Source organism: Trachemys scripta, chromosome 6, assembly GCF_013100865.1.
Source record: "Trachemys scripta elegans isolate TJP31775 chromosome 6, CAS_Tse_1.0, whole genome shotgun sequence".
NCBI lineage: Eukaryota > Metazoa > Chordata > Testudines > Emydidae > Trachemys > Trachemys scripta.
Window position 1 is genome coordinate 18,173,857 of NC_048303.1, and position 144,179 is coordinate 18,318,035.

Consider the following 144,179-nt stretch of genomic DNA (forward strand, 5'->3'; position numbering starts at 1 on the left):
ACCTCCCACACACACACATGCGCGTACTTTAGGCACTGACACAGTCCCATGAGCCTTTGTACCTGCAAAGGATTGTGGGATTTGTATGTATTCCCGCAAGCAAGTGTGGGAGGATTTTAGATCCCAAATGAAAAAAGCTTGGGACTTGGAGTAAGAAGCTTCTGATTTTTAGTAGACCAGGCCAGGGGTCCATCTAGTCCAACATCACATTTCTGAGAGAAGCCAGTACCAGTTGCTTCACAGGACAAGCCACTTAATGGACAATTATTGAATAAATTTCCATGGGGAAGTCTGTTAACCCTGGCAGTCAGCGGTTGGTTGAATCATAAGGGTTTTTTCATATCCCTTATTTTTTTATTCTGCTTAATGTAACTGTGGATATTCTCATTGTCTAAATAAATGTTTTATCCCTTTCTGAATCCTATTAAGCTCTTGGCTTCACTGATACCCAGTGCCAGTGAGTTCCACGGGCTAATTATGACATTTTTTAAAAAATAATTTCCTTATTTAGCCTTTTTCCAATTATTGTCTTTCATTCCATTGGCTGTCCTCTTGTTCTTGTGTTCTGAAAAATAGGACTGTCCAATTTCCCTTCTCTATATCATTTATTATTTTACATATTTCTCTCCTCTACCTTCTAATTAATTTATTTAATAAACTAAGCAGTCCTGCACTTACCAGTCTCTCCTTATATGAATCCTTAATCTAACCAGTTTTGTTGCCCCTCTCTGAACTCCTTCTGTTTCTCTAGGTGTATTTGGAGGTGAGTTGACCAGAAATGAACATAGTGCTCCAGGTGATGGCCTACCATCTTTTTAGCTAATGACATTCTTGTATTCTCTGTATAATGTCTTATCCCAGTGGTGGGCAACCTGCGGCCAAAAAAGAGGATCTCCAGACTAGTAGGTACCTTTGAAAATGTAGGCTTAAATAGCTGTAAAGCATATTTAGATACTCATATGAAAACTTCCATATGAGTACAAACATTATCATTTATTATTAACATTATTTATTGTTTTCTTTTATTTATTTATTGATCCACTAACCATCACTGAAGCCTAATCTACTGGCAAAGCAACTTACATGTTTAGGGGTTTTTACGTGTATATATTTGCACAGAAAAATAACAAAAATAAAAATGACATGAAGTAGTAGTTTTGGGACCGGTCAGAATCTGTGGTTTTTGGTAAAAAGCTGTCTGGACTGGATGGTTTATAAGAATTCTTTGTAAAATCATAGAAATTAGAGAAATGGGCTGTTAGATAATCTAGTTCATCCCCTGCCAGTTCCAGGGTTGTTGTACTATATATTTTCTACTGCTTTATGTAGTCTGATTAATAAAAATATGTTTTATTACATCATAAAAACAAACCTTGAAATGAATTTATGCATAATGAAAATTAATGTCAGCTCATAAGGTTCTAACATACCATAATATACATGCAAATTTCTATGTTGTTAATATACAGAATATGGTGTAAAACCAAAATATAGAGGACCATATTTTCAAGACACTGGAATCCATTTTTGCAGGAGCAAATATTGGACCAAATTTTGACCTGACACATATTTGCCCACGCAATTTAGGTCAAGTAGATGCCTAAGCCCCTGAATTGTCTGTGCAGTCATGTGGCTTGCCTCGCAGGTGAAAATACACCTCTACCCTGATATAATGCTGTCCTCAGGAGCCAAAAAATCTTACTGTGTTATATCAAACTTGCTTTGATCCGCTGGAATATGCAGCCCCGCCCCCCGGAGCACTGCGTTATATCTGAATTTGTGTTATACCAGGTTGCGTTATATCGGGGGTAGAGGTGTAATTGCATCTGTAGCTTTGCTTTCTCAGAAGTGGAGTCATAGTCCAGATTGAGAACAAAACATTAATTGCTCATAAAAGATCTGATACATGCCGTGATATTCTAAGGGTATGTCTACACTACGAGAGTAGTTCGATTTTACTTAAAGCGAATTTGTGGAACCAATATTACAAAGTCGAACGTGTGTATCCATACTAAGGACAGTAATTCGACTTTGTGAGTCCATACTAACGGGGCAAGCGTCGACATTGGAAGCGGTGCACTGTGGGCAGCTATCCCACAGTTCCCGCAGTCCCTGCTGCCCATTGGAATTCTGGGTCAAGCCCCCAATGCCTGCTGGGGCCAAAAATGTGTCGAGGGTGGTTTTGGGTAACTGTCGTCATTCAACTCTCACTCCCGTCCTCCCTCCGTGAAAGTGCCGGCGGGCAATCAGTTCGCGCACTTTTCTGGTGATTGACAGCGCGGACGCCACAGCACTGCGAGCATGGAGCCCGCTGTGACCATCGCTGCAGTTATGGCCGTTGTCAACACCTCGCACCTTATCATCCACCTTTTTCAGAGGCAGATGCTGAGAAATCGGACGAGGAGGCTACGGCAGCGCGGTGAGGACATTAAGTCTGAGAAGGGCATGGACATCATGGTGGCAATGGGTCATGTTGATGCTGTGGAATGGCGATTCTGGGCCCAGGAAACAAGCACGGACTGGTGGGACCGCATAGTGCTGCAGGTCTGGGATGAATCACAGTGGCTGTGAAACTTTCGGATGCATAAGGGAACTTTCCTGAAACTTTGTGAGTTGCTGTCCCCTGCCCTGAAGTGCAAGGACACCCAGATGCGAGCAGCCCTGACTGTCCAGAAGTGAGTGGCCATAGCCTTCTGGAAGCTTGCAATGCCAGAGAGCTACCGGTCAGTCGCGAATCACTTTGGAGTGGGCAAATCTACCATGGGGGTTGCTGTGATGCGAGTAGCCAATGCAATCGTTGAGCTACTCCTCTCAAAGGTAGTGACCCTGGGAAATGTGCAGGTGATCATAGACGGCTTCGCTGCGATGGGATTCCCAAACTGCGGTGGGAACTATAGATGGAACTCACAACCCTATCCTGGGACCGGACCACCAGGCCAGCCAGTACATTAACGGAAAGGGCTACTTTTCAATGGTGCTGCAAGCACTGGTGGACCATAGGGGACGTTTTACCAACATCAGCGTCGGATGGCCAGGCAAGGTTCATGATGCTCGCATTTTCAGGAACTCTGGTCTGTTTAGACGGCTGCAGAAAGGTATTTACTTCCCGGACCACAAAATAACTGTTGGGGATGTGGAGATGTCTATAGTCATCCTCGGGGACCCAGCCTACCCGCTAATGCCCTGGCTCATGAAGCCCTATACAGGCGCCCTGGACAGTGAAAAAGAACTCTTCAACTACCGGCTGAGCAAGTGCAGAATGGTGGTGGAGTGTGCTTTTGAACGTCTGAAGGGGAGATGGAGAAGCTTACTGACTCGCTCTGATCTCAGCAAAACCAATATCCCCATTGTTAATGCAGTTTGCTGTGTGCTCCACAATCTCTGTGAGAGCAAGGGGGAGATGTTTATGGCGGGGTGGGAGGTTGAGGCAAATCGCCTGGCTGCTGATTGCGCCCAGGCAGACAGCCAGGCGATTAGAAGAGCCCAGCGGGATGTGCTGTGCATCCAGGAAGCTTTGAAAGCTAGGTTCCAGAGTGAGCAGGGTAACCTGTGATTATCAAGTTTGTTTAAACAGAAGCTGAACCTGCCCCCGTTTCTTTACCCAGTTCATGTTGACTATCCTCTCCAGTTACCAACCCCCTTCCCCTCCTTCCAACACACCTTTAACAATAAAATAAATGAACTTTGTTCATTAACACCGTTTTCTTTATTAAGGATTTCGTGGTAAAGTGTGGAAACTGGGACGCAGACTGTGGTGGGGAGCGGATGTAGTGATGGAAAGGACGCTTCTAAACTCGAGGAATGACAGGCTCCTGCTCCTACAGCGGTCTGCAGTGGTGGACTGGTTGTTTCAACGGAGCCTGCCACCCCTCCTTTTCAGGACTCTGTGTGGGGGGACAATGTGACTTTGTGGCGGGGGAGGGCGGTTACAGATCCCCTGCTGAGTGGCTCTGTCATCCAGGCTAAGGACCGCTGCATAAGATCTGTAACCGCCCTCCCCCGCCACAAACTCACATAGCCCCCCCACACAGAACAGGAAAACCACCTCCCAGACTGACCAGGGTGCCTAGTGACTGCAATGTTTGTGTGGCCTTCTGCTGAACCTGCCCCCGTGTCTGTACCCTGGTAAAGGTGACTGTCCTCTCCAATTACCAACCCTCTTCCCCCCCTTCAAACACACTCTCCTTTAGAAGAACATGACAGAAACAGTAATTAACAGAAACATATTTTTTATTAACAACTACACAATTAGGGGATGAAACTGGGACGGGGGCTTGGGTGAGGTGCTTTTGGAGTGAAGGAAAGGACTTATCAAATCTTTGGGAATGAGAGCCTTCTGTTACTTGAGCAGTCTTCAGGGGTGGAGTGACTGTTTTCACGACCCCTGCCGCCCCTCCTTCTTGGGACTTTGGGTGAGGGGGGGATGGGACTTTGTGGCGAGGGAGGGCGGTTAGAGATAGAATGCAGCGGGACTCTGTCCTCCTGCCTCCGGTCCTGCAGAACATCTACAAGGCGCCAGAGCGTGTCCGTTTGCTCCCTCATTAGTCCAAGCAGCGTTTGAGTCGCCTGCTAGTCTTCCTGCCGCCACCTGTCCTCCCATTCGCTGTGTGATCGCTGGTATTGCGACATGTTCTCCCTCCACTGGGTCTGCTGTGCCATCTCGGCTCGGGAGCAGCCCATAAGTTCTGAGAACATCTCGTCCCGTGTCCTTCTCTTTCGTCGCCTGATCTGCGCCAGCCTCTGGGAGGGGGATGCCGGGGTAGCTCGGGAGACACTCGCAGCTGTGGGATGGGAAAAAGGGAGTGAATTCCTCAGAAAGATACAGTTTTGCGAACAATTAATATAGTCTTTCTCTGTGAACAAGACCATGCACAGCACCTATCACATGCGCATTCAGTACAAGGTCGAATTTTCTGCCTTCCCATTGAGTGCCTGGGGTCTTGCTGTACAGATCACACAAGCAGGGCCGGACAACGGAATTCAGCCAGCAGGCAGACATGGTAAACCGTAGACTTTTGGCTGCTTAAAGCTTAATTTATAGCAGTGCCCTCTTTCACATTCCAAGCAATGCTCCTAGCGTTGGCCAGTTCCTGCTGCCGGCAATCCGGCCAGCATGAACTCCGCCCCTATCCCACCCCCCTCGCGGCTGTCCCCGGGAAAGATCCCTGCATGCTGCCCCTGTCACGCCTCCACCACGTGGCTGTAAACGGCCGGTTACAGTTATGTAAAGGAACAGGCAATCAGTCCCAATACTAACATTCCCCTAATTCAAAGCAGGTCACCATGAGTGATATTACTCTGATGAGAATTTTGGAGACAGAGAAAGACCGCATGCTGCGTGAATGCCAGCAAGCACCAGGGCCGTATGCCGCCATGCTTTGTGAGGCAATGATCCCGGAGTACTTGCTGCTAGCCTGGCACGGAAAAGTTTCCTACCATGGAGGACGCAATAAGGCCGCTCTCCCCAGGAACCTGATGCAAAGGCTTTCACAATACCTTTGTGGAGATGTCCCAAGAGGATTTCTGCTCTATCCCCGGACATATTGACAGAATTTTCCAGTAGCTGCACTGGCAAAGACTAAAAAGTAAAGCGCCTAGGGCAAACTAATCATGAAAAACCGGACATGTTGACAAACTTTTTCAGTAGCTGCACTGGCAAAGACTAGAAACTAAAGCGCCTAGGGCAAACTAATTATGAAAAACCCATTGTTAAGATATCATTCCTATTCTGTTCAAAATAAATGTTTAAAACACTTACCTACTGGTGTTTCCCCTGATTCACGGTCCAGGTTACTGCCTTGGGAGGGTTGGTAGGGGATCTCCGTGAGGGTGATGAAGAGATCCTGGCTGTCGGGGAAATCAGCGTTGAAAGCGCTGTCGACTGCCTCATCCTCCTCATCTCCTTCCTCATCTTCCCCGTCCGCGAACATCTCCGAGGAAGCGGCCGTCGACAATACCCCATCGTCAGAGTCCATGGACAGTGGTGGGGTAGTGATGGCGGCCGCACCTAGAATGGAATGCAGTGCCTCGTAGAAACGGCATGTCTGGGGCTGGGATCCGGAGCATCCATTTGACTCTTTGGTCTTCTGGTACCCTTGTCTCAGCTCCTTGATTTTCACGCGGCACTGCGTTGCATCCCGGCTGTATCCTCTCTCCATCATGGCTTTTGAGATCTTCTCGTAGATCTTCGCATTCCGTTTTTTCGATCACAGCTCCGAAAGCACGGACTCATCGCCCCACACAGCGATCAGCTCCAAGACTTCCCGATCAGTCCATGCTGGGGCCCTCTTTCTATTCTGAGATTGCATGGTCACCTCTGCTGGAGAGCTCTGCATCGTTGCCAGTGCTGCTGAGCTCGCCACGATGTCCAAACAGGAAATGAGATTCAAACTGGCCAGACAGGAAAAGGAATTCAAATTTTCCCGGGGCTTTTCCTGTGTGGCTGGTCAGAGCATCCGAGCTCGGACTGCTGTCCAGAGCGTCAACAGAGTGGTGCACTGTGGGATAGCTCCCGGAGCTATTAGCGTCAAATTCCATCCACACCTACCCTAATTTGACATGGCTATGTCGAATTTAGCGCTACTCCCCTCGTCGGGAGGAGTACAGAAATCGATTTAAAGAGACCTCTATGTCGAAATAAATAGCTTCGTTGTGTGGATGGGTGCAGGGTTAATTCGAGTTAACGCTGCTAAATTCAACATAACCTCCTAGTGTAGACCAGGCCTAAGTCTCTACCACTGTATGTATCAACAGCTGAAATAGCCAATTTGGTTTGATGCACAAATAATGATATGTACTACTCACTTCGTTGTGTATGACCAGATAAATACATTATTATGGTTGGAATGCTTTAGTGCATTCACCTTTATTCTACAGAGTGTTGTGGGGGGAGGTATAGCTCAGTGGTTTGAGCATTGGCCTGTTAAAACCAGGGTTGTGAGTTCAATCCTTGAGGGGGCCATCTGGGGCAAAATCAGTACTTGGTCCTGCTAGTGAAGGCAGGGAGCTGAACTTGATGATCTTTCAGGGTCCCTTCCAGATATAGGATATTTCCATATATTATTATTTAAATCCTAGTTCTGGTCACAGCTGGTTGTAGTCTCCTGAATGCTACACTGACTTTTTTTTTAAAGACAGTGAGTAGATGCTCAGTTTCCTGTGCATGTTTTTCATTTTACTTGCATAACCTTCTTACCCAGAACTTGCTGGGCATGGCTAAAAAGAACATTTCTGGGCCCTCAGGACATTTCAAGATTCTAAAGAGCATCCTCAGTTGGTGTAAATTGTCAAAGCTCCATTGAAGTCAATGGAGAATCTGCCCCCAGGGCCCCTTACATCTACCAGTTGTTATTTAACACATGCACACATGTTTGTTTACTGCTACATGCTCCCTGATTATCCTGGGTCCCAGGAACTCTCCTTGTCTCCCATTCGCACCCTAGCATCCTTGATCCGCAGACAAAATTTTCATTGCTGCTTGTTTTAGAACAGTGTTATTTGGCAAGAGGCTTTTTGCAAACTGTGGGCTTGATTCAGATCTTACTTACACTGATGGAAATCAGGATCAGTCATCAACTGAAGTCAATGGAGTTACCACAAGTGTCAAACAGGTGTAAGTGCGGACAGACTCAGGCCCTCTGACCTTGTTTGCTGAAGTTCTATTCCATTGAGGATTACTGCTCTCTGAATACCTGCCAGAATGCAAACCCATCTGAAAGACATACTTGTCTGAGCTGGCTTTTTCCTGATTTGTTCTGATGTGTAAATTGCCTTTGAGATGCTTGCATGAAATACACTGTAAAAATGCAAGTGAGTTATTGAATGATTAGACGTGTATTTTATGTCTGTGCGCATTAGGGACTCTGTCTATCAATATTTTTTTTAACCACACATGTCCCACTAAAACTAACGGCACTTGGTCCCAATAGATCTCCATGTTCAGATTCAGAATAGAGCCAATAGCTTGTGCGATCAGGTATTAACATTTGAAAAGTGGTTTAGGCTCCATCAGGATGTACTGTGGTATAATGTGAGAACTATTATCTAGCTAAGGTACTCATAGATCCCACATTACTGTAGCATCAAAGCCCATTGCACTCTTTAACATATTTATCCTCACAACACCCCTACGAGGCAAGGGGGCATGATTGTCCCTACCCTACAAATGAGGCAGAGAGATTAAGTGATTTGACCAAGGTTTCACGGGAAATCTGTGACAAGGCAGAGTATTGAACTCACATCTTTCAAGCTTCAGATCAGTACTCAAACCACTTGGCCAACGTCCCTCTTTATCATACTGTTACTTTCCAGATTCTAATATAGATTCAATTTTCTAAATCCTATTCTGCCTCACAGCCAAATCCTGGAACAAATAAATCACTTATTGCCCAGTACTGTTTTGCCGGTTGTTTTTATTACAAAATTGACTATCCTGTGTGGCCATAAAAAGGTTGGGAGAGTCATTGTTGCTCCCTTCTTCTGAGTGAAACTCACTCCAGTGCAGTGAGCCCACACAAGGTCAAATGCTTTACTAATGCCTCCATTATGGCCCAGTCCAGCTCTTACCTAACCAGTGAAAAGACTCCCATTGATTACAATAGAAGCTAGATCAGGTCCTGATGCCTTGACACAGAAGGGAAAGAAATTGCAAATGTTATGTAAACATATTAGAATAAAATACTCAGAAAAGTTTGTTTAAAGGAGGCAAAAAAGACGTGTCTGTGTCTGTCACGTGCTAGTTTGTGGTTGCTGTTTTAGAAGTCAATAGTCCCCTTGGTGCCTGTGCAAAATCCCACATTTATGCTAACAGGACATGGCCATGTGTTGCGTGGAGATAATTTGTTCCCTGGATAAAAGGAGAATCCAGGGATCTATACAGCTTTTCTTCCTCTACAGTTTGGGGAAGAGAGTAGATTGTGTAGTGCTGAAGGGCCAGTCCCGTATTCTTTGGACATCAAAAGCTTCCACTGAAGGCAATGTGAGCTTCGGTTGTACGAGGAAACTGCAGGACTGAGCTTCTGATGTTCAGTACAGCCATTCTTATGTTCTTATGTTCTTAAAAGGGAAGCAAATTAAACATGGGAGAAGTAGCTGAAATGGTAATGAAGGGAGAATATATAGGGGTAATAGAGTCCAATCAGGTCAGACCCCAATGGTACATCAAATCCTGTAGGCTGCCTCAGGCACTGTCCAATACCTGATGTTTCAGAGGAAGAAAAGAAAAAGAAATTATATTGTACCTAGCAATTGGGCATGGGGGAACGGGGAATCCTTCTCACACAGAGAGGATGGGGGAAGGGATGAAGAGAGAAATAGGAAACAAAGAAATACAACACACACACATACTCAAGAGAAAGAAGAAAAGCCCCTGGCAAATGCAGCCATGTGTCAAGGAAAACATCTCTTCCCACTAGGCAACGAAAGCTTGTTACAGTCTAAGCCTTAAGCTAGTTGCCCTGGGTTTCCAGCATCATCACCTTCCAGTCAGCCACTGTGCTCACTGTCAGTGACACCAAAGACTCCACCAATTTGTTCAGTGATTCTATTGAATAGAGACTGAGGAGTTACCGTTGTTCACTGACAGAAATTTATAATGATGAAATAAAGCCTTGGTCAGTCAGAACCCAGACTTGGTAGAGAAGCAGATGGCACTTTTTTGAATGAAACTGTGTGCCAGGTTTCACAAATGTGTACTTATCACCCCTGAGAGGGGTACGCATAAAAATCTGGTCCTCTAGTCTGATGGATCAACTGGTCCTTAATGGCTTGCTTGCACTGGGAAATGTAACATGTGTTAACTAATGCAATGTAAAGCACTATTTAGCACTCAGCATAGACAAGGACTATCACATTTAAAAACATGACACCTGGTCAAGCCAGCTTCTGCTGCCATACAGGGCTTGTGCATCCGTTACTGTCACTTAAGCAGATCCCAGTATTCAGACTTCCAGGAGTTATTCTTGCACCAACAGTCATTAGGGTAAAATAATTAAATCAATGCTCAGCCAACCTGTGGAACTCATTGCCAGGCCAAAAGTATAACCGAATTCAAGAAAGAATTAGACAACTTCATAGAGGATAGGTCCATCATTAGCCAAGATGTTCAGGGATACCATCTTGCACTAGGTGTCCCTAAGCCTCTGATTGCAAGAAGCTGGGACTGAACAATAGGCAATGGATCACTCAGTAATTTCCCTGGTCTATTCATTCCCTCTGAAACATCTGGCACTGGCCACTGTCAGAAGTCAGGATATGGGCTAGATGGAACATTGGTCTGACCCAGTATGGCCATTCTTATGTTCTACATCAGTCCTTTGAAGAGAGTACAATGTCCACTTCTCTTTGTACCCAGCCAGATCTACTGGCCAGTGAGGGGGAAGTCAAAGGAGGAAGGGCCATGGAGAGGTTCTTTGATGGTCTCTTATTGAGAGGCTTGCAACCATCTTTGGAGAGGTAAGTACGGCTGGTGGTGCTGGTTCTGTTGTGTCCTGTGATTCCTTAATAAAAAGATTACTGTTGTTCCTGGCACTTGCACTGTGGGGCCACAAGACAGAAGGAAACTTTATCTGCTCTCTCTGTTCCCTTTGTGCTCCCATGCAGGGGCTGAACACAATCTTGCCTTTATACTTCAAACAATGCTTTGAGGATATAGGCCCAGACGCTCAAGTGTGCCAGAACCTTACGCCACATACTGAATGGGATGATCAAAGGTGGAGTTAAGTCATTTTTGCACTCCCTTGAGTCCTGGAAACTGATTGATTCCTCAGTACAAGTTAGAGCAGCCCTGAGGCTGCTCTAACTTGAACCATCTTGTAATGGCCCTGGAGGCTATTATGCCTGCACAAATTGTCAGAGCACATCATGTGCCATTTCCACATATGAAACAAACCTTACACCAGGAAAGGTGAATCCCCAGATGCCCTGTTAAGGCAGCTTACTCAGGCGCAAAGGGGCCAGAGCAGAGGCTGAGGATCTGTCCCATAAAGAGCTATATACCGATTTTGTTGCTTGGTATTTTATTAACTATAATTTTATTTTCTGTACATTATTTTATTTGTATATTTTTAAATTTTATTACCAGCCACATTTGATGTAAATTTGGCGAGTTGCCTGTATTAGACATCAACATAGACCACACAATGTCATTGCAAAATGTAATAATCATAATAGCTGACTCAGCTAAAAAAAATCAAAAAATCAAATTCCATGTTTATAGCCTGAATTTTGAAAATATCATTTTGTCAACAAGCTCATTTTCTCCTTCTTTCTAGTGTTAATCTGAAGAGAGCATAATTGAGGGCTCAGTCTGCTCCCATCGAAGGCAGTGCAGTGAAATTCAGTAGAAGCAGGACCAGACCTAAAATCTTCAGATCTCTTGGTATTTTCAGCAATATATATTTGAGACTGTTGCATTTGCCATTCTCCTAATGAAATTGTGACAGTTCGAAATGGTGTTTGTTTAGTGCATACTGCTCAAATCAAGAATACATTTCGGGGCCCTTTATTAAGGCTTTAAAGGAAAATAAAGGTGTAAGTAATGTAGCCAGCAGTCACTGAACAGAATACTTGTAACCTTCATGATTACATTTGAAGCCCCCAGTCCTGCAATAGATCGCATTTGATTGGACTATAGTGCTAAGGCTCCATGTGGGTGCAGCAGCCCAGCCTGCTCTGTAAATGGCAGGATTGAGGCCTTATTATACAGCGCTCTTTGTAAAGAAAATCTTACAGCCCTAAAAGAAAAAGGAATGCTGAAAGTCAGCTGAAAATGAGCTGAATAATAACAATAATTAATATTCAAGGCTTATATAGTGCTTTTCATCAGCAGCTCTCAAAAAGCTTTACAGAGATGGTTGGTATCATTATCCCCATTGTACAGGTGGGAAAACAGAGGCTGTGAGAGGCAAAGCGTTTTGCTCGCAGTCACCCAGATGACCAATGGCAGAGAGGGGAATAGAATCCTAGTCTCCTGAATCCCAGTCCAGTGCTCTATTCACTAGGCAACACTTCCTCCCCGCAAACCCAAGGGGAAACAGATTTGAAATGATGACACTTGTTCTGTATTTTACCACCAAGTGGCAGCGAATTCTACTGTGGAGGGGTTTGAATGAGCAATAGATCAGCTGTTTTACAGTTCCAGTTATACAGCCTTCAGAATCACTCATGCTAGACAGTAGCACTCTGATATTATGGTCATATGAATGCTGTCAAACTGGGTGAGGTTGCATACTCATTCAAGGATCGAGGCTGCAGGGTGCTGAGTACTCTAGCACCAGTCCATCAAAGCATTTAAGTACTTACATAAATTTAGGCGTATGCTTAAATCTCATTAAAGTCAATAGGACTTTGACATCATAGAATCGTAGGACTGGAAGGGAACTTGAGAGGTCTTCTCATCCAGTCTCCTGCACTCAAGGCAGGACATGTGTGCTTAAAGTTAAGCATATGCTTAAGTGCTTTGCTGAATCAGGGCCTTAAGCAGGTGCTGAACTCCAAGCATGAGTTTCTCTGGTCCTACTGAAAAGAATACACTTCCTTTGTTTCTTATCTCTCAATGCTTATTTCTTACCATGGTTGTCCCTTGTTCGTGGTTTAAAGTACCTGATATGGTGAAAGCTTTATCTCCCATCCTGCTTAGGAGAGTTGGTACATTGCATACTTTGGTGGCTAATGATATTCTAAATGTTCAGCATAGGACTGCTCCACATTGGCAGCAAAATAGCTCTGAGGTCTTGTTATAGCTGCCATTGTTGTGATTTTTAGAAAAATAATTAAATCCATAATGTTCACTGAGAGGCCAGACGGACTAAAGCCTCTGAAAACAATCTTTCCTAACTCGTGGGGTCTGTTCAAAGGCACCCAAATGAATGGTGCACTAACAAGCCCCCCCTCCCCCACCCAGGCCAAGGGACAAACCCCCTTTCCCAAAATCTAGCCCACTGATTTCAATGACCCTATGGAGTAAGGTACTTAATATGATGAGGGGGAACAGAATCTGGCCTTTATATGGAGTTATGTGCTTAGAATACTGGCGTGATCAGGCCCCCAGTTTTGTAGCACCTAGATGTACACTTGAAGTTTCCCATCCAAAGGCTAGATTCTGCCACCCTTGACCACAATCAGTAGCACCTTACTTCTTGAGTAGGGTACTACTTTCTGTGAACAAGGGTGGCAAAATCTGTCTCTCAGGGCCTGATCTGAGGCTCATTTAAGTCAATTGATTTAGAGCACAGAGGGATCAAAGAACATTTTTGCATTACAGTTGAGATAATCCATCATCTCTGCCACTAATCTCAGATCTACCTGATGGATCTGAAAAGAGGATACAAGCACTAGGCTTACAGCAGCTAACTACAGAACCTTCACAAATATGAACGCTGCCCCCAAACCAATGCTAGGGGGATTTGTGGCAGCAGGACATTGAAGAGGAAGATGATGGAGGGTGGATAGTAGGCTCTTTAGAAATAAGAAAGTATCAATAAGCAATAATGTAAGGGAAGCACTGTTAAATTTTTGTTCTATACAAATATTTTAATTCACCTAAATCATGCAACAAGTACTGTAACATTTTTACAAATTTGTGGGCCTGATATTAAGATGCATAATCTTTTTGAAATAGCAGTTTATTATGTTCTATAGATGAATACACGGGTAGATATGATGGTGAGTGAATGCACTGTTAAATACATAAGCAGGTATTTTACAATGATGTTTTCCCTTTTGCTACACAGGAAGGTACTTTTTCAGCATACAGATAAGTAATTCACATTTTTCTCATAACACATTTGAGGTCTTAAATCATTTTCCCCCTGTTTTAGTGGGCAATTAGTATTATTTGCTAAGTGTTGTTACATGGATCACTATTTCATTGTTGTCTTATTTTTTCATGCAGCCATGAGGCCATAGCTTTTGAATTAGGAAATTGTCACTTGGAAAGTAAATCCCTTATTTTTGTTAAGGTGCACTTGCTTGGTATGAGCAGCAAATACAATTCATGGAAGAGAATATTTTACTAGCCTCAGATGCAGGCCTCAGTTGTTTGCATTTGTGATGATGGTGGCTAGCAGTCACTTCCTTTGTTTCTTATCTCTCAATGCTCATTGGTTGCTGTCAGTCTGGTTTTGTTTTTGTTTTATGTGGACCATGAGCAGTCTGTGTGTTGGAGCCCATTACTGCTTCAGACAAGATCTGGGACTGTCTAGCTGGTCATATTGTCTTGTATAGTTTAACTGCACTGTAAGGCTTTTCAGTGTTGTTCTGTCACAGCGAGTGGTAGTGTCAGTTTGGGGGATGGGGGGGTTGAGGGAAGCTGTAGGGAAGCAAATAACTCTACTAGCAAAACGTTTGGGTATCCACTTCAAAGACAGAGTCTGTGAGCCAGGGAGGCCAAGGAGCCTGCCACCCTGAGTAGAAGTATCCCACTCAAGTGCTGCTGAGGTATTCAGGGTCCCACCCAATGGTGAGCTGGAGCCGATTCGCACCGGTTCGCAAGAACCGGTTGTTAAATTTAGAAGCCGGTGTAGAACCAGTTATTAAAGGTGCCAGCAGGTGGGCAAACTGTGGTCCGCAGGCCACATCCAGCCCACGGGACCGTCCTGTCCAGCCCGCCTGAGCTCCCAGCTGGGGAGGTTCCCCCGGCTCCTCCGCCACTTCCCCCCCTTGCAGAGCCCGAGCATGCCGCGCTGCCGGCACCAGCGATCTGGGCAGCTCTGCAGCTCCTGCCGCTTTGAGCAGCATGGTTAGGGGGCCAGGGCTGGGAGGAAGGGTTGGATAAGGGGCAGGGAGCAGTTGGAGGGGGTGGAGGTTCTGGGGGGACCATCGGGATGGGGAACAGGGGGGTGGGTAAGCATGAGAGTTCCAGGGGTCTGTCGGGGTGGTGGTGGATGGGATCGGGGCAGTCGGGGGACAGGGAGCGGGGCAAGCTGGGTAGGGGGTGAGGTCCTGGGGATCAGTTAGGGTGGGGGGTCTCAGGAGGGGATGGTCAGGGGACAAGGAGCCGGGGGGGTTGATGGGTTGCATGTTCTGAGGGGGGCAGTCGGGGGCAGGACATGGGTTGGGGTCGGATGGTGGGGGAGACAGGCACGTGGGGCTTATATTCACCATTCCCTACCAGGTCTTCGGCGACACTTCGACAGTGGGGGCATGGGGTGTTCACTCGCTCTGGGTGAAGGACCCGCCGCTGAAATGCCGCCGAAAACCCGGAGTGAGTGAAGACCCCCCTGCTGCCAAAGTGCTACCGAGGACCCGATAGGGAACCGGTTATTAGGATTTTGGGAGCTCACCACTGGTCCCACCCCTTCCTGTCTTTGGATTGACTTAATGGCTCCAGCCACTACCCTGATATCAGAAAGACACTGCACATACACTGCACCTTCCCATCTCCACTGGATGGAGCAGGGCTCACAAATGGTTGGCAGTTAGAGAGAGAGGGTGAACCCTGACCCCACTGAAGTCTACAGGAGTTTTCTAGTTGGCTACAGGGGGACCAGGAGTTCACCGAAGGAACCTGAACGGGGCCATGAGATCTATCCATCTATCCATCCATTCCATGCTCTGACAAGCTTCTATGCCTCTTACTCAGATACAGTATTAGATAGGGTCAGTGTTTGGCACTTTGCCTAGGCTACTTGAATTTCTCCCTAAGAGATTAACGCTTGTTGCTTTTCTCTCCAGTACAATTGAAAATTACTTACCTTTTCCTGACAGGCTTACGTGGGCAATACCTGAGAACAGAATGTTAAGCTAGCTCTCAGGCAGGGAGATTGGGAGTCCCGATATCACTCTAAGCACACACAATGTACAATATAATTGCTGGTGATATGTGGCTGCATAATTTATTAATGTAATGAAGACAATAGCTTTGTATTCAAAGTTTGATTCTTCATTAACGTAAATGTTTACTATCAGTGTAATAAGCTGTTGTTTTATTTGTTCTTACTATTAATCATTATAATCATTTATAATCAAATGTCATTATTTATCAGTAACAAACTAAACCTTCTAATAGAGAGTGGATTTTTTTTGTCTCTTCTGCAGTTCTAACCCTACACAATATGTTGAAATAAAGGTTAAATGGTGACTTGTGAGCTCCTGCCTAATGAGATAATGCATTCATTTTCCTTCTACCCATGGCTCTCTGAAATGAAAGGCCCATGCTAATAGGAAAGCCAGTGCTGACCAGGCCTGAAGGTGCTGACCTTTGCTTCCCTGTGCCCTGGAGTGGGAGCGGAGGAGGGGGAATCTGGCAGTCCATGGATCAAGTGACCTCCGAGACGCTACAATGGGACCTGAGCACAGCGCAATGTTCCCATGTCCATCCTTCTCAATACACAGCTCATCCTTACCCAATGAATGAGGGCCATTGCCATGGAGGGCAACAACTTTACTGGAGTGAGTGGTGCTGTGTTGGAAGGAAATTCTTCCTGTGTGTATATTCCTGCAGTGTATATTCCTGTGTGTATATTCATTGCAGGCGGTGATCTATAAAGCTATGTACAATGGGGCAGTAACAAACAACCTGTTTGGAAGTTAACCCGATCTCGGTGCCTTTTCCTAGTTTGCTCTTTGTGTGTGTGTGTGTGTGTGTGTGTGTGTGTGTGTGTGTGTGTATTGCAATACATACCTTGTTTTAAGTTCTGTTTTAGAGAGAAAGAGAAATAAAAATATATATAAATTGCGGTTTGCATATATACATGTACATGTATACACAGCAAGAGAAGGAGAAATTGCACTGTAATTATTGATTTAGTTTTGCTGAAGGAAATAATACTTGCAATAGAGTAGGTTGGAACTGAGACCCTAATGGAAAACAGTTTTAAAGTGTACAGTGACTCCTGAAGATTATCCCAGCTCTCTCCCTGCCCGACCCCCAAAATCACCAGATCTAATTAGTTTCATAATGGGATGATACTCCTCCAATTGCATCAAGTGATTAGCTGCTTTTAGGCGATATAGGATTACGTCGCTCACACACCAGCGCAGGGCGATGGAACACGAAGTTTCCAATGGTCCGAATCTCTGTTTCACGTGAGGAGGGGACAACTTGAGGACCCTGGTTAAATTCTAGCCAAAACCGAAGCGATGGGACTTGCTGCTTTTCCGCAATAATTGCAGCTGTCTGCTTTGCATCAGTGGATAATTAAATCAAAGACCAGGCCTCCTGGCATTAAGAAAGATTCGGAATTGGGTGGAGTGGTCTTCTTCTGAGATATTTCCTAACTTCATCAAATCTGCCTCTAGGGGACAGGGGAAGGGGCCATATATGCAAAATATGCTGCATTAGAAAATCCAGGTGTACGCTAAACACATTCATTCAGAGTCGCACGATGTCCTTTTCACTGCGTCCCTGCCCTGGGTTGGGTTAGACATTTTTACTGCTGCTAAAATCCAAACCAACCGGAAAAGTGGCTCTTCAGGGTGAAAGGAAGGGGTTCGTTTAATTCCTTGCAAAGCTGAGCTCTTCTGCGCTGTTACTATTATACTTAAGTCAGCTGGGGAGCCGGATCCTGTGTTCACACTGGGAGCTCGGCTGAGTTATTGTTACTGTAGTTACCTCCCAGACTAATCTGGCTGATTAACCCATTTTTTTTGCTCCTTTAAGAGTTTGTGGCTGATTTCCCCTTCCCCTGTCCTTTGGGAGGGGGTGTGAAATCTCTGTACAACACTGTTTTCAGCATAGTTGCGTTGATTCCCCCGCTTCAGGACTCTGGGATTTGCTTCTGGAGAAGAATAACACAAACAAATGTACATCCACAAAAGCGTGTCATAAAGTGTTTCCTCCCTCCCCCGGGTGGACATGCGCGTTTCTCCCATAGAAGTCAAGGGGGAGTTAGGGAGCCCCCTGGGGACCCAAGATCGGACCCCAAGTCTGAAAATGTTCCCCTTTTCAATGGCTCTAAGGACAGATCTCCCTTTTCAGTTGCCCCTCGCTACAACAGCAGCAAGATGCCAGCCTCAAGAACACACCTGGGAAAGGGTCTCTTGCTCAAACACATTTTCAGGGTTGCTTTTTTTTCTTCCTTCCTTCCTTTCTGCCTTGTTTGTTTGCAGCCCGGTCCTTCCACCCTAAACCCCTCACTCTTTGCAGATGCCTTTAAAAAAAGCAGCTACTAGGAGTCTATACAGGGATATTCCCTTTGAATCAGGAATATTGCAAACCAATGCAGCATGGTGCACGGGGTTGAGGGGGGGAGAGAGTGAAGCAGGCAGGGAATTGATAAACCCGGGTTGATTTTTTTCACCTCCCCCTTTGAATTTGCTTTTTCCGACCTCATCCCCGCTTCCATGCCTTCTAATCCAAGATTTTTAGGTAGCTGGAAAACCATCGATTCCTTCAAAAGCAGTGGTTTGGATCTGCCAGCATAATCCCCAGTGGGTTTCTAAATAGTATTTCAAATCGTGAAAGATCTTGTTACTGCAACGTTCATTTCAGAGGTTTACATAAGTTTAATTGCATGTATATGTATCTACAGCACTTTTGTCCGTATTTGGTAACATATGTATATGAATACGTACACAGCTATATATATTCTCTTATATAGCCCATTCCCTATATATACTTACTGATATAATTAGAGGTGCTATCAATATTTTATTAATTTGGCCATTAGAAATTAACATTTAACTACCATTCAAAAGCTATTTATATATTTTTCTAAGGTAACAGATAAAGTCGGCTTTCTGCAGAAACGGTTGCACTTTTGTGACTGTTTGAAAGTCGGTGAAAAGCTCTTAAAAAACCTTGAGTCCCTTTTCAAAGTTTTGTCCAACAGTACTAAAGACGAGCTGCGCTCACTAGCCCTCTTTGCTTTCCTGGTGAAACTGCAGAGTTGTGGAAATCCGAAGATCACAGTAATTATGCAGCTAAATAACTAATCACACCGCTGTAAATGTCCTTATGTGTGAGGGTTTTACATAGAAATCTTTGGATTTAAACACACGGAGCTGTGGATACAGATAAATGTTAGCAAACGGTGTGTGTATATAGATATAAAATGTTAGCAAAAGGTGTGTGCATAGATATAAAATGTTAACAAAATGTTAACATTTAAAATCGAAACAACTTTTTAAATGTTTAACATCAGTTGTTTAAAAAAAATCAATTTTCCAGTTAATGAATAACCGGGAAAATTGTCCAAATAGAAGTCATTTGTTGATGCTGTAAGCATTCAATACACAAACATTTGTATTAAACATACATTTGTATTAAGCACTTTCCTGTTAAACTTCTATTGGCGTGGCTCGGTTGAATTTCCATGGTCAAAAACCTGTGCGCTTCCAGGGCAAATAAAACATTTAAAGAGGCAATAAATTAAAAGCGACGCCAGAATTTAGTGTCTAAGGCCAACTTTAGAAACATTTCCGCTTTCAGAGAGTTAAATTTGTCTTTTTTACAATCAACTGCAACTTTTGCCTTTCTTTAGAAAGGACAACAAAAAGATTTCACGCATAACTTGCCCTGAACAAAGAGACCTCACGCCAGTTTTTTCTGTTGTAGGCTGACAATGGGGGTGGGGGGAGGACCTAATTTTATACACACTTGGAGGGCTAGTTCTGAAAACTAACTTGAGCTTTATGAATGAATATAAAGTACAGATACACAGTTAAGTATCTGAAGCGCTTTAGGATCGACAGAGGAAAGCACAGTATAAGAGATAGGTTTTATTATATGTAAAGTGTATATAGCTAGACTAAGTGTATCTGTAACGTATAATAAAATATATATAGCTAGATACAAAGTATATCTTGATATACTGTACGGTATATTTATAGTTATACCTATATGTCTATTTTTCTGTATAGCTATTTACAGATATATATGTATGTAACATGAAAACAGAGTTGTCAAACTGTTGACCATTTGATATTTTTTTTAATTAGGCGATTGACAATGTCTCCCTCAAACTCACAACAATTATCCTTAACCACAGAAAGAGGATACTTTTTAAATTGCTTTAAACTGAATCCATGAGCTGTAGTTTGCATATGCACAAACAGAACGGATAGCAATTCACAACCTTTTCTTTTCTTTTCTTTTCTTTTCTTTTCTTTTCTTTTCTTTTCTTTTCTTTTTTCTTTTCTTTTCTTTTCTTAAAATACTAAGCTGCCTTAATGTCGAGGGATTTTTTTTTTTCTTTTCTTTTCCTTTCTACTGTTAGGAATTTTCCTCCCTGGTATTCTCAGAGATCCAAACAGGCTGAACTTTCTCTGGTCCTGTCAAAAAGGTGCCATTTTCATCTGCCTTACCAAAAAAAAAAAAAATGGATACAACCTTAAAAAAACACAAAGATGATTATCAGGTCCTCGATAAGATCAGCATGAAGCACAAGGACAACATTTCTCAAAGTTATCGTCTCTGAGTTACTGATTAAAATGGAGGAGGCGGGGGCCGCAGCGGGCTGGCACTGAGAAAAAGCATAACATTGGTGTACTTGGCAGCAGCGAACTCAGCACCGACGAAGATCCAAACAATTCCCACTGCCCCGCATCCCGCTCCCTTTAGCTCAGAGCCTGGCTCACAGCCCTTGCGAGATAAGGCAGAAGAAGCGGGTCCCGCTGGTGCTGGGTCCGCAAATAGCCTCCTGTTCAAAGCCAGCAAGTCCCATTCCTAACTCTGTGCCTAATTGGCGTTTGGTATGATTTGCTCTTTTTCCTCCTTCTTTCTCGCGCTCCCCCCCCCCCCCCCCCCCCGCAACCCCTTCCATCTATCAAAGTTGTAGCGGGGGAAGTTCCCAAATCCGTGCGAAGGCCAGAGTTGTATCAGAGCGATGGTTGTTGCGCTCTGGTACTTCCAGATCCAACCAGGAGCTAAGAGAACTCATTGTCTGGTGGTCCAATACTTTCCTGGCTTGTATTTACAGTCCAACCCCGACGTGATGAGCCCTGGCGAAGTAACAGCGAAGCAAGCATCAACTGGATTAAAAACTGCACTTTTAGTCAAAACAAAAAACTTCTCGCGTTTGGTTAACGAGGGAGGCGATCCTGCACATTTCAGCCATTCCTCGCCTCCCAACAGTTACCCAGGGAAACAATTCTTGTTCGTGATCTAAATGATTTTTTTTGTCTCTATGCTGATCACCTATTTTTTTCACTCGAAGACTGGCTTTATGTACTTTTCCTCTCCTCTTACACCTATTGAATGGTTAGATAGAATCAAGCTACATGTGTCAGAAGATACACAGATCTACTTTGGAGATTATGTCTGTCTCTGTGTATGTTTACACCCCCATACATATGAATATAAATGTATACACACTCTTCACCATAGTCCTCTTACTAAAATAGAATTTAGTGGTTAAAATGCAGTTCTTCAGTTTTAGGTAGTATAATGATTCTTCTGCCTCTCCTAAAAATTCCCCTACAATATTGAAATTGAATTTGTTGTCAGATTAATACAAACGCTTGAGGCCTTTCTGGAAAACCATTATCATTCACTGGCTAGAAAAATTGCTCTCATTCCTTTAAAACCCAACAACACAAACTTTCTATCTAATTCTCCTTAGCAGAATCAGAAAGGAAGAGGATTGACTTACCCCTGAATGGATGATTACGCTGGGGAAGGGGAACTTTTTGGAAGATGTTTGTTTGATAGCTGTACAGACAGATGCAATTCATTGGCGAAGCTGATTGCCAGTAACGCTATAGATTAGCATGGGGTCTGCAGCACACAGATTCTGATCAATACTCCTGCACTCACATGCCAGATGGTTTTGGTAAGGACAAAAATAAAGTAGTTCAAATCAACTCACTATTATTGTATCTTTTTGTGCTTCTCTAATAACCCTAGTTGGAGAATAAATGTTTTTTTCTGGTCTTTCTACAGGCAAAGAATTGCAGGCATTTTTGAATATTCTGAAAATGGCTCAAATAGTCTCTAAAATAGATGTTGTGTGTGTTATCAGCAAGATAAGTAAAGACAGATCTAGATATGTGACTTGTGAGATTTGTTTATTTCTGTGTATATAACTATATATATATATATATAGTTTATTTTACATTAATAATGTATATTTGCCCAGCTTTAGTTGCTGATATATTTAATCTAGTTGAAAGTATTTATATCTCATTAATTTGCCTGAGGTGTTGATTTAAGAACAAAACAGAGCATGAAACACCTTATTTTTCAAAATATTTGTATAATGTCTACTTTTAACACACTGTTATGCACGGTGATTATACTCTCCAACCTGTGTCATATTTAAAGTGGAATATTACAATGTGCTTTGCTATAACATTTTACAGGCCAGTTTGGCCAAATATTATTAATGAGGGAATTGTATTGACCATATATCACACTTTCTGCATTGTTTACCAGTATATTGAAAAATCATTCAAACGGGGAAAAAAACTCAATGGAATCAAAAGAGTAAAATATGGACTCTTAAATTCTGCAAAGTGCAGTTTTCAAAGCTCTTCTCGTGGCCTTTGGAGTTGTAGTTTTCATCTAATGGTACCATTAAAAAACGCACAAAATAAGTTAACACTTTAAAAAACTGTGCCTGCTATCAAAATTGCCACTGTATAAATGAACCTGAGTGGGAAGACACAATTCAATATTTTACTAAAAGGGGGAGGAGAGACTTAATTTAAAATTAGGACCTTAGCCTGTGGTTCATTCAGGCTGTGCATCTCTCATGTAAATGTTTGCTAAGGGTAAACCTCAAAATGTCCCGTTTCCATTAGAAACTAAACGTGAAACCTGTCGAAATCGTGCCCAGTTGTTACACAAAGAAAGAAATAGGATTGCATGATTTCACAGAGAAACCCAGTATTGATCCGGAGGTGGGAGCATGCAACAACTCACCTTTAAACTCTATCACACGTGATCATTCCCAAGCCCAGGAGTGCAGCTCACAGTGTACATCTTGATCATGATAGAAAATAGGTTTATTTTAGTTTGCACAAACCCACCCCCGCACCTCAAACCCACTCCTAGAAAAAGAAGAGAAATCATATGCTAATGTATTGATGTAAGAAGAGCTTCTTATTTGTGCCAGTGTGAAGTTAGTGGGTCTAGACCTTTGCATATGAAGCACAGATTACAAAAGGCAATAAGAGCACCTGTACTTCAGGATGGCTTTTTTAAAATTTCATGGAATGCTTCAGGAAATGTACAAGCGCCTTGGGTATCAATGGTGACACCAACCAACTAGGAACTGAGAGCTTGCATTAGCATGAGCTTTTGTAGTGAATTAGAGATGCCTGACAACCAAGGCGATCCACCTTTATAAACATAGAGAATGAAACAACTTACTAAATAGATCTGGTGCAAGAGGGAAGGAAGGGTCAGTTAAGAGAATACTTCCACTGACCAGAACTCTAAAGTTGATCCCGTAACATTACTGTATATTCATGTGAGGGGATGTTTTCTCCCTGTGCAGCTAGCAGGAGAAAGGGAAAGGTCAAGGGAGAGTCAGAAGTGTTTTCCAAATGAATCAAATCTTTTTGTAGCCAAGATGGCACATACTGTATTTTGGGCACTTTTCCTTCTTTTCTTATCAAGTTTTCTCTAACAGCTGGAAGTGGTTGGAAGGGGCTGCCTTAAGAAGACCCCCTGCTCTTCTTTTGACAGCTGATCAAAAGAAAATAGGTCACGCTTTTCAAACTTATGTCCACCCTGCCCTTAATTACTGTCTCTTTAAACAAAGGCAACATCTGCGCAACCTCAGCCTGTTCAAACCTCCAGAATAACACAGGGAAAGCAACTTGCTCCTCAAGAATCTGTTACTTTGGGGGGCAGGCAGGGGCTGTTGGCTGCAATGCCCTTTCTCTTGGTGATTGTCTTTCTTCACGGTTTACAGAGGACACAGATTCAAGGAATAGATATGTAGAGGGGCTTTTGAAGAGAGGAGGGGAAACTGAAAGACAGGCCCTGGTCATGCCTTCAGCATCCACCGATCCATTTCAGAACAGAATTAGGACTAGGCAAAAAGTGTATTACCTTCTGGAACGCAGAGATTTCAAAGCCATATGGCAGCGTGTGCTGCATAATGCCTGGCTTTTCTTGGGAGAAAAACGTGGTGCACAGCTTTTTAAAAAGTTAAATGAGCCTGGAGCATGCTGTTCAGACGTGCTGCAGAACGGGGTGGGGAGGGGGCGGCTGCAAAACTTTACTACAAGTAATTAGAACATGTAACTAAATTCTTTTGGGGCATTGTTTTTACAGAGTCCTTCACTTTTGTTTAAAATATTCATCTCTAAAGTGCCCAGAGCTCCAGCTTTGTTTTGCAGTCTGCAGGGATCCAGAGAGACAGAATAGTGTAACAAACGAGCGATTTCTGAGAATAAACTTGAGCAATTGCATAATTAAAACAATGTCTCTGTACTAAGTTGGCGGGCGATGCGCAAACGCAACCCCCCTTCCCATCCCCCGACTTTGTGACGGGGTTAAAATACTGACCATCGGTTGGCAAGCACGGTGTAGTAGAGACAGTTCAGAGGGGGGTGCGCTTAAGTACACTGTGTTACACCGTGGCACTGAATTACCAGGCAGCAGCAAACGGTCGCTTACACGAGTATTTGTGTCAAAGTCACGATTGTAGCATCTTACTTTTGCCTATTATTGAGAGCAAATTCTGCGTCCTGATTCGCAGCTGCTGGGGGAGAGGGCGCTTTCCCCTCGGAGACACAGCGCCTGCCTTTCCCTTGGACAAGGGGGACGCTGCATCTTCAACTTGCTCGCTCTCTCCTTGACGTTTGATTCCCGTGCGGGGGGGGGGGGGGGGGGAGAGAAGGAGCTCTGAAATCTCAGCCAAGCTTTAAGCCTCCAGTCCCACCCATCCCCTTGCCCATTGGAGGGCTCTCCCCGACAAAGCGAGGGCTTAGCATTCCCTCACTGGCCTCTGGCTGGGCTGCCTGTCAGTCCTGGCCCAAGCCCTGCCCAGCCGGGCTAAGCTAGGTTGTTTGAGCAGCAAACCCACTCTGGACAGCTCCAGCTACCTAAACAGAAGACGTAAGAGGAGGAAAGGGCTAGGACATGGCGAGGGAACGGCGCTGGCCCGGCTGATAGAGACTGGTGATTTCCCCCCCTCCCCCCACACACACACGCACTCACACACGCACGCACACACCCTTCCCCCCGCCCCCGCACACACACACATACACACACACACACAACTGAGAGGCCTTATATTCCCCCCCCCCACCTCCGAGCATCCCGCCAGCCCAGCTCCCCCATGGACTGAATGAAGACTGCCTACACCGCCTATCGATGCCTCACCAAAGAGCTGGATGCCTGCGCCATGAACCCGGAGATGACAATGGACAGTCTGGGCAGTTTGCATGGGGCAGCCAGCCATGAGCAGGATCTGCTGGGCAGCCCCAGCCCGCACCACCCCAGCCGCAGCGCCGGATCGCTACGGGTCCATCCTCCTCCTTCGCACCAGGACTTAGCTTCTGCCTCTTCCCGCTCGGCCATGGTGTCCAGCATGGCTTCCCTGCTAGACGGGGCAGGGGATTACCGCCCGGAGCTGTCCATCCCCCTCCATCATGCCATGAGCATGCCCTGTGACTCCTCGCCCCCTGGCATGGGCATGAGCAGCACCTACACCACTCTGACTCCACTCCAGCCCCTGCCGCCCATCTCCACCGTCTCCGACAAGTTCCACCACCCGCACCATCACCCCCATGCCCACCACCACCATCACCACCACCACCACCAGCGCCTCTCCGGCAATGTCAGCGGGAGCTTCACCCTGATGAGGGACGAGAGGGGTCTGCCGGCCATGAACAACCTCTACAGCCCCTACAAGGAGATGTCCGGCATGGGGCAGAGCCTGTCCCCCTTGGCTGGCACCCCCCTGGGCAACGGATTGGGGTCCATCCACAACACCCAGCAGAGCCTCCATAACTATGGACCCCCCAGCCACGACAAGATGCTCAGCCCCAACTTTGATGCCCACACTGCCATGCTGGCCAGGGGTGAGCAGCACCTCTCCCGGGGGCTGGCTACCCCCCCTGCGGCCATGATGTCCCACTTAACCGGTATGCACCATCCTGGACACCCTGGCCATGCTCAGCCTCACGGGCCCGTGTTGGCTTCCAGCCGGGAAAGGCCGCCCTCCTCCTCTGGATCTCAAGTTAACAACTCTGGGCAGTTAGAAGAGATCAACACCAAAGAAGTGGCCCAAAGGATCACCGCAGAGCTGAAGCGCTATAGCATCCCCCAGGCGATCTTTGCCCAGAGGGTGCTGTGCCGTTCTCAGGGGACCCTTTCAGACCTTCTAAGGAACCCTAAACCTTGGAGTAAGCTGAAATCTGGCAGGGAGACGTTCAGGAGAATGTGGAAATGGCTGCAGGAACCCGAGTTCCAGAGAATGTCAGCCTTAAGACTTGCAGGTGAGTTCTGGCACCAATAATACTCTGTGCACATGCAAATAGACAAAGTGTCCCAACGAAAGAGCCACTGAAAAGTGTAATGGGGCGCTGCGGGTACAGACTTTAGGCATAGCCTAGTGCTTGATGTATTCAAGAGGCTGTTTTTTTTAAGGAGCTTCATTCACGATGAATAGATTGCCCTTGTCTTGATTTAATGTCTCCCTTTAATATTCTTAATTTGACTACTTCGAGCTACTGGGTGCTACCAGACTGGCTTGACTGATGGCACTGCTAAGAGGACAATGGTTTGGATGTTTTGTTTTCACCCTGCTCTGTAATCTTTACACATGATCTAGGCTAGAATAGTGCCGAGTTTTTGACATTTCCTATTGCACTTGGAAAATCCCTAATACATCCAGCAAAAGGCTCTTCAGTTTTGACCCACAGTAAGGATGTATGGAAGGTACATTGTATCCTTATTTCTAGGATAGAGGTGTTTTCTTTTGTTTATTTCTCTCGGAAAACTTCCTTGGACATAACAAGAGGTCCCGGGTCTGATGTATTTCATCAATTTTAGGAGAGGAAAAAGCATCAGATTCTGGAAAAGCTGTTATAAAGAATGGCGCATTTTGTGGGAGGTAGTTTTAGAATAGCTGTTCTCCCGGCTTTGAGTGCTTCGGTTTGATTTTTTCACCCTTAGCACCAGTATCTTTCATTTCTGGTAGTAGTAGCTGTCGCATCCACGCATTTATTAGACAAATCACAAAATGTGTATTTCCTTTGCATTGCCGAGGTTGTGTGGATCATTTCAAAGTCTCCTAGATTCCTCAGTGAAAGGAAGCACATTAGGTGTGTGATAAATTACGTGCCGAGAAATTAAGCTATAGATTATTGCATCTAAAAGTATAAGGCTGCAATACCCTCTTTGCATACACGGGCGCTCATTTTTGTACAGAGCACAGAGATGGATTTGAAGCCGAGGGAGAAGACAATCACACTTGGTATATTGTTCTAATGTGAGGTGAGCTGTTTTGTGCTCCCTCTGCTGTAATCAAAGAGAAGTACAACCCTCTATTGTTCTAAGATCACAAGAAATCGTCCATTAAGGTTGCTATTTGAGGGAAGTGGGGGATAATAATACAGATGGTTGAAAAATAAATTGCTATCTGGAAAAGTGTACATGGGATTATGTATAGATGTTTCTTTCCTTGATATAGTGTGCAGTGGAGGAGCGAACCAATAGAGTATTTATGCTTAAAAAATAGACATATTCTGAGGGAAGATCTCTTTTCACACAGTGAGGAGAAAGTGTTTGTCTAGATGAATATCTGCAGTCCTTTCAGCATTGCTTTTGCTCTACATCTGGAAAGAAAGGCATATAAGCAAGAATTAACATATCTGCATTAACTAGAATTTGCTTCACTGTCCCATCACATTTTAACATATAACATAAAATATTGGCCACCTGTTTTTGACACATACTAGCCCTTTACCACAAACTTGTTCCCATTATACAGATATATATAATACTGTGTGTGGCTCATTTTTATAATGTGACAGCTCCATGTTTACAAATGCATTTTAGAAGGGATTTCTACTCTGACAACTGCCTCGTTCACCTGTGGTTGGATTGATTCCAATCTGTAGCAATTAATCGTTTGGTATTATTGATTTGCAGAGGGTAAATAGGAAACAACCTTTCGGAAAGATTACTTTTTGCTTCAAAATCCACCCTCCATTTGGGCGCAGTGGGGGTGACTGTTGTTGTTGTTTCCTGGTTGTGTCAAATACTGAGTGAATTCCTTTCTGGAGCTTCTGAGATTTCTTACTAATTATAATTATTGAATATTATTATTACTATTATTTTATATTACACACTACATCATGGAAAGAAACGCAAAAGGTAGGGGGAGTTGTGTGCGTTATTGTTGTTAACAATGTCCCATTGAAACCTCGTGTGAGATTTGAAATCTTTTGTTTCTAGTTGTGTGTGTGTGTGTGTGTGTGTGTGTGTGTGTGTGTAGTTGGCACACTTTCTAACAATGCAGTTTGGAAACACTATACAATGAAAGGCAAGTTCCACTCCCCTCCTCTTTTCTCATTCGATCTTAGGGACAATTCATGTGTGAGAAGTCCTGAGTGAATAGATCTCTTTGGCCTATCTCAGTGGTCAGTGGGACTCTTGCAGTGCGTCTCTTTGGTAGTAGTGTAGCTGATATGGCAAGCTTTGTGTGAACCACGATTTTTTCCCCAAGTGCAATGTACAAAACAGAGAAGTTAGGGCTCTATTCGGATTCATGCAGAGATACCGTTTGGAATTGGTCAGAGTTGCTAAAATTGCAGGATACGGTATAATCGTTCACTTGAAGTCCTGAATAAAGAAAAGAAGCATATAAAATATATTGCTCTTGAGAGGCGTTTAAATAGATGCATACAAGTATCCGGATTGTATCTAGTATCTGAAGTAAGGTGAGATTTTGCCATTTATTGTGTAGTTTTATTAGCAACAACAAGTGTGTTAAGGGCTTACTGTATATCATAGGAGACTATATTTTGGTCAATAGATCACTCTCCTGTTGTAAAATATGCCGTAGCGGGGATTTGGGTAAGTAGGTATTATGTACTCAGTGTAGCTACAGGGATTGGGGGCTGGGGGGGGGAGAACAGAAGCCATCTCTCCATGCATTATTGATAGAAATCTCTGCACGCCCCACAACTGGAGATGCCAGCGTCACTTTCGTTTGGGTTAAACAGGCACAAACCCGGAGCTTTCGGATCTAAATCCACCACGAAGGGTCTTAGAGATTTTCAGGGGGAAGGAGGCGGCCCAGAGCCACCTGGGTACATTCATTTTTACAGCAGTGCTGTGGGCTTGGTTATTTTCCCCCTTCGATTCCAGTGGCCTCGTCTGGCTGGGGGCGGGGGAAAGAGCACAGGACTGGGAAGGTGATTTTGTTCTTGACTCCGTAGGCTATTAAAAATTCATGGTATCTTCTCTAACACACCAGGGCGAGATGGGGGGGGGGGTATTTATTCCTTCGCCTTTTCAGCATTATGAATGTATCTCGCTGCAGAGTCTGTGTTTGTCTGCGGCGATGTGCTCCTGGAAAGAAACGGTCTTTGGCATCAAGTAGAATCAATTCTGGGATCTTTTCGGAAGGAGGCTTTCGAGGGGTGGGATGCACATTTAATGTTACTAATCAAATTATGATGCCTTCGAAGCGGGAGAGCTCACGCGTTAATGGTTTTCACCTTTGTGATACAATCACTTACGCGCGCGCACACGAAATTGAACGATTTTCAATTAGGGAAACATCACTACTGAAGGCAGAGGAGATCTGCATACAATAATGAGGTGACGAATATGCCAGTTGCCTTATCTACATCGGGGAAGACATTAAAACTAAAGCCCGTCATCTGCTATAGCTTTCATTGGGGGGTAACTGTTGTGGCGCTAATTCTAACATGTGACTTTTCCTGCAGTGATCTGTAATAGCTCATTTAGGACATTGTCATTTCGATTAACATCCAACGTGTCCCAGCCTCTGTCCCTCGACAAAAGAGTGCCGTTCGCATGGTGGATGCACACTCGAGATCCCTGTAACTGACGTTATTTTCTCGGCACAGTTATACACACGGTCCCTTTGACACCAAAGGCAAGAGCAATCATGTTTATCCACATTCCAGACCCTATCCTGAGCCTGTTGAAGTCAATGGGATTTCTGCTGCTTTCTGAGACGGCAGGATTGGGATCTAACTTTTCATATTTGAAGCCCTGTTCATTGATGCTAACCGCACTCCTTCCAGCTAAACCCAGAGAGGATAGGAAAGATGTAAAGAAACGCATCTAATAGTTAATGATTATGGATAAGATTTCCTAATATTTTAACCCATTCCTGTAACGACATTAGACAGAGCGTTCACATTTCTCTGCAACTCTTTCAGTGAGAGAATAGATATTTATGGATAGGTTTATGTTTGTGTGTGGAACCACAGAATCTCAGATATAGCTGCACAGATGGGACTAGACATATGCCTATATGTGTAGCCACAGCTTATACTATAATATCATATTGCGATATTCTATTATAACCAATGCAAAACATAATCCTGTACCTACGGTGTCAAATCACTGTAGTCAATAGGCACCTTGCGCCCTATAGAAACGTGTATTAACATTTGTACATAACACAGACATACTTTTGCGTGATGAGCTGATCAAATTAATAATTGAAGAGCTAGCTCACTACTGTCCTTGTCTTTTCGAGTCCCCTGTGAATCAATAACACCTTTCTAATATGCATTAGTGCTGGGTCCCTGAGAGCATTGAGGGTAGGCGAGAGAGAACACCACACGCGAAACAACCCGGGGAACAGGATCCCATCAAGCGAGAAGGCTCCAACATTTATTTTTATTCCAGTCTTTCCAGCCATGTGGTTATGTCACTTTTCTCAAACCAATGTGTATATGGAGGGAGATCGATGCTGATAATGTTTAGAAGATTAAAAGAGCATTAATGCTGGCAACAGTAACATAAACGTGTGGACCCAGTTTTCATTGATCTGGAACCTGATCCGGCTTGTTTCCAGTAAAGCTGATGGCGCTGGCTTTCCCAGCACAAGACTCCCCCATGTGTGTGTGTATGTCTCGCAATCCCTCACTCTCCCCAGGCCTAGTTGCGAATCTGCCCCAAACGTTGGCTAAGCAGATTGTGAAAGATAATGGCCAACATGGAGAGTCACCCTACAAACCAGGTTTCGCTTCCCCGAGGGAGCCGATCCTGCAGCCCCGTGGGGAAGCAGGCGGCGGCTCGGGCCTCGGGCTCGCTCTCCCCCAGGAGTGATGCCAAGAGGTGACCATACGGCTGGGTGCTTCGCTTCATTGCGGTACTAAGCTAGCAGAAGGAAAGGCCGGCGTTAGAGGGGACGCTTTTCACTTGGACCAGTACAGAAATGACCCCTGTGCCTGCCTCGTCTCCCTAGGAGATGGCTCTCAGTGTGAAAGCTCCCAGCTCCGAACAGAAGCTGTCTGACACTGCATGAGGTTAAGCAGGCTAATGGAGACAGATTGAAGTGGGGCTTCCATCACCCCTTCTTCCCAATTCCTTCTCTCAGCCCCCAAATCTGGACAGTTGCTGCTGTGCATGCGTAGTCATCGCTTTCCCTAACTTGCTCACAAACTCTGCATACTATAAATGACTGTGTACGTGATGTACATGTAAATACAGCATCCCAGCCTTAACTAGTCACATGAGCTAACAAGGGGGTTCTACTCTTAGATCAATACAGAGGGATTTAAAAACTCCCTACACAGGTAAATTACACGGTAGACAGTTGCTCGCTGAGCAATAACAAACATTTTAAACTCTTCTGAATAATCGGCCTTCATTCTGTTTTTCTACCTCTTTGTGCCCATTTTTTTAAAGTTTCAGTTTTTTAAAAGCACAACCAAATACGTTGGGGGTAGCGATCCGATGAAACCAAAACACAAAAGTTTCAGCGTTAAGGGTTTCCTTGACATCCCTGTGTAGTCTAGCCACTAGGGAATGGAAATTATTTCACTTCTTGACTCCACTAAATGAAGGACTGTGGCATCTGAAAGCCCTACCCACAATTGTGAATAAGGAGGACATTCCAACTTTAAACTTGAATATATATTTTTTGAGGTTTAGGTAAAAATTTATATATTTGATCTCTCTCTCTCTCTGTTTCTCTCTCTCTCTCTGTCTCGGTGTGTGTGTGTCGCACACTCATGCACAACACACATGTTCTTGCTATATAGTTCTTTCCACCCTTCTCCCCAAAAATATTTCAGTTCAGAACAAAACCAAATGTATACGATTGATCCGAGTTTGTTTGTTTGTGGCTAAGATGGAGCCTCAAAATGAGATGGATGGTGGGGGTTTGCGTTTGTGTGTTGGTTCGTTCTTTGGTTTTGTTTGTTTGTTTTGATATTTCGTTTTTAAATGTATTTAGATCGCCACCTAAAGAACTGTCTGTGTTTTTTAATTGGAAGTATCCAAGCATTCTTTTTTAAAAAAAAACTTTGCTTATAACAAACTAAAACCAAACATAAAAACTCAACAACGATAAATCTATCTCCCCCCGATTCTCCTTCTAAATGGTGCTCTCCAGGTGTTTTTTCCCTCGTGGGTAGGTGGATATCCTCTGGAACGGAGCGAGTTCTGCAAGGGACTTGTTTGTCGTTTCATTTTTGTCGCCTCCGGCACGGAATAGTTTGGCAAGTCCCCAAAGCCGTGGTTTTCAGCTGATCTGAGCCGGGCTGCTGGGAGATCCTAGCTCGCCGTCTGTAGAAGAGGGGAACGGCTTAGCACAGTAGCCCGTGTACCGTGTCCGATGAGACACGATGGGGAAAGGCAGGTTTGCGTTTCCAGCCGTGCCACGAGTGTATTCCTCCCGCTTCTCCTTCCAAGCGCATTGACGCTGGAACTAGCTGCTTTCTGGAAATGCGAATCCCCTTCCCCCTCCCCCCCCCAGCACTTTCGGTGCAGGAAGGGGTCACCTTCGCGGATCCGGGATGCTTTGTAAACATGCAAAAACTCCGAGCGGATCGGAGCGTGCGGATGGGCTGGAAGATACAGATGATCTAACTATACTGTGCTCTGGCTCCCCGGTAAAACCGGGGCGCGTTTACTCCCTGAGCTCAGGTGGTAACAGTGAAACGCCCCGATGGGTTTTTTTGTGTGGGGGATATATTTAATTATTGCTTATAAATCCTACCCCCTCCCTCCAGCAGCCCACTTTCTGTAACCGTGGCCTAAGCATTTTGTTGCTTGCATTGTAAACACGGAGCAGGAAGCCCCACCGGTTCAGGGAGCACGTCGAGGGCAGACCTTTCGTGCCAGGAGTGCCCTGTTTCACGCACATCCCATCCCAGCACCCATCTCTGCCATGTGCCCGTCCAGCCTGGCGCCTGATTCTCCCGGGGAGACGAGAACCGCGTAAGGAGGCCCGGAGAGATTCACAGCGGGGAAGGACCTTTGTAATTGACAGCGTTCTCTGGAGCATTGATTTCTGGCTAGCACGTGTGAATATGCAGTCTCATTGCCTCCGTGTTTGCTTTTCCTTTCTCCTCTTTCTTCTTCTTTCAACCCCGACTTTCCCCTTGAATGAGAGGAAGAACCCAAACGCTGCTCAGGTTACAATAACACGAGCACCTCATGCTGTCCTCTTTCCTGCCAGTTCTTCTCAAATGTAACTAACCTATGTTATCTTCCGGGAGAAGCCCGTCCCTGCTTGTCAGGTAACGCTAGTGGTGTGGCTGTACGTAGTGTTTATTTTTTTCATAGATTATGAAGAGGTCGGTTGCTCATCTCCAACCGTTTCTGTACTTGAATTATCAAAATTGCTTAATAGCTTTATAGCCTTCCGTGCAATCCCTGGATATAAAACTATCGGCCGTGTTTGCCCAGCTCTTAGAGATGTAGAAGCTCAGGCGGTACAGATTTCAATCATGATCTCAGATTTATTGAACTAGGGGACTATAGCTAAACCTCACTATACATAGTTGCTATGGGTCAAATCCCATTAATTTTGCAATTGATTTTAATAGGGCCAAGATTTGGCTCCCATGTCTCTGTTAACGAATTAGTTGTTCATCAAATGTTTTGAAGATACAAGAACATTATTTCCATTGTCTCAGTGTGTGTGCATGTGTGTACAAATCTTTCCAAAAGTTTTCTATAGTGTCAGGTCATCATATATGTGTGCATGTGTGTACAAATCTTTCCAAAAGTTTTCTATAGTGTGAGGTCATCTATGTATTAAAAGGACAATACTTGAGATAGTAATATTCTAAGGAAAGGCCAGAATCTCAAATAACAGTTGCCAGAATGTCTAAAAATGGCTGTAAAAGTTTATAGACCGCATTGCACACAAAGGGGCCAGTTTGCAATGCTTACCAGGATAAAACTCCCATTGTTTTTCATTGGGAATTTTTTCTTTGTAAGGCCTGAAGAATCAGGCCCAAAATATTCAAAGGGAAGACATATTTGTATTCATGCAGGGCTGCTCTATATCATTTTAGGATGAATTATTCTCATGAAAACTGGCAGACATTGTTTGGGTTATAAGCATAGCTCTAAAGTAATTTAATCGCACTTGGACCTTAGCTCGTGTAATCAAATGTACATATACTTTTTCCTGCAGGAAGAAAATAGTTTAAATGTATATAGTCTACATTTACTTTGGAGCATGTCACAAGTACTAATCATATGGAACCAGGAAAAGGAACGGGAACATTTAAGGGAAAAGAATCAGACTTTTTATAGAGGACAAAATAACTATATTTGTTTGTAACGAGGAAGGAATGTGCATTCCTGTGTATCCACCTCCCTTTTTCAGCGTGTTTATCATCTCAACATGTAATGTAGGTACCCCCGTCATCGATTCATTTCTGTTAATATTATATTGATCAGGAACCTGCAATCCTTACTCAACCAAAAGTCCCACTGAAGCCAACGGGACTTTTGCCTGAATAAACAGTGCAGGATCAGGTCTTATGAATAATAAAATAGCCATTTGCAATTGGAGTCCTGCCTGTTGAGGACTGCTGGCTCAGGAGTGGCCAAAGTGCTGGTTCTCAGCAGCTTCCCCAGTCAGTTGGTTTTGGTTTGGATTCTTTGGACCTGATTCTAATCTCCCTGACACAGAGTGCAGTAGCAGCGACGCTACTGAAGTCAATGGATTTACATTGGTGCAAAACAAGTAAGAGTTCAGAGTTAGGCCCAGTACATTGGTTTGAATGCTCGGACCCTGACCCTGCTGTGCCTGAAGTCATTGGCAAAGCTTCCATTCATTTCAGTGGGAGCACGAGCAGGCTATTTGTTTAGTGATTGTGCATTACTACCCTTTTTGAATTTTACTGATTTAAATGTACTTTCGTGCAGTGTTCGCAGGTGCCTGTATTATTAATTAGTTAATAAGTGAATGGCTAAAGTCAATTTATTAAAAATAATAACAATGTTAATTAATAATAATTATGATGCAAGCATGTCCTGTGTTGACTGTAGGTTCCAACGTTCCTAAGTCCTTGGGCCAGACTTTCACATTAAATATAAGAGGGCAGCTTCAATCTGCTCCATTTTATGCAAATTGATATGACCCTGGGACTTCTGCCCAGTTTCCAGTACAGCCCCCTCAACTGGCAAACTTCTTATCCCCCTGGTTTAAGTGGGAATTCTCTGAGTCTGTTAGAGAATCTGTTGTAAACACAGATCCACTGATTTGCATTTGTCAGAGAGGAAAGTTAAACCAGTGAAAAGAGAACTCTTTACTGTTTTATGCAGGGCCAGGGAAACCTTTTGTGTTGATCCTATTGATCCAATCTTTCCCTTTAAGGAAACCACACAGTTAAAGACCCCCCCATTCAATAGATTTATCCTTCATGCTTGCAATATTCTTTTAAGTGGTCTCATCTAGGGTAGTATGGCAGCATTAAACCTGAGATCCAAATAAAAGATAAGTTAAAAAAATACAATGGGATTTTAAATATTAGAAAACTAAGGGCCCCTCCTGCAGCCTTTGTCCCAGTAAATCTCCCATTGAAGTCAATGCTGAAGTCAGTGGGAGTTTTGGCTGAGAAAGGACTTGTAGGGCTAAGCCCTAAAATATTTGCCAAAATGTGCAATTATTTCTCCTTCAGATATGTTAATTTTTATTGAGTCTTTAGTGTATTTACATGTTGGAAAGCACATGTACAAATATTCTTATAAATTGTAAGTTAGTCTTAATACATGAGTTTTTCACTTATATTTCAGTGCCAATTGATTTTTCAAATGTATGTCCAAGCCAGAATTTTGAACTGCTCTATTTAAGTATAGAATATTTTGAAACCAATGGATTTGCAACCATTTGCCCCTGCTGAGATCTCTTCCAAAGAGTTTTCATGTGGCATTTTGGGGGTAGATATGATGTTAGATGGGCCCTGGGAAGAGTCCATAGGATTGTAAAACAAAGTACAGGAATGACTGCTACATTCCTTGGATAATGCTAACGTGTTGTGCTAATTCCAATAACTACAGACTGTGAAAGGCCCTTTCGCTTACAGCACTAATCTGCTAGATCAGACTCACTAATTCTGTGGCCTTTTAACTGCATGAATAACAAATAAGGAGACATTCTGTTTTAATTCTCTATTTGATCTGGGCTTAATTGTGCAGTTCTTAAATTTTTGTCACGATGAAAAATATTAATGATCCCTAGGTGAGTTAATGCATTTATCTGTTTAGGGAGTTCAAAGGGCAGAGTTCAACTATGGTTCAGGTTAATTGAACACAAAGCCATATCCTAATGTCTGTGTTGCCTGCGAAGTACTAAAAGTCAGAATATTATCACTTAGAAGATAGACCAAATCTCTGTTAAGCAAATACTGCACCAAATGTAAGGTAAGCAGACATATGAAGAATGCAATTAAAATTGCTCTCATTACAAAGTCGTATGTAAGTTACCAAGCTCAACTTGGTTATGAAATGCCTGGTAAAACCTTTGAGTCCCCTTGGGTGAGAAGTGTTTTCTCATTGGAAAATTGCTTTATTGGTACCACTGACCTGTAGAGCAGCTGCTGCAGCTTGGACTGAAAATCAGCTCTCAGAATAATGTGCTCCTATTAAAATGGATAAGACATTTGTTTACACAGTCAGGGCATGCAGCAAGTGCAGTTAACCCCATCCAAATTGTTTGCTGTTTTGAAAAGTCAAGGGTCACAATTAGCCCTAATGTACAAAAAATGATAGTTCCCAGTGAGGGCAAAACACTGGGTAAGACCAATCCTGCACTCTGTAAATACTTCTGATTTTTTCTGGGCTGGTCACCAAAGTGCTTGCATAACTTGTTTGCATTTCCTGATTGCTGAATCATGTAGCTGATGATGAAACATTTTGTACTAAAATGCCATCAATGATTCATCTATACAAAATACTTCCACTGGCCACTTTTTATTTATATTCACTTGATCACTGTGCATTTCAGCAAACATGAATGTGCAAACAGTGCTTTTATTTGGAATATAGTCTGGATAAATGCAGGATCAAGATGAAGACAAATATGCAAACACTGCTGGAGACAGAAATTGAGTTCTGAGCTACTGTTTTCCCAACAGAGGTGGAAGGGAGTCCCTTCCAGCTCTGAACCATAGCACCACCTACTGGTGGCTTTATTATCACATAAAAAAACGCCACACACACACACACACACCAGACCAAGGGTCCATGTAGCCCAGTATCTGACAGTGGGCAGTGCCAGATGCTTCAAAGGGAATGAACAGAACAGGACAATTTCAAGTGATCCATCCCCCGTCGTCCAGTTGCAGCTTCTAGCAGTTGGAGGTTCAGGGAAACCTGAGCATGGGGTTGCATCCCTGACCATCCTGGCTAATAGCCATTGATGGATCTATCCTCCATGAACTAATCTAATTCTTTTTTGATCCTTGGTATATGTTTGGCCTTCACAACATCCCCAGGCAATGAGATCCACAGATTGACTGTGTGCTGTGTGAGGAGGTACTTCCTTATGTTTTGTTTTAAACCTGCTGCCTACTAATTTTATTGGGTTACCCCCAGTTCTTGTGTTATGTGAAGGGCTAAATAACACTTCCTTATTCACTTTCTCCCCACCAGTCATGATTTTATACACCTCTATATATCCCCCCTTAGTCATCTCTTTTCTAAGGTGAACCCATTCTCTTTAATCTCTCCTTGTATGGAAGCTGTTCCATACCCCTAATCACCTGCGTTGCCCTTCTCACAGTTTTTGAGATGGGCTGGCTAGAACTGCATGCAGTATGCAAGGTGTGGGTGTACTTTGGATTCACATAGTGGCATTATGATATTTTCTGGTGTATTAACTATAAGCTGTTTATCTTCAGAAAGTGGGCCAAAAAACTTAAGCACTTAAATCCATATTCAAGCACCTAAATAAAGGAAGTTTAATTTTCAAAGGTGCTGAGCATGCACAGCTTCCATTGACTTTAATGGAAGCTATTAATACTCAGCACTTTTGAAAGGTACCGAGGCCCAGATCCTAAGGGATTTAGGTGCCTAAATCCCATTGATTTCAGTGGGAGGAACATCCGGGGCTAGCAGCTTCCATTAAAGTCAAAGGAAGCAGTGGATGCTCAACATCTTTGAAAATCAGGCCACTTTTAGATAGAGGCCTAAATAAGGATTGAGATGACTATAAGAATTCTGCTTTGAAAATCTTAGCCATGAACAACATTCACTGTATGCACAATTGCTAGCAAAGTCTATTCTATTCTGTTCTGGTTCTTAGACCACCCGCAACCCCATGGTATCTGAGCACCTTCCAGAGGTGTATTAAGAGATATGGCTTGTATCTGTCATGTGTGGTTTACTCTCACTCTATCTCTCATGCTTTTCCCAAGGGAGAAATTGTGTGTGCAATGGCTTTTATTATTGTAGTTGTTGTTAAGTGATAGATATATATTGCTATTAGCAAAGGCAAGGTCAAAGAAGTGTACCTTGCATTTGGTACAGAAAGAGGGGAGGTTTGTGGTGGTACTTTGTTCTTGTGGAAGTTTGTTCCACAGTCTGGAACCAGCACCCAAGAAAGCTCTTCTTTGTCTTTCTTTTATTAACTGCCTACCTGCTACATAGATGCAGTGGTGATTTCCCCGAGATTGAAATGCTTCATCTGCTGCTACTACGCTTAATTGCTGTATGGTAAAATCATTTGTTTGTATGTAATGAGCAATATCTTGGAACTTCTGTGGTCAATATAAGATATTCACCAAGATTAGAAAATTCAATATGAAATTTTTTATAAACAAAGAAAGACGATAACAGACAGAAGTTCATGACATTAAATTCATTAAAAAGTTAAGACATCTTAACAGCAATTACAGAGAAATTAGAGGAGCACACTGGGATACATAATCGCATTCTTTGGCAATGTGAACTAAATGTCCTTAATGCCGTAGCTATGTGGAAGGCAAGTGTGTGCTTGCATTTCTTTGCACGTAATACCGAGCATACAAATACTTTTTGCAGCTGGATCTTCATGTTAATTTCAGTACCATGAACAGTTACTGCTTTGCAACCTCAAAAATATCAGGCCAATGTTTTTCCCAAAAGACCATGTGGGGTAAGAGCTGGACCAGCATGCGACTGTGGGGCCCCAGATCTGCATGTTCCTGCAGACCAGAGGGCTCAGTCCTAGAGGCTCTTTCTTTTCCCTGGGATGTTGCTAAGTAGGCCCTTTGAGGACTGGTTTAATAAAGAGCTAGAAAGGGGTTAGGAATGCTGGTTAGGATACTGGGACATGTTTCTCATTTAGATAAAAAGAAACTTGTTGGTGCAATTTCTAGGACAAACACAGACATTTCTGTTTATTTCACTGCCTTCAGCAGTAAGAATAAGAATATAGTTTTGCTATGACTTCCTTATTCTCTAGATGGTCTTTGAATGCATCATGATTCACTGTTCATTGGTGCATTTTTACCATCTATGTCAGTATGTCTGTCTATATTTTAGCTACATTTTTGAATGGATTTGTGGGACTACATATTTTATCTCCTGTAAATGTAGCTCAAAATTAAGAGGTAACAACATATATAAATATTAATGGAAATACATTCAATATTTTTAAATAGCATACATTTATAATAATAATCTCTTGAATTGTATTTTTAATGTTGAACTAAATATCTTAGTTCTTATAAACTGTTTCGAAGGTGCTTAGTGGCTCCAAATGTTAGAAGTAGCCTCACCAGATATGGATTGGTGGGTAGTACCTGTCATCCATGTAAGAAATTGTGTTGCCATGTGATAAATTGCATTTATCATGTGCCAGCTTTTTTAAGCAACCTCTAGTCCTACCTTATTGCTCCATCTGATCCCCAAATACACTGATCACAATTCTGCTCTCCTTATAAAAACACACTGATCACAATTCTGCTCTCCTTTTAATTGAAGGTCATCTCTATTAACCAATGAGTTTTTGTCAGTCTCTTGATTGGTTGCTGAGTGCAGGTCTGACTCTATTTTTCATTAGATGTATTTCTATTTCTCCCTCTCTCTCTCTCCTTTTAAAAAAAATCACTCTCTGTATTTTTTTTTCACTCTGGCTATTTCTGGTCTCTGTTTCTTCGTTAGATTTTTTTTCTCAGTCCCTGCTCTCTGCTTCTTGAGCACTAGCATTCAAGCTGAACTTCCAAAGCGTTAATGTTCTAAAGTAGGCAGAATGTATTTGCCCATCCCTAATTCACATTCAGGTAAACTTGTAAAAAGAGAACAAAAGTGTTCTTTGTCAATCACTCTCTATTGTCCTTCTCCCCTTGTTCTTCATAAGGCTTGATGAAGCCTTATACTTCTGTAGGATGCCTGTAGGTGACTCAGAGAAGCACACTTATTGGTGGTCCTTGCTACGCTTTTGGAAAAGATATAGTATGTGTGGCCCTCAGCCACAAACTGGAGGTCATGCCTCCATCCCGTCCAGACACATATCACTCAGCTATGGCAAGCCTCCCCCACTGCACCCTCCTCTGGGGCATCTAGCTCTAGTACTAGCAGGCCCCTCCTTGGTTCAGAGAGATGAGCAGGCCTTTTATGGCTGCCTTCAGAATGGAAGCTGTTAGGGTGGAGAGGGCACCTCTAGCACAAAGGCAGTCATAATTGGGACATGAATGTCTTGAGACACCATTAGGTTTGTGTGTGTTAGAAATTACCTTTTTCTCCCCGGTGAAAGATCCTGGTGTGCAGTCCTACTCCTGCATCCTTTTCCACACAAACTTCTCATTGATTTCTGGGTGAGTTTTGCATGCAGGATTCTGCTTCTCTCTCAGGTGGGTTTAGTAATAAGGCAAAATATTCAGGAGTCAACCTGCCATTGCATTGATTTTGAAGGAAAATGCAAAAGAAAAAAGCCATTAGGGTAAAAAAAAAAGCACAAAAATCAAGCAATTACATTGTGAAAAAGTGGGTTCAAAATACTGGTGAAGTGCACAGCTGAAAAAGTGTTGGGCTAGCACTGGATGCTGGCTGTTTCTTAAGACCCACATTACCTCTTAGACCAAAATTGTCTCTAAGTAACTGAGGAATGGGTTGATGAGTTGGGCATGCTTTTTTCCACAAGGTCTCCTCTAGTAATATGGAGAGAGAAAAAGCTGAGGGCTAGACTGAGCCCTCAGGCTCAGCCCGGATTCAGGGATGGCACAAAGGAGAGGAAGAGGTGCTCCAGGAAGGGACTGTTCTGCAGAGAGACAATTCCTCCCCTGCTCGCCCTTCCTCTGGGAGGGGGGAAGTTACTACATCCCTTTCTGGAGGTGCAGATTACACTCCACTCTACTCCCCTCCCTGCCCTTCTTTGCCCCCACCCTGCCCACTTGCTCACAGTCAGATGTATGAACAGCCCCTGTTTGTCGTCTCAGTAGCAAAAAGCTGAGAAAGGTCCCCTCCCCCAACCATCCTTAACAAGAGCTGGGGACAATCTACGTAGACCCTTAATAGACTCTCAGTGACTTCGTATCAGGCCTATAAATGGCTTAGTTGCTGACTATAAAAGTTTTCCGGTCCAAACATTACACATAAGGACTCAAATGCACAAATGTCACTAGCCCCCATTGTATCCCATTAACGTGAGCCATTCCCAGTAAGTCATTATTCTCTCTTATCAGTCATGAATCACAATCTCTGGAAAACGTAGGACTAGGAATCTGGAGATCTAAGTACCACTCCTGCCACTGACTTCCTGCGTGACCTTTGGCAGGTCTCAGTTTTCCCATGAGTATGGCAGAATTACATTCGCTTCACGGAGGTGTTGGGAAGGCTGATTCTGAAGTGCTCTGAGAACTTCTAGTGAGCACAGAGGGCAAAGTCATTAATAATTAGCAATAATGAACATGGTTTGAACCTACTTTGCTGAATGGCACAAAATTACTCTTGATTTGGTTTAGTAAATGTAGCATGAAAAGTCTGAATGGACATGGTGAGCTCCATCCTCATTTGTGCCCAGTGAACATGGCATTCAACTAAGAGAGGAAAGCTACAACAGAGATGTTTGACCTCACCTCCCCCTGGTTCTGAGGCCAGTTCTGTGCCAGCCCTGATATAATTGTGATCAGCCTTAGGGCGAATTACCCTACAAATGACCCATGATAGGAAATAAATTCAAAATGTAATTAGTCAAATTCAATCACCAAACTCTTTTGTTTAATTGCGGGATGGTTTCCATGACTTACAGTAAATGTGTTACTGTCTTCAGTTTGTAAGTTTTATTTGGTTTATTTTAGGCCTGCTTGCAATATTCTGTTAAAGCAGAATCTGCTATACAATCTACCTGAAGAATCATAACCCAAGTTACGATTGGTGCATCAGTGAATTGTACAGAGCTATAAAATGGATAGCACCAATTCTTAAATTCAGAAGATGAAAGAGTTTTGAAGCAACTGTCTTTAGAAGGTTCTACCCGTACACCAAAGCATTTTGGTATTCAAAACCAGGGCTAATACATTTTTAATAATTAGAGGGCAAGTTACCTGCCCAGTGTCAGCCATGAGTAACTGGGCTGTGCAACAGGTGTATAAATGTATAGGGGGCAGAGTCCTCGCCAGGACGCAGAGCGGAGCTGCTCTGTGGAGGCTACACAAGTCCAAGCTTGAGGCTTACAACCACTCAGTGGAAAGGACGACACTTAAAGTATCTTGTATCCACCCCACGCCTCCACTCATGCTTGCATTAGAGTGCAGTAAATGGGCCCTATCATTATTGTTGTTGTTGTATATTACAGTATTGCTTAGACACCCCAGTCAGGGATCAGCACACTATTACAATAGGTGTTGTACAAGCATATAGTAAAGAATAGTCCTTGCCCCCAAAAAATAACAATCTAATCTAATCTTTAAATTATAGGTCATATTTATAAGGGACCTATCACTGAGCTACCTTGAGACTTGCTAAACACTGCACATGGACATAAAGAAACAAAAACCTCAACATCTTCCTTTTCTCCTCTTTCTTCCGTCCATCCTTTCTTTTGTTTCACAATTAATATTTAAAAAAAAACTGAAAGGGGAAAAGAATACTCTTTATGAATATATTTTAATACAGGAGACGAATACATTTAGGACCTGATCCGAGGCCCATTAAAATCATCAATAGGAGCCTATCCACTGGATTTTAGTGGGCCTTGGAACAGGCCAGTAATGAATAAAAGTGTAATTTCTATGCAGTGAATTACCTTTCTAAAATAATTAATAATGTTAACAAGGTGCTGACTATTAGATTTCCTTGCTAACCACTTTAGAACTGGGTTTGTCGCTGAGATTCCAAATATCGGAAAAACAACAAGGAGTTGCATCTGAAGAAGTGGGTTTTTTACCCACGAAAGCTTATGCCCAAATAAATCTGTTAGTCTTTAAGGTGCCACCAGACTCCTTATTGTTTTTGTGGATACAGACTAACACGGCTACCCCCTAATACTTGACAAATATCAGAAGGATGGCAAACACTGAGGGCGGAGAGGAATTATTTCATGTGGTCCAGGTATAGTTGGGATCCTTGAGATGAAATGAAGAAAGGGAAAATTTAGGCTATCAAGAAAATTTTCCTGATAATGAGATCTCTGAGGCTGTGGGAAATCTCCCAGCCTGGGTTAACAGGCTCATGCTACAGGGGCTCATGCTAGCATAGTAAAAATAGCAATATGGATGCTCCAGCTTGGGCTGGAACTGAGGCTCTCAAGCCTATCTGTCCCTCTATGCTTGAGATCCTGAACTCCAGCCCAAGCCAGAACAGCCACATTGCTATTTTTACCATGCTACCTGGAGCAATACTAGCACAAGTCTGATAATCTGCACTGGGAGACTCTCACCCAGCTGCAGTGTAAGATATCCCCGCCAGGGACAGTGATGGAATCCCCCTATATTGGGGCATTTGAAAGTAGCCCGGGAAAAGCACTAGAAAATATACCACAGGGAACATTCCTACACTGGAATGGGGATTTGGCTAGGTGACCTAAGAGATCTTTCCAATCCATAAAGTCCATTGCTTGATCTGCCCTGAAATAACAGAATCCACACTTGCTACTGCATTGCCATTTGTGTGCGTATTTGATCATGATGGACAAGTGCCTTTAAAGGGCATTCATAAGTCTAAAAAAAGGCAAGCATGTTTAATGTATGTGTAGCAGACGGAAATAAGCAGATAAACATGTACAAGCTGCACACCCTTACAATGCGTTTATTTGCGTCTTCATTCAAATTGTTTCTTGTTACATAATGGTTTTGTACACAGTGGAGTACTTAACCTAATTTATATTGATCTCAATTGCTCTCATTTGTGCATACTTAATTCAGAGAGATAATCAAATTGATTTCCGAGGCCTACTTTTTAAGAGATTGCACTAACACAGACATACAAGAGGTGCCCTAACTAAATTATATCAAAAGAAAAACATTTTAAATCTTTGGAAACTGTTTTGATGGTCATTTCATTGTGTTTAGTATTACTAACATAATTACATTTCCTCCACATTGAGTTCTGTTTGAAATCAAATTGAGAAACATTTTTGAGCTCCATCAGGCAGATAACTTGGTTTAGCTGAATTTGTACTGCACACATATAAAACAACATACTAGAGATCGATATGCATGACTTACCCTTGCAAAAGTTATGGAGAAATTACTTAAATTCAAATTAGAAGGACTGTTTAACTTTTCATAATAGGTTTGGCTCCTTTACCAGTTAGCAGTTATTTCATGTGTTCATTTCACAGTTCCAAAAATTGTGGCTTCTGTTGTCACTATTGTTCTAGCATTAAAAATCAGCAAGTATTGGAGGATCTGTGCACTGAGGAAGGAGAGGATTTGCTTAGGGAGACTGAAGGGAGTAAAAATTAGGAGCCGGGTGATGGTGTGAAATTAAATATGAAAATAAACAGTAATAAGTCACCAGGACCAGATGGTATTCACCCAAGAGTTCTGAAAGAACTCAGATGTGAAATTGCAGAACTACTAACTGTGATATATAACCTATCATTTAAATCAGCTTCTGTACCAGCTGACTGAAGGATAGCTAATGTGACGCCATTTTTTTTAAAAGGCTCCAGATGCGATCCTGGCAATTACAGGCTGGTAAGCCTAACTTCAGTACTAGGCAAATTGGTTGAAACTGTAGTACAGAACAGAATTATCAGACACATTGATGAACACTATTTGTTGGGGAAGAGTCAACATGGTTTGTGTAAAGGGAAATCATGCCTTACCAATCTGCTAGAATTCTTTGAGGGGATCGACAAGCATGTAGACAAGGGGGATCCAGTGGATATAGTGTACTTAGATTTTCAGAAAGCCTTTGACAAGGTCCCTCACCAAAGGCTCTTAAGCAAATTAAGATGTCATGGGTTAAGAGGGAAGGTCCTCTCATGGATTGGTAACTGGTTAAAAGATAGGAAACAAAGGGTAGGAATAAATAGTCACTTTTCAGAATGGAGAGAAATAAATAGTGGTGTCCCCCAGGGGCCTGTACTGGGACCAGTACTGTTCAACATATTCATAAATTATATGGAAAAATGGGTAAACAGTGAGCGGCAAAATTTGCAGATAATACAAAACTCCCCAAGATAGTTCAGTCAAAAGCAGACTGCGAAGAGTTACAAAGGGATCTCACAAAACTGGGTGACTGGGCAACAAAATGGAGATGAAATTCAATGTTGATAAATGCAAAGTAATGCACATTGGAAAACATAATCCCAACTATATATATAAAATGATTGGGTCTAAATTAGATGTTATCACTCAAGAAAGAGATCTTGGAGTCACTGTGGATAGTTCTTTGAACACATCCACTCAACGTGCAGCGACAGTCAAAAAAGCGAACAGAATGTTGGGAACCATTAGGAAAGGGATAGATAATAAGACAGAAAATATCATATTGCCTCTATATAAATCCATGGTATGCCCACATCTTGAATACAGCATGTAGATGTGGTCACCCATCTCAAAAAACATATATTAGAATTGGAAAAGGTACAGAAAAGGGCAATAAAATGATTAGGGATATGAAACAGCTTCCATATGAGGAGAGATTAAAAAGACTGGGACTTTTCAGCTTGGAAAAGAGAGGACTAAGGAGGGATATAATAGAGGTCTATAAAATCATGACTGGTGTGGCGAAAGTAAATTAGGAAGTGCTATTTACTCCTTTTCATAACACAAGAACTAGGGGTCACCCAACTAAATTAATAGGCAGCAGGTTTAAAACAAACAAAAGGAAGTATTTTTTCACACAACACACAGTCAACCTATGGAACAATTTGTTAGAGGATGTTGTGAAGGCCAAGACACTAACAGGATTCAAAAAAGAACTAGATTAGTTCATGGAGGATAGAGCCATCAATGGCTATTAGCCAGGATGGGCAGGGATACAAAACCATGCTCTGCAATGTCCCTAGCCTCTGTTTGCCAGAAGCTGGGAATGGGCGACAGAGGATGGATCTCTTGATGATTTCCTGTTCTGTTCATTCCCTCTGAAGCACCTGGCATTGGCCACTGTCAGAAGCCAGGATACTGGACTAGATGGACCATTGGTCTGACCCAGTATGGCTATTCTTATGGTCTAAAAAAGGAACATATCAGATGAGGATATGAAAAGTGCCACTCTGTGAAATGTTCTATACTGTTAAATAGTCTCCCAAGAGACCTGGGTAAAGCTCCCTTGCTTCATTTATGTAACATTAGAGATGGAATGAGGAGGGGTTCAGAATTGGATTAGGTTTATGTTGGAGTTTGTGTTTAAAGAAGAAACAGCAAGGGCTGTGTGCACCCATTACATCCCTCTGCAGTTGACTGGGCAGTAAAGAAGACAGGAAGGGATGCAGACTAGACAAACCCATATAGATCCCTCCAACCCAACCTAGACTTAACAGGGGGAAGATGCTGCATCTTGTAAAGGCGGATGCAGTTCCCTCCCCACCGAGCAAACAGAGGGATTGTGCCTCAGAGCTGCTCCTGGGGCAGTGCCTCTACGTGCTTTCCCTTACTCAGCTCACATGCTTATACGCTTTCCCGAATCAGGCCTAATATATGATGCATCTTGCCATATGCAGACTTTACTGTGGTTATACTAATGTGTGTGGTTTTGAGTTGAAGCTTTATTTTATTCAAAATCAAAACAAAAGAGAACCACCAAGATGTGCATATGTCAAAGCTAAGTAGCCACATGATCTTATGGTTGTAGCCCTAGACTGGTCTCAAGACTCTCATCCCTTTCTCCTCATTTGCTGCGTCATGGCTAAAATCTAAATTGGGAACTCGTTAGTGCAGGGCCCTGTCTTTTGTTTTCTATGCAAGGTGCACATTTAGTGCACAGGATAGCTACACAGAGAGACAGAATTAAGGTTACAGAGGCAACCGTAAATCTAGCTTTCCCTAACTTTCAAGTGCTTGACTTTGCAATTTAAATAACGTTCCTTTAACGTAGTGTTTTGGTGGGCGATTATTATAACCAAAGGTAACTTTTGGGTGAGCTCAATAATATCTGATGTTAAAGTACACTAACGCTTTGCTATAATATTTTTGCTTCTACATTCAAATAACACTGTAAATTCGTAGTACTCAATGGTGGCCTATGCCAAGCCTGTTTCATTAAAGATTTTTCACACTAATTACCTCAGCTTTCCAGTTAATATATTTTTTATGACTCATTAATCACTTACGCTTTTTACACATATGGTCACCTTGTTGCAATGCATGCAAGAGTTGATGACATTTCTTGTCCACGAATAAAGGCTCCACTGTGCAAAACATTGAGCGCTGGGCCCCAACCCTGCAAAGAGACACACGTGCTTAACTTTACATGTGTTGGCCCCCAGTGTCCACCACTGAAGTTAACTGGAGTTTTTCCATTGACTTAAATGAAGTGGGTGCAAACCCTTTGAGTAGTTCCATTTAAATCACTGGGACTATTAATGAGCTTAAAGTTAAGTTTGTATTGCTTCATCAGGCCCAGAATGCTCAGTACCTTGCAGGACTGAGCCTAATATCATTAGGCATTAGTGCCATTAAGACTGGCTAGCCGTGTCCCTGAGCCTGCTCACTGACTTAGGAGGACTGCTCCCGCTCGCATTAGTGACTTCACCTAGTGGAAGAAGATAAGCTCTGAACAATTCTGCTTGGTGTGGCAAAGGCTGTACCATGCTGAGCACAAAGCAGATCACACTAAGGGGAGCTGGTTCTGTGCATACCCTTCAGATATGAGAGGGAAGTCAGACTGAAGGAGACAAATGGGGCCTAAAGGCCAAACTAAGAATGTGATCCCCAGGAGAGATACTCCTTCTCTTATAAGTCTGCCTTTGTGTAAATTCTGGATTGTTCCTAGCTAGGATAAAGCTAGGAGTCAGACAGCCACTTTTCTATCCTTCAGAAGTGCCAAGATAAAAATCACCTAGAAAACAGATATCCATTGCACATAACGAAACATGAAGGTGATTGCAGTGTACAAAAAATGTGAACATCTCTATCAAAAGTCAGGTCTAACCAGCTCAGAAAGGTGCTTTAATCCAGCATATGTAAAAAAATAGAAATCAAGACTTACAAAATAAAATAACAATAATAAACACAATGAAACTGAATTTTTCCCCATGAATACTATATATTCAAAATTACATATGTCATACATATTCCCTTGTTTGTTTGTTTGTTTGTTTGTTTGTTTGTTTGTTTGTTTGTAAAGAAAATCCCAGTCCAATCTCATTTTTCAGGGTCTTTTTTTTTTAATAAAATAAGTTTCCACAGTAAAATATATTGCACATTGCAGACTTATTCTATATAGAATTTACAGAACAATTGTTCTGATTTTCTCTTTTTTTGAGGGTCATTGCAAATAGATTAAAATGGATTTCTCGGTGATGATCGTTTTTTTTTTTTTTAATAAGAAGATATTCCATCAGAAACTCTTGGGCTCAGTTCTGATCTAATTCAAATTGGTTTAAACCAGGCGTGAATCTATTGAAGTCACATTTAGATTGTAAGCTCTTGAAGGCAGGGATTCTCTATTTCTCTGTGTGTTTGTAGAGCATGTAACCCAATCAGGCTCCAGACTTCTTTGATCCCCAGGCACTACTGCAATAAGAATGATGAATAATAGGAATCACTAATAACTGGAGTTACAGTAGTATAAAACCAGTGTGAGTGAGAGCAGTCATGCCTTAAAGTTTCAGACATGTATGTTTTATATTTTCAGTGTATCATTTTACTGGTTCTCTAATCAGTTTTATGGTTGTGACAAAAACATCCCCAAAACAGAGAAGTCTAACTTATATTCATTGACAACTGTGGGCTTCATCTTAGACATTAGCATCTAAATAGAACATCCAGGTGCCACTGAAAGTGTCTCATCAGAATGTAAAATGGACTTTTAGGTTTCTAAATAAACATAAGTGCCCTCATATGAAACGTGGATGTTATCATTAGCTTCCCAATTGAGTTTGGGATTTCCAAGTTGCCACCACTAGTATTATTTTGTTATACTGTATTCCTGGGGCTAGATTCACAAAGGGATTTAGGCATCTAGAAAATCACTGGGATTCACAAAGGCTGAGTTAGATGCCCAGGTTCCCTATACAATGAATGGGGATAGACGGGTGCCTAAGAAAGCTGACAGAGGTAAACATGCAATGACCTAATTCAGCCTTGGTGTAACCTGGTGCAGCTACACTGGAGTAAATGGAACCTTAGGACATGTTTGGATTTCAGTCATGGACCAGATCTAAAGCACTAAAAGACGTTGTCTGGAATTTGAGGGTGGAGAATGTATGATTTAAAAACCACTGGTTTTCCCTGCTAATGTGGTAAGGGCTCATAGGAGGAACCTGGTTTGCCATCTGTTCCCCCAATGACCACTGAGCTCTCTCATCCCCTCACCAAGCCAGCTTTCTGAACCGCTTTAGATAGCCAATGGGAGAGACCAAAGAAAAGGGTATGTGCTAAGCCCTGCCCCTCTCAGGGAGATGGACACTGGGTTGCAGAGGGGCACCTATGTTCACTTGGGATTCACAGTTGTGAACCCTCTCCTGGAGTCAGACACCTAAATGTTAGCAGCAGCAGCAGGATGTACAGTTAGGTGGCTCTGAGCATACGTACATGATTCGGCCCTGCAAGCAAGTTAGGCAGGGAAGCACCTATCTTCCCCCAGTTCATGAATCTCGCTGGGGCTATGGTATCTGGATGCTTAGAGTAAGGCAGCTGTGCACCTGCTCAGAGGCAGAGACATAGCCTCTAGGGAACTTTGTGTGCAATAACTTAGGGGCTAAGTGAGTTTAGGTGCCTACAGGGCTAGGTGGCTGCCAAGAGTGGGGTTTGTCAACGCCAGTGGTGCCTAAGTCTGGGACACAAAAACCTAAAATAGCAGTTAGGCTTTTAAGTGCCTTTGTGAATTTAGCCCCTGCAAAAATAATTTATGTCACATTGCCAGAGGTTGGTGGGGAAGGGAAACAGTGTCTAGCCACTTGCTCCGGCTTTTTACATGTACCTCTGGCGGGGCTCACTCACTTGCGTCAGTGCGGAAGGTTGACACTATCTTTGGCTCCAGCCCCTCCTACCAGCCACCTCCTTCTGGCCCCAGGTTGTCGGGGTCTCGGCCCTCGGCCAAGTCACCTAATTTCACACCCCTTCCGGGGTATCATAAATCCAGCCAAAACTCAATAGTTCCTCTACCCTCTTGTCTTCTCTATTCACAGATCCTATCTCGGGGCTTCCTTTGCAATAGCCTGCACGGTCCCTGTTGTCTCTGTGTACCCCAACTGAAGGAACAATAATCCACACCATGTAGATTCAAGCACAGGAGTTTATTACGCACAGCGCTGGCGGAGTGTCCCTTTGCTTATCAGGCTCAGAGAGACTGCAAAACAATTAATTACTACAGATTATATATATATGGTGTTCATTGCGCCGAGAGAAGTGACAGGGATGGGTTTTCCCTAGCCCCTGGATAGGTTCTAGCAGCAAGACAAGATAAACACAATAAGCCAATGGTCTAAAAGATTACAGAATGGTTCCACCCAAGGCTCAAATTAACATATTGCTGAAACACAGGTAATTACCCCCAAACTGTGTCTATTAAAGTGTATAGGTTAAATCCTAATTTTGGGGTCCAGGGGAATTAGGTAGCAGCTCTCCCGGTTGACCAACAGGTACATTCCTGGAGATTTAAAATGAAAAAGGCAGTAATTAGTACTTAACAATAACAATTGTTTATAAGTTTACCCTTGCATTTCTGTGGGCTAGGATTGGCATACATCTGTGAGGGGAGGGTGTCATAACTCATGTCAATTATATTAGGCCTCTCCCTGAACTCTGTCTGGAATCTGAGGGGTATTGTACCACAATCTCCTCCCTGCATTAGGGAGTAACCATCAGGCCTTTCTCAGCGCTTCATATATCTATAAGGATTCCCAATTACATTCGGAGTTATGCTGACTCCGCTCACTGACTTGAAACACACAAGGTTAACTGTTTAGCCCAGCTTCCTCTTAGCTATGTATTGTTCTCTGTTAGCCAGCCCCTATAGCCCAAGCCAAGCTGTGGACTCTGGGCCTATATGAAAAGTCCTCAGGAGAAACTGTAGTTAAGATCTTACATCCATAGCTAATGGATTCTGACCCTTCACCAACCCTGGTCTTCTCTCAATCAGACACACCTGTCTCCTCCTCTGTCATCTCTCTCTCAACTGAGCTCCTTCCTCTCCGGCCAGGCGCCAATTAGCTACTCATCTCCCCAGGTTCAGGTTCCTAATTGGGTGTATTCACTAGCAGATTCTATCTCAAGGCTTCTCTTGCAGGAGCCTATGCTGGCCCTGTAGTGTGCTGCCCCATTGCCTCTGTCTGTGTACCCTAACCCTGGGCTTCTCTCAACGAGACACACACTGTCTCCTCTGCCATCTCTTTCTCTCAACTGAACTCCGTCAGTCTACTTATTATGGCTTAGCTCTGTCCCCTCTGGCAGGGAGCCAATTAGCTACTCACCTCCATAGGTGCAGAGCATGAGTAATTGGGTGCATTCGCTAGCCTTGCGGACGATGGGGGTTAAGCCTCATGACAGTACCATAGGGCAGGATGGCCCCATATGACATTTCTTTTCCTTTCTTTCAAGCTCCAGCAGCTTCTGCTTCTGAGAAAAATCTTTGTGCATTGACAGGCTTCCTGCATTGTTATTAAAGTTGATAACTCTGTGAAGAATTTCACCACATCTATGAGAGGCACACCATGTTGTTTTTCTTTATGATGTTCATATTTGGCTGTTCCAGGGAAGTGCCTCATAAAGGCATTACATTCTTCTTGTTTCCTGTGTTCTTCTCTTAAGTCTGGGCGGATGACTACAGGAGAGTGATCTGAGGATGGACATTGAACTGACGGTGGAGTGACTTATTGCAACAAGACATTTGTTCCAAAAAAAAGTTTTATTGAATGTCAGCTGCACCTATCACATTTGCCAGTCAGAGACAAACTGGGCCCTTGACAGAATAATTCTTGATACTTTCTCCTCCACAAACCCTTTGTCTGCATTTTCTGTATGGATTATAAGATTTTCTGAAGAGGGACTCTGTTTTTCTATGTGTATGTAGCACAGTAGGGCCCTCATCTTAATGGAGGCCTCTAGGCACTGCTATAATAAAATAATAACAGTAACAACGATGAGGAGGAGGAGGAAGAGAAGTATCTATTTTTGTCATTGTGCTTTCATCTTTCTTACATTTCTAGGTTGTTGAACAAATTGGTACTTTTTGATATTACTGAAGAAAAGTGACATACAATTTTCCCTGTAAACTAGTGCTGGTATATAGTGCTGGTATTTTGTATTGCTTCAGACAAAATGGCATTTGCCTTAATTCCAGTCATACATGTACTCTCTTAACTATTTACATCTAGAGTTTTGTAGTGAATAGTTTCTATGGATAATTCTTGCTTTGTAGATTGTGCACAAGCAATTTGTTGTGAATATTCAGTACTCAAAATTTGAGTTATTTTGTTTAGTTTTGACTGGATATATAGCCACATGATGTTTCTGCTGGAAAAAATATAGCTCTTAGAATCAAGTTTTTGGTGCACATATATATGTTCCAGAATTCAAAACAAATTGTAACATTCTTCATTATTTGCTTTAAATTCACTTTTTCCACAAATATTCCTGCCAGACAACCCATTCACTAGAATATTTATAGAAAAGGGGCATGGGCATGTGCAAAACTGATTCATTTAAAAATCTGAACAAATATTAGAGGAAGAGTATTTTGCACTATATGTCCAGTTCTAATTACAACTCCAGAATGTATCATGTGATACATATACAATAAACTAGCCTCTTAAAGATGCCCTGGAATACGTAATATAATATAGTAAAATTCTCAATGCCGGGTGGTCTGGCTGGCTCAGAGGATGGGTAGTAGGGTAGGAAGATTTTCATCTCTACATTATCAGTTTGTATCCAGTCCTTGGTGATAGTGACCAAAAGTCATTACCATCGTAAAGCCATCCAGTGGCCCAGATGGAATGACTTGGTGGTCTCAGTCTAGATTTACTGGACACAGATGCCTCATCACAAAATCACCACTGCAAATGATACTAACTGGCAGCCTTTTTGGCAAGCTCTGTAGAGAGGCCAAGGATGGAATGAGCTTGGAACAAGAACTACCCTCGCACTCCTAGACTTCATCCCACCAGGTCAGGTGCAGTGAGGGGAAGTTTGTACTGTTGTTCATAGTTAGTTACGGTACCTGTTCAGTTGATAAACAGAAGTCTTCATCCTTCAGGCAGCTTTCATGAACACTACATTCACTTATAAAAGTAATATATTCGGAGCAAAGCTATGTAATGGCTGCTGTATATGTTAGAAAGGAAAAAATGAGAGCCTTATTGTGCTGTCACTGAGTCCTAGATCCAGCAAAGCACTTTAGGACATGCTTTACTTCTAGCCTGGGAGTCGTCTCACTGAAGTCAATGGAATTAAATCTGAACTTGTGTGTAAGTGCTTTACTGGATCAGGGTTTAACACCAGTTTAACTCCATTGACTTCACCGGAGTTTCTCTGTGTTTGCAGTGGTGCAAGTGACACCTGTGTCAGAACCGGAGTCTTCGGCCAAATTTTGATACAATTACACCTGTGAAAAGCTGGAGTAACTATGAAGATTATTCTAAATTTTAACCACTGTAATTGAGATCAGAATCTGTCTCTCTATAGTGGAAAAATATATCTTTTAATCAATGAAGGTTGATTAAAAATACATAACTGCACAGCTTGCTAGACTGGTTCCATTTGCTCCTATCTCACCCTCACTTCTCAGTCTGAACTGCAGACTTCCCACTTTGATTCTGCATTCCAGCTCCTTAATATCTAAAGTGACATTATAAGAATGCAATCATGACAAACTCTGGGATTTTTTAATTCTGTTGATCTTTTTTTTAAAGTTCTGCTACTTTCAGATCCCATTATTTAGTTTTTTGTTTTCTAAATCAAACCCACTGTCCTTATTTAGGAAGGATGGTCCTTCTTTTACAGAAAAATGTTGAGGGCCTGATTCACCGCTGTTCTGCTACCATTTTATGCTAGTGTAACTCCATTGAAGTCAATGGTATTATGCGTGTGTAAAACTGGAGTAATACAGTGGTGTGTCAGGCTATGACCTTTTTCAAAGTGTTCCTATAGAAACTTCTATTTTCTCCAGTGCAGTGTAGTGCAAAGAAAGATGCATCTGCATTTTTTGCTCCAAATGTCCACAGTTAAAGCTCACAGTTGTTGCCAACTACCTATTAACTCTAGTACATAAAATCAAGACTTTTCTAAAATCAAGATGGCTCCTTCCTCTCCCTCCTTAAAAATGAGTCTCGCTCTGTAGGCAATACAATAACTGTATCCCACAAGAGAGTTCCCACTTCATTTTTTCTTTCTGATAAATGCACATTAAGGAAAAACATTTGTCTTTATGGTTCCTTTTCAAGAGCAAACTTAACAGTTCAAGGAAAGTATTTACTGAATGCATTGAGAAGCACGTAGCTTTGCATTATTTATTATTAGATACCAATAACTGTAATACACAGAATGTCTTTGGACATAAATTAGTGATGTTAGAAAATATCATAGTCCTCCCAATGTCCCAAACCCTATTACAAACTGCAGTGAATATGTAAGAGCTCATCACATTCCTTGCCTTTCATTAGCATATCATTGAACTGGATTTGAGACAAAAGACTAAGTAAAATACAATAGGGAAAAATCCAGTGTGACTACATTAAAACCTTCTTTTTCTCTCAGACATATAATAAAATATTATCTTGGATAGCATTATCTGGTAGCTTAAGGGTGGAATAAGAGCTTTGGGGTACAGAAGAGACCTCTCAGGGGGAAAGAGCTTGAGTTTGAAAGAGAGTTTATAGAGAGCTCCAGCAGGAATAAGGAGAGAGTTTAGAAGCAGGGAATTCATAGGTGGCAGAACTTGTGGGGAAGAGAATGATCAGGTGGCCAACCTGAGCCTGAGAAGGAGCCAGAATTTACCAATGTACATTGCCAAAGAGCCACAGTAATACGTCAGTAGCCCCCAATCAGCTCTCCCACCCCTGCTCCCAGCACCTCCCACCCACCGGCAGCCCTGCCGATCAGCGCCTCCCTTCTCCCTCCTCGCACCTCCCAATCAGCTGTTTCGTGGCATGCAGGAGGCTGGGGGGGAGGAGCGAGGGTAGTGCAGGCTCAGGGAAGGGGGAAGTGGGGGCCCGGCCTGTGGCAGAGCCAGGGGTTGAGCAGCGAACACCCCCTGGCACATTCGAAAGTTGGCACCTGTAGCTCCAGCCCCGGAGTCGGTGCCTATACAAGGAGCCGCATTTAACTTCTGAAGAGCCGCATGTGGCTCCGGAGCCACAGGTTGGCCACCCCTGGATCAGGAGGAGAACTAAGGAGTGGGCTGGAGATTCGAAGCACTGGGAGAACTTGAGGGGAAGAGAGATTATGGAGAAGTCTTGGTGAGGGATGAGAGAGCTCAGTGGTCATTGGGGGAACAGATGGCAAACCAGGTTCCTCCTATGAATCCTTACCACATTAGCAGGGAAAAACAGTAGTTATTAAATCATACATTCTCCACCCTCAAATTCCAGACAACGTCTCTTAGTGCTTTAGATCTGGTCCATGACTGAAATCCAAACATGTCCTAAGGTTCCATTTACTCCAGTGTAGCTGCACCAGCTAACACCAAGGCTGAATTAGGTCATGGCATGTTTACCTCTGTCAGAGACTTCAGGATGCTTTTTTCCCTTTCTGGACTTCCCGTTGATTGGAGGAAAAGGTTGTCTTGTAGCAAAATTATCACAATGAAATCTTCTGTTTTCATTGGGCCTGATTCTCCCCCGATGTACACCAGTATGAATCAGGAGTAATCCACTGAAACCTTTGTGTTATACCAGTGTAAAACCAGTGTGAGATCAGAATCAGGACCATTGTGTTTCCAAAGTAATATCACAGGAAAAGTTGTGTTTATGTAAAAGAATAGTGTCAAGTGTTTTGGGATATGGTTTGCATTAAATGTGCCATACAAAATATAGTTTTGTACCATATCACGCAAGAGAATTCATGCAAAATATCACATGATGCTCAGGAAGAAAATGATGGCAGAAGATAGAGGGAGAGAAAAAGGGACAAAACTAAGAGGAAGAACTAAGGAAAGAAGAGGTAAGAAAAGAAAAACATGGAGAGACGGTACAGTCAGAATGGAGAAAAAGAGAGAGAGAGAGCAAGAAAGAGAGGAGGAAAAAAACCAGTTGGATAAGTGGAGAGAGAAATAATAGATGAAAGAAATTAACCTGAAATAAAAATTAAGGACAAATTTAGATAGTGAGATGACATGACGAATGGAAAAAGGAAGAAGCGTTATAAAATATAAAAAGCAACAGGAGAGGACAGGCTGCAGCCAAGTGTATGGAGGCAGTGACATGCTGTCAACATTTTAATAAAGGGCTCATTTAAAAAAATTTGGTCACTCTTCATCATGCATGAGACATTTCCTGAACTAAATACTGGAATATGTTCCCCAGCACAACAAACAAAAAACACCATCAATTACATACTTTCCCCTCTTGCTCTACTCTCCACTCCTTGCCCCAAATACATTAGTTCAATAGTACTTGGTTATTTGGAGTTGCGGGGGAGGGGGAGAAATTTGTGAAAAAATTATTTCTGTCCCACAAATCCATAATTTCCATAATCTTCCCCCACCAAAGTAAAAGTCATTAGTTCCCAAACCAAGGTTAAAAAGAAGTTACAATATAATACAAAAAGGAACCTGGGGGAAGCAGAGATGTAAAATGATAAGACAGTGGAGAAATAAGACCTGGAAATATCATGGAAATTAGATAAATGAGGGTAGGGGACATTTATTTTTATCATAAATAGAAGAAAGAGCTTTGTTTTATTTGTTGTGATAATTAGAGAAGGCCCAAAGCTACACCATTCAGATCCAACCTGAGCTTTTCCAAAGTTTGGGGGTGTTTGGATCTGGAGTTCTGATTCATCAGTCAAGGTCATGAAATTCTGGATCCAGGTCTAAACTTTCCCAGGGCTTGCGGTGTTTAGATTTAGGGATATAGTTTAGTCCTGTTATGGAAAAAGAGGCCAGTGGGAAAACTCAGGTGGGGCGCTGAATCCCAATCAGAACTTGCCCAAAGCTCATGACTGTTGAGAGAAGGGACTGTTTTGTGATAAGGCACAGCACTAGGCCTCAAGAGATCAGGATTTAATTCCTGGCTTTGCTACAAACTTCCTTTTTGACCTTGTGCAAGACACCTGGGCCCGCATTTTCAAAAGAGCTCAGCACCCAGCTGCTGCCATTGTGACACTTACACCTAGATTTTCAAATGATCGCAACACCCCATCTGCTGAACTCTTTTGCAGTTCTGGTGCTCTCTGTGGGTGGTGAGCTCTTTTTGAAATTCTGGTCTTTAGTCTCTCTGTGCCTCCATTACTCCTCTGAAAATGGAAATCATAGCACTTCCCTTCTCTTTTGTCTATTAAATGTGTAAGCTCTTCGAGGCAAGGCAGTCTCGTGCTTTGTATACATACAGTACCTAGCACAACAGGACTCCAACTTTTGTTGACTATTGTAATACAAATAATAATAACCTGGGGGTTCAGTTCAGGCCCATCTCTAGTACCAGAATAATATAATAATAACATTACACATTTAAATGGTCTTTTCCAGCCAAAAGCACTTTCCAAATTCTGGACAAAATACTCCTTTTGTTATTAGTGGCCACATACCGGAGGAGGACAAAGGGAATTGGCTTTGCTGTAGGTCTCAGAGCCACCCTCCTGAGGTAAGGTGACTCATTGTGACCAGGGGCTACATGCTGTAGTGCATGTTACCTCTGCTCTGAAATGGAAATATATGTGCTCCCACTCAGGTATGTGCTGCATCATGTGCAAAAAGGGTTAAGAAACCATGGCTTCAAACTAGCAGAATATACCTGAGGGTCTATGGATCACCAGCAGGCTTGTTAGTAAGGTCTCCTCCTAGCACTCAAAAGCTCCAGGAAAGTGTCCTGCACTGGTGGATTGTCAGAGAGGCACTCCCTGAGCACCCTTTCCCTACTAGTCTATCCCTGTTACAAAAGTGCTGCATCTCTTACATGCCATCAACTCTGGAGCGGGAGGGTGGATAGCAAGTATTGCCCTGACTTTGCTTAATTTTACAGTTAATCTCTCCTCCTGGACATGCGTAGGGTCCATATACAGTTATGGGTCCACTATGACTTACACTGAAGTCTCGGTTGCTGCATGAAAGGGAATCATGCCACATGCACTAATTTTCTTTCCTGATGCTTATGCCATAAAAGGAATTCCCACTTAAAGTCTCTGAGTAATGCATTCACTATCCCCGCATTTGACGTGTCAGCTGTCATTCTGGCATAATGAAGAGCTCTGTGAAGCTCAAAAGCTTGTCCTTTCCACCAACAGAAGTTGGTCCAATTAAAAATATTACCACACTTAGCTTGTCACTCTGGCATAAGTAAGGGCAGAATTGTGACCATTCCTTTCCTTACTCCTCAGCATAGACTAAGAGCACTGCAGGTCACAGCATGGGGAGTGAGAGCAGCCTCCTGCATGCCCAATCCTCATTCAGCATAGGTGGGCAGGAGTGGCCGGGCAGGGAAGGGAGGAAAATCAGAAAGGCAATAGTGACCCTGAATTACAATCTAATCCAAAAATACAGGTAGAGACAAAGAATTGCATTTCACAGGACCTGACTCTGATCTTACACTCAGTGTAAAAGAGGAGTAACTCCACTGAAGTTAATTGTGTTATATTGGTATAAAACTGGTGTAAGTCAGGAGTGGCCAACCTGAGCCTGAGAAGGAGCCAGAATTTACCAATGTACATTGCCAAAGAGCCACAGTAGTACATCAGCAGCCCTCCATTAGCTCCCCCGCCCCATTCCCAGCGCCTCCCACCCACTGGCAGCCCTGCCAATCAGCACCTCTCCCTCCCTCCCCACACCTCCCAATCAGCTGTTTCATTGCACGCAGGAGGCTGGGGGCGGGGGGGAGGAGCAAGGGCACTGCAGGCTAAGGGGAGAGGATGGGAAAGGGTAGATGGGGGCAGAGCCTGTGGCAGAGCCAGGGGTTGAGAAGTGAGCACCCATCAGCACATTGGAAAGTTGGCGCCTGTAGCTCAGCCCCAGAGCCTATACAAGGAGCCACATATTAACTTCTGAAGAGATGCATGTGGCTCCGGAGCCACAGGTCGGCCACCCCAAATTAAGTGCACACCTTCTTGCACAAATGCAAAGAAATATTTTGATGTGCAGAAATGATCTTGTCAGTGGAATCCCAGCTCTGTACCCAAATGAGCAATCAAGCGCGCAGCTGTGCCTTATTGCAACAGGTGCAGGTGGATGCACCTCCCTGAACATCAATTTAGTTTATACCCCTTTCCATCCGGTGTAAAGGGAGGCAGACAAGCCAAATTCTGTTCTCAGTTCCAAAGATGCTAAATTTTCAAACGTAGGTGCCTAAAGTTAGGTTAGCTCCAACAGCACATCTGCAAATCCAATCACTTATCTAATAGGAATATTTTGGTCTTAGCATGTTACCTAAGCATGTCAAAACATGGATTTTGTGCAGATACCTCTATCAGTCTAGTTTTAGCCTTGGACACATTATGAAGATGACATTGGTTTTTCTGCTAGAAGTTCTCCTCCTGCTAATGGATAAAAAATCAGCTATCTATACTGAACTTTTTAAGATCCATTAGCAGCCTTTGATGTAATTGATCTGTTGACCCACACACCCTCATGAATTCTGACAGGTGTGGATGGAATTGCTCTTGGGTGGCTTCCTCCTTTCCTTTGTGAGATGGGTAATGGGCAGTGTGAGGTAATTACACTCCCTCACCCCAGGCTCCCTTGTGTGGGATCCTGCACAGTGGCGCTGGAACAATTTGTATAGTGGGGGTGCTGAGAGCCATTGAACCAAACTGTAAACCCTGTGGAAACCATAATGGAAACCACTTCAAGCCAGAGGGAGCAGCAGCACCCCTAGCACCTCTAGTTCCAGCACCTATTATCATGAATACGTCTATTCCGTCACCTCTGTAGTTCACAGTTTATATAAGGCTGCTGGGGAGATTGGTCATGCCTGACCAACCTGATTTCCTTCTATGAGGAGATAACTGGCTCTTTGAATATGGGGAAAGCAGTGGACGTGATATATCTTGACTTTGGCAAAGCTTTTGATACAGTCTCCCACAGTATTCTTACCAGCAAGTTAAAGAAGTATGGATTGGATGAATGGACTATAAGGTGGATAGAAAGCTGGCTAGATTGTCGGGCTCAATGGGTAGTAATCAACGGCTCCATGTCTAGTTGGCAGCTGGTATCAAGCGGAGTGCCCCAGTGCTTTGAACAGTGTTTTGTTCAACATCTTTATTAATGATCTGGATGATGGGATGGATTGCACCCTCACCATGTTCACGGATGACACTAAGCTGGGGGGAGATGTAGATATGCTAGAGGATAGGGATAGGGTCCAGGGTGACCTAGACAAATTGGAAGATTAGGCCAAAAGAAATCTGATGAGGTTCAACAAGAACAAATGCAGAGTCCTGCACTTAGGACAGAAGAATCCCATGCACTGCTACAGACTGGGGACTGACTGGCTAAGCAGCAGTTCTGCAGAAAAGAACCTGGGGTTTACAGTGGATGAGAAGCTGGATATGAGTCATCAGTGTGCCCTTGTTGCCAAGAAGGCTAATGGCATATTGGGCTGCATTAGTAGGAGCACTGCCAGCAGATTGAGGGAAGTGATTATTCCCCTCTACTCGGCACTGGTGAGGCCAGATCTGGAGTATTGCATCCAGTTTTGGGGCCCCCACTACATAAAGGATGTGGACAAATTGGAGAGAGTCCAACGGAGGGCAATGAAAATGATCAGGGGGGTGGGGCACATGACTTACAAGGAGAGGCTGAGGGAACTGGGCTTGTTAATCTGCAGAAGAGAAGAGTGAGAGACAATTTGATAGCTGCTTTCAACTACCTGAAGGGGAGGGTTCCAAAGAGGATGGAGCTCGGCTGTTCTCAGTGGTGGTCGATGACAGAATAGGGAGCAATGGTCTCAAGTTGCAGTGGGGGATGTCTAGGTTGGATATTAGGAACAACTATTTCACTAGGAGGGTGATGAAGCACTGGAATGGGTTATCTACGGGAGGAGGTGGAATCTTCATCCTTGGAAGTTTTTAAGGCCCAGCTTGACAAAGTCCTGGCTGGGATGATTTAGTTGGTGTTGATCCTGCTTTGAGCAGGGGGTTGGACTAGATGACCTCCTGAGGTCTCTTCCAACCCTAATCTTCTATGACTCTATGATTATGAGATGTTTTGAACGGCAGTGCCATCACTATACTGTAGTCAATTGGAGTTAATGGAATTGCATCCACCTACACCTGTTTGAATAGGTCACATTGTACACCTGATTGCTCAGTTGGGTGCACAACTGGGATTGCGCTGTGGAGCTCGTTTGTGCATATGACAATATTTAATTGGGTTTGTGCATGAAGGTTCATTTCCATTTACGTTGCTGACCGTGGTCCTGTTAGGAGGCTCCCCCATTCCCCACTTAGGCTGCAGAGGGAGTTTAGCCCATCAGAAGAGTCAGATGCTTTGGAGGCTGCTTCCATCCCACTCTAATCGGCCCAGACAAGCAGGTGCTTCAATGACTCCCTATGGAAAGCCTCATAGACTAGTCACAGGCAGTATCTCCAGCTTAGTCTGCACAAGGAGAAGTTTCAAATGCTTTCCTATGGGGCTCCAAGTCTGTAATCGCCCTGTGCTGCACCAAACAGTCATGGGCCATCCAGAGAGCTGTGGACGGGCCATGTACGAGGTGGCAGAACATATACCCTGTTTCCCTGAAAATAAGACATCCTCCGAAAATAAGGCCTACTTACAGTTTTGCCTCTCGTTGTAATATAAGGCATCCCCCCGATAATAAGACCTCCCCGATAATAAGGCATCCACCGATAATAAGGCATTTTTCATTTCTGAAAAATAAGACATCCCCTGAAAATAAGACCTAGCGCATCTTTGGGAGCAAAAATTAATATAAGACACTGTCTTATTTTCGGGGAAACAGGGTATGCAGAACAGCCTATATGCACTGTTGTGGTGTACAGAATCCAGTCCATCCTGCAGGCAGGACACAGGGCAGGTCTGCAGCCCCAGGCTGAAACTGGAGCCATGACACCTGGGCACCCCCTTCTCCTCTTACTTACGCCAGTGAAAAATAGGAGTAACTATTGAAGTAAATGGTTTTGCTACTGTAAAACTGGTATCAGAGGAGAAGCAGCCCCCCAGCTCTCCTCAGCCTGATGCAAAGGCCCACTGTATTCTGCTGTATGAATAGCAAGCATGGAGCTAGTCATATGGAGTTCCTCAGCTGTCTCACTCCATATTTGCCTTATCCAGAACAGTGGAAACACTGATTCCACTGACTTAGGGCCTGCTATGGCCCTTAGGCCTATGATGGAATTTTGTCACTAAACGGCTGATCCACCCTAACAAATGACATTGTAAAAAGAGCCTTCTAGGGTTCCATATTCATTGTAATATGCGGGCCAAATTATGTCATCAGCCACGCCTCTGCCAACCATTATCTTCAGATTGTGCCCTCAGCGACACCTGGGCAACCCCACTAGCCTTACATTAATCTGAGGGCATCAGTTGGCGTGAAGAACCTGTGATGAGTTTCAAGCAAACCAGCTCTAAATAGGGTTTTGTTGAGCCTCATAGCATAATTTGGATTTTAACCTAACCATAAAACTTGTTTCTTTAGTGGGTGTGAATCAAATAACTAGTTTCTCTGTTACAGCTAGAAGGGGGAGTTGGGAATGGTGTCTCTGCTCAGGTTGCTAGGAGGCTGGGGTTGGGCTGGAGAGAGGGTCCCTTCCGAAGCGTGGTGGGGTGGTGATTTAGGAAGGAAATGTTAATTCCTAATAGGACTGGTTGGAAAACAATTCCATTTTGAAAAAAAAAAAAGGGGGTTATGAAATGGAAGGCTATCACAGATACTCTACCCCCAAGCAGGCAAACACTTGTTGTAGATTTTTTAGCAATAGCAAAAAATGCCATGAAGGGGTTATCTCATGTTTTTTCTTCTAACTGCGATTTACAGTAATCCATAGAAGCTTGAAACTGAAATCTGGTTTCATATTACAAAATTTTGCCTTCTGTCACACACAAATTGATTTGTTATTGTAGGGTTGCTCATGAATTTGGGGCACCTGCTCTTGATCTTTCCTGTTTCATAAGAAGATCATTGAAGCATTTGGGATTTTGAGGGGGAGGTTTGAACTGACATACCTGGCTCAATCATGCAAGGTGCTGAGCTTTCTGGTCCTATCCAGCAAAGAAATTAAGCATGTGTTTAATTTTAACAGTGTGATTAGCCTCATTGCTTTCCATGGGATGAGTCATGTATTTAAAACTAAGAATGTGCTTAAGTGCTTTGCTGGATCAGGGCCAGAGTGTTCAGCACCTTGCAGGATCAAAGCCAGAAAGAATTGCATAGAGTTTGTAGACAGACAGAGGAGAAGAAAAGGTGAGTGACATTTCGGGCCTACTGACCTTGACAGTGTCCCTTTAAATTGTTGATCAAAAAATATTATTTTGAGACTGATTGAATCAAGGTTTTAAAGGGCATGCTAATAATTCTCTATCTAATGTAGCTATCTAGGGGTTCTTCATAATGCTCAGCATCATAGAATGCAAGCACTGCGTCTAGATCACCTCATACTGCACAAATAAATAAATAAGAAGGATATTGCATCATGAAACGTACCTTTTAAATAGGGGGAGTCGTTTTAACTGAATTTTCTTGGTTTTGTGTTTTTAATATTAAATAATTAACATATAATCTGCATATCGTTTGAGGGATTTATAATTTGATATGGGGAACTGGGGGTTTTTTTGTTTGGAGTTCTTGGGTTTTGGTTGATTGGTTTGGTTTGGTTTTTGTGGAGAGTTTGGACTAGGCTAGTCCAAAATAAAATTGCTGAATTCTAGGTCTGCTTTCCATTTGAATAATATTAAAAGACTGGGTTGACCTCTATGTCTCATTCAGGCTACACATTCCCAGTAGCAATGCAGGAACTTCAGAAGGTTCAGAAGTTTAGCTCATGGTCTGATAAACATCAAGACGTTTGCTTCTTAGCTGAACTCTACTGGAACATCTCAAGTCTGCAAAATGTGCCTGGAAATCTCAAGAGAATAAACATGCTTGACAGATTTCTGGTACTTCTTGTCCCCAGTTGGGCTATAAATAGCACCACAACTCTTGGGATGTTTCAGCAGCTCTTTTCCTGGTTGTAGCAGGTGCAGATATGGATGAAAATGACAAATAACAGGAGATGTGGAGAAAAGTACCCGGACAGTTCTAAATTTCAAAAAAGGTTTAATTCGGCTGAAGTTTGGGGTAAAAGTTTGCATTGCTAGTTATAATTTTATTCCAAACCACTTCACCCCTTCCAGATTTGCATCTACTACAAGAGCTTTAAATGGTGTGAATGAGTAATTTATAAAAAAGTAATAATACTTTGCACTCCTATAGGGCCTTCCGTGTGAGGATCTCAAAGCGCCTTAGAAACATTAATGAATTAAGTCTCCCAACTCCACTGTTAACTAGATATTCCTTGTCCCCTCTTCTACAGAGTGGGAAGCTGAGGCCCAAAGAGATTAAATGGTTTGCCCAAGGGCACACAAGAAGTCTGTGGCAGAGCTGGGACTGGAACACAGCTCTTCAGAGGCCTAGTCCTGGCCTGTCCTCTACAATGCTTCCTCTCCTTTTCCACATTTCAAGTTAGGAACACAGGTGTCTGACAGCATTTGGGGCCAAACCATCCTCTCTCATGACAACACACAGGAAGAGAAAAGCTAGGGGAAATTAAATAGAGGGCAGAGCACAGAAAGCCAGAATTTTAAAGGTATTTCAAAAAAAGGCCACTTCTTCTGTAGTCCACGAAAGCTTATGCTCTAATAAATTTGTTAGTCTCTAAGGTGCCACAAGTACTCCTGTTCTTCTTTTTGCGGATACAGACTAACACGGCTGCTACTCTGAAAGGTATTTCAGTGGGTAAAGATGCAATAGGTGCCAAGGGGGATTTTCACACTAGGAATTGTATGGGAGTTAGACACCTAAGTGCTTTTGAAAATCCCACTAGGCCTCCATCTGCATCTTTAGGCACCAAAATACCTTTAAAAATCTGGCCCAGACATCATAGTTCAAGGCATAGGAGTTAGACATAATCCTCTTTCCAAACATATGTCCTGAGATCTATGGGGAGGAAGTTCCATAGATTTTTAGGGGATTTTTGCAGACAGTCTCCTTTCCATGCTAAACTGTGAGCGTCCCTTCCTAACCTTGGTGAGTCCATGCCTTTCTGCTCCCCCTTCAAGGTATGCAGCAGGAATTAATGCTGGAACTGTCATCATTCACTCCCTCCGGAATTTCCCATGGAAATTACGTTGATTTGCTGGCAGATAATAGTGTAGAGGGCTGTCGGCTAGATTCAAACTGCTACCATGCTGACATATCCTTTCAATCCACAGAGCTCCAGATGGATGGTGTCTGTGTGGTGAGGCTTTGTAAGAAGGGGGGTGGGAGTGGATTATGTTGGTTCAGCTCTCTACCTTCTCCTGTACATTTACACAGCAGATTTTCATGCCTTCACCTCACCACTGCAGTGCAGTGCCTTTTCCAGTTTACTGGAGTGCATATGTAATTTTAGGCCTAAGAAAAGGCTCTTTGCCCCAACATGCCAGTGGAGTACATGCTCTGCATGCATATAATAGTCATTTCCATTTTGTATTTATTCTGTGCATGGATCCACTTCCTAAATGATTTACTTGACATAATGGAATAACAGCCTCCACAATTTCATTCGCAAAATAAAATCTGAGCCTGTTGTGTGTTATAAGAGCACCCAAAAAGTATCTGAAAACAGTGAAGCTTTCTGTTAGCTACTGGGAAAGATGAGACAGATATGGTTTGAATTTTCTTTTCTAGGCTGAAATTTTGTATTCTACATGTCAGATCATGAAGCAAAATTTATGGGGGAGTTATATGTTTCTTAAAGGGGGCCATTTATAATAGGAATAGACCTAAAAGCCTACCATTTTTAAAGAGTATAATGATTTTGGGAGCCTTAATTTTTGGGTGACACCTTGTGGGTGCCTGATTTTCAGTGGATGGGTGCTCCGCACCTAGAATTGGAGTAACTCAACATCATTAGTCACTTTTGAAAAATCAGGCCTTTCAGCTGTGATTGGGACCAAAGTCACCCCCATATAATTCCTCCTAGAAAGCTTTTTCAAGTACTAATTGTTTACTCAGTATTAATTCAGATCATTGATCTCTTTGGTTTTACTGCCCACACTAGGCATATCAGTGACTCACATTCTTAAGAGATGAACCTGAGAACAGTGGTTATTGACAGCGCTGCAATTTGCACAATAAAGTTTAACAGTTTACATCCACTGTACAGCTTTATCAATGTTTTCAATGTATCACCAGCTCAGTTTATTGGTACTTATGCATACATTGATTCTTTCTCTCTCTCTTTCTCTTTTTTTTTTTTTTTTCTTCTGGTTCCCCAAGCATGCAAACGCAAAGAACAAGAACCGAATAAAGACAGGAACAATTCCCAGAAGAAATCTCGTCTGGTTTTCACCGATCTCCAGCGCAGAACACTTTTTGCCATCTTCAAAGAGAACAAACGTCCATCCAAAGAAATGCAGATCACCATCTCCCAACAGCTGGGCTTGGAACTTACCACTGTCAGTAACTTCTTCATGAACGCTAGGAGACGCAGCCTTGAGAAATGGCAGGATGATTTGAGTACAGGGGGATCCTCTTCAGCCTCCAGCACTTGTACCAAAGCATGATTGAAGAAAGGAATCTAAATTAGGCACAACTCAACCATAAAAAAGAGAAAAAAAGAATGAAAGGAAAGAAAAAGTATGGATTCTGAGTGGGGCCCTTCACTGGTGATTTGAAAGCACAATTCTCTTGGAAAGTAATTCTAGTCTAGTTGTAAACATAGGACACTTTTTTAATGGCTATTTAGTCAGTTTTAGAAGACGCAAATCACAAATTAATCTCTTTCTATATAGTATTACATTCAAGACAGGCTAAGCATATCCAAAATATAAGTGGGTCATTCATGACATAAATTTTTCCTGAGAGCCAATGAAGACTTCAACTATGGACCAGCATTTAAGGCGATGGGAGTACTGCAGGATTGCCCAGAGTTGGTAGCTAAACAGAAATGCAAACATGTCTGACCTACTTTGTTTTCCAAATGCTTAGGCTTGCCACACCACAAAATACCAAAGCTCACACCCATAACATGATAACATGAGAACTGAGCACAAATCTTAAAAGATGAAAATTGAAAAATCCAAGAACCTGTTTTGTAATCTCAGGCATTGTTTTGTTTAGATGTTTTAGAAAAAAAATTGATCCAATTTTATGTTTTGGGTTTATTTTTTAAACTTATCAGTGAACACTCACATGGTCTTGGATCACTAAAATTCAGTTCACTTGAGCTCAAAGTATCAAGCACAAAGACAATAGATACAGAAATAGAACGGTTCTGGACTTGCTACATCTGTTCTTTCAAGATACTCTAATTTATGAAGTTGTTAATGAAAAGTATGTGACCACACAAGCTTCAAGCACATTTTGCTGTTTGTCACAAATTCTGTGTTTGTACATAATGCAGATGCACACTCAGGAGGTCAATTTAACTGCTACAGTGCATGGAGCAAACACAACACTTTGAGAGAGCTACATTTCCTTAGGTCATCAGTATGTCCTTTTTAGTTATTAGCATGTAGTTTCTCCTTATTTCATTGTTACTGAAGTCTATTTAGGTGGGTTTTTTTAAATTGATGCATTCTGTATTAGAGTTCCTTGGTATTTTCTTAGCAGAAAAAAAAGCATCCACTTTCAGGATGTCACTGACCATTTAGCTGTGCTGCATATGACTTAAATATCACATCAAAATCTATCACATCTCCATTACCAATTCATTTAACCTGAAGAGAACACAGTACACCAAAGATGCAGTATATTGCAAGCCAAAGACATTTATAACTTGCCATTTATTTTCATCATCATCATAGTATTGTGATTATTTTAGAAATCAGAAAACCTTGCAAACTCCAAAAAAAGTACAACTCTATCATTTTAGTTTGCTGTACAATTGAGCAGAAAGTGGATGCTGACAAAATTAGCAAAGTCGTGAGTGGAGTAGCAGAGCTAACAGGGCCAAACTAGCTGCAGTTACAGTAGTCTTCAAAGAGCATAAACAATCCTTATCACTGAAATTGTTATGGTCACATGATGTGCATATTTACCAGTGAATGGCCCCTTTTGAAACACCAATTGAGTGTTCAAAAGCAAGCCAAACGCTGTAATGATTCTTTAAAGACACTTGAGACTTTTTTATGTACTACTTAATCGAAACCAAAGAAACTTTTTCTGCACCTACTTCTTCTGCAACAAACTGTTCCATTTTAATAAAATAAAATAAAATAAAAAAACCAAGGAAGCACGTCAGGAAACAAAAACAACACAACACACTGTGTTTGACAGACATCTTGGACATTTTAGGAAGCAGATTTCAAAGAAAGGGTTGACAAGAATGAAAACAAAGTAAAGCCAATGTGAGTGCTGCTTCATCTGACAACTCAGTAATCTTAAAGTTGAAGATTGTCTTTAATTTGTGCCTATGCAGTTTTTTCAAAAGAACAAGGAACAGAGCAACCGAAACCTCAACAGCTACAATACCAAAGATGAGGATTTCTCACAACTTTTGTTTCAGTTCATTATCTCCTCTTGCACGGCTAAAATGCTTATAGCACCATTGATCTGTGTAAAGGTAATCAATTCTGTTTCTTTGAGCAACACAAAGGGTGGTTTTTAATTTTTTATTTTTTTTCTGTTTCTCCCCCCACATGGAATCTTTCAAGGATTCCATGGACTCCAAGTATAAGGTGTTGGGATACTAAACTAACCTGTCTTCTCTGTCCATAAGAGTATGTGGGAAAATGTGTCAATTGAATATTATTTGTTTTTTTAACAGGTAGAATTGTTCTCTTCTATGTTCAGAGCTTTAAACAACCATCCTATGGGAAAAAATGCTTAACTGACCAGATCCTCTTCCCCTTCCCCTTAAATGAATCTCGCAAGATAGGTACTGAAATACTTCATTGTAAATACTGAATATCACTAGAGATGAGCCTGAATCACAAAGATCAGATCTAGAATTCAAACTGGATCAGAGCTTCCAGTAGTTCAGGTGGTTTGCATTCATTGTTCTGGTTTGAACCATTATACTTCCAAATAATGAAATTCGGATCCAGGACCAAATCTGAATTTCCTCAAATTTTGGGGGGTTGGGGAGAGGGAATCTGAGGAGGGTTGTAACTAGTGTCTCAATTCAACTCCATCTCTACACATGACTTAGGGCTTCTTTTCAAATAACACTGCATATAAAAGTAATATAATCAGTTTCTGCATTTTACATTTTTTTTAAGAAAAGAAAGAAAAACAGAAAATGTTTCTGTACCAGAAGGATAATTAGGACCTTTCCTTAGAAATAAATTCAAGATGGCTACCTGGGAATCAGCATCAGCAACTAACCTGATAAATGCTAGCTTTGGGGGGAAATTATTCTTTCCGCATAACTCTTTCCCAGAGAAGGTTGGTCATACATGAGTCTCCAAAGAACAAGGGAAGCCTCATTATCAGAGATGGAACTGAGTTGCAAAAGCCAGATCTGGACTCACACTTTTCCAAGAAATCAAGGTGTTGGGGTTTAAGGTTTTGATTTGGCCCATAATAGAAAGAGGGTCCAGCTTATGAAGCTTTGATCCAAATCTAAACGTCACATTCAAAGTTTGGTATGAAGCTAGTGTTCAAATCAGGGTTGGTTTGAGAATGCCTATCTCCACACATGTCCTGCGCATGATCATTGACCACTAGCAATTTTCCATCCTAATACTGCTGTTCTTCATTTTCTAGCAGTATTATACAGTGCTGCTTTTCTTATTGTTTTTCTCATATCCCATTCTATAATGTTATATACCCTTCGCTGTTCTATAAAGGGGATGGACATAGTACTTTAAAGCACAGAATGTCATTTCTTAACCTCTTTTAGATTACTGTCAATTTTCCTTATGATTTCAATTAATTGATGTGTATATCTGACAAAAAATAATATCCCAGCCATCATTTAAGGAATGTGGTCAAAATGAGCTGTTCATGCCAAAGTAAGTTTTCCATACAGATGGCCTTCTAACATTAAGCACATCCACCTGGTGGTGGGTTCTGTCTTTTGTTTAACGTCTCCTTTATAATCAAGGGGAAAGTGCCATGTTTCCCATATGAGGTTTTTATGCTGGAAAATTAGAGTGATTTGTAAGTTTTTAACGAGTAAAAGGAGAAAAGTGAGTAAATTCTCACAACTTTAAAGACCATTTTACATCATATGCACTGAATCCCAAGGAATTTTCTAGAAATTCCTGCCACATCTCTTTCTTATTGTTTGAGGCGAGATTCTAGTACCTTGACCTTTGCTGAGTAGTATTGCATTCTGTGAGAAGCCTTATGAATTTCAATGGGACACCTTGTGGCATATATTGCTACAGAACATGAGAGAATCAGAATCAGGTCCTTGATTGTTTCAGACCAAAATAGCATAATTTATTGTCAAAAATCTAAACACCTTTTAGGCTTTATTTGTCTCATCTCATCAATAAAAAATACAGCAGATGCCCAACTATCTCTGGAAAGAGCATGGCCAGGAAATTTGTGTCTAAGCTTCATATCTCATGGGGGTATGCAAAAGCTGTTAACCACGCAATGAAAAAGAGCTATTTTTATTCAAGGATGAGTGTTAAGTCTTTTTTATTTGACTCTAGGCCAGCAGCTGCAGCCAGAACAATCCAGGTTAAATACTGAATTATTAACAAACAAAAATTATCCTTAAGATAAAATGTGATATTTTTGATTCCCTGCAAATGTTTGGATGTGCTTGGTAGACAATATAATGGCTCAAATTCCAATGTTTAAATTTAAACTACTAGAAAACAATCACACACTGGAAACAACATATTGATTTTGCTGTTATGATTAGGGTTCCAACCCTGCAGCCTTTGCTCAAGCAGAATTGCAGCTTAAGATTTTGCCTGAGAGAGGATTGCATTTTAAGGCCATGGCCATGTCAATGTTCCTATTATATGCCTATTTGTCAAAAATGATTTTGATATGGACATATGAAAATACTGCTGCATTTTTGACTCCCATATATTTTATCAACCCATATTAAGTCTTCCATTTCATTGTCAACTGTAGCAGGCTTTTTATGTAGCATATAACTCAGAAAATGAGTGTTAACAGTATAAACTGAGTGTAGATATATATGTGGGTATGCGTACACATATGTATGATATACAGTATATTCTGTTTATACTAAAAAAAAAAATCCAAAATGTGCGTGTTACATTTATATGCCATCTGTTTATAACTCTCTATAGTATATGGCTATAACTTGTATCTTTTTTGTTTATTTGTTTGGCTCCAAAAAAACTAATGTAAAAATAGTATCCCAGCATCTTCTTTACTATATACTTGGAGTCACTATCATGGGCACATCCAAGATGAATTCAACTTTCAAGAACCCTTGGATATTGTTTAATCATCTCTGAAGGAACAAAGAATGTGCTTGATTACTTCGGTTGAATAGCTTTATTCTGGATCTCTCTTAACTAAAGCTAAATCCAAAGACCTGAGAAGGACTAAACCAGCAAAGCAAAGCTCAAACCTACTTAAGGGAATAGGAATCTCCTCTTCCAAAAGGAGACATGGTAATGACATAGCTTTGGAAAAGTTGTGCTAGCTATGGGAGGGGGGGGGGGAAATCTGATGTTTTTCTTGCTTGTCACAACACCTGAGTATTTTTAAAAGTGGGAAAACTTTATAGATTATACTGGGCCTAATTTGTATTTATTAAGGGGAATTTTTATTGTTTAAAATTTTTTTTAAATGGTAATCTTTGAATTATTTTTTTCCTGACTCTTTTGGGTTGTGACCCAATATATTAACTATCAATGATGTACTTTATTTAAATTAGTCTCAGACCAATCCTGACGTCTTTATTCAGGCTAAATCCCCATATGGTTTCATTTTATTTTAATATTCATTGGGAGTTTTGCCTGCTTACAGACTGCAGGAACAGGCTCAAGTGATAATCTTTTGTAACTATTTAATTTAAATCATTCCTGATTATTTTGTCATTTGAGTTAATTTTACGTATTTATCAGTTCTAGAATTGTAGCGCATCATAGATGCAATGCTTATATTAGTATATATACTTTAAAGTTAGTATTGCTTCATAAAGCAGCAAAGTTCTGTTACAGACAGGGAAAAATAACAGGTTAAAAAGGGATTTTTAAGTTTTATTTCTTCTTTTAATCGATTTAAATTGTTTAAATATCAGTAATTAAATTATTTAAGTTAATCCCCCTTCCCATCTCATTAGAAAGTGGGACGTACCTTTAATTATTATGACACATGAAGCCTTCCCAATATACCTTATTTATTTAACTTATTCAGCATCTGCGAAAGATGCCCTTGTATAGTTTTATATTTTTTATTTAAAACAACTTAAAGCACTACAGTTTATTTTCTGTCAGAACAACAGAGCGAATTTTGTGGACAAGCAATGAATATTCAACCTATAACTGTGCATTCAGAAACAATAGAAAAAAGACACTGAGATACTTTGCCTGAACTTTGTGGCTTCTGAAAACTTAAGCTGGGGAAAAAAATATAACGACAAGCAAAAACAGAGAAACCCTTAAACTAGCTGCTTCCAAGAATGAACTCTGCGTGTGTGGGGGGAAAAAAAGAGGAAAAACAAAGAAAAAAATAAAGAAAAAAACCTTTCTATTTCTAGTGAGAACCAAAGAGGCTACCTCACTGACTTTTTCCATTTGTAATTTTAATCGTGTTGATGATACCAAAGATACCAAAGATTTCTTTCTCTGTGCGGTCTGCATTTTGCTCGTGCTCTTTTATAGTTTTCACCTTTCTCTCTTACATACAGTAATGTACAGCTGCAACTCAGATACCCCAAAGAAATTCCTGTAGTGGGGGCTGCTAATTCTGATGAGGGCATTTTCTGTGTTTATCTTATTCCTTCCTGCCAGCTAAAAATGTCCAAGGCCAAGTCAGGCAAGTTCAGAGCTTGGTAGCACCACTTCTCCCACCTGCCAAATTCAATCGGTTGGAGCAACTGTGTTGACTCTTGGTTGGTATCTGATTTTTGTTCTTTGACTGTTATCTTGGTAAAATAAATCTATATCCTGTTATCTTGCCAAATGCAGAACTCCATCTGAAATATTTGGGGTTTTTGCATTTGAATCAATTGCAGAAATTGGACCAGGGTCTCTCTCTCTCTGTTTAACAACGTTATGGGTCTGATCCTGTAGTCCTTATTCAAGCAAAACTCCCATTGACGGTCCTTAGAGATGTAAGTGCAGTATCATGAATCACCAGGAGAAAGCCACACAGTTAAGAAGGTACTTCTCTCTGCTCATTTCATGATTTAGTAGATGCTCCACACACAGGACTTCCATTGACTTCAGTGGGAATGATATACATGGGGCTCAATCCTGCAGATCACACAAGTATCTCTAATTCACATAAAGCCAGATTCTGCTGAAGTACAGCACTATTTTCAGTGGAGGGTGGAGAGGTCAGGAAGTAATTGCGGCTCTATGTGAAGCGTTGCATACGTGGCTGTGTGCATCATGGGATTTTTTTTTTTACACTTCCTCTAAAACATCAGGCATTGGGTGCTGCAAGGAGCAAAATACCAGATTAATTAGGGTATGTTTACACTGCAATTGAGAGGTGTGATTACAGCAGGTGTAGATATAGCTGAGCTAGCGTTGCTCAAGCTAGCTTGAATAACAAAACAATAGCAACGAAGTCAGGGCAGCCCAGTCGACTGCATGGGCTAGCGCCATCCGCCCAGGGCCCTGGGTACATAACTGAGCAGAGCTATCCAGCGTGCCACAGATTCACTGCTTTTGTTATGTCTACATGTGCTGCAATCACACCTCCCAACTGCAGTGTAGACATAAGACAGTGAATCAAAGATCAAACCTAGTACAGTAAATCTTCTGAACCAGAGCCTTATCTTAATAGCCCCAATGTAAATCTGGATATCTCCCAGGAAGTCATGGAATTACTGTGATTTTACATCAGTGAAACTGAGATCAGAAACAAGCCCTGAGTTTCTAACCAACATTTTAGATAGAAGAGAAACAAAGGCTGCTTTCTCATCTTTTTTCCTTTTTTACAATTACATTTTTTTCACATTCTCATCTGTTGAGTTAATTATTTTTTCTCAGGTTAGCAGAGAAATGAAGACACATTATGCTCCATTAATAAGATGCTCCTAAGTGATTACTTAAAAGTTGTTTGCCACTTTTTGTCATCAGGGAATAAATAGTGCCCTTTTGTGCTTGTTTCTTTTAGCCTGTTATATGATTGAATGACTTAAAATCCACTCATCAGCATGGTTTGCTATTTGTATACAGTATTTAACATTTCACAGGTTTATATCAAATAGGTTTAGACATAGAAGGCCCAATTCTGCATTCACTTGGACCTTGCACAATCCCATCAACTTCAATGGGCGTTTTGCCTGAGTAATGAGAGCAAGATTGTGCCAGCATACGCAGAAGATTTGTAGAGAAGTAAATCCAGACAGTGAGTTCAGTTACACAAGAGTAGCATACTGCTCCTGCTCCCAGTGACATAGAAAACTCCTCAGCAGAAGGAGAATCCAGCCCTGCAAAGATACAAAGGCCCTGGTTCTGTAACAAGGATTGTACCTATGCAGAATCTCATTGGGTTCAGTGGGACTCCACTCAGGCAGATAGGTCTGCTAGGATCAGGGACATAAAACTGTGTAATAGTCTAATGCACTTGCATATATTATAGTGATAGTTGATCTTTACAATAAGGTGTTTGCATCAGCAGTGCATTGTTGATTCAAATTATTTTCATCATCAGCTCAACCAAAAAGCTCCATTTTTGTATTAAACTTGCTTATTCTTTTTTTTCAAAATAACAAGTCTTTTCTTTCTTGGAAAAGACAGTGGCTTGATGCGTGTGCTTTTGATATCAGTTTGTATCTATCTATTTATCTATCTATCCACCTTCAACATGGAGCTATAATAATTCTCAGGATGCTTTCTAGGTATGGAGGAGACGATATTTTCCTTGTGTTAAGTGAACCCTTCCATACTATACCACCCCCTTTCACCTCCCAGGGTACATCTAAGAACATTGACAGTTTGACACAGAAAATAGTCAGAATTGGCAGGACCCTCTACAGCAATTGCATTCCTTACCAGACTCATGCTTCACTTGCAAAGTGTGACATTACCACGGGACGAGTGCCTTCCTTGAACCAAAGCAACGATTTTGCCAGTCTAGACCTCTCTGTGCTTTTTTTAATTCTTCCTGTGAATACCTCAGCTTCAACTGGGCCGCCATACTGTACCTGGTGGGCTTATTGTACTGTGGTGCTTTGCAATGCAACCCCACAAAGAACAATATTTGTAATAATACCAAAGGTTCTTCTTCTGCTGCTGCTTCTTCTCCTTCTTCCTCCTCCTCCTCCTCCTCCTTTTCTATTTCTTCACGGTTCCAAAGCTTTAATATAAAACTGGGCATGTTGGCAACGCAGACCGCGCAATTCCTTACCGAATTTTCTCAGATATACCTCATAGATAATAGTGTTTAGAGTAATGTTATTATAGCGTATGTAATAAATTATTCACTGTTTCTTTTTGGTAACTGTGATTTAAAGAAAAAAAAAGCTTTATACGTTTTAGGTTGTGCTTTTGTAATAGACAAAAAAGGTGCGCTAAAATAATGTACGTCTGTCTTTTTTCCCTTTGGATTTTTATTTATTCTGGATTGGGGAAAGTTGCAGAATGAGCCCAAAGTTTACAGTTTCATATTTTGCTGAAGAAACAATCTGTGTTAATTTGCTCTGTTGAAAAAAATATGATTATTTTCTACATTTGTGCTACTTGGTCTGAACAACTAATTGTTCTGTGTTACAGTGTAGTATTATAATTAGCAACTGCCAATCAGTGCTATAATTTGTATGCATGAGGCAAAAAAAGTTTAGCAGTGTGATGCATTGTGGTTCTTAATGGCAACTTTTTTTTTCGTTCAGAAATAGACCTTAACCTTTGGTTTAATGGAATTTATGCATGGGAGCCTGTTATCTGTTAGCAGTTGTGGAACAATTGTGTATACATTTAAACTGTGAAAACATGCACAGTGCTGCCTCATGCAGTTGAAATACTAGTTTATATGAGCAGTTACATCACTATGAAACTCTATCCTGATCAGTCAATGTTTAAAAAAACAACAAAATCAAATTGGATTCCAGTTATAAAACAGGAAATTTTATTCAAAGCAAAGTTTGACCAATTGGCAGTTCCCGATGGCCAATAAATTTAATTTATGAGTGGGTCATTTCAAAATACGTCTTATTCAAAATTGAGTCAACTGTGCATTTTTTCCAAAAATAAAAGGAGTTATTTTGGCTTTATGGCAGAAACCTTAGACATAACATGTAATACCCTCGAATGTAAATGTAGATATTATGAAGCTTCATAAAAATTCCAGACCTCTTCCACTGATCTTGCTGGGAATAACCATTCCGATTCTTTTTGTGCTTGGTTTCTTCTTGTATTGTGTAATAAGGTCAGCACTCAGCATGAACCAAAAACTTCAGTATTAGCAGATCTAATGTAGAACAACAATTCAGACTGCCTCAGTGATTCAGTCAAAAAAACATAGTTAGAATTCCCTCCCGACTGTCTTGCCTATGCAACTGTATTTCACGTCTCTCTAGTCTGAAGTGCATACATGGTTTTATTTGAATCTTACTGAAAGAATACTGAAGCTCTTTTTTGTTCAGTCCCTTTAGGACACACCCAACCCTCATTTCCCTCAGTTTAGGGTTAGTATTTAATAAAATATTTTGTACCCAATTTAAAATAATCTCTATATCCTAAACTAATCTACCGTTCAAGAACCCACAAAAACTAATTTTATAGTAGCACTATTTGGTATTGGCAAATTTAGTGTTTTTTATATTTGGGTTCACTCACCCACTTGCAACCTTTTACATAAACCTAACTCATTGACCATGCTAAACGTAAAGCCAAATCAACTACTAAATACATTTTACTTTGCATAGGAGAGTGCAATTTAGGAAACAGAAGGTGTAAAAGTGGCAGTCTACTATACACAACATCTAAATTTAACATCAGTACAGTGTTTATATTGTCTGGCATTAAGATTATATTGGAGATGTGCTTTCATTAGTGCAAAGAAACATATTTTTATTTGGCCTTATAAAGTAGATTGTGATAATGGAAGCTTTGTAATATAGTCTGTTTATTTTTCCCCCTTATTTATCTGCCAAAGATGGTAATGGATACAAGAATTTTAAATAGGTTTTTTGTAAGACAGTTAATGATTGTAATAGTGTTTAATCTTCCAGAAAGCTTTATATGTTCTTCCGCAATAAACAGAATCAATATTTGTTTCAGTAAATTCGACTCATGCTAACAGATCCACAAACTATTCCTGCTTAATGCAGTTATTATAATATCTCTACATTAAGTTCAAATTAATTTTTCAATCCAAAGGAAACAAGGGGTATGTGAGACAATGACAATGTCCATTACTGTTTATAACAAGCAGTAGATGGTCCAGCTTACTAAGATTTGCCAAGGTACTTGTATTATGAAATTTAAGGTATATTTTATTATGCCATTTTATGTCATTTTTTTTTAACTTTGTGGAGGTGATATGTTGAATTGAGTGTAAGCTGAGTTTTCCAGACAAATAAAGTAGCTACAGAGTGAATGTTATTTTATTATTAAAGGTTTTTACTCAATGATTTGTGCCAATAGACGTCCTTTATCTTAATAACAAATACTGTATAATTTTCAAATTTTTATTTATAGCTATTGATGTAAAAACCACACACATATGATTTGCCAAAGTTCAATAAAGGAGGAAAACCTGACATTTTTGCTTCCTTGTGCAATGAAAAGGTCCTTTATTTTCAGGTGCCTTTTATAGTTATTAGAAACCCACCTCAAGTCTGATCCTGCACCACTGAAGTAAATGGGAGCTTTGCTGTTGAGCTCAATGAGCACAGGATCAGACCCTGAAATACCACATTTGGTAGCAGACTCTAAAGCAGAGCTGGGCACATTGGGAATGTTGCAGAGCCTGATCCTGAGAAATGCTACATTGCATGCAGGATCAGGCTCCATGTGTGCAGATGTCCTTGTAAAAATGTCGTGATGTTACCTAGGCCTGTGACACACTTACCAGAGGTGAATTATAAAGGAATGAGAAAGATCAGGGCATAAAGGAAAAAATCTTAATTATGCTGCAGACTGTCTCTAATGGACCCCCTTTCCAAACCTCTTTTCCAAGTCCCCAATCCTGCAATGACTTACGTATGTCCTTAACGGTATGCACTGAGAGTCGAGCCATTGATCTCAATGGGACGACTCAGAGTCCTTACAATTAAGCATGTTCACAAGTTCTTGCAGGCTCAGGACCTGCTATTAAGCTTGAGAATGAGACAGGTTTGGAGGGCTTGCTGCAAGTTTTATGCATTCCTGTTTGCAATGCAACAGGTCTTGGCCTTTCACTACTCCATTAAATGGCAGAGGAAAGGACAATGAGCAATTGATGACATTATTGGCACAGCTGCTGGGGGAGATGAGCAGGACATACACCTTAATTTTTACTCTCTTGTGGATGTTCCTCACGGTAGTCGCAGGATGCAGACCCCTCCATCTTTTTCTAATACCTCTGCATCTCTACTGAATACGATTCACACACAAAGGCCCAAATACATCCCTCTTGTAGTCATTGGAATCCAACCCAGGGATGAATGTTACCCCAAAATTGTCTTTATAAGGCTTTTACCATTGCTCAGGGCAAATCACCACACTGAAGAAGTCAGCCAAGATAGAAGTCATAATCGTTCCTTTATTTTTTTCAACAGTCTCTCTGGTCTTCTGAAACTGACATTCAAATCCTAATTCCCTGGGGTACCTCAGTTAGTGTAAATTTGCTATCTAGGCCAACAATGACGACGGACATACTTCAGTGACAGGCATAAAAAGCAAATCACCATGTCACCATATTTGGAAGTTGTACAGTATTGTGTAACTCACTTTATCACAAGAAACTGAAGTAAACTACACACAGCCTAACACCCTGAGGCAGCCTTTACTAGGTGAATCCACCACTGTAGCAGCAAGACGCAGCAGAGGTGCTGCTTTAGCTGAGGTCCCATGTCTTGGTCCCATAAAGGGACTTGCCCTTGTTAATGTTGTGCAAGTCTCTCATCATAGATCTTTATCCCAGACTCAGAAGAACCATATATCATTATTCTTTATCTTCCTGCCTGGCTCCTGGTATATTCTAAAAGAAAATAAATAATTTAAGGATGGGTATTGGGAAGGCACAACAAATTCAGTTAACCTTCATTTTACTATAGCTATGGGAACGTCTTTTATTCTCCTTGCATGCCCTCATTCAGAGTAGGAGTTCTTGTGGCACCTTAGAGACTAACAAATTTATTTGAGCATAAGCTTGCGTGGGTTACAGCCTACTTGCATCTGATGAAGTAGGCATGACATGCATCCAATGAAGTAGGCTGTAGCCCACGAAAGCTTATGCTCAAATAAATGTGTTAGTCTCTAAGGTGTCACAAGTACTCCTGTTCTTTTTGCGGATACAGACTAACACGGCTGCTACTCTGAAACCTCTCATTCAGAGTAGATCAGATGCAAAATAAGTGAACAAGGAAATGCATTTAAAGATGAAGTTTTCCTTTGTTTATCTCTCTGAGTAAAAAAGGCACTTAAAAATAGCCCTTCCCTTCCTTGGTCTCTGGGAGGAATTGGAAGATACCCCCAGCATCATTTTCCATTGTTTTTTCTCTGAAGTAAGTTGACCTGTTATTGACCACAGTAACTGAACCTGTTGCTGAACCTGTGCCCAGCAGTTCTACCACTAGCACATGGTGCTGAAAGTAGTTTTGTCCCATCCAAACTAGCAGTTACACTGGTTACAGAACAGGTCGATTGTAATGTGTTGTTGACCACCATTGTCAGCAAAAGGTCAATTTGGGCTTTAGTGTCTAGAACATTTGGGGCGGGGGGGAATAAAGCATTTTAACTGTGCACTTTAGTGCTAATTCTCTTTATGTTCCTTCCTTGAACTCCTTGAATCAGACGCTGCTCTCATTTAATTTCATTGGATGTCACTAGTCGGGTCCAAAGCAGAATATGGCCTTTTGTGTTTGATTTTAAAGAGCTCAGGATGTTATTTTGAGAGTCTCCTCTCTCTTTTCCTCGTTGGGTCACTTGGATGCTTTCAGGCTGATGGAGAGAGTAGAAGAATCAAATTCTCTTTTAGGCATCAAATTTCATGTCCACAAATCTGCGGTCCGTTAGGTGCCATAATTCAGGATAGGTCTGCACTTAAAACACTGCCGCAGCATAGCTGCACCAGTGAAGAAGCTACTACTCTTGAAAAGAGGCGGTAGCTATGTCTTGCTGTCGACATGGCGCTGTCCACACTGGCGGTTAGGTCAGAATAACTGCGTCACTCTGGGTGTGGATTTTTCCCAACCCTGAGCGATGTAGTTATACTGATGTCAGTTTATAGGGAAGACCTGGCCTCAGAGCAGTCTTCTAGATGGTCCATCTGTGCTTGCCTTCACTGCACCACATTTTCCTGGCACAGCTGTCCCCTAAACTTGCCTTCTACATGTAATGAAATAAAACAATCAATTTAAAAATAAAGCCAATACCATAGTCAACTTGTTTCAACCATTTCCTTTGGCAGCTCAGCTGGTGTCCAGGCTTTGCAAACCGGCTCCACTGGTCAGAAGTAGCAGTTTGTCAATGCAAGACAAGACAAGATTTCAGTGCAAACCCACTGTCCACCTGCAGCTGTGTGACTAAAAGTCACTCCACTCTGTGAGCGACACACAGGGTGGGCCTGGAATGAGAGACCAGAGGGGAGGAAGCGGGACTCTGCAGCTCTGCTTTAAAGCTCTGCATTAATTTCTTACTTTAAGAATGGAAAAAAATGGCCATTTATGCAATAGAAACAGAAAAAAAATCAAAACATCCATCACTGTGGGCCTAACCCATTTAAAGCAACAGTACATGTCAATGAAAACACAGCCAAATTCTATCCTGTATAGACCCACACTCTATAGACCCATTAAAATTAAGTGGAGAATCTAGGCCAATATAACTTTTTAAGCACTTTTGAAAATGACAGCACCTAAATTTCCTAACACTCTGTTTTCCTTGAAAAACACAAATCAAAAATGTTACTTTTCAGGTCAGAGTCGGCAAACTGCCGTGGGTCATGGTTTCTGTGTTGTTTGGAGTAGTGGCAACTTGGCTACATGAAAACTGCAGGAGATTGCTCCATAAAAAGGAGTTAAACGCCTCTCAACACCATACTGAAACTGGCATGGCCATCAATGGGAGCTAACATACACGTGCGTGTGGAAAGGAGTATTCCTCCCAAAGGTTAATAAGTGCTGTTAATTAGCTGGCACACCTGCAACTATAAGAACAATGCATTTTCTCACATACATCCTTTCCTTCAGTGTAGGGATACAACAATTCTTTCTGAGCTTTGTTGCAACAGGAATGTTCCATATTCTGCATCTGTAAGTCATCAAATGGAAAAAAAAGTTTTTGCAAAAAGCTGTTACTGGTGTTATATGTTTCAACTGCTGCGTTGACTAAAGCATGAACATCGTGGTAGTTGTTGACACATTGGGGCACTTTAAACCCTTTGCTAAATTCCCAGTCCTTTTGATAATTCGGTTGAGTTTTGAGAAGCTATTTTCTATTTGCTGTGTTTTCATCATGATGCCATTATTCTCCCATCCTGATGTTTTTGTCTACAACATTGCTTACACTGGATTCTTTATATTTTTATTCCTATCATTAAATGGTAGTGCTGTAAATTCTGCAATTAATGTCAAATAAACGGCTTTAATTCACCTACAATGGATCATAATGCCTTCTTTTCCTTTATACTGAGGTAAATTTAGCCAACACTTTCTCAGAGGACATTTAGGTCACATTTGTGCTACCTAGCCAATAAATAATACTGCAAGGTTCAATGTCTTTGACTAGGAAACAAGACACACAGATCTCCCACACAGTAACACTTCTTAGTGAAACCAATGTTTGTGTCATGCTTCATATGGAAGAAATCATCTAAATGCACACAGCCAAAAGAGTACATAGCCAAGTAACAAGCATTGAACAGCCGTCAGTCCCAACAATGAAGAACACCCTGTAAAGTGCATCTGCTCCTGGTTGCACCAAGTGGAGGTAAGGCATATGGATGTGTGGTTTGCATGCATAAAAACCTTTTAAATAGCTCTGACCTGATATTCCTAGGAAGCTATAGTGAAAATTATGTATGTTGAGTTTAGAAAGGCTTTTGACACAATCCCATATGACATTTTTAAAAGCAAGCTAAGGAAAAGTGGTCTAGATGAATTTCCTATAAGGTGGGTGCACAACTGGTTGAAAACCCATGCTCAAAGAATAGTTATCAGTGGTTCACTGTCAAACTGGGGTTTCACAGGGGTCAGTCTTGGGTCTGGTAATAGTCAATATTTTCATTAATTATTTGGATAATGGAATGAAGAGTGTGTTTATAAAATTTGTGGATGGCAACAAGCTGGGAGGGGTTGCAAGCACTTTGAAGGACAGAATTAGAATTTAAAATTACTTTAACAGATTAGAGAATTGGACGGAAATCCACAAGAAATTCAATAAAGCCAAGTGCAAAGTCCTACACTTAGGAAGGAAAAATCAACTGCACAACTACAAAATGGGGAATAAGTGGGTAGGTCGTAGTACTGCTGAAAAGGATCACAAACTGAGTATGAGTCAACAGTGTGATTCATTTGAAAAAAAAGGCTAATATCATTCTGGGGTATATTTAACAGGAGTGCCAGAGGTAAGACACGGTAGGTAATTGGCCCATTGTACTAAGTACTGGTGAGGCCTCAGCTGGAGAACTGTGCCCAGTTCTGGGCACAGGGCCATCCCAAGCGGGGTGCAGGGCCCGAGACATATAGGCGCCAAGTTTCTATCAGCCGGGGGGTGCTTCCCCTGGCTCTGCCCAGGCCCTGCCCCCACTCCACCCCTTCCCCCAAGACCCCACCCCTGCCCCGCCTCTTCCCCACCCAGTTCTGCCCCCTCCCCTAAGCGTGCTGCGCCCTTGCTCCTCTCCCAGTGCCTCCTGGTGCCGCAAAACAGCTGATCGGTGGTAGGTGCTGGGAGGGAGGGGGGAGGCGTTGATTGGTGGGGCCCGCCAGTGAGCAGGAGGCACTGGGGGGAGGGGGAGGTTGGTAGGGGACTCCTAGTCATCCTCTCCACCTGCCGCCTCACAAAGCACGGGGACCCCCAAAGCGTGGGGGCCCAGGGTGGTCACCCCAATTTGCCATTCCCTAGGGACAGCTCTGACTGGGCACCACACTTTAGGAAAGAGATGAATACATTGGAGGAGAGCAACAAAAAATGATAAAAGGTTGATAAAACCTGACCTATGAGTAAAGGTTAAAAAAAACTGGGCATAAGTCTTGAGAAAAGGAGACTGCGGGGGAGGGGAGCCTGATAACAATCTTCAAATATGTTAAGGGCTCTTATAAAGAGTGATTAATTGTTCTCCAGGTCCATTGAAGGTAGGCCAAGAAGAAATGGGTTTATACAGAGATTTAGGTTGGATGTTAGGAAACACGTTATAACTAGAAAGGTAGGTCAGTTCTGGAACAGGTTTCCAAGGGACTCTGTGGAATGCCCATCATTGGAGGTTTTTTAAGAACCAGTTGGACAAATGCCTGTCAGTGATGATCTAGGTTTACTTGGTCCTGCCTCAGCGCAGGGGGCTGGATTTGATGACCTGTCGCGGTCCCTTCCAGTCCTACAGATTTCTGTGATGCTATGAAAATGCATCTGTATGTCAATTAAACAATAGCTCCATATTCTAACCGTAGGGGAATTTTGTTTATGTATGCGTGCATGCATATGCGGGGTGTGTGTGTGTGGGGGGGGTTTGTTTTTTAACAGCTTGCAGAACCAACGGCTGACAATAACAACAAGGGAAATTGATGTTTAAAAGGAAAATGTCATGAAATACGCTGCCAGTATGAGCTAAGGCTACCCATCGTCTTGTGCAGTGTTTGAAACGTGCACATATTTTTGGAATAGACGGAACAGGTAAAAGCAGATTTGTCAAAATTCTCTCCATCACCTGAGTCATTTCCTTATAGTGGGATCTAATGGCATGGCATTTGTGATTGCAAGAGATTAGTACAGGCTTCAAAGTTCAGGGTATACAGTTCTTGGTTCATCCATTATAAAGATATAGTCACTCAGATACTATGGTGAGGGGCAACATAAGATAAAGATAAGATAAGCTATTCCTCTCTGGGTTTGGATTCTGAAACCATCCCCACCGCAACACATCAGAGTTTTGATTCTGGTCCATGTCTAGTGACAAGGTGTTAGCAAAGCCCTACAACTGAAGAACCTCTATCAGTAAAATGTATCGTATAGGAGAGAAAAGTGGGTTCCCACAGCAATAATAATCAGAACAACTGGAAGGAGAGTTGACAACTGGTGAGGGTAAAAAGTGCTTTGCCAGCAAAAAATAGAATAAAATAGATTACACGGAGACAAATGCAGTCCATGGTGGGTCATTTCCATTTCTCTTGCAAGTTCATTCCCCTGGGAAAGCATTTTGCAGGCACTTAACAGTGGCCACAGCTGGAATAAGGTGACCGCACCATTTCATTACGCTGACAAAGAGCTGAGAGATGACCTAAGTGCCTGGCAGGGTTTAAGTCAGCACTGCAATGGCATGTCACATGTGGCAATCAGGTTGACTTCAGTCAGTGAGGAATTTATATGCACAGATGCTTTGAGTGGAAAGGATTCATTGGGTCAGATTCTGCTCTGCGTTATATCAGTGTATGTCTGGAGTAACTCTATTAACTTTCAACACTGGCTTCAATGGGAATTGGATTGTGGCCATATAATTGTGTGGGGTTTTAACCACTTAAAACATTGGGAATCACAGTTTTAAGTGGTTAAATCCCTGCATCCTATTTTAGAAAAAAAGAAATGAAGTTAATGGAGATATCCCATCTCCTAGAACTGGAAGGGACCTTGAAAGGTCATTGAGTCCAGCCCCCTGCCTTCACTAGCAGGACCAAGTCCTGATTTTGCCCCAGATCCCCAAGTGGCCTCCTCAAGGTTGAACTCACAACCCTGAGTTCAGCAGGCCAATGCTCAAACCACTGAGCTATCCTTCCCCCTAGAATTTTGAAAATTCTGCTCTCTATTTGCCCATTGATTTGTAAATGTGCTTGATTTTTGAGCACTTACCAGCGGAGTTGTATGCTCTGCCTGGGAAAATGTAGAGCAGGTATCAGCAACCTTTGGCACGCGGCCTGCCAGGGTAAGCACCCTGGCGGGCTAGGCCGGTTTGTTTATCTGCTGCATCCACAGGTTCGGCCGATTGCGTCTCCGACTGGCCCCGGTTCGCTGCTCCAGGCCAATGGGGGCTGCGGGAAATGGCAGCCAGCACATCCCTTGGCCCGCGCCACTTCTAGCAGCCCCCATTGGCCTGGAACAGTGAACCGCGGCCAGTGGGAGCCGTGATTGGCTGAACCTGCAGACGCAGCAGGTAAACAAACCGGCCCGGCCCGCCAGGGTGCTTACCCTGGCAGGCCGCGTGCCAAAGGTTGCCAATCCCTGAGTAGAGCTATCATTTCTGACAATTGATTTCAATAGGAATCACACATGTGCTACTGGGGTAGAATGTAGCTCTGAGTGATCAATCTTATTGTGTCTTGTCTTTATAGCAGTGTACTCTGAGACATTCTTTCCTGCAATAATATTTTGCATTTATATAAGGCCTTCCATCCATAGACCTCCAAGATGTTCGCAAAGGTGGATAAACACCATCATCCCCCTTTTACAGATGGGGAACTGAGCCATGGAACGTTGTTGTGATCGGCCTCAGGGTGTCCAGGCTACCTTGAGACTATGATGTCCTTATTTCTGCAGTGCCTTCCCGACATTACAAACATGAGAAAATAGCTGTTATTCTTTGCACCTCGTCCTTCGCTACGTATATGGTATTTGGCAGCATGGAGAGAGAGGCTAGGAAATCTTTCTGGAACATTTATAGGCATTGTTGTATCTGTTGTTATGATGAACCACTTAGTGGAAAGATTTGGGGATCTAGTTACTCTCCCTTCAATGCTTATAACTCTCACCTTAGGCCAGCAGGGCAGAGCAATGAGGGTCCTCTGTGTCCTGGCGTTATGGTTTATCTGCTTCAAGTTAAGTGAAAAAGTCAAAATATTGAGTACAAACAAACCCCAAAGGAGGATTTTGATCCCTCAAACCCCTCCTGCCTGTCCCTTAACCCACCCAAACACACACCTCACATGCTACAGAGTTCCCCCCGAGAGCTTGGAACAAGGATCAGAATTTGGCCCTAAAAATGTTTAATGTGTATATTGTATTCTTACTCTATGTTATGAGGCCAGTCCTGCCCCATTGAAGACAATGGAATTTTTGCCATCAACTTCAATGAGAGCATGATCATCTTATAAATGTAAGAAGGGAGATGAGATGATACTCACCATAGCTACTTCACAGTGGTGCTGGAAGACTTAATGAACATGTGTGAACTGTTTTGAGATCCTTTCCCCAAAGGCACTACACAAGCACTAAGTGATGGGAGGAGAAATAGCTCAGTGGTTTGTGCATTGGCCTGCTAAACGCAGGCTTGTGAGCCCAATCCTTGAAGGGGCCAGTTAGGGATCTGGGACAAAATCAGTACTTGGTCCTGCTAGTAAAGGCAGGGGGCTGGACTCAATAACCAAGGTTTCTCCCAGTGTTTTTTTTTTTTTTTTTAGTATTATTATTTCATGTTACTCTCTGTTGCTTTCTACAGACATTCGATTACAAGATTTTCAGTCTTGGTGTAATCCCACTGTCTTCAGTGCAGTCACACCAACATACACCTGGCCCTATGATATAACCTCCCCCCTGCCACCACACACACACAAATAGCAGCAAAGCAGTTTAAACTCCTGTACTGGCTATCATACCTTTCAGACTCTAAATCTTCTTTAAAATCTAGGTGTAAATTGTCAGCAGAGGGATTTAGAGGTACAATTTTAATTAGTGGCATTGGGAGTCACAAGGTGAAAATCCACCCACTCACAACAATGAAAATACCTCTCCTTCCCCTCCTGTACTGGCAAAATGTCAGTGAAAACCTCCTAAGACAAAAATCACTTTTCTGTCACATTGTTGTTTCTATCAGTTTAAGGTCATGCCATTTATACTCAATTTGCATTCGGTGCTAGCAGGATTAACTTCCTTCATGTGTCAACGGTTTATTCCTACGGCCTTGCCCTCATCTCGCTACTTCTTGACCCTACTAGGTCTCACATGATTATTTCAAATGAAACCATGTTACAAATCCCAGTTTTGTCCGTGGAGTCAAAAAATACTCATAGAGAAAGATTTGGCATCTCTTGGTTATGTGCAATTCTGAAGCTCTAGGGAAAGCAGCAGCTCTTGCTTTGTGAAATGTTCACAGCTGATAAAACATTATTATTTGATATTACAGCAGGGCCAGAGTCACCAACCAAACTCAGAGTCCCATTGTGCTACGTACTCGTGCGTACACATAAAGACAGTCCCTGCCCTAAAAGCTTATTTTCCTAAATTCATAAAATTTCACACTGAGACTATGGTAGTCTGCAATTTTCTGTAGCACTCATCTTGAAGGGAATTCAGTCAATGGGAAGAAATGTAAAATAATGCAGGTGGTTGGATAAGGCAGGAGTGGTGTATAACACAAACTGCAGCACCTTTTTTTTATGTAGGTTACAGAACTTTGCACACCTACAATTTTGTGACTGATACTAACTCTCCTTTTATTGCCTTTGTGCTTTGGGTTTATACACACCTGCCTTCCAGGTAAACCAGACACCTATATGGCCTGATTTCTAGAAGTGCTGGGCACCCACAACGTCCACTGAGGTCAATGGGAACTGCAAATGCTCAGCCCCTTTGAAAATCAGGCCAGTAGTGGCATTACCTTCCTTGCATCTATCCTCTGGATTACAAGGAGAGAAGGAGGTCTTGTTGAGGTGCACGTGGATAGATAATATAGGAGGGGACATGATTTTAAATCAGTGTAACATCTGAAGTGGTGTGTTTTTAGAGAAAACCTGGTTCAAGTATCTTCTTGATATACTTAATCCTGCCTCAGTGTGGGAAGGGGATAGACCAAATGACCTCTTGAGGTCCCTTCCAGCCCTCCTTTCTACTAGGATTCTCAGTAAACCCATTAAGGAACACCAAAGATTTTAGATTATTTTTAAACAGCTGCAACTGCTGTTGTGTTCTGCTGGTATTCGTTGTATAGACACTTGTCCCTCTTGGTTTGTTTTATATTTACCAGATATTCAGCAATAGTTAGGTGTCTAGGAAAATCACGAATCACACACGGGGGTGCACCCACATACACACACATATACGTATTCACACACAATGCTTTTCACCAACAACCTCAGCACTCAGTTCAGAAACGAACATGTCCCCTTCCACAGCAATTTGGCCTAATCAGTGAGATATGTAATGGAACTGAAGGTTTAAGAGGGAGAGCTGAGCTTGCTTCCCTTGGAAGTGATTGAGCCCATGTTGTGCCATATGATTCCACTGTTGCCAGCTCTCATGATTTTACTGTTAGTTTTCAGTTGTTTGGTGTTTTCTTTAAATCACTAACTTCTGGAGTCACGGGTTGCATGAGAATCTCAGCTTTCATTTAAAAAAAATGTAAGTTCCAGGCGGTCATGGTTGTGGAGAAAATGTGACCCCAGTGTACCGAACGCTTAAAAAACAGAAAGTAAATTAAAAGAAAAAAAAATGTAGGACTGGGGGGGAGGGTGTTAGGTTTTTGTTTTGTTTTGAAATCTCGTGATTTTAAAGCAAATCTCATGAGCTGGGGGAGCCTGACTCATGATTTATGAACGCTTGCAGTTGTCAGTACTGTGCTACACATACCTTACTTCTGATTGGCTCTACAAAAGCATGTGGTGTGAGATCCTCACCCCTGCTCCAGCCTCTTTACACTGCATAAAACACCAGAGGGGCATAAAGCAGCCCTGAAAGTCCCATATCCAGCTAAGGAAGGATTCCTTGGGGCAGACAGTGGGGAAGGCAGACATAAAGCTCACAAGCCCCTCACAAGCCCTGGCCTAGGGGGGCATGCCTGGGGTGGGGACAAAGCACGTAGCACTGAGGAGATTCCAGGAAGTCTACAGAGTAACCTAGGGAGACTGCCACAATTTAGACAGCTCGTCATAACCTACACAATCTCACCCTTGGGCCTTTAATTGTTTAGTCAGTAGAAGAGGAAAGAAGCCCTTGGTGCTTTTCTTTAGCCTCATTTTTGGCGCTCTCCAGTTGGTTACTTTGCATTTCCATAGCACATGTCACATAAGGATTTTAAAGTGCTTCACAAATGTGAGTAAAGTAGTCTCTTCCCATTTACACATGGGGAAACTGAGGCACAGACTGGCTAAGGATTGATGTTCAATGAGCCATAAGGGGGTCAGCAACTCTGCAATTTGATTTCAATGGGATCTAGAGGCCTAAATAACTTTGAGGATCCGGGCCTAAATGAGTTGCCTAAAGTCAGACAGCCTCCTTCCAGACCCTCACTCTAGACAACTACTGTTTCCTGAATGTCTAGGTATGGAAAGATGTGCTCCAGGGTTGCTGCTACTCACGCCCAGTTTTGCAAATAGCCTTAGACAACAATGTCGTATTTCAAAACACAACACCACAGATGACAACATTTTGAGGATTTTGCCACTATCCGTGATAACTAGTCTGTCTCATGGACCATCCGCATTACTACTTACTTTATTTAAAACAAAACAAAAAACTCTTCCTCAGCTTTGGATGCCTGAACAATACACACCCACATTCCTCAAAAATCACAAAAGTTAACTCCCTAGGCCTTAGATTTAGCCCCTGAAATATGGTTTGTAGATTCCGCACTGAGATGGCCATCACAATTGCTTTTGAGCATTTCCCTTGAAATGTTGTTCTTTTAAAAGTTTTGGCTTTTGACAGTATCTTTTCCTAACAGGCCTCAGATCAGGCTCGCTCTTCTGCGTGTTACACGGCTGCAAGTTATTTAGTTCTTCTTACATCTAAAGTGCCACTTTTCCTTCTTCCAGAAGTTCATTGTGTGGTAGAGAATAGAAATAAGAGCCAGCTGACTCAGTTTTGTTTAACACGTCAGTGCTGGTTTACTCAAGCTGACAGCTGCCTGCTGTAGAACAAGCATCTAGATACTTGGATATTTTCTAGACTCCGCAGAGAATAGATCTGAAGCATCAGACTCACCATAATTCTCTTTGATTGGAAATGCTGCCTATTGTTGTAGTGTAGAATGGTTGGTTGGTTGCTTGGGTGGGGGCGTGGGTGGGTTTGTGCTGTATTTTCCGTGCTGCGTTTCAGGAAGTGATTTTTGCTGGACAGTTCACGAGTAATAATGGCTATATTTGGTAGCAGCAAAAAGCAGGTTTGGACCTTAGCTTTATAGAATAGGTATGCATAATTGCTAGGGTGAACTTTCAGAATCATTACCCTCCCAAAATGTCTCTCTTTGATCTTTTCTTATTTCCTTATGGCACAATTCACATCAGACCCCAGTGTTTCCACTGAAGCATCCAGTGTTTTTTCTTAGGAGCCCAAGACCAAGTGGTTTCCTTGTGTGAATCTGCTAGGGATTTTCCTGCTAAGAAAAATACCAATGGGCTTTTTTTTTTCAATGTAGTGAGATATCTGAGCTTGGGCAAAGCCAGTTTTATAGATATTTATTGGTCAGAAATGTTATTAGATCCGAGCTAAGTTCCTATTTCTCTGGTGTCTCCTAAAGCCCCTTGGTGAATTATTAAGGATACCGCTACCATAAATAAGATGGTTAGTAGGGCACAGCACATGCCCTTGGTCTTTCCGTTAGTTGCAAAACTGATGTTTGGGCAAAAATCTTCATGGGAACAGGATTTGTGACCTGTGATCTCCTTAGCAGGCTGCAGCGATCTCCTTAGTTAGCAGAAACTATCCTGATTTCATCTAAACATAATTTGGCCCAATTTAAGCATATATAGGGGTTGTATTATTATCCTCGTCTAGCACAGGTTCTCAAGCAATAGGATGGGCCTGGAGAGAACTCAAGACATTTCAAAAGAAAGGGGGAAACCTGGATACTCATGAACAGGGGGCTTATGAAAATCCCTTGGCTGGGCTATCATGCATACCAGATATCTTGTGCAGCCAGACAGTTGACCTGATTATCAGACATGCATGGACAGCTTTGAAAATTCCCCTGCTTTCAGAGGCTGCAAAATTGGCCACATAAAAGCAGGTTCACCCAGCTGAGACCCTTTGAATACGTGACTATGTTCCAACATACTCGATGGGGTATATGTTGTCAAAATCTCCTCCTCATTCACCAAGGCCTGAAATAGCAGACTATTTTGTTTGCACTCAGTGTAATCTATGGAACTTAATAAACTGAAAGATTCCGTCTGTCACATTAAATAAATCCCTAAATACATACTTATTTACTTCTGCTTGTATCTGTTCTCAAACACTGTAGCTCTGTACAGTACCCTGTGATTCTATTATGAGGGACTCTATAAAAATGTATTGCTGTTTAAGACATGGAAATACTTTAATATTACTATGACATGGATCATTTTTGGTTGCAGATCAAATTATTTGGAAAGGACCACCTCATAGAGGATATCAATAGGCAGACTTTCTTCAATACAGTAAGCCTCTCAGAGGACTTACTGTGCCCAAATCAGTGGAAGAGAAGGAAAATTGGAAAAAACGGATATTCTCTTGCCTTCTGTCAGCAGGACGCAAGGCGAGATGTACATGTATAAAGGAGACTCAAGAATGTATAAACAGTCAGATCCAGGCAGAAACACAAAGAATTAAAATTCTTAAACATCAGACTTGAGTCTCTTTCTGTGAGATTTGTCCCTATAGAGAGTTTCACAGGAACAGGATTTGGCCTGGAGAGAGAACCTGTCACTGATACCACTGGCACTTCTATGGCAGATGACTCATGCAGACGCTTCATCATAATAGCCAACAGGGATAATGCTTACATAAGGAAGGGCAAACTGTTTACCATCTCATGCACAAACTTGCTTCCCTTAATTCACCTATTTGTTTAACAAAGAAATACGGTGGCTGAGATGAGGAACATGCCACTCTCTGAGTTTGAGCCCCAGTCTGTTTACCTCGTAATATCCCTGGGTATGAACACTCAACAGGATTATGCACCCCTCCTATGTTTTCTTGGTGAAAACTCCTTTCAACAACCCAATGCAGAGTTGTAAAGTCTCCAGGATGTATTTCTTTGGGCATTGACATTGATTCCCCCTATCCTTACATGTGAAGACCCCAAGGATCACATTTTGAGGTAGTCATGTGCAGTTTGCACACCCGACACTCACCCCGCTTACCTGTGGGTACACATCCCCCATTGTACGTTCGTGAATCCCCAGGTATTTGTTCCTATAAGTTGGGCATATATAAATGTGCCAGTTGTGTATCGTAACTTGAAAAATCTGGCCTTTGTGTGTCCTTGGTTTCATTGCCTAAGGATGGGTAACAGCACTAATAGCAAAGGATGATGGGACACCAGAGATGGCAGTGTCTGGCTCTTGTTATAGCTTTGTTTCAAGCCACTAGCACATGCTCACACCCACACACCCTGCCATACATAAAAGCCACAGGAAAATAAGATTAGCGCTGCCTATTATAGGGCAGGCACATCTGAAAAGTGCCCTTCAGATTCTGTACATATAAAATCTCGGCGAATGACTCTAGGGTCCATCTCAGAAAAGCTTAATGGCAGGAAGCCATAATATATTAAAACAGTAGATTAAAACAAACAAGAGCATTTTGGATCAGATTACACATCACTTTCCTCACGTCTGACAACAGAAGAAATCAAAGGCAGTAAAAGACAATCGTAGACCATAATGGTCTAATAACTCTGTGATAAAAGTACTTGTGGGAGTAGGCTGCTACCAGCTCAGCACAGTCTTCAGGATACAAAACAATCCTTAAAATCCACAGTGGTGTACTCAAGAGCATTACAGCTTAAGTGCTCGTTTAAGACTTCCTCGAAAATGCAACATGCTCACTTGAGAAACGTAATTAGGCCTCACTTGTGGGTGATGTTCACACATTGTGGATCATCCTTAAAAATGACAGGGTGTGTGGGGGGGGAAATGTCCCAGCACACTGAAGTGTGCATTATGCCTCTCTCTCCATCATCCCACATGGAAAAAAATCCACTAATAATGCATTGCCTGAGTGTGTCACTCAGGGTGCTGTTGTAGCATGTGGCAATGGCTGAAGGTAAGAAGATGGTGCATCTTAGTCTAATCTGAAAATGAATAAATTGTAGTAATTTAAGACAGTGGAGCGAGGGAGAGCGGAGATTTTTAAACATTCCATATTTAACACATAGCAAAAAATGAACAGCAAAAGTTATTACCTCTATTAGAATAGACCTCAATAGGCAGTGGGGCCTCATTGTGCTAGGTGTTGTACGAATATATGACAAGAGACAATCCCTGGCCCAAAGAGCTTGCATTCTAAATAGGCAAGACAGGCAATGGACAAGAGGGAAAACAGCATCACAGAGAGGTGAAGTAACGTGCCCAACTCACACAGCAAGTCAGTGGGAGACCCAGGAATAGAAGCCATATCTTGTGACTCCCAGTCCAATGCTCTATTCACTAGAAGACCATGCTGCCTCTTGACCAGTAAATGTCTGATTCTACAGATCCTTACTGGCATGAGTAAGGACTACTCCAGTGACTAAAGTTTTGCTGGATTGGATTTTCCCCCCGGTAAAGAGCAGTGCACATCTATAGAGCTGCATAAATTATAATATATCTATATCAAGCCAACTGCCTTTAAAATATTTTTAACTTTGTTTGCAATGTCCTTCTAGCATCTCAAACACAAAATTAATTTTGACCTGAAATGGTGACAGACCTTTTAGACTATCACATCACCGCCGGTTATGTTCTAAATGTAGAATTCCAGGGAAAATATACAAAATACTCCTGACAAAAATTTGATGAATGCGGCTGTGTCTTTGGAACTCTACAGGGGTTGGAATTCACCCAAATCTCAGGTAAGATGCCGTTTGTAAGAGCCCTTTTACAGATTCTCCCCCAACCTATAGATCAGAATACCCCCTTAATTGATTTTGGATCACTGGATCCACTAGTTGTAGGTTCAGTAGTCCCCGCACCGGTCCTGCCTCTCCTAAAGAGAAAGGATTCAGTACAACTGGCAATATCCTCAGACCCAATTGTGAACTGCATGTATAGCATTTTGTTTTATTTAACTGTGTTGTTAGGTTGCATTGTTTGCAATGGTTTGTTAATGCCATTTAATTGCACAGTATTTGTCACATGACTCCTCAAAGTTGCTCTACAGGATACATTTCCTCTGACTGCAAAAATAGTACAGTCTTTCCACACACACCCTACCTTGTGGCAATAAAATGAGAAATATTAATTCAAATCTGAGATGTGTTATCAAAAAAATCTTATATTTAAGGCTAGTCAAAAAATATTTTTCTGCAAATCACTTCAAACATTTTTGCTTTGATCAAAGTTTTTCAAGATTTTTTAAAACTTTTATTGCAAAACAAATTACATCTAATTTTTTAAAAATTTAAATAAATAAAAAGTGTTCATTTTAGTTTTGTTCCCTCCTCCCCAGACCTCTTTTCTCTCCCTTTTCCCCTCAGAGATAAAAGGGGGGAGGGGAAGGAGAACCTCCCCCAAAATACAAAATTTTCAGTTCAATAGGAAATAAAATGTTTTGAGAAGTTTTGTTGAAAAGTCATTTCCTTTGAAAATCCGTGTTTAATTAAACAAAAAATTGTAAAAAACAAAAACAAAAAAACAATCAGCTCTACTTATGATGATGTTGAATGGAGAAAAATGGTATTGTGCGAGGATTCTCAGCTGGTATAAATCAATTTAGCCAATTTACACCAGCTGAGGATCTGGTAATGGATTGTTGCATACAGAGGTATCATCCCGGGAGACTCCTACTCTGTAGCATATAGAGGGACAATGATGTAAGGTAAGGATGGATTCTGAATTTCCCTCATTCTGATATACCAAATGGGATTGATTCTACCCCTGATTTGGGGCACTGATCCATGTGCATGGGAATGGTTTTACATGTCGCTTGAATATTTTTGTGTATGTTTAATAATTTTTAAGAAAGGTTCAAAATTACCATTTGGATTTTTTTTTTTTAATAGTTTGAGCATATGCATGGGGATCTCTGACTTCTACAGGCCTGCTATTAAGGGAGTTATTAGAAGGGCAAAAAGTTTGCAGGAAAATAGGAAGAAAAGTTCTTCAATTTTTTCTTCCCAAAATTAATATGCCTGAATATGTGGCTTAATGTTCACCCTCTTGTGTCTCCATGAGCCATTTTATCACCATAACCTGAAAAGCATCAGAGAAAAAAATTCACTTAAATTTATCTCCTGGACTACTGTTTTAATCTTGTTAATCACTTAAGTTCTGATCAGAGCCCATTGGCATTAACAGAAATATTCCCATTGGGTCAATGGGCACTGGATTTTTTAAATCTTCTTAATTAAGTTCCTGGAAGTTGAAGTTATTATAAACATGTGTGGGGAAACTCAGGGCATTATTTATTGAATACTCGATTCTCTCTCACTCGTAGTAAGAACTAAATTCTGAACCCACTTAAGACAATGTCAAGGCATTTCTTGACATCAAGAGAGATGAGTATTTTGCCATATTGTTTCTATACATATGTTCTGAGTTTCAATTTGGATTGCTTTGTGCCCTGCCTACCAGTTAGTTCCTCACTGGCTGTGGTTATGGGAGCAGTAATCCTAATTTTTATGCCATCATTTTAGACAAGTGTCATAATATTTTAAAGAGTCTGTCTCCTACAATGATAGGCATTACAGGAGACAGTATATCAGGTTTGAACATAATATTCACACCTTACCATTGAAAACTATCCATCACATATAACAGCAAATTCTATAAATTCCTGGGTGACAATAGGAATTTTGTCATGGACTCCAGTGGGGCCAGGATTTCACCCCTAATCTTCATCACAATAAATGATCTCTATGTATTTTGACATCTCTGTCCGACATTATTATAATCTCTGGGATTTCTAATTCAGAATAATCTCCAGATCATCCTTTCCTTAGCTTGCCCGTTGTTCAGATCACCACAATTCAATTTCCCCTTTAAATTGTATTCACCTCCACTGCGGTTTTATATTGTTCAAAGCTTGTCTTCTGCAACTGCATTAGGTGCACTGCTGCGTCTGTCTGGGACTATTGTTTGGGGAGAGATTTCTATTTATAATAGCTCTTTTCAGATGCTGCAGTATGTGTGTAGCTGTTATGCTTTCAGGTCTGCTGGAGTATTTCTCCTTTCTGCTGCTGTGGAAGGTTTTCCTTGCCACTAGGGAGTGTAAATGTTTCTTCACATGCATTTCTGAAAGACCCTTGAAACCTTTCCATAAATCAGTACAAGTTAGTTTTGGTTTTTAGATTATTGTGGATAATGTATTTTATGTCAAGATAATGAGACTAAGCCTTGACTTTTAGTTCTAAGTCCTTCACAGTGGGTCTTATCCCTGAAAGGTACTGAGCACCCACAGCGGTCATTAAAGTTAATGGGAGTGTTCAGTGGTCAGTACCATTAAGCATCAAGTCCATTATATTTATTTTGAACTCAGCAGCTCTTACCTTTCATATTAATTTTGCTTTATACTGAAATGCTAACTAGCCACAAATATAGCTTTACCCTTATTCCAAATAGACTTTCTCCTTCTAATGACATATTGTTCTGAGGTTTGAATCACTGCCAATGATTCTGTATTTTAAAAACAGTAATAGCACTAATATAGCACTTTTCTTTTTAAAGCTACTTACCCCAGTACTCAAGCTGCAATATTTTTTCCTTTGTTCGCCACTGTGAGAGAGAATGAAATATATCCTAGAGTTTTCAGATTTGTTCTACTCTGGACTGGTAACACTTTGCGTATGCACACGCACAGTCATGCAGCGTCTCCACACAGAGGGTATGTGCTTTTTCACTCATTTAGGGGGCCACACAAATAACCACCCACACACATGCAAAAAAGAGAACGGAAGATTACTATTCCTACAGAGATCATGTCAACAGTGTACCAGTAATGATCAGAAAATATCCCACAAAAACAAATCTGTAATACAGTTTCGATACCAACTAGTTCTTAATTGCAATGTGCACTCACTATTTTTCCTGATCTTCCCTTACATTATCTCACCCTTCCCTACCCATGAATCATGTGATCTAGTCTTAAACTCTTGTCCTTTGAGAACAATAGGAATGACACCTTTAGTGCTTTCGCCTTACTTTATGGCCTCATGATCTCTTGCCCTTTGGAGTTCAAATGTCACATCAGGCAGCAGGCAGGCAATTTTTGATGTAACCTCTGAACTCCAAATGATAAAAGACTGTGCAGCTCAAGGAGACAATCCATCTCAGTACAGTCACATAAAGAATGCCACTCGATCAGACAGTAGATGCAAATTAAATAACATTTTGCTGGCAGTTACTGCGGAATCCAGATTCAGAGGGGAAACAAACCAGATTTGAAATGCATTCCAAATTTAGAACTCAACGTGTTCAAAGTGAGAGAAGAGGGTTGTGAATGTGGTAACGGAAAGGCTTCAAAGTCATGAATTATAAATAAGTCACTTACACGTTGTCCGATGGATTTATAAATCAGTCTTCTGTTTGTTTGTTTAAGGTTTAGTGTAGTTTGTAATCTGCTGGCTGCTGTATCACTTGCCTTTTTGGCCATTAGAACTCCCTACAAACCCTGTGTCAATGGTAGATAAGTGTTAACAGGTGTTATGCAACATAAGCGTTAACGTCACCGCATTGGCATAAATGGGATAAGGGATGTCCTAAAAACCAGATGGTATCTCCAGGACTATGCAGATTCTCTCTAGATACAGCATTCATTGCATGGCACACATGCTACACAGCAAAAGTCCAGTTAGGATAGCAAAGGTCGGACTAAATCATGAATGCTCATAGAATCATCTTAAAAGTCTGGCACAAAGAGAGGCAGCCAAAAAGGATAGTGGGCAGGTTCCAGGGACCTGTCTTCCCCTCGACTCTTTGCAGGAACATTTTTCTGGGAGATGGGTAGTGGTTGAGGAGGGGGAATGCTACAGAGTCTGTCTGATGTCAGCAGGGGCATTCTTGAAGACTGAAGGGAAAGGTTACTGCATTCTTTGTTCCTCATTGCAGTACGAGGCTCTGGTATCAAGGCAGTTGCAGATCTAAAGTGCAGTCTTGCAACCCAGCTGTCTGTCTTTCTCATTGCTTGCCAGCATTGACTTTCTCCCGTTGAGCAAAGTGAACTTCTGGGATGCCATCCCATGGGGTATATTTTCTTCTCAACGTAGCCTACTTCCTGCTTATGCAGACAATGATGCCTGTCTAGCTGGGCACACCCACCCACACAATAATAGGGTGAATCATAACTTTTGCAAGTTAACCTAACAGAGGAGATGTCAGCATCTTTAAAAGCACCACGTGGCTCCTGGCTCTTGAAATACCAAGTCACATCGGGGATTTTTAAAGATACTCTTGTAACTTAAAGTTGTAACATGTTGGGCCGTGTCCAATTAAAATCACATAGGTACACGTTTTAAGCCAGCACTCAGAGGAATTAAAAAGCCAATGGCAAGCTCTTCCGGCTGGCTTTGTAATAAGAGGTAACAAGAAGCACTAAGCCCATTCTTTCTTGTGGTCTGCCCCGTGTGCTGCTCCAGTGGCATATTAGGGGCTGGCTTCCACAACAAGTTCAGAGCCAAAGTAAGGGGTCTGTGCTGGCCCCACCTACTAACCTTCAGCCAAAGGGGCTTGGGCAAGGTGGGGCATCAACATGGCCTGAACAATCTAAGCTCTGGCTATTCTCGGTCTCCCATGTGGTGTCACGGGAAGCATAGTTTTCAGAGTAGCAGCCATGTTAGTCTGTATCCGCAAAAAGAACAGGAGTACTTGTGGCACCTTAGAGACTAACAAATTTATTTGAGCATAAGCATAGCAAACGTGAGAACAGCTTGATGAGGTCTAATTTAGGCTGGCACCCAGGTAGCTACATGGCTGACCCAGATTACTGGAGGCATAAAAGTAGCTTAAAGCAGTGGTTCTCAACCAGGGGTACGTGTACCCCTGGGGGTACTCAGACGTCTTCCATGGGGTACATCAAGTCATCTAGATATTTGCCTAGTTTTACAACAGGCTACCTAAAAAGCCCTAGCAAAGTCAGTACAAACCAAAATTTCATGCAGACAATGACTTGTTTATAGTACTCTCTCTGTTATACACTGAAATGTAAGTACAATATTTATATTCCAAATGATTTTTTTTATAATTATATGGTAAAAAATGAGAAAGTAAGCAATTTTCCAGTAATAGTGTGCTGTGACACTTTTGTATTTTTATGTCTGATTTTGTAAGCAAGTAGTTTTTAAGTGATGTGAAACTTGGGGGTACCCAAGACAAAATCAGACTCCTGAAAGGGATACAGTAGTCTGGAAAGGTTGAGAACCACTGGCTTAACTCCATCACCCCACTTGTGCTGAGGCATAAAAACAAGGGAACTATTTCAAGAATTGTACTGCCAATGCCACGGATGGGGTCTCAAAACAAGAAAGTAGACAAGCATGTTACCTTGTGCTTCATGACAAATTTATGGAGAAAATAACTTAAATGTTTCCTTTCTACTTTGAGAAAACAATAATTAGAGAGACAAATTCTATTTTCAGATTCCTAAGAGGTTCTTACCACCCGAGTAAAAATGAGTTTTATGATACCTGTCATTAACAGAAGATTTATAGTTATCTTCATGCAACTGTATCTATTTTTCAAACAACAAATACAAATCCTGCCATGCTTACTCCGGCAACACTCCATTCTAAAAGATAGGGACCACAACTGGCATAGCCCCTAAGCATGTGTTTAACTTTATGCACGAGTAGTTTGTTCATGTGCTTGAAATTAAGCACACACTTAAGTGCTTGGTTGAATTAGGGTTTATAGCAAACAGCTGGGGAGGATTCTGTTCCCTTTCCCCATGCAGAGATCCCCTGTGCAGTCTATTACCCAAGCATTCCACAGGAGTCCAGAATTATGCTCACAGCAATTGAAGACATGAAAGGTCCATTTCACCCATCCCCCCGCCGGTGCAGGATTGTTCCCTACATTATGTTCTCCAGTGCTCGTTCAGTCTAGTTTTAAAAAGTGTCAAGCGATGAGGCTTCCATTTTTAAAAATCATATTATTCTTCAGAAGCCTGGATGTTATTTAGACCTACTGAAGTAGTCGGTGTCTTTTAAAGATGGAAAATCCCTTTGGAAATGCCCTTGAAACAGAGCTGCTAGAGAAATGGCCCACCACCACCCCCTTGAATTCTCCCTCCCTTCCCCCATCCAACCATGTCATTACACACACACACACACACACACACACACACACACACACACACACACAGAAAAGAGATCAGTAATGAGAGCTCACTAATGGATTGGCTTAAGTATAGAACAACATCCCATCACTGTTCTAGAAAATAATCAATCAAGCACTTAATTTTAAACATAAAAAGTAAGCTGCCTAGAGACTGTTAATAGATAACCAAATAAATTAGCAGTTGTAGGTGGGATTTGAAACTAGGTCAAATCGGTCTCTCACCATCTTTTTGAGCCTACTGTTACAAATGGTGCCCTTGGATTTGTGCTAAATATCATACCTTCTCATAATGGAAAATCCTCGGTGATCCAATACTGCTTCACAGCTGGACCATGACTACAAGGGATTGTGAATAAATTTTATATCTACTTTCATATATTGATCTGAACTTGGCTTTGTATCAAACACTCAGTGGTGTCATAGCAAATGTTGGGGGTGGAAGCAGAGCAGAAGATACAAGAAAACAGTAGCACATGCATCAGACGAAGTGGGTATTCACCCACGAAAGCTTATGCTCCAATACATCTGTTCGTCTTTAAGGTGCCACAGGACTCTCTGTTGCTTTTTAAAGAGAAAACATTTATCCATAAGAAAATAGACTGTACATAAGCAGCCCAGACGTATACTGGACCTTACCCCTTATATAGAGAATGACAAGAAGAAAGTGCTGCAAGTGATCTTCTGTGGCGGTGTTTCTCCTTACATGAAAGTCTTGTTCTCAGTTGTTTTAGCCACCATGTTATGTGATGAGTTAAGATTCTAAGGTCTAATTGTCAAGAGCTGCCAATAACCCAATGGAAGTAAGTGAAAGTTATGGGAGCTCACACCTCTGAAAAAGTCAGACCTAGATTGTATTGATTACTGAAAGATATACAGAAGGATAAACTTCTACCCTAACAGAATTAACAGCTTTGACTATTGGGATTGTTGATTTACCAAAACATGTGGAGATACTTGCATGTGTAGAGAATCCACTACTCACCATGGGGGCGGGGAAGCACATCTAAACTGATTAGTGAACTCCAACCTGGATGTACCCAGAATGTGCGGCTGTAGGACACCAGGCTACCACACAGGAATAAAACGCCATTATTTCCACTGAAAAGCAAGGGCATCTAGAATAGATGAGTTAAACATAGAAAGCGTACGCTTTCTGTTTATCACGCAAAGAAAAAGAAGTTAGCACAGAGAATGTTGGATATTGGTCTGGAAAAAAATCTTCCTTCACATATTCAAAGAGACAGCTCAATTATTTCTTTAAAAAAAAATTTAATGTCAATATCCATCTTAATGGCAATTGGTACATCAGATTATACAAATAATTCATTGTATACTAAACTGAAGTTCCTGTTCAATTTAATATCCATGTCTTGCATTTAAAGCAAATATTGGAACATGTAAGGTATTAAAAAACTAAAAGGAACTATTATCTCTTTCAGTTCATGCTAAGTTCCAACATTCTGAGTGGGATAGAGGGGGGAGTTAAAAGGAGCCTCTGAATGCCTTGGGTGAAATCCCTGACCCCACTGAACTCAATAGCAAAATGCTCGTTGACTTTACTGGTGCCAGGGTTTCTCCCCTTATGTATTAGAGAAAAGCCCACACTCCACTGTGGAAGTAGGGCACCACTTTCGGAAGCTACCACTTATTTAAGTAGATAATTAAGGAGATTGTTTTTCTTACTTGTGGTTGAATACAATTTCAGCATCCAGATGGACAGCAAAACTACCATGACGACAACCTAGTCACAAGCCAATTCTTCCAAAACATATTGTTTGCAAATGTTTATAATTCCTGTTTCTTCCCTCAGGACACCATTGCTTCTATTTCCCGTCTCCCTCTGGTTTTTGAAGTGACCTGTTGGGATTTAGTTGCTGAGCTCTTATTAATGAAATAGGGGTTACACAGCTAAACCCAGGCAGCCCACCTGCAAATATTTACATCCGCCCTCTCCTCCATAGGTCTTTTGAGCAATGCCTTGAAAACGAACTGTGGTTCTGTAAATGGAGTACCATTTATAACCACCATGAAGCTAGATTATTGTCCAAGGACCTGAGCCTCCCATCCAATTCATCCAGAGCAGAGAAGCTCAGAATCTGGTAAGTCTGGAGTTAGTAGCCACAAACCCTTAAAACTTGCCTCAGCTGCAGCTGATTGCATACAAATGTACCAACAGGTAAAAGAAGATTTTAACCTTCCAACTACAACAGTTACAAAAGATGTTGACTATTAGAATGCTAAACAATGACGAGGCACAGAAATAGAAAGTTCCCAGAAAACGCTTGGTTATTGTACCCATATATACTTCCAAGTATGTACTTCCAGAGTACAATGACTTTGGCTGCAATGGAATTCGCATTAGCATTGGTGTCTCTGCCTTCACAATTATTATTTTAACATGCAAGAAAAAAAAATGGTAGTTTCTAAAAACACAATCATTAATAGAAAAACACAATCATTAATAGTGCTGGTTAACTGTAATCGTATTTTATTATAATTTTGATGCTGTGATGAAATCTGTCAGACAAAACAATGTGTGAAATAGTAAGAGAGAGTGATACTATACTCTAAAAAAAGAAAAAAAAACCACCAACTCACTGAGAAAGGATCAGTCTGCTAAAAGCTAGAAAATTAAATGACTTCCACACTATGGGCTAATAGCAACAATAGTCTGAACAGGTTTGTTAATTATCCCACTTGTGGTTAGCATACATAAAAACTGAATATCTTCTAGTACTGGGGATAAATGTAATGCCTCATAATTAATGCCAACTAATATTCCCTCTACATTCTTCAGTACGAAAACAAAAAGCCAATCAATTTGTATAATATTACAATGTTCACATGAAGTTAGCCTTCCATTTCCAACTTTGGGTAGATTCCTAATTGTGCTGGTAACAGTGCATATCAGAAGACCTATATATTCAAGGCTTTTAAGAAGCATTCACAGGAAAATTTTATAAATACACCTCTACCCCGATATAACATGAATTCGGATATAACGCAGTAAAACAGCGAGGTGGGGCTGCACACGCCGGCGGATCAAAGCAAGTTCAATATAACACAGTTTCACCTATAACACAGTAAGATTTTTTGGCTCCCGAGGACAGCGTTATATCGGGGTAGAGGTGTAAACTATATTCTGTTACCCCATAACAGTCAAAGCAGAGAAGTGGGATTGGAGACAAGCAGTTTTCTGTATAATGGGAGGTGTAAGGTTAAAAATGTACTCCAAGGTATGCTGCAAGAATTGTTATTCTGGTGTTCTGATTTTTCAAATCCTGGTCAGAGGCTTTCCCATGTTAGTGCTCAATTTCGCCCAGCAATGCAGGTGGATAACTCTCACAGATTCCATCTGAGGGAAGCAGTTGGCTCTTGGTGGCCTATTCTCCCATCTGTGTGGTGGGTGGATGCAGGGAAGAGGATAAAAGGAGAGGATGGAAACGTATGTGACTAACTCCCATTAGTGCCAAGAGGAGTTATGAGCATACCAATGCTCCCTCTGGCCCCTCATTAGGCAAGAGAATAGACTCTGACTGGGACTGAAGGAATTTAAAGGCAATTGGAGCTCCTGGAGAAAGACAAATTTAGCTATACAGTGCCTGGCCATCACTCCTTCAGTCTCTGCAACACAGCCCTACTAAGCAGGGAAAAGGCCATTGTAATAATGTACATAGAGAAGGAAAAATGTCATATGAAATTTGTCACAGTGTAGAGACTATACAAACCCATGGGCCAGACGGTGTGGATCGTGGAGCAAGATGCAGCGTAAGTGTTGAAAATCAGAACGCTAGACAGAGAGTACTCTCAATTCATCTGGCTTCCACGGGCATAAATCCCAGCACAACATATCAGCGGCAGGGAGTCGAGCATGAAAATAGGGCGCGGCACAGGGGTGGGCAAACTATGGCCCACAGGCCACATCTGGCATGCGGGACCTGCCCGGCCTCCAAGTTCCTGGCCCGGAAGGCTAGCCTCCGGCCCCTCCCCCGCTGCCCCCCGTCTCCCGCAGCCTCAGCTCGTACGCTCTGCCGCTGGCACAATGCTCTGGGCGGCGGGGCTGTGAGCTCCTGGGGCAGCGCAACTGCAGAGCCCAGCCTGACCAGGTCTCTGTGCTGTGTGGTGGTGGCGGCAGCAGCATGGCCCAGCTCCAGCCGAGCGGCGCGGCTGTAGCACCGCCAGTCACTGGTGCTGCAGGCAGTGTGGTAAGGGGGCAGGGAGGTTGGCTAGAGGGCAGGGGAGTTCAGGGTAGTGGTCAGGGGTGTGGATGGTGGTCAGGGGGGGGAACAGGGGGTTGAATGGAGCGGGGTCCCAGAGGGGCCATCAGGAATGAGGAAGGGTTGGATGGGGCGGCGGGTGTCCGGGGGCAGTCAGGAAACAGGGAGCGGGCGGGGGTGTGGATGGGGCAGGGGTCCCAGAGGGGCCATCAGGGAACAGGAGGGGTTGGATGTGGCAAGAGTCCCGGGGGGTTGGGCCACGATCCCCACCCCTAACCGGCCCTCCATACAATTTATGAAACCTGATGCGGCCCTCAGGCCAAAAAGTTTGCCCGCCCTTGGCACAGCAGCAGAAGCAGCCTCCTTTCGGTTGAAGAGCTGGGGGACTGTAAGAACCTGCTCAAAAAAGTGGAGGGTGCAGGCCCTGTATACGATGTACTGAGTCAGCAGCAACCTCCTATGAAGCCCCCGGAGTAGTTTAAATGTAGACTTTCCCTTTACACACACACTGGGAAGCTGAAATAGGGGTGGCAGTGGAAAAATCTTGTTCCTCCCTCAGGGAGAGTATTAGGCACAGTGTGTGTGTGTCTGGCTGAGGCAGGAAGTGTAATTTCCAACTCCCCATACCAGTGTATCTAGCCCACTGGCTGATAAACAATTATGTTAATTTATGTCTCCAGCATCCTAAACGTCAACTCTTTCAACATAAAATGGAGCAAAACAAGGTTTTATGGCAACAGGGGCCTATGTTCTCCTTAAACAACCCTATCCCTGGAGAATCAGGAGCACAAACTATGTGCATCTCACAATTACCTGAGCAAGTAAAATTGTCTAATAATCACATCCCCTGCACTTCCACATCTTATGATTAGTTGATTCATCAATTTAAGCAATATGTGCGTGTTAGAACGACTTGCAAACAGCCTCCGGTATTCGGTGCTAATTATATAGGATAAACATTTGTATTCATGAAACTGACAGCTAGACCAGTGCCTATAAATGAGCTCTCCCACAGAATACTTTTAATGGATTCTTCTAGCCCTCGAGGGAACGTCCCCAATATGAAGGGGCTGCTAAGCCACACTCTATGATAATTCCATTCTAAATGTATTTCAAGCCAAAACCGAGAACTGCTGGGTAGTGGCCAGCAGCTGGGACTGTGCTGAATGCCCACTGCTTTATTTTATAAAACCTCCATAATTTAAATAGTTAGGACTAGACTGCATTCCTGGCGTATCCAAATGCCCCACTGAAATCAATGGAGATTTAGATGGGTCAGGATCAGGCCCTAAAAATAGCCCAGGGAACGTAATAGGGCAGAACTCGGTTTCTGGGTTAGGGAATTTATACCCACCGCAGTTGTTAGGATAAGAGGCATCCTGCACCCCTCATCTGGCACACCCACCACAATGTAAATTACTCCTAATATATCACTGGGGTTTTAATTGACAACATGAATTAAACTGGATCGATTATGCCCATGTAGCTCCATAGATATCCCACAAAAACCACAATGTCCTGACGCAGTGGAAAGCACAGAGCAGATCTATAAATCCTCAGAAGAGCCAGTTCAACTTTCTGAATTTGCTTAATCAAACAGAGAAAGCCCTTTGGAGAAGAGAAAAGCATTGGTTTGAAGGATAAGCCAACCCCCCTTACAACCAGCTACAGTGTTTGCTGTTGACAGTAACGAGGTTTGAAATATAGCTAGAACTCCATTTAAGTGGAGTGTGCTCCAAAAATATAACTCAGTCCTGGGTCATTTCTTTCACTTCATGCTCTCCACAGACGGAGATTTTCCTTCAGACAATGAGAAAGTTTCAAGAAAATGTAAACAAATCTCCTACAATGCCACTGTTCCAATGGGGCAAAGCTTGTCTGGGCTTTTGCAGAATCTCTTTTCTCCCAGGAAAACCAAAATAATCTTCTATGTTTTAAAAAATATACATATTTTTTTAAAAAATCAGAATTCAAAACACATCTGAAAATATATCTGTAAGAGAAGATGACTGGTAACTGTGTTAGCAATACTGCACCAGTAGCAAAAAATAATAATAATAGTACACTCTACCTGGAAGGCTGAAATGAATATATTCATGACATTAGTGCATATAAAGAACTCCCTGCAAAGAGCTTTAGATGCCAGTTTGTATCAAAGTTTTTTCAGTGCTTACTTTTGGGCCTGATGCTATGAAGTCCTCATTAGACCCAGGGGAATTGAGACCTCTCAGCACCTCACTGCATCAAGCCCTTCCTTCCTTCCTTCCCTTCTACCCACATCTCTCCAATAAAAAAAGAAAAACTTCAAATTCACGTCTCTGTTACAAAACTGCAACCCCACTGAAGCCACTGAGGTTAGAAGAGTGTACCAGAATGCTAGTTTGGCTATCTGTGTGCAATTTCTGATGTCTGCATTGTTGCACCATTAAGTGTGTTCTTCTACGCTGCACGTCACAGCTGTTGATTAGTGAAGAAGGATTTTGCCTCCCTGCAGACAGGATTTACACAAAGCGGACAGCGGAGGGTTAACTGCTTGGAGCAGATTTCATTCGACTGGATATGTGAACAGACCAAGTCTGCCAGTGCCTGAAAGACAGAGTATTAAAAAGCAGACGTGAGTGAACCACTTGCAAAAAACATGCACATCACCAAACTAACGAGTTAGCCAGACCAACAATCGGTCAGACCAAGGGATGTGTCGTGACACCAATTTTTTAATATAACTTCCCCTTGATTTCAATGGGGACCTTGATTTTAAAAATTCATTGGCATAATATTGACCCTAAAAAGGAACATTTCTGCTTTTCTGGCAATCTCAATAAATAGGTGACTGAAAAGGATGAGAGAAAAATTGCTTTTCTTTGTCAAAACAACATTCAAAATAAGTATCAATTAAAAAATAACAGTGACAAAGGAAAATAGCTTGTGGTCTATGAACTACAGAGTATGGGGAATTCTATTTTAATAGTCAAACTCAGAATGTTTTAATAATAGGAGAGGAAACCAACAATCTGCTAGAGCTTTCCAGAGGACTGCTAAGCTGTATTTTCTACTAAAACTATGGTAACAATACGGATACCTTGGAGAACAATGGATTTCCATTAAGAGACTCTGCTCTTCTGATGTTTTCAACTCCACACTGAATCAAAAACAAGAGAGGAGAGAAAAATAAAGAGCTGTTATGGAAAAAAACCAATACCCCAGTAGCTTTTTTGAAGAACATTTTCTATATCATTTAGAGGTTGCCCTAAAATGACTGAATTAACTGTAATAATATTTTTTCAGCACAGCTAAAATGATGAGCAGACAAAATTTTACTTTGATACCAGGTTCCCCAAACCCCTTATTTATTGATCATACAAACCATTTATCTTAGTTAAAATAAAATGGGTCAAAATCAGCTCTCAGCTACACTGATAAAAATTCAAAGTAACATCTCTGAAGCCAATTCAGATTAACTCCAGATTTACACCAGTGTAACAGCAGAACGTGACCCAAATCCCATACCAACATCTAACCATAAGATTGGCGCTAAAAACAGGGGGAAAGAAATTTGGGAGCAGAATTGCCCAAGCAATGATGAGACCTGAAGTGATGTTTACCTCATTTGCTAAAACTTGTGCATATTCAATATCCAGCTCATAGAGAGTTTCAATGTGGTCACTGGTAAATGCTATTGGAACCAACAAAATGTTCTTCTTTCCCCTTTTACAGAGTCCTTCAATAGTTTCATCTGTCTGAGGACCCAGCCAGGGCATTGGGCCAACCTACGAGAAAGTGGGAGGGAAAAAAAAAAAAATCTTTCTTCAAGCTTTGATAAAATTAATTCTACAAGAATTATATTCTGTCATCATTTAATTAACCTACACATAGTCTTATTTATTCAATGAAGAATCAAATTTGTGTTTATCTTATTATGTTTAGCAGTATCTTTGTCCACCTCTCCATCTATTACTTTTTGATGAAGAGACACTGCCTCTCTGTTTAGACCCCCAGACAATCCATCCTGACAACAAGCAGACTCCTATGACACTGCATTTACTTACATTAAACAACACATATTTTGAGTGGATGATTGGCTTTTAGAGGGGCACTTTAAAAAATTACTACAAATAAAATAAGCGTCCTTTGTTTTTCATTCCAACCCTCCCCCGCCATGGCTACTGAGCAGGATTTACCTGCCTTTAAAGAATTTTTCCATTTTTAAGACTAAATAAGCCGATGGTGTTCTTTAACATCCAAAAAGTACAGATGCAGAGCTAACACGATAATTTACTTGCTGCTTCAGAACAAAACAACTCTGCCCCCGTAACTGTAACACATTTGAGAAATGTAAATTACTGACATGTAATTCTGATGAGGCTAACATTTCTTAAAGTTCCTTCATTTCAGTTGGAGTTTACAAACGTCATGTGCAAAGAGAGATATAAATCAACCCATTCTGCGTTACCTGCTTTAAAAAAAATGAAGTCTATTTGGATTGGGCTCATGTCCTTAACAATGGACATAATCATATAAGCGATCTTTTGGAAGGTCTCTAAGCAATATTTCAGCAGACTTTATCATAGTTCATTTGCTTCCCATTTCCAGCTGCTAGTCAGAGAAAAATCCCCACCACTGGGTGAGCATATGAGGAGTACTGGAGAATCTCTGGGCTATCAGAAGTTTACTTGGGAATGATGCATCAAGAACTTCTGTAAAGTGGCAAAAACTTTACGTGTGGCTGTTAAATATATATAGAAGATAACACCTAGGCACAAAGAGCACCATTCCATTGGAACTCAGATACGTCCAGAAAGTAGGAGAGAGAGGAAGAGAGAAGAGATCATCCTAAACTTTGATGACTAAGGGGCTGCAGGTGGCTTTTAACAACTTCCTTCTGACCACATACCTTGGACTGCCACACGAGCCTATAGGGGTTGGAAAAGTTGAGCTTCTCCATGACTCTTTGGACAGTAGCTCCCACCTCTTGAGGGTATGGATCGCCACGGTTCACTACCTGCAACACAGAAACACTGGCCTTTCAGTCTTCGTGAATGGTATGTTTTCTCATGTGCAAAGAACATCTAAAAATGTTCAGTCTCAATCACTCATTTTAAACGAAGGGAAGCAAGCAAGCAAAATCTCCATGCGTGAGTACAGTGCATGTATCCCCTGCAACGGGCTGCAGCAGCTGTGCCTCGCACAATGGCAGATGTTTGTGCAGGCAACAGAAATCGTTAACCGTTACATATACCACAATGAACGTAACGATTATTATTTTACTGGATAATTCCGAATTTAAGAGTTATAAACTCTCAGTCTGACGTGTAACAGGCCTATCTTAGCCATTGCAAAGAATAGTTGCTCCTAATTTCATGTGTGTGTTTTCAGTCACTAGCTGGAGTCACAAATGGTTTCTTTTCAATTACTTTAGCATCAAACTGACATTTCACAGGCTTCTTTTATTGCATGCATGTAATTGCCTTCCAACAGAGGATCTCAAAGCATTTTAAAAATATTTAATCCTCATAATACCTCTGTGGGTTTGATATTTTATAGATACTTTAATATTTTATGGATGAGAAAACTGAGGCACAGAGAGCATAAGTGACTTGGCCAAGTCAGAGTGAGCCAGTAGCAGAACTAGAAATAAAGCCGAGGAGTACTGAGTCCTATCCCTGGCCTCAGACTGGAGAAAGCTCATGTTTACTATTTATATTCTCTTCAATTCAAGTGAAACAGTAGTACAAACATGTTGGGGAAAAGCACCTCATTGTGCCCAGTGCCCTAGCGGTATTACTCTGCACTACAGGACAGGCCACTCACAGTGCATTCAGTGTCAATTTCTCCCCTTGCCAGCAAAGTCTGGGACAGCAGTGGAGGCAGCAACACATTGGGGAATGGAACAGGGGAAGAAGAGGAATGTTCCATGCCATTCAACATGACTCCTGTTGGCTGATTCAAGGAGCAGTGCTGATGGGCATTCAAGTGAAACAGTAAAACAAAGGATAGGTAACCGGGAAGTCAATGCAGGAAAAGGGGAGCAACTAAAGCAGAAAACAAGATGTGTGTCCTTACAGCTCCGAAAAGAGCCAGTAGGAACTCTGCAGACCCATAAGAGAAAAACAAAAGCAAGAAAAATGCATGTTAAAATTTGGAAGTCAAGAGTCATAGTTCTGCCCCTGGTTCAGCTGCTCACCTGATGTGTGGCCTTGGGTAGATAACTCAACTTCTCCATGGCTCTCTTTCCCTTCCCACCTTTTGTCTGTCTTATCTATTTAGACTCTCAGCTCTTCAGAGGAGGAACTGTCCCTCACCATGTGCTTGTACAGTGCTTGGCACAATGGGGCCCAGATCTCTGCTGGGGGCTCTAAGTGCTACCTTCGTACAAATAAATAAATAATACTGCTGATGTCCACTGTTCCCTCTGCCATTAACCACTAGATGGCAGCATATTCCAAGAATATGAGTCTCCCAGGGCCAGGCGATAGCAAAAGGAAAGGACCAAAGATTACTTTTAATACAGTACTTCTGAAACAGCGGTACCCTGCATCTCAGCCTTGACTGGCACTGGAATGACTTCCAGAACAGAGAACACTGTTTTGAATTAGGCCAGTTGACTGTGACATATTCCACGAGTTTTTTACTTGTAAAAATAACAAAAAGAGACCCCAGTGGACATTATTAGAAGATGAACCATGACACACACACAATTTGACCGAACTGGGACACTCTGAACCATTAGTATTGAAAACATTTTAAATGTGTGTTTATGGAACAAGACAGCTTTACAGAAGAATTCATTATGAAATTGTCCTTTGCCACATCACCTGATTGTTCCTCTTCACACAAATGAAGACAGATTCTGCAGCCTCAACTTATGTGGTACAATGCCACTGTTTTGTTTTTTGTTTTTTTTCCAAAATGATTAGAAGCCACTGTATTGAAGATGCTAGTTACTGCCAGCCCACTGTGTTAAAATCTCCCACTCTAAATGGTCTATTCTAAACGTGCAAAGATTCTACTCTCATTGCTTCAAGGAGAGTAATTTCTTTCTGAAAGGTGAAAAAACAATTATTTCCCCCCACCGCCCCCATTATCCTCATGTGGAAGCGATGGGCAAGAAGTAGGTTTTGTTCCTTGTCTGGTCTAATCCTGATGGCCTACAAGCTGCAGGCTACTCAAAACTTTGCTTTGCCTGAGATGCAACCCATCAGACCAATAACGTGACTCTCCCATGCAATGGAGTTTTAACAACTTCAGAGGTGACTTCATGTTACTTACAGACATTGGGAGCGAGTGAGCCGAGAAAAGAATGACAACATCTTTCCTTTTCTCAGGTGGAAACAGATCCAGTTCTTTTTGTATGTGGTCTGCAAAGCACTGTAAGAGAGAGGCAAAAGAGTAAAGATCGGTAACAGGAGATGCACCCATCTGCTCAAAATAATGCGCACAAATTGGCTGGGCACTGCTCTGCTTTGTGTTAGCTCACCATAAGAGCTTCTGACGAGACAGCAAAGGTTCTTTTTTTAGTAGCATGCCAGTGGGAGTTTGATCAATAATGTGTACAATAAAATGTTCAGTAAATAATGAATTACAGTGCCTAAATCAAAACCCGTTGAAGTTCATTGATAGGCTCCCAATGAACTTTGGATCAGCTACTTGGACTTCAGGTACAGGACACAAGTTAAGATATTACAGCAAATTGAATCAGTGTCTGTCCGCACACCCGCAGTCAAGCTGCTCTCACTGACAGAAGCCCGCTGTGTAAAATGCATGTCCTAAAGGATAACAAACTTGGGCTTTGATGGACCTACAGGGAGAGCAGGTTCTCTCTTTCAGAATGCTCTGCCCCCAACCCAACATTTAAATCTGTGGGCTGATAGAATGAGTTCCTTATCTGAGGTCAACTGATAGGACAGAACATTGGGAGACAGATGGTTTCAGTTAACCAAGACCTGAAAACCAAAGCCTTGTTTCCCCACATGGAAGACTAGGGAATGATTCTGACCTTAGAGTCACAGCAGTGACTGAGATCAGAACCTAGCCCAAGATATACATGTCCAGGTGGCAAGGAAACATACAGAAAGGAAAAGAAGCTGACTTAACAACTTGCACACGGTGCTGCCAGAAGGAAAAAAAAAAAAAGTTTGCGGTGACTGTCTGCAGCTCCCTACCAGACACATTGCAACACCACCACCACAGATAGGATAAAAACATTACAAAAAATTAAACTTTAATTTCTGTTACAATGATACAATCAGAGGCTGAGCCAGCCCTTCACTTACAGGCTCCCTTGGGCATGGAGAAATGCATGTTGATTAGCTTACAAAACGCAGCTGTATTTGTGTGCAATCCATCTAATGGAGAGCAGCATTTGGTAGATTATTTGATCATGCAGCGGATTCCTGAACTCTGCTGAGACATCTCAGTGAAAGAAGTGAACGGCATGCACAAGTGCCAAGAACTACTGTTCTCTCTTGGTCTCCCCTCAGTCACTTGCACCCTAGTCAGTCAGAGACCAGCGTGAAAATGCAAAAGTCAAAGGCAGAAGAAGAAGAAAAGCTCCCAACTCTGCTTTTCACGCTCCCCTGGCATCTCTCTCTCTGTCTCTTCCCAGCAAAAGCAGCCACTAACATCTTCCCTGGAAAAGAAGGAGCAGAATGTGGCTGCTGTTAAGTGTTTCTGCTGCAGCTACTGCTGTGGCCAGCATTACCCACCTCTCTGATGCCAGACGAGGGCTTTAGAATAATACAAAACCACATTAGTGCTATTATTAAAAGCCCAGCACATGCACTCCACCTCTTTAAATTAAAAAAAAAAAAAAAAAAAAAGGGGGAAAAAAAAGGGCTCCCCCCCCAGTCAAGAACATTACCGCTTCTCCCCCCCCCCTTCCTCACTTCTTTTCGAAGGGATTCCTAATTCTGTTCCCACTGAAGTCAATGAGAAGTCTACTGTGAACTTCAATGGGAGGATAATCGAGCCCCTTAGGCTGTGGATCTCAGGGTGACATTACTAGCACGGATTACATGGAGGTCTATGGAAGCAATGCAAGCTTCCACACATTAATCCTGAACTAACACTGCCCCCAGTAATTTCAGACCTAGCACATAGGATATAAATTTTATATTACAAAATACAACATAACATTGAAATATTCCTTTTGTTCTGAGGTTTTTAACATTTTGAAACAATCTAAATCAGGGAACAAGTTTGTGTCCCTTTAAGACAAGTAGTCTCATGGGGTACGTCCACACAGCAAAAAAAAAATAACCCCATGGCAGCGAGTCTCAGAGCCTGGGTCAGCTAACTTGGGCTCCCGGGGCTTGTGCTGCAAAGCTAAAAATAGCAGTGTAGATGTTCAGGCCTGGGCTGGAGCCCGGACTCGGACTCCCTTGCCAGGTTTCAGAGCCTGGGCTCCAGCCCCAGCCTGAGTGTCTCCACAGCTATTTTTAGCCCCGCTGCAGGAGCTCAAGTCAGCTGACCTGGTCTCTGAGACTTACTGCTGTGGGTCTTCTCTTGCTGTGGAGACGTACCCTCAATAACTCCATGTCGAATCTGCTCAATTGACAAGCAAAAAGAGTTTTCCTGACAGCCACAATGGTTTGCATACAAACTCCATACCTGAATGAGAAGGGGATGTGTGGGCCACCTGTCAATAATGCTCCATTTCATCTTTGGCTTCTCCCCCTTTTTATTATAGTAGCGATAAATGGCATTTAGGCTGCTTCCTGAAATGCACAAAATTAGGAGATTAGCAGGAGCTTTAGCTATACATTCATCAGAAGTATGGATGCTGCCAGACAAAAAGAGTTTTGCAACCAGCCATTTCAATATTTTAAGGACTAGGTATCAAATACATTACACTGCAAATCAGAACTGAGAGCATAAGAGTAGAAAAAAATCTTTACCTCATGAAGTCTATATAACTAATAGATCTTTTCTACCTGCCAACTAAATCCTCAACTAAAGCAAAGTTATTTTCAGGAGCTATTAAGGGAGCATTATACTAAGCATCACCATGTGATGCAGAATACCCAAAAGCATGTTATATTGTATGGGGAGGATGGGTCCCTGCTTTAAACTGAAATGTACACTAAGCATTATCACCTGTCCTAGGGCCAGGGGAGAGGGTGGAAATATATACCTCTAGAACATGCACATACTCCGGTTATGTAGGTTTCTGATTTTGTTGGCACTGATAGTGGCGCTAATGGTTAGAGCAGGTGACTGTGAGTCAGGACTCCTGGGTTCCAATTCTGGCTATGCAACTCACTTATGTAACTTCAGGAAAGTGCCCTTTTATGGAGCTGTGCTTCAGTTTACCTATCTGTAAAATTGGTACAACCCCTCATAGGGATGTTGTGAGGCATGGAGGTCTAACAAGACCTATAAATTTAAAATTCCTTATTGTTAGAGAACAGGCTTCTACTTATAATCAGGAAACTAAAGCAGGCCAACCAAGAAGTTAGTTTCGAGGAAGGCAGGCTGGGTTTTCATTCACATCCCAAAAGTTCCCACATGCTTTCATAAGCCTCTTGTGCCTGGACTCTCAGCTCTTCGGATACATTTGTCTATATGCTGTTTATCTTCCTCTTTTACTGCACTTTCACAGACACACTCACCCGTGGTAGAACAGCTGTACTGCGGATACTGTGTGAATGCAATAGCCCTTTCAACGCCATCTTTCTCCATCTCTTCAATTGCTTCTTCTGTCAAAGGATGGACATACCGAAATCCAATATAGTATTTGTGAGGTGCTGCCAGCAGAAAGAGAAAAAGAAATAGCAGCTGATCACTTTATCTGCAAACGCTTGGATTTTAAAATCCCCTTCTGACCAGCTGCAGCCCAGCCTCCTCCCTGACTTAACAACAGCCAAAATGACAATCACGATGTTTACAAGATGCTGAAAATCTCTTCCCGGTTTGTGATAAGTTAGGCTGTGGAGAAATAATAATTGTATACTTTATATGCTAGAGGCTTACCATGAGCTGTGAATCAGATTTTTGGAAATGTATATATTTTAGTTGCTGAAGATCCTAGCACTGACAGTAGCAGCATTAATCTGTAAAATTCTCCCTCATCTCCAAACATGGAGATCATTTTGATGTATTCTACAGGCCAGCACGAGACAGAGTACAATGGCATGTTACATTTTTGACAATAGTGCAGTATCAAGAAGGCATGTTCAACTAAGTTAAAAGGAAATGATCAACCTGGCTCATGCCAGATGGGAACCATGTCACTTTAAAATACAAGAATCGTAACACAGCTCACTTCCTAAGAGCAGTTAGCTCAATGGGAATAGAATTCTTGTATTCCAAATGATTGGTTTAAGGAATGTGAGCATGTCTGGCTAAACATACTAAACAGCTAAATGCAGATCACACAAGCACATCAACAGAGGAATCAATTTCATAAGAACGGGATATTGGGTCAGACCAATGGTCCATCTAGTCCAGTATCCTGTCTTCCAGCAGTGGGCAGTGCCAGGTACTTCAGAGGGAATGAATAGAACAGGGCAATTTATCAAGTGATCCATCCCCGGTCATCCAGTCCCAGGTTCTGGCAATCCTTTCCAGTGCTCTGGTGTAGGATTCACTATCAACAGACCTCCTGGTATTGAAGTATATTGTAAAAATGCACATTTCTAATTAAAAATAAAAAAGCTGGCAATTCTTTACATGTCTTACAAGTTGTGATTTTCTTAAGGTTCCCTGCTTGCTGTGGGAAGAACAAAAAGCTTAAAGAATCAGGGCATGTGTTATTTACTTAGATTGAAAACTCTTTGGGGCTGGGACCATCCTTTTAGTCTGTATATGTACAGTGCCTACCATACTAGGATCCTGAGACTCCTAGGGGCTACCACAATACAAATAATAAATAAGAATATACACACATGTGCACATCCTCTCCCCCACTGCCTACGATCAAAAGATTAAAACATAGTACAGTCAAAATAATATAAGCAGTTCCCATGATCCCACTGTGCTTTTCCCTCCGTTAAAGCAATACTGTCTTCCCCATGGTTAGTCAAGTCCTTGCTTTTGACCCTGCCAGCAGGTAGGGGATCTTGGGGGACAACTACTGCACTGGTGGGGTGTAAAATAAACTTTATTAAGAAAATGCAAAAACATGGCCACCCAGCACAAACAGAAAGGAAGGGGAAAAAAGGAATCCAGCAGGGGGACAGCTGTCACGGACAGCGTTATGCATTTAAAGAGAGTTAGTGAGGTCTGCTACTGCTGCTCCTAGCTGAGATCTGAAGAGCACTGGGGTCAACCAAGGCTGCTCATCAAAATCTGGATAAATTTTAAGACCAGGGATCTATCCCAATACAGCTGCTTCCTCCAAAAAACTATTAATTATAATTTCAGAACTAGATCGCTGGTGACCCAGAACCCCTAAGGCAGAGATATGTGCTTTTCTATAATCCACATTTCTCCTCCTAGAACAGACTATATGCTGATACCTTAAAGATGAAAGCTGGAGAATAGAAAAATGTAAAATGTTGTCCTTTGAACTATCAGATCATAACTCTGTGCTACCCGTCTGGAAATCAAACCCAAAATGACTGTACTCCAAATAACAATGCAACGGATGCTGCCAAACCCACCTCTAAGGGAAGGACTCAAACAACCTCTGTTAAGACAGACTTAGCTATGCCTTCAAACAGCAAAAGTTTTAATGGAACAGAAACAAAAAGATTTGGGAAAAATTATTGCTGAACTGGGAAAAACAGCACAGACAAACAGGAGATAAAGGAATATAAATTTCTTATTAGATATACAGACCAGTAATCATCTGTACTAACAATTCATATATGTTAAACAAAGATATTTCAGCTCTGATAAGAAAGCCAGCATTATTCTGACCAAACAAGGTCCTGGTCTTGCAAACATGTGTATAAGTATCTTTACACACATTAGTCGTCTCATTATATTCACAGGGATTACCTGTCTATGTAAAATTACTCCTGTGCTTATGTGTTTGATGGTCACGTGTTAAGGAAGCAACAGGCATCCAGAATGGTAAAGCCCTAAATTTTCCAAGTGTCTGGTGGTTTGGGGTTGCCCTGATTTTTCTGGGGCCCAAACCTGAAATGCCTTAAAAGGGCATGATTTTAAGGAACTGCAGAGCATTCAACCTCTGAAAATCAGGCCCCTGTAAGGTAGCATCCAAAGGATTTTAAGGTGTTTCAATTTTGGCACCCAAAATTGCTACTTACATTTGAAAGTTTAGGTTGTTAAAACACCCCAAAATATGTGTACTGCTTTAAAAAATGGCTCTCTTTTACCATAACTTACATTCACATCATCAGGAAGACTCAGATTAGGGTAAAGTTTTGTCTACACTTAAAAATTTTGCCACTTTAACTATGCTGGAGTATTTAAAGTGTCATCACTCCCTACCCCTCTCCCCACGCCAGCGGAGATACAGTTGTACCAGTATAAAAGTGCTTATTTTGGCATATCTTATCCTTGTTTGGCAACGTAAAATAAGACATACTAGTATAAAGTGCACTATACTAGTATAGCTGTATCTACACTTGGGCTTTTACCAGCATAACTATATCAGTAAATATCACACCTCTCAGCAACATAGTTATGCCAGTAAAACTTTTTAAGTGCAGACCAAACAATGAAATTTCAGAACTCTGAAAAGCACTCCAGAAACGTTACAGCTCTTGCTGAAGGTGCACTTTTGACTTTTCAAGCTATTTTGAGGCAATGCAGTGATGTATTTGGCCTCACTAAATCCTCCAAGGTCACCTTTAATAACAAATTGTTAGCCCGCCCTACTTCTAAAATTGCACCTACTGTCTAGGCAGTAAAGTACATCTCTAAATAATGGATACCAAGTCAGATGTAAAGGCTGCACAAATAGATAAAGACAGGGTGGCTTTCTTTTGGTGACCACATGGTAAAGTAAGAGGGAGTGATACACTCTGAGAAGAATAGATAAAGCTTCCTAAAGCCATCAGCTTCAGGATCTATTGCAAACCTGACCTATTTAGAAACTACTTTTATACAAAAAAATAAACGACTGCATTTACTGCTATAGCAGGATGTAATTTCTGAGCCCAAGCTCTGGATGAAGTTTATTCTTTGGCTACACTTGCAACGATTTTCGTTTCAATGGAGTTAAACTACAGTGTCTGAAAGAAAGGGTTGAATACAATCCACACAAAACAAACTCATGAGTCAGGGGTGCGTGTAAGAAAGTAAAGACCATTTTGGCTTCAGCATGATTACCTTTTAAGATTGCAACTTTTTGCTTCCCACTTCCAAATTCTTTACAACTTTCATAGCTAAGCCTCATCTACCCAAGTTTTAAATGGGTCCTAAAATACAAAGAATTATGAATAACTTGGAGTCAAAAGCATATGGAATCTTTCCAGACACCGATGTGGGTTCCATGACATGCCAACTGATTCAGCAGCTGATTCCAATGCCAAGGAAATGGGGAGAAAACAAGTGTTTGTGGACTCCAAGCACAGTTAAGTTACGGGGCTGAACACAAGCTCTCCTTGTGGGCCAAAAACACAGACTTACTTTGTCTTGCTTTTGCAGTTTTCCCGGTAACTTTGTAATATCAGGTTAACAGGACTGGGAAAGGACTTCTGGCATTAATCCACAGCAAAGGTACTCTGTGGAAGCCAGAGCAAGCTTCCCCACCAAGTTATTCTTTAGCCTGTCTGCCAACTGTCCCAAGGGAGCAAAACATGCTGCAGAGACTGGCTTACTTAGAACGAAGGTGAGCCCTGTGGCTCATTTCAAATAGAGCAGCCATCAGATGATCATTGCTTTTTGGCAACTACCAAATGGGTATGACTAGCGATGACAAGGAACTAAAAAGGAACCAATCTGAAGACAACTGTGGCCAAGCATACTGTACTTAATCCCCAGTGACAATGGGCACAGGGGCAGAACTACTGTGCCTTTTCAGGGCATTCCCTCAAGAGGTGAGACACACAGGAAAAGCCTGGCACTGCTGAACCTATTCTATGGAAACAGAGAAACTGGTTTCCCCATGCTGCCAGACAAGCATATTCCAATCATAGCATAAAGTTCAGGTAGAAAAGATTCTTGGCTTACAGCACCTTATGTGCCATAGTTCTATTATCCTCACAAAAATCCAGGAGAGGTACAAATGTTTCAAATTTCCAACAGCTGCTCACTGTGACCAGCATGAGATGAACATGTAGAAGTCTAGGCTTAATCTACACACAAACTTGCACCAGTTTAACCTAAATCCAATTTTAAACCGATTCAGTTAAACTGGTTGTGATGGAGTAGACTCCCCACACTAGCCCGGCAAGAGCTGAATTATGCCAGCTGGGCCCAATCAGCTAAATAGGCTGCAAGCAGGGGAGATTTAAGCTGGAGGTGGCTAATTAAGGACACACTCACCTGTGCAGGAACAGGCAAGGCCTATATAAAGCCAGATGGTTTGCTACAGAGGCTATGAAAGGCTTCAGTCACTCCCTGCATGGAGGGAGTTAGAGGTTGGCAAATGGGGGGGGAGCCTGATATGTAGGAAGAAGCTCAGAGAAACAGCAGCAAGAGGTAGGACTGCATAAGGACTGCGGCTGCTTGTTATAGGGCCCCTGGCTAGAACCCAGAGTGGTGGGTGGGCCTGAGTTCCCTTACTAGCCACTGGGGTGTGGCCAAAGTCATTGGAGACACCAGGTCTGGAAAGACTGTGAAATACCTGGAAGAGAAAGACTTTAGTTACCTGGCTGGAGAGCCAAGGCATGAAGAGAGAGCTGATGAACCAGGAGTGAGCAGAGCAGTAGAGCAAGACAAAATGGGGCAAGACACGACCGGAGGAAGACCACAGACTGACAATGCTAATTCCTAAGATAGCCAGCAGGAGATGCCACTTGCAGTGAGTTGATTCTGTGACTCAACTGGTGGAGAATGTGAGCAATGATGGTTGCCCCTGATACAAGGGGAGTGGGAGACACTGAGAAGCTGTTTAGACAGTTGCCTATGATACAAGGGGAGCGGGAAAGGCTAGATGAGAGACACATGAGGCAAAGAAACAATGGAGCCACCATGTATGAAGGCTGTCTTTGCAGAAGGCAGGTGTACCTTCCCAGGCTGGACCACAGAGCTGCTGCTCCCAGTGAAGGGGGCTGACAAGTAACAAAGGGGGATACAGGCCCTGATGAGGCAGATTCTAGAGAACTAGCAGCAAGAGCGAGAGGCACTATATGAGGCAATTAGCTGAAGAACAGTACTACTTGCTCAAGATTCTCCAAGAGGTGAGCAAGGGCCAGAAAGGCTAGGGCAAGAAGAGAGGCCCCAGGGTAGGGAGGCCAGAAGCCCAAGCAGGGCAATGTTATGCCTGTGGCAGAGGGCACAGTTTAGGCACTGATGGGGCTGTGAACTGGAAGACTACCCAGGTCACTGTGGGAGTGACAGAGGGTTTGAAAGACTGTACCTCCCAGAAGGGGGGGAAAACGTGGAGTGACCCAACTGGAGGGCCAAGTCACGAGGAGGAGGATGCTGTTACAGGAGCGAGAGAGGGTCTGCAGACCAGAGAGACAAAGTGATGGCGTGCAACCACGGGTGAGGATGTTGATCTCATGAGCCAATCCCCAGAGCAGCCAGGAGGATGAGCCCAACTAGTGGTGAGTGGAGCACCCTGGGACACTGGTGCAGACTCCTGCATGAACACTCTTAAAATGGTTTAAACATGACTTATCAATTTAGCTTAAGTCAGTGAGGATTTAAGAGTGCTGAAGGTTTGGACAGGTTGAAAAACCACTATTGGTAAAACCTACGTTAGTTTGTGTGGGAGTCAATCGCAACAAGAGTCACCCCTCCTTGATACGGATTTCTCCTGATAAAGCTGAGTGGCTAAGCTGACAGAGGCCCTAGGATTTGGGGGGAGACAGACATTTACATGGAATAACAATTTTCTCCCATTTTCAAACATTACTCTAGCTGAAGGAGAACATATAGTCTTTGTATCTTGTGGATGCCGTCCAAACCAAACCGTTAAGCCTTATCTATCGCTCTAGCTTCAAGGGAGGGTCCCTCATGTCCTGGGGTGGTGCTGACAGCAGTAATCTTGCTTAGTACTGCAGAATTAAACTGTGAAACAGCATCTTTCTGTGCCACCCCCTTCCTCTAATGACTGTAATAAGATCCAGCCAAGTTTGTGTTAAGCCTTTTAGCTACGACTGACAATTAGATTCAGGAACAGTTTAAAGGATCTAGAGTGTAGATAATCATAGATGTGAGACTGTAGTAGGAAGTTATATCTACTCAAAGAAGCCACTAGATGGAGTCATGATCTCACACACACACACACACACACACACACACACACACGAAATGCTCCATCCACTGCATATGTCTAACTTAGTAAGCGTTTTGTGTCAGGAGTCGTATCTTTGTGTATTAAACAGGATGGAGCAAACACACACACACTGTCAGGGATTAGGGCCTGCAGCAGAATCTGTCTCCTGGCAACTCAACAAGCACAAGAGGCCTGTAGCTGGCTACCTGATTGCACCACCTGATTGGTCAGGAAGGGCAAATGCCTGATTTTTAAACCCAGCAGCAACTCTCTGGCTGCTCAATGCATTCATGCCCATAGGTGTGACCCTCCTGATGTCTGCCGCTCCTCACTTTGCTCTTGCGCTGCTCCTAAACCCATTCCTGCCTTGTCTCCCTGCCTTGTTCCTGCTCAGTTCTTGCTACCTCACCTAGCTCCTAGTTCCAGCTTCCTCACCCTGACACTAGCTCCCGATCCCAGCTCTGACCCCTGGCTTGGCTCTTAGTTGCTGGTTCCTGCTCAGACTCCTGGTGTGGCTACTGGTTTCAACCTCTGGCTCTGACCCTTGGATTAGCTCCGCCCACTAAGCCTGACTCCTACTCTTCCCAATAGGCATGACCACCCATGGCCCAGTCTTCTCCCCCCCACACACACCCACTACAACAAACAGAACAATCTCCTAAACAACTGTACGGAAGAGTATAAGTACCAGTGTGAGGAGACATTTCATCCAGCAGTTTCACCATGCCTTCTCCCTGTGTTACAGTCCACTTTTTAATTGGTGACCCTCCTCCGATCTTGCTATATTGTTCTTGGATTTTCGGTGTGCGACGTTTGGCAATAAATGGTGCCAGCTTACTGAAACGTTCAAAAGCAGGGTGAGTTAGTAACATATCCCCCATCACCTCCCCTCCAGCATCTTAAAAACAACAAATCATCCAACCCACCACCAGCCTCCAAAACACAGCAAGCTAATAATGTTCAGTCTCATTCTATGCATGGCTTGTTTTGTATCGTTTTATAATACCATTTAATCTAATTCATGTGAATAAATTTGCCAGTTGGCAGTAAACAAAGAGTTGTGATCACCAGTTAAAGGTCTCATCCTGTAGCCCCCAGTTTCTGGAGGACTGCAATATAATTTCTCATTACCAAGTTCACATGAGACAGTCGGTACAGAGTTCTTGGCCTAAAGCACTGCAGCCAGCTAGAAGGACTTTCTGATGTCCAAGTATATAGCCTACAACAACACTCCCATACTAACACGCCATGTGAACCAAGTGTTTCTTACTTTTGTACTGGAAGCGTCATCAGGTCCTTATCTAGGAAAAGCCTAAGTAGGAAATCGTGGACATCTCCCAGTGTTTCTGGGCCACCCATGTTTAACATCAAGATTCCTGTTTTAGTTTTCCTATTAAAAGAAAAAAATATATATAGTTTGAAATCTTTTTCTATTTCGCCCTGTAATCAGCTGCCACCTTTTACAGCTACAGGTTAATCAGCCTGACCCCCTGCTCTCGTTCTAGTGTGCAAAATGAGGATCATGTTAAACTAATCAAGAGGTAAATGCTGATATCCTTATTCACATTTAGCACATTTACTCCATCCCAGTGAGATCAATGGGGCTATTCAAGGTATATGTTTCTACTCAACAAGAGTAAGGTTATAAGAATCTGGCCCTGAGACACTTGACAAAATACTATGTGCTGAATCAGCAACTGCAATCTATTTATGCTCAATAAGCATCAGAGCCAGCAAACTCACACCTACATGTGGCCTTTTTAAATCAAGTATTTTGCGTCCCATAGCTGAAGTAACTTTCCAGTATACATCCTTTAATAATAAACACCGCAAGTAAATGAATACAGCGGTTTCCATACCTCAGCTAAATGACAGCTGCACATTTTAGGTTCACCAGAAAACATATTACACTACAGAGAACAATCCTGTCCAAGCAGGGGGTGAGCTAGAGAAGATGTCCTAGCCCTGTATGTCTTCTCCATCTCTTAACTACTTTCTGAAATGATGAGCCAGTCCACACACCAAGGCATTAATTCCTGTTTATGAACATCCTGGGTTCTTGACTCAGCTCTGGCCCTGTCATGCACCTCAGAGGGCACAGACAGACCAAAAACTGGGAGCAAATGGCCAGCAGAGAATTCTCCTATCAGAGGGAAACTCCCTGCTGGAGCAAGTGTTCTGGCTCCATACTCTGGTTCTGCTGCACCCTACCCTCCCACTTGGAACAGTGGAGTGCCAGAGCTTCACCCTGCTAGTCCTACCTACCACTGGAATATGGTTCATCAAGGATCCTGCATCAGACGAAGGACAGAATCAAGCCTGTTATGCTAACTAACAAGCATTTGGACTTTGTACAGGGTCTGAGATCCATAGGATTTGGATCTTTTATACAGTCTGAGATGAGGAGCCTCTCTTCCCCCTTCTGTCGTTTCCATATCTGCAAACACTGCACAGGTGCATTTGTTTGCAAAGTCCTTTGAGATCCTTGAATGAAAGGCACTAATTATTATTAACAAGAGTGTACTAAATAGTGTCTCAAATTATGCAATAACTGCGTTATTAAGCTGCTATCTCACTCTACTATACTTTATCTTCTTAAAATACAAATAGTTACGCTTCAGGATGGCTTGTTAAGATTTTCAAAACAGTCTCAGGGATTTAGACATTAACTTTCAAATGAAAGATACTGGCCTAATTCCCATAGCCTACTCCAAAAAAATCTTAACCACTGTTTATTTCCCTGCTCCTTTCTCCCCTTCACCCTACTAAACACTGCACAAGATGTAACAGGGCATAAGGGTAAATATTTTTATCATCTATATTCCAATAGTGCCTGGAGGCTCTGGTCATGAAGACGCCCTTGTGCTAGATGCTGTACAAACACAGAACAAAAAGATGATCCCAGCCCCAAAGAGCTTAGTATCTAAATAGCCGACAATGGACAACAGAACAGATGGATACAGACATAGAAATGAGGGAAACAAGGAAACAGTGAGACGATTGTAATGCTTTAAAACCAGAGCACTGTAAAGTAAAGCAATACCATTTTGGAGAGAGACAGAGAGCAATTACCTGTAGGACACACACACACACTTCAGGTCAGCACAGATGAGGCCTGTGAATAACTCCTTACCTCTTTTCAGGCTGAATTTGAGGCTCTGTGCTTTTTGTTTGTGTGGCGGCTGCTGCTGTTGACTGACCTCTCCATTGTATTTGGACTCTCACTTGACTGCAGCTGCTGCTTTTTGTGCCTGGAGAGAAGGTTAAATGTATTGTTAGTTTATTACTGGGCAGAGGATTCTGTTTATGAGACATATGCTGCCTTCCCCCAATATCTCTTTAAATGTGCTTGGTGGTCTCCTGATATTTGGCGTTTCTTTTCAAGCCCCATCTCCTGGAGCCAAGCAATTTAAGGAAAAATCATGGATTTCATACAGTTTTTAAAAGGGTAAGTGTCTAGCCCCCGTGGTTGCAGAGAAAAGCTGGAAAACATGACCTGAGTGTGCCTTAAAGGCTCAAAAACCAGGAAAGCAAAGAACCAAAACTTATTTTTTGAAACATCATTTTAAAGTTAATCTCATGATTTTTAGGGCCTGACTCATGAGTTTTGAACACTTGGGGCTGGCAATGCTGTAAGAGACACCACTTCAGCATGAAAGGAAGTGAAGTACCTTCAGCTTGGAGTGGAGGTACAATGAAATGGTTGTGCAGTGAAAATGGAATAGTTACAATAATGCAATGGACAAATGACTTTTCTTTTTTTTTTAAATGAAGATATCCTATCTGCTAGAACTGGAAGGGACCTTGAAAGGTCATCAAGCCCAGCCCAGCCCCCTGCCTTCACTAGCAGGACCAAGTACTGATTTTTACCCCAGATCCCTAAATGGCCCCCTCAAGGATTGAACTCACAACCCTGGGTTTAGCAGGCCAATGCTCAAACCACTGAGCTATCCCTCCCCCCTTCAGTCACCAAGACTGTCAAGCTGCTGCCAGAATCTTTCACAAGCACTAAATTTACAAAACATTAAAATACACCCATCCATATATAAATATTATACGGATTAAAAAACATTTAAAAATCAGCCCCTGAATTTCAGGGCTTTTAAACATTTGCTGCAATGTAGCCTAATGTATTTGAGCCCTTGTTCCTAGCTTGACCCTGTGCTCCAGTAGACTGATCCAGCAATTCCATCGGATCAGTTCAGGGCCAGTTCAACCAGGGTTCTTTAACTTCACTCTAGGCAGCCATCTCTCTCATTGCTTTCACTCAATTCTTCCCATCACTCCATGGCTCTAGCCTCAGCCAGACTTTGCCCAAAGCCAGAGATGGATAAGAAGACTACACTTGTTAATGGGGGTTATTAGTGGTTTAAGCACTTAGACACGTCTAAATATTAATAGTGGGTTAAAAGGTTGTGATCTAAGGGACTGAGGTGACTTAAGCACTTTCGGTGCCTGAAGGATTGTTTTTTCTCCTTCTCTGAAAATCTTAATTTACTAGATTTATAAAGTTTGTATAGTACAGTCGACATTATACTATACCATGCAAAAGTGAAGCTTTCAGCTGCATTGTAAATATGTATATCTCATTGTTTCACTGGTTAAATGTGTGGTTTTTATATTTATTTCTGTTTCATAAGGGATTTCCCATAGAATATACAGGATGTGCAACACTACTACTGGAACTCTATTTCACATATCTTTTGTGATTTAAACCGTTCAAGCTTAATGTTATGTTAACACAGGTTTTCTTATTTAATTTTCAAAATACCATAAACATTTTATGCCTCAGAGCTAGGGCACAATAAAATTTGAAGAGGCCACTTCTGCCCTTAAATATGCACACACAATTACTTTCACAGCGTACACAAATGCCTCCTTAACATGTTGCCATATTAAATTATCACAACTGTATCACACATTCCATGTTTACCATTGCTTACACTGCAATGGAGACTAGAAAAGGGTCCCCCACTTACAAGACTATATAAAAAGATTTCACTTTCTAAGCCACTGTCTACAGTACGTTTGCTTTACACAGAAGCACCATTAAAATACCTGGAAAACTGACTTGGAACTGTAAAAACTAATCACAACTTTTCAGCATCTAAAGTTTTTTTCTAAAGCACAATCTTGTTAATTTTTCAATGAGTAATAATTTACAACAAAATGTTTTTAAGAGAAGGAAAAAAATATATTACAGGGTTATTGAACCAGATTCCAGAGGGGAAAAACCCACATTTTGGGAAAAACCCACATTTTGAAATGCCAAGTTAGATATCTACAAATTCCATTTTTGTAGTTAAAAATGAATGCTAAGGCTTCACATTCCTCTTCAATTAGATAAAAACTTTGTAAGTCGAACAGAATACAACAATAGTTGTGTATGTCAATCACCTCTCACATGACCAAATAATCCAGCTAGACATTTTTATCTCTAAAGAATTTTGTTTGCTGTATTTCTTATTCCCAGTATTCTAAGTAGCTCTTAGATCTACATATACATACTACCACTTCCTCATTCACGTGCACTCAATAAAATAAAACCATACATCTGCACGCTCAAGTTACCTTAAATCATATTCCTCATGAATTATATTGCATTCTTCCTTTTAAAAAACTGTTAGACTGTCTGAGCATACATCGTTACACTGACTCAGTAACATTTAAGAAAAAAAAAATCTATAGATTTTATTTTTGTTTTAAAAGTACAAGTGCTCTGCTAATTATATTTAAACCATTGTTAGCATTTACTTAAAATGTTAGTCACTGTTCTGTATGCTATTTTTCATAGAGCCCTGGTGATAAATAAGGGGCAAAAAGACAGAGACCATACAATCTTAATAAAACATTTCTGACAATATGCAAAAAACCATGTTAAGGTTAAAGACAGACCATAAAAGCCAAGGACTCTTGAGGAAAAGGCATTTCAGCAGTCCCATGTTTTGCCTAGGGCCCTAGGCATTTGCAGCGAGTTGGATCACTAGATCAGTTACTCACTTTTACCAGAGGTGGTGTTCAGCAAACAAGCTGAGTTTACAATAGTTGTTTTTCTCAGCAAAGAACCATCTTGCTTTTTTGGTTGTATGTCTCAGTTACTTTAATTCAGGGATTTTTATTTAAACTTTTTTCTTTAATAGTACCACTTGAATCAATTTCCTACCATAATCTCCATTCACTTACACGGACACTGGAAAAAAGATACACACAAAGTATGTGTAGTAAGGGACATGTTCTGTTTCACAATCAACAGGCCTAGTGCTCATTAATTACTAACATTTTCTATATTAAACCCTTTTCAATCAAAGCTGAGAGGGGGAAGGGGGTTCAAATTCCAGCTTTGTAACAAAAAAAAAGAGAGGCAGTTTTAGGGTTAAATACTAAAAAGCAATGACCCAACTGAACTTTAGTCAAACCCAAGCTATTGGGCTCATTATAGGAGTAACTAGATGAAAGTCTACAGCCTGCATTATACAGGAGGTCCAACTAAATTATCTAATGGATCCTTCTGGGATTTAATATCTATGAAGTTTTACATGCCCAACTCAACCCTTTTGTATTCATCTCCACAACTGACCTGCTGCATTCTATGTCTCATCTTATTTGTATGAGTTAAATTCTAAAATGTTTGGGGGACCAACTCCATAGAAGTGACTTTCACATATCTCAGCCTACATGTCATGTTTCTTGACAACCCGAGAGACCACTTCTTTCCTTTCCCATAACCAAAGACTACCAGGAAAGCTGGGGAATGTCATTCATCCCCAAATTTATATGGCAGGTGGTTGTTAATAGAATGTTTTCAAGGGCAGTCCCTTCCCCACTGGCCTGATAGAGCCAAGTTTGTTGATCGTAAGGGCATGGCACAAGTTCATCTCTTTTCACAGGCTGTAGTCTGTTGGGGGGAGCATGTTTCCTTTTAAATTGATTTTAATATACTAAATATAACAAATGACCTTTTAAATTAAATTCTGTAGATGTCCAAAGTGGCTACATTTTATAAGTGAAAATAACTAAATAAATAATAATAATTGTTATTGTATGGCAACAAATCCTGGTGGTTCTATCGCTGAAGACAGCCGATTAAGGATTATACTGCATAGTTTTAGAGGACAGCAATGTCAATCTCCTGACCCAGGAATTTTCTGGGGATATGGCGAGTGGCTGGGAAAGTTAAGTAGGGAGGGTCTGTTTTGGGGGGAGTTAGAAAGGGCTCATCATTCACATTGGGTCTATGTGAATTTTTGTAACTGATCTATTTTATAAAATAATTTTTGTAGTTCTTCAACTGTCTGAGTTTCTGGCTCTTTAAAACCAAAAATCTATTTTTGATGCAAAAATCAGAGGCACCCATACCCAAGTTTTAAGGCAGCTAAGCATAAACTCTCCCAACCACCACAGCTTGCAATAGGAACAGAAAGGATTGTCCGTGCTCCAAAGGGCTCTACTTTGTGACAGAATGAATAAAGACAAGATATTAGAGAGTCATGGTAGGTAAAGTAATATATTTTATTGAACCAACTTCTGCCAGTGAGAGAGACAAGCTTTCAAGCCACACAGAGCTCTTCAGGTCACCAACAGAAGTTGGTCCAATAAAAGATATTACTTCTCTGATATCCTGGGCCCAACATGGCTACACCACCACTGCATAAAGGCAAAATACTCATCTAAGTGCTCTCTGATAAATAACCCGTGTCTGCAAGGCCCAGTTATAATAGATGTGATTCCCAGTCTCCCATGGTCACCTGAAGTGGGTTTGCTTTTACACTGGTTTCGACAAAGCTGTAATTAGGTCTGCGTGCAGAAGTTCAGATTTCCCTGCAAACAGTCAGTACAGATGTTGGGCCAGACTCAACTTAATGGTACAAGCCCACTGATTGAGGTTGATGGCTGTAACTGATGGCAGAATTTGACTCCCTCCCTGGCTTCCAGAGACACTTACTGCACCAAGACAGAGCACACAACACTGGTTACCCGCCTGCAACAGCTTGTAGAGCGCACTGCTGACCCTGGGCACCAGAGACAGGTTCTGGTGCAAGGGCAGCATGCTGGCTCAGAATGGAGTAAGCGCCCACAACGTGCTTGGCACTATGTAAAGAGACAGACGATGCCTACAATCGACACAGACAAACAACACGAAAAAATGGGAGAGACAAAGCAGAGCAGAAGCTTGAAAACTTTGCACTGAACTGGGGCCCTGTCTCTGGGTGCCTCAGCACTGGCCAGGCCACTTACTGCAGGCGTGAAGCCCTCAGTAGGGGGCACTTGCTGAGCCTGGGCACAATGCCCTGGTGCTGCTTCCACAGAAACCGGCCCTGCCCCACCAGGGCGCACTGTCCCTGGGCACCAGCGTCATCTACAGGGACTCCCGCTGCCAGCCACTAACTACCTCGCTGCAGCAGGACGCACCAGTCACCCCAGGGCTCCTGCTGCGGCTGCTAATCACGCAGCGTTATGCAAACGCTTTTCATTGAAAGGGCGCGTTGCGTAACACAGTCCCGGCTGCAGAGCCCCCCCCCCCCCCTCGTGTCTTCTCGTGCCCTCTGCTTGCACTCAGCCCAAGGAAAAGTGTTACATGTGCCCTGGAGAGGGGCCGCTACCGCCAACACCGCCCGGGCTACCGGGCTCAAGTGGGCAGCATGTGGGAGAAGTTACATCTTTTCTTGTCCTCTCTGCGCTCAGACCATCCGCCGCCCGGGGCTCAAGGGGGAAGAGTTTGCTCCAGAAATGCTCCTCCATCCCTGCCCGCCGGGGGGGGGGAGGTTTCCCACCCATGCTCCGCACTGCCCGGCCGCGCTCCGTGCGAAAGCCCTTTGTTTATGTAACGCAGCCAGGCGTTAATCTGCCCCCCGGCTGCACAAACCCCTCTCGGAATTGCTGCTCCCTTAGCAATGCAGCGGCGGGGGTCACTGCCCCGCCCCCCAGGAACGGAGGGTTTAGGGGGCCAGGGACGGGCAAGAAAACATCCCGGCTCCCCCAAGTCCGACCCCTCCCGGGGAGCCAGCAAGTGCAGCGAGCGGCAGGAGAGCCCCCGGCCCGCCCGCTGGCGGAGCCCTGGGGGGAGGCTGCAATTTCCACAGCACGCTTCCTTCAGCCCAGGGCATCCCGGCCACCCTTAAAATGCGGTTGGAAACTTACATGGACACAACACTCGGTTTGCAGCTCTGAAGGCAGCAGCCATGTTTGTGTGAACTAAATACATTCCCTTAGTCTGCAGACGCCCGGGGAAAAGGGTTCCCTTCCCCTGCTGAACGTGCCTTAGCACGAGCTGGAGTGGGCTCGCCTCTCTCTGCCTCCTCTTTCCTCCCTGTCAAGATCCTCCTGTGTCATCCCGCCCGCCGTTTTCTTGCGTTAGGAAGACATGCGTTTGCCTGGCCTGGAAGGGGTGGGGACGGGGAGAGAGGCAGGTCCCAGCGCTAGAGATCCTCCCCCTTCCTTTGATTGTTAAAGATCCAACTCCCAGCCACCAGCAAACCAGCTGCCAGCGCAGCGAGAGGGAGTGTGACTCGGATCTCAGAGCAAAGACGAGGATCTGCTGGTTGCAGATGGCTTAAGAGCTGGGGCAAACAGCCAACACTAAAGTGACAGCAAAAGTTAGACTGATTTGTAAACAGGTCTCCTTTTCTTTGGAGGGATTTGAGTCCCAAATTAATTTAAACTAAAGAGATATCAAGTATTCTAAAAAGTGTGGCCAGCATTTTCTATCGTGGATGTCCAAAGTTAAGCACCTACATTCATATGTAGGCACCTCAATAGGTTTTCTGACTTTCAGAGGTACTCAGCCTGGACCGCTCAGTTATGGGTGCTCAGCATCTCTGGACCTCATGCTGCTTATTTAGGCCCCAATCTTGCAAACACTTAAGAGGAAGTCCATAAACAAGTGTTTACCGATTTGGGGCTTTAGGTACCAAATTTTAGGCACTCAAGTTTGAAAAATTTAACCTTTTATTTTTATAGCTAGTGGCAAAAGAATAATTGTTTATACTAATTTATCTTCTATTGTTTTAAAATAGAAGATTGGTGCAGAACATGGAAGAAAGTTGTCTCTTTAATTATTGAATTGCGAGGTTCATGCAGTCAAGTATCAGAGGGGTAGCTGCAGCAGTGTAGTATCTCCAAAGCCTAGGGCAGCAAATCTGCAGGGGCAGCAAATTTGAGCACCCCCGGAAAAGCTCCCCTGCTCCAGCTCGCCTCCGGTGCAGCAGGGTCCTGTTTCTCTCCCCTCCCTCCCAGGGCCAAGAAACTGCTGTTTGGGGGGCAGGGAGGAGGGAGAATGCGCTGGGGGAAAAGGCGGGGCTGGGGCGGGGATTTGGGGAAGGGACCCAATAGGGGCAGGGAGGGAGCGGAGTTGGGGCAGGACTTTGGGGAAGGGGTTAGAATGGGGGCGGGTAAAGGGTGGAGTTGGGGCCAGCAGCAATTATTTCAGGGCTTAGGGGTGGCAAAATCATTAATCCGCCACTGAGTAGCCCTGTTAGTCTGTATCCACAAAAACAACGAATCTGGTGGCACTTTAAAGACTAACCGATTTATTTGGGCATAAGCTTTTGTGGGCTAAAACCCACTCCTTCAGATGCATGGAGTGAAAATTACAGATACAGGCATAAATATACTGACACCTGACAAGAAGGGAGTTACCTTACAAGTGGAGAACCAGTTTTGACGGGGCCAATTCAATCAGGGTGTGTCCCAGGTCCTGTAGCAACTTCAGAAAAAAAACACATAAAAACAGTTCCTTTCCTCACTGACCTTGGGGTCACCAGCTCTCTATTGCAGGCTTGTGTAAACCTTCCCCTTTTGCCCTTTTCTCCAACTTTCCTTGAAGAGGCTAAGCAGATTTCTAGGGCTTGGTAGGTGCAGAAGGACCCACGAGTTACTCTTGCTTCCTCTGTTTGGGGTCTGTCAGTTGGTTGAGACACACCTACTGCAGTCTCTTCCAAAGCTCCTTGCTGGCCCTTTGCCTGAAGAAATCCAATAACACATCCTGTTCTGAGCTTTTTATATCCGTCTCTTCCTTTCCCAGAACACATTGCTGCCAAGCCTCCATTTGGTCTGAAATCAGTAACAGGCTTGTGTTGGACCTGGGCCTGTCTTATTCCCCAGCCAGATGTTGTGCTCAAATTAATTTTCTCCTCCAAATATTTGTCTACTCTCAACAATATATACATTTTTTGTCCATTTTCTTCTTGGTAATTTTGTCAGAGATTAATGTATGAGTTCAATCCATTGAGGTTCAGATTCATAGCAGAGATGGTGAGCTTTGTAGTTGCAAAAAGTTCCTTTAGAATTCAGTTAGTAGGTTATAGTCCAATGTCCAAATATCATATTCAGGGCATTGCAGCGTAACTGGGACCTCAGTTTTGCAACTCAAACTTCCCCCGATATTCATGCAGCTGATCTGTAGAAGTTGGAGGGGCATTATCTGAACCAATTTGGCCCAAAAACTAGCATTTACAAAACCGAGGATGAATAGAAATATGTTCATATTTTAAAATGGAAAGATTTTAATTTATAATAATCCTCTTGTATTGTTTGCAACCCAGACATCACAGCATTTCTCTAGAAGAGAGAGAAAACCTGAAAGTGAAATTGACTAAAAACGGTAACAGAATATACCCCGGCACACTACTGTAGTAATTTTTGTACAAGGCATGTCTTGTGAGGTATCTAAAAACTCATAACTTGCTGATCAATAATATCATGGCAAAATGCAAGTAGCAGCAGCATTATATGTGAAGTTTTAAACATAAGCTGAGATCATGACTTATGTTTTCCAGAGAAGTCTGGGGAGTGGCCAAACCAGTTCCTCAGGCCTGGTCTACACTACGAGTTTAGGTCAAATTTAGCAGCATTAAATCGAATTAAGCCTGGACACGTCCACACGACGAAGCCCTTTTTTTCGACTTAAAGGGCCCTTTACACCGGTTTCTTTACTCCACCTCCGACGAGGGGATTAGCGCTGAAATCGGCCTTTCTGGGTCGGATTTGGGGTAGTGTGGACGGAATTCGACGGTATTGGCCTCCGGGAGCTATCCCAGAGTGCTTTATTGTGACCGCTCTGGACAGCACTCTCAACTCAGATGCACTGACCAGGTAGACAGGAAAAGCCCCGTGAACTTTTGAATTTCATTTCCTGTTTGCCCAGCGTGGAGAGCACAGGTGACCACGCAGAGCTCATCAACACAGGTAACCATGATGGAGTCCCAGAATCGCAAAAGAGCTCCAGCATGGACCGAATGGAAGGTATGGGATCTGCTCGCCATATGGGTAGATGAATCAGTGCTAGCTGAACTCCGTAGCAGTAAACGAAATAGCAAAATATTAGAAAAAGTCTCAAAGGCCATGAAGGACAGAGGCCATAACAGGGACGCACAGCATTGCCGCGTGAAAATTAAGGAGCTAAGGCAAGCCTACCACAAAGCCAGAGAGGCAAATGGAAGGTCCGGGGCAGAGCCGCAGACATGCTGCTTCTACGCGGAGCTGCATGCCATACTAGGGGGTGTAGCCACCACTACCCCAACTGTGTGCTTTGACTCCATCAATGGAGAATCACGCAACAGGGAAGCGGGTTTAGGGTAGAAGGAAGACGATGATGAAGACAATGAAGATAGCTCACAGCAAGGAAGCGGAGAAACCGGTTTCCCCAACAGTCAGGATATCTTTATCACCCTGGACCTGGAACCAGTAACCCCCGAACTCACCCAAGGCGTGCTCCCAGACCCTGAGGGCACACAAGGGACCTCTGGTGAGTGTACCTTTTAAATATTACACATGATTTAAAAGCAAGCATGTTTAATGATTAATGATTAATTTGCCCTGGCAATTGCGGCCAGTACAGCTACTGGAAAAGTCTATTAATGTGTATGGGGATGGAGCGGAAATCCTCCAGGGACATCTCCAGAAAGCTCTCCTTCATGTACTCCCAAAGCCTTTGCAAAAGGTTTCTGGGGAGGGCTGCCTTATCCCGTCCGCCAGGGTAGGACACTTTACCACGCCAGGCCTATTGCACGTAGTCTGGAATCATTGCATAACAAAGCATGGCAGCGTTTGGTCCTGGTGTTTACTGGCATGCAGACAACATCCATTCTTTATCTCTCTTTGTTATCCTCAGGAGAGTAATATCATTCACGGTCACCTGGTTGAAATGGGGTGATTTTATTAAGGGGACATTCAGAGGTGCCCGTTCCTGCTCAGCTGAACAGAAATATTCCCTGCTGTTAGCCACGCGGTGGGGGGGAGGGGTGAAGTGATCATCCCAGAGAATTGGGTGTGCGGGGGCAAGGGGGTTAGTTGGGTTTGTGTTGCATGTTAACCCGGAAACCGCAGCCCCTCCTTTTACATTGCAAACCCATTTTAAATGGCCATGCTCCTTCACTCCTCCCCCACCTCTCCCAGGCTATCCTGGCAGTTATCCCCCTAGTTTTGTAGATACAGACTAACACGGCTACCCCCTGATACTTGACCCCTAGTTGTGTGATGAATTAATAAAGAATGCATGACTGTGAAGTAACAATGACTTTATTGCCTCTGCAAGGGGTATTCGAAGGGGGGAGGGGAGGGTGGTTAGCTTACAGGGAAGTAGAGTGAACCGGGGGCAGGGTCATCAAGGAGAAACAAACAAAAGTTTCACACCGTAGCCTGGCCAGTCACAAAACTGCTGTACTCTTCTAACTGCCCTGGTCTCTGGCTGCGCGTAATCAGCGGCCAGGCGATTTGCCTTAACCTCCCACCCCGCCATAAATGTCTCCCCCTTACTCTCACAGATATTGTGGAGCATACAGCAAGCAGCAATAACAATGGGGATATTGGTTTCGCTGAGGTCTATCCGAGTCAGTAAACTGCACCAGCGCACTTTTAAACATCCAAATGCACATTCTACCACCATTCTGCACTTGCTCAGCCTATAGTTGAACAGGTCCTGACTACTGTCCAGGCTGCCTGTGTACGGCTTCATGAGCCATGGCATTAAGGGGTAGGCTGGGTCACCAAGGATAACTATAGGCATTTCAACATCCCAATGGTTATTTTCTGGTCTGGGAAGAAAGTCCCTTCCTCCAGCTTTCGAAACAGACCAGAGTTCCTGAAGACGCGAGCATCATGTACTTTCCCGGCCATCCCACGTTGATGTTAGTGAAACATCCCGTGTGATCCACCAGGGCTTGCAGCAGCATTGAAAAGTACCCTTTTCGGTTTATGTACTCGGTGGCTTGGTGCTCCGGTGACAAGATAGGGATATGGGTTCCGTCTATCGCCCCACCACAGTTAGGGAATCCCATTGCAGCAAAGCCATCCACTATGACCTGCATGTTTCCCAGAGTCACTACCCTTGATATCAGCAGGTCTTTGATTGCATTGGCTACTTGGATCACAGCAGCCCCCACAGTAGATTTGCCCACTCCAAATTGATTCCTGACTGACCGGTAGCTGTCTGGCTTTGTAAGCTTCCACAGGGCTATCGCCACTCACTTCTCAACTGTGAGGGCTGCTCTCATCCTGGTATTCTGGCACTTCAGGGCAGGGGAAAGCAAGTCACAAAGTTCCATGAAAGTGCCCTTACGCATGCGAAAGTTTCGCAGTCACTGGGAATCGTCCCACACCTGCAACACGATGCAGTCCCACAAGTCTGTGCTTGTTTTCCGGGCCCAGAATCGGCGTTCCACAGCATGAACCTGCCCCAGTAACACCATGATTTGCACATTGCTGGGGCCTGTACTTTGGGAGAGGTCTATGTCCATGTAAATTTCTTCATCACTCTCGTCGCCGCGTTGCAATCACCTCCTCGCCTGTTTTTGCTTTGGCATGTTCTGGCTCTGCGTGTACTCCAGGACAACGCGCGTGGTGTTCACAGTGCTCATAATTGCTGCGGGCATCTGAGCGGGCTCCATGATCCCAGTGCTATGGGGTCTGGGCTGAAAAAAGGCGCGAAACTATTGTCTGATGGAGGGAGGGAGGGGCGAGTGATGATATGGCTTACAGGGAATTAAAATCAACCAAGGGGGCTGTGCATCAGGGAGAAACACAAACAACTGTCACACAGAATGCCCCCCCCCCCCCAAAGATTGAACTCAAAACCCTGGGTTTAGCAGGCTGTTGATTTCACGGAGGGAGGGGGAAGCAAATGAATACAGAACAAATCTGGCCCATCTATTTTTTACATCTTAGGCTGGCAGCAGACGGTGCAGTATGACTGATAGCCATCGGCATCTTCTGGGTGCTTGGCAGAAAATAGTGCATTACGACTGCTAGCCATTATCGTCAAGACGGTGCAATAGGACTGCCGGCAGGACTGAGTCTCCAGGAGACAAAATATGTCTGCCCAGGCGTCTCTGACCGAACTTACTGAGGAGTACGACGATGATGAATACCAGTCGTAATACAGCATCTGCTGCTAAAAGGCAAGGAGCTGCTGCTGTATAGCAATGCAGCCCCACGTCTGCCAGCACCCAGATAGCCGATGACGGCTACCAGTCATACTGCACCGTCTACTGCCAAAAGGCAATTAGCTGCTGCTGTGTAACAATGCGTCTGCCGCAGGGCCGGCTCCAGGCACCAGCTTCTCAAGCAGGTGCTTGGGGTGGCCGTTCCGGACAGGGGCGGCAGTTCCAGGTATTCGGCGGCAATTCGGCGGAGGGTCCGTCACTCCGCCTGGGAGTGAAGGACCTCCCGCCGAATTGCCGCCGCAGATCGCGATCGCGGCTTTTTTGTTTTGTTTTGTTTTGGTTTGGTTTGGTTTTGGCTGCTTGGGGCGGCCAAAACCCTGGAGCCGGCCCTGGTCTGCCGGCACCCAGATGACATATGGTGACGGTGAGCTGAGCGGGCTCCATGCTTGGCGTGGTATGTCGTCTGTACAGGTAACCCAGGAAAAAAGGTGCAAAACGATTGTCTGCCGTTGCTCTCACGGGGGGGGGCGGCCTGACGACATGTACCCAGAATCCCCAGCGACACTGTTTTTGCCTCATCAGGCATTGGGATCTCAACCCAGAATTCCAATGGGCGGCGGAGACTGCGGGAGCTGTGGGATAGCTACCCACAGTGCAAAGCTTCGGAAGTCGACGCTAGCCTCAGTACTGTGGACGAGGTCCGCCGACTTAATGCACTTAGAGCATTTTATGTGGGGACACACACAATCGACTGTATAAAAACGATTTCTATAAAACCAGCTTCTATAAATTTGACCTTATTTCGTAGTGTAGACATACCCTCAGAGACAAAGGGTAAGCTGATGCCTCAGCCAGGTGTAAACAAGGCTGATGGAACATTACCTGCAAAGTGGCCATCCTTTGGGTAGGTCTTTACTTACCTCCGGGTCCGGCGGTAAGCAATCGATCTTCTGGGATCTATTTATCGCATCTTGTCTAGACGCGATAAATCGATCCCGGAAGTGCTCGCTGTCGACGCCGGTACTCCTGCTCCGCGAGAGGAGTACGCGGAGTCGACGGGGGAGCCTGCCTGCCACGTCTGGACCCGTGGTAAGTTCGAACTAAGGTACTTCGACTTCAGCTACGTTATTCACGTAGCTGAAGTTGCGTATCTTAGTTCGAAGTGGGGGGTTAGTGTGGACCAGGCCTCTGGCAGGAAAAAGGGCAGAGGCAAAAATTTTATTGAGATGTTTAAAGAAAAAAAGTGAATGGTACAGAGCTTAAGCGTAGAAGTTTCTGAATCTACAGCTTAGAAAAGAAACAGAATGCAGTTCTCTTTCACATAGACTGTCTGTCATCTTGCTCTCAGCTAGAAATGCCGTGGCCCTGGAGCTCCCGACCCAGAGTTCCCAGCCACCATGGGGCTCAGGCTCTCTCATCTCCCCCATCCCTCCCAACCCCGGCTCAGGCAACAGTCGTCCTTCTGTCAGCCCTCTTCCCCCTACCCCCCATTATTTTTAGTAAAAGTCACAGATAAGTTAAGGGCTTCAGTGAATTTTTGTTTATTGCCCGTGACCTGTCCCTTAGCCTTAAGTATAACCAAGGCTGGTGAAAGCCAGAGTGTAACCCAAGTATGGCTGGGCTGGCAGGCTGCATTACACATGGACACTCCGGGTGTGGCTTGCATGCTGGAAGGCTGTTTGAGCAGCCCAGGTGGGAGCTACTTCAGCAAGGCATTGTGAGACACCCAAGGCTGCAGGGCAGGGGTGACACAGCTGTTTATTGGATTCTAGTCTGGTATGTCACAGGCCCCAGGCCTGCAGAGAGCTAAACAATTAATAACTTGACTCACATGAACAGAGTCATTGAAGTCAATAGTAGATAATGTTTTCACCCCTCAGCTCCCAGAGAGCCAGAAGTAAAGCGAATGCAAAGAAAGCAGTGGGGCCTCGAGTTCAGTGAAACTCAGCAGGACTTGGGTTCTGTTCCCAGCTCTGCCACTAGTCTGTTGGGTGACCTTGGGCAAGTCACTTCATCTCTCTCTGCCTATGTCACCAACTGTAAAATGGTACTCAGCTCCTTTGTAAAACACTTTGAGATCCATGGATGATGATATTCTCACTGAATTTACTTAAGTGTTTGCAAAATTATGGCCTAAAAGCAAAGCTAACTAGTCAAATTTTCAATGTGCTAGGTGAAAGAACGGCAAAACTCAGCAAACAGCATAAAGCAAATTAGAATTTGGATCCTGTAAACAATTAATACTGAGTGTAGTAGTTGCTCCAGTGAACACCATTAAAGTCCTAAAATTTGCACAATCAAGCCATAGACCTTTTAATTCTTTTAGTTTTGATAAGTTAAATAATTATCAGACATTTTAAACCAGGGGTAAGCAACCTATGGCGTGCATGCTGAAGGCGGCACACAAGCTGATTTTCAGTGGCACTCACACTGCTCGGGTCTGGCCACTGGTCCAGGGGCTCTGCATTTTAATTTAATTTTAAATGAAGCTTCTTAAACATTTTAAAAACCTTATTTACTTTACATACAACAATAGTTTAGTTATATATTATGGACTTATAGAAAGAGATCTTCTAAAAACGTTAAAATGTATTACTGGCACGCGAAACCTTAAATTAGAGTGATAAATGAAGACTTGGCACACCACTTCTGAAAGGTTGCCAACCCCTGTTTTAAACTATTATTTTAATTCAGATGTATATGCTAGCTTTCCTCAGTTTGACGCTTTAAGCAAATTTATCACCATTCAATCAATTTATCAACAGGGGTAAATGCATGAACTTACTTTCTCCCTAAATTCTCCTTATTAATGGCTTTTTAAATGTTGTGACCTTATAGGACTTTTATGTCCCCTCAATCTATATGCATAGCACCTACTGCTGAGGATGTTGCACACAAAATGCAGTATAAGATGCTAATTATGTACACAGGAGTCTGCTACCTATAGATAATTGTTGTTGTGCAAAAGGCACCAGTTTCCACACTATGGGTCATTGATTGCTCCCTGTCTATGTAACTCCAAGTGCTGTTCTTCTCCATAAAATGATTGGGTTATGACTGTTCAGACAATTTTTTAAAAACTGACCGTCTGATATATCTCTAAGGTCTTTACAATAATTGAGGTAAGAGTTATTGCATTTCATTTTTCCCTTTTATATTTGTAATATCAACACAGCTATATGTTTATTATGTGGCTGACATGGTCATACACATGGATCCAGAAATCCATCTGCTCTGCCTGATCCCAGACAGGGAAAATAAAAGACCTTGTCCAGACTAGGAAAAAAAGTTAGTTATATGGCCTAGGCTAAAATAGAGTAAAAGGAGTTAAACTGTGTTTAGATTTGTGGTAAGTGGGGTTTTCAGTCCAGTTAAACTAGCTTGACTGAGCTAACTCAATTGAAAAAAGCATCTCTTTTCTTACATTACACAAGACCAAAGAGACATCACAAAAGGGCATGGATATCAACAAATACACTAGACAACTCTACTCCTGGGGGAATTTTTGTGTGTGTCTGTATTGTTCCAGGTATTGTATTTCACTTGCTGACAGGTATTTTGAAATAAATTACCAAAATAATTGAAACTGGCGTGATTATGTAGTGTTATTTTGACATATAAAATTTGCAGAATTTTAGAATATTGTGTGCAGAATTTTTAATTTTTTGGCACCGAATTTTTAAATTTTTGGTGCAGAATTTTTAAATTTTTGGTGCAGAATGCTGCCAGCAGTAATTCCACTGAGGATGATTAACAAGCAGTACCTACGTCAGAGGAGGGTGCGAGGACGAAGATGAAATGGTCATGCAGAGAACTGCTACACCAAAAGAGGCACCTTTTTTTGCTAAGCCTTATGCTAAGGCATAGTGCATTGCAAAGGTGTGTACAGAACTCCACGTGGCTGCTCTACATCTGTCCAGGAGCAGCACATACTGAAGGGAGGCCGTGGTTGAAGCCTGGAGTCTCAGTAGGGGAGGCAGGCCTGATAGTTGATAGCAAAGTTTAATGCAAACCGAAGTCCATTTATAGATTCTCTTGGTGGAGATGGCCTGTCCCCCAAATCTTTCTGCTACTGCAACAAACAGTCTGGGGGACTTTCTGATGGGTCGCATTCGCTGCAGGTACAAGGCTAAAGCTTGTCAGACATGTAGGGAGTGGAGTCGGTGTTCCTCTGCAGATGCATGTGGTTTTGGGAAGAAAACAGGTAACTGAATGGATTGATGTGAAACTGGGAGATTACCCTTGGTAAGAATTTGGGATGCAGGCACAGGGAAACTCTGTCTTTGTGGAAAATTGTAAAAGGCAGGTCTGCCATCATAGCTCCAAGTTCACTAATCCTTCTCGTGGAAGTGATAACAACAAGGACGGTGACTTTCATGGAAAGGAGGGAAGAGAGCGCGATGCCAACAGTTCAAAGGGTGGTTTTGTTAGCATGGATAGAACTAGGTTCAGTCCCATTGGGGAGCGATGTGTTGGATGGGTAGGAAGATTCTGATAACACCCTTCCAAAACCTAGCAGTTAGTGGGTGTATAAAAAAACAGAGTGACCTTCCATGGAAGGGAAGGGGAATGTACCAATTGCCACCAGGTAGACTTTCAGAGAGTTGATGGTGAGACCCGATAACTTCAAGGACAAAAGGTAGTCTGGGGGGGAAGGGAGGGTGAATCCCTGCTGATTCTGGTGAAACTCCCTTTTGTTGGACCCAGGAAGCGAAGCATTTCCACTTTTCCTGGTAACAGTGTCTAGTCGATTCTTTCTTGCTGCTGGAGAAGATGTCTTGTACGGCTGAAGAATAGGTCCATTCCAAAGCAGATGCCCATCCTAATACCATGCTCTGAGATGGAGCACCTGTGGATTGGGATGTCTGATGTTGCAGTTGCACTGTGTCAGCAGATCGGGGAAGGTGGTGATAGGAATTGGTGGGCAGGTTGTCATACAAAGGAGATTGGGAAACCAGAATTGTCTGGGTCAGCAGGGGGTGATCAGAATGACTGTCACTCTGTCCCATCGGATCTTGTGGAGTACCCAAAGCAGGAACGATAGAAGAGGGAAAGCGTAGTTGATTTGGTCTGACCAGGAGAGAGGGAGAGTGTCACTCTGAGAGTGGTAGCTGAGACCTTCCCTGGAGCAGTATGTGGTGCATTTGCTGTTTATATGGGAGGTGACTGGTCAGAATCCCCCATCAGGTGAAGATGTCATGAACTGCTGAATTATCGACAATTATATCATGGTCGATCACAAAATGTCTGCTGAGCGGAAGATAGGCTGTGGACAAGAAGATCCAGTGAGTGATGCACCAATTTCAGAGACTGACTGCTTCTGTACATAAAGCGGTCGATCTCGTGCCCCTCTGTTTGTTAATGTAGAAGACAGTGGTGGTGTTGTCCAACATGATGGGAACGGATGAAGGGGAGAAAGGATTAACATATTTTCCTTACAGCTCGAAGTTCCAGGATATTGATGTGCATCCTGGATTCTCGAGGAGACCACGTTCCCTGTGTCATATAATTGTGCATGTGCGCTCCCCAGCCAACGAG

The 144,179-nt window shown here is 42.6% G+C and overlaps 2 protein-coding genes across 2 annotated transcripts; one reads left to right on the plus strand and one right to left on the minus strand.

Annotated features, from left to right (window-relative positions):
• The first annotated feature begins 25,143 nt into the window (after nt 1-25,143).
• Nucleotides 25,144-80,580, plus strand: ONECUT2 (one cut homeobox 2). The gene is made up of 2 exons (XM_034773776.1): nt 25,144-26,334; nt 67,458-80,580. Exons 1-2 carry the CDS (start codon nt 25,182-25,184, stop codon nt 67,742-67,744), a joined length of 1,440 nt encoding a protein of 479 aa, XP_034629667.1. The 5' UTR covers nt 25,144-25,181; the 3' UTR covers nt 67,745-80,580.
• Nucleotides 80,581-106,096: 25,516 nt separating this feature from the next.
• Nucleotides 106,097-132,669, minus strand: FECH (ferrochelatase). Its single transcript, XM_034774492.1, has 11 exons — nt 132,403-132,669; nt 126,398-126,515; nt 124,535-124,654; nt 123,953-124,101; nt 116,576-116,710; nt 115,575-115,681; nt 113,235-113,333; nt 110,860-110,967; nt 109,571-109,735; nt 109,048-109,107; nt 106,097-108,554 (listed from the first exon to the last, which is right to left on the minus strand). Exons 1-11 carry the CDS (start codon nt 132,464-132,466, stop codon nt 108,420-108,422), a joined length of 1,260 nt encoding a protein of 419 aa, XP_034630383.1. The 5' UTR covers nt 132,467-132,669; the 3' UTR covers nt 106,097-108,419.
• Nucleotides 132,670-144,179: the final 11,510 nt, after the last annotated feature.

Bases quoted from the DNA above. Each gene is read 5' to 3' on its own strand.
- ONECUT2 (XM_034773776.1), top strand. From the start codon at position 25,182: ATGAAGACTGCCTACACCGCCTATCGATGCCTCACCAAAGAGCTGGAT. The intron at 26,335-67,457 runs GTGAGTTCTGGC...TGGTTCCCCAAG, and splicing joins GTCAGCCTTAAGACTTGCAG to CATGCAAACGCAAAGAACAA.
- FECH (XM_034774492.1), bottom strand. From the start codon at position 132,466: ATGTATTTAGTTCACACAAACATGGCTGCTGCCTTCAGAGCTGCAAAC. The intron at 126,516-132,402 runs GTAAGTTTCCAA...CCTTCTCTCCAG, and splicing joins AAACCGAGTGTTGTGTCCAT to GCACAAAAAGCAGCAGCTGC. The intron at 124,102-124,534 runs GTAAGAAACACT...TGAACGTTTCAG, and splicing joins ATGACGCTTCCAGTACAAAA to TAAGCTGGCACCATTTATTG.